Source organism: Xyrauchen texanus, chromosome 26, assembly GCF_025860055.1.
Source record: "Xyrauchen texanus isolate HMW12.3.18 chromosome 26, RBS_HiC_50CHRs, whole genome shotgun sequence".
NCBI classification, from domain to species: Eukaryota; Metazoa; Chordata; class Actinopteri; order Cypriniformes; family Catostomidae; genus Xyrauchen; species Xyrauchen texanus.
Window position 1 is genome coordinate 14,171,286 of NC_068301.1, and position 116,128 is coordinate 14,287,413.

General features: G+C 39.5%; 1 protein-coding gene across 2 annotated transcripts; it reads left to right on the top strand.

Moving 5' to 3' along the window:
- The first annotated feature begins 8,004 nt into the window (after positions 1-8,004).
- angpt1 (angiopoietin 1) lies at positions 8,005-97,352 on the top strand. 2 transcript variants are annotated; one of them, XM_052093613.1, is made up of 9 exons: positions 8,008-8,835; positions 41,532-41,687; positions 42,113-42,234; positions 44,025-44,266; positions 53,629-53,756; positions 58,176-58,277; positions 64,558-64,724; positions 88,060-88,190; positions 95,433-97,352. In XM_052093613.1, the coding sequence occupies exons 1-9, from the start codon at positions 8,467-8,469 to the stop codon at positions 95,594-95,596; spliced, it is 1,581 nt and encodes a 526-aa protein (XP_051949573.1). In that variant the 5' UTR covers positions 8,008-8,466; the 3' UTR covers positions 95,597-97,352. The 2 variants fall into 2 exon arrangements, with proteins under 2 accessions (XP_051949572.1, XP_051949573.1); XM_052093612.1 differs by lacking the exon at positions 95,433-97,352 and having other exon boundaries at positions 8,005-8,835; positions 88,060-88,554.
- The last annotated feature ends 18,776 nt before the right edge of the window (positions 97,353-116,128 follow it).

The following is a 116,128-nucleotide window of genomic DNA, read 5'->3' on the forward strand; positions in this document are numbered from 1 at the left end:
AGAAATTAGTTGGGTAAGAAGATAGCCGGGATTCTTAAGACGTCAAACCCACGTATGATCTAAGCTGATTCCATACAGGATTACCTTGTAAAAAAGTCCTCAATCTGTGTGTTTGGAGACAAGCTTGTGTCAACCATTGGTCCAAAGGCTCTTTAATGTTCTTCCTACTTTCCCATATATCCTCACAGAGGATAAAATTACTGTGGTTGTGCTATGGAGAAGTGACAGACCTCCATCCCCAACAGCAGGGTATCACACACGGGATCTGAGCGCTCTGATTAGCGGGTAATGCATGTAATCAGGGAAAGCTGGTGAATGGAACTGTCTCAAACCACAGAAAACAGTACAAAGGATGACATGCTTCCTGTATAGCACTGTAAAATTCCTTGATAGTGACTGTGAGGTTTTGGAAGAGAGACGCAGAGGTGAGTGGTTTCACCGAGTGCCACATTAGTTAACTACTGGCCTAATTGTTTATTGAAAGTGATGCATAAGAAAGTAAAGTCCTGTTGAAGCTATGGTCTTGCAGTTAGCACATGTGCTCTGGACACAGTGAGCTGTAGTGATCATGCATGCAGAAGATCCCAACCCTATTCGTTCTCACTTCTCCCCTACCTTTACTCACCTACTTTATCAGAGTAATGACAAAGCTGAAAAAGATGTTTTTTTTGTACCAATTTTAAAGATGAAATGTGTCGTTCTAGCCAAATATCTAGATAATACAGTGGATAATAAAGAACTTTATCTCCATGTATACCTAGTGTGTAAAAGACAGTTTTTTTTCCATGAAGTGCTGATGTGACATACCTGTTCCTTTTGCATTGATTGGATATCTACATTATACTGTGCAATCAGCATTTAGGGTTGAACAGTTTGGTGGTTTGAGTGATCTGGGCTCCCAAACAAAAACAATGTTGTTAGGTTAAAGATTCAGAATATTAATGCTTAAAATAACATTTCTTTCCCATGGCTTCGTAGCATGCATGTTCTGTTGAGGAACGGGAAATGTGTGTTGACCTAAGGGTGGGGGTCAGATGAGGTATGGTTCCCGATTCGTTGTAAACACTCTTATGAGGTGCAGCTCCTCCCGTAGCCTGCAGAGATAAGGGACCCAGAGCAGCAACCACTTGTTTTAGCACAGCCTTGATCCGAGAGATTAGGAGCACTAACCGAGTTGAAAACTTAAACATTCTGGCTTTTGAATGGGCAATTAGAGATCATACATCAGCAAGCACCTGGGATGAAGTCAGACTACACACGCAGGGAAACAGAGTCTATGGAATAGCACACTACAAGACGGATTGTCTGTACAAGTATATGTTGGGTAAAAGTCAAGTTTTATTGCTGCCGAAGTCTGCACTGAAAATTAAAATCCAGTTGAAGCTTTTGCTCAGTCAGTGAACCTGTTGATTGCAATTTAAAAGCATAGCTAGCATGTCACAATTCTTACTGTGTGTGACAAACTCTATAAAGGTGATAAGAATTGAATCCCTGTGGTTGCCAGATAGATCAGGTTGTAGCAGAAGGAACATTTATTGAGAATGCCAGTGGTGCTACAAGAATACATTGTCAGTGTTACTCTAATTTGAAATAGAGAGCTAACATTTTCTTTTATTTAGCTGGTATACACAGTACACAAAAAAATAAATCCACAATCCAATATTTTGCAACTTGTCTGAGACAAGGAATAAATATATTTTCATGTTTATTTTAATGTATGTATTAATCGCGATTAATCATAGAAAACTGTGCAATCAATTCGTAACAAAATGTTTATCGATTCACTGCTATCGATTTGTTTTTCAAGAAATTACCTAAACATCCTCAAAACAATGTAAATGCAGTTGATAAGAATCTTATGATTGTTTTCAAAGAATGTATCTTGTATAATTGGCAGATTCTTTCACATGCTTAAAACAAATGACAGATCTTACAGCATCACAAGAAAAAATTCCATTTATTAATGAAACATTCTCTGAAAACAACCCCATCATACACCGTTTTGCATATCGGTTGAATTTATCGTGTTATAATGATGTTAACATAATTTTACTGAGAAACAAGACAATAATACTCCTTAAGAATATAATTTGTTTTTGCATCTGGGCACAGTAATCAAGACCGTAAACATAAACGTGTCATGTAGCACTTGATGGACATGTGCAAGCACATGAACTTTACCATCAGTGAGGAAGACAGAGGATTGCTTTGACATATTTAGACTTCAGTATTTGCTGTTGGTTTTGCCCAAGAGGACTATCCTGAGACGAAAGCAATATATGACTACTCTTTAGGAAAATGTAATATCCAATGTAGTAATAAAAAATTATAATACATCAATCGTTCATAATTACATTACATATTAACAATATCTTACAAGCAAGAGTGTTGTTTTCCCAAATTAAAGTTTGTATCAATGCTTTTGTTAATACTGTAAACTGTGATGCTTTTTTGTGCAGCACTTTATTTGACAAAAAATAACTAATGTTGTGATTTATATTTTGCTGAGAGGATCTGTACAGAAGCACTTCATTTGATAAAAAATAATGCAGGGGTATGATGAAAAGTAGGTGATCTGTTTTTCATTTAATTAAAGTTCTAAGGATTTATTTGATTAGAGTGTTTTTTTTTCCCTTCAATTTAATTAAACTGTAAAACACTGAATTCTGAATAAATTGAATGGAAAAACACAGAATCTGGGAAAAAATATAAAGGAATTTGAAAAACGGATTTCATAGGCCCTATGAAACTAATGTATATTATAACTGAAACGTACCAAATCATATCAGAATTGAATCAAGAGCTTGTGAATCTGAATCTAATCAAATCTGGAAATCTGTATTGATACCCAGCCTTATTTGAGATCCTTAACTAATTTGGATTTCATTGATATTTTGCTATAACTTTAGAAGTCTATCTTCAACTGTTCCATTTAACCACAAGCAGGCTTAATGACACACTAAAATGATACTGAAAGCTAATTGGCTTGAAAAGTTTCCCATATATTATCTGTCATTTATGCAGCAGGTGGTAAATTTCATTTTGAAAGAAAGCAAAGGATGTTGCATCTTTTAAATATTCACTCTGAATGGTGCTTCTGAATGAAGTCTGAAAGACTTCGTGCTTTTCAGCCTCCTCTGGCTTTGTGCAGTGATCAAAACTTGCTTGGGCTACCACACAGAATTGAAAAAGTCTAAGCCATGCACATTAGTAGATACATTTTTTAAAAGAACAGTTAATTTTATTACTTTAGTCATTTTGAGTAAATATTTGAGAATGGTCAGCCTTCATTGCCTCCTCTGATGGGCCACCACTGAATGAGCTGAAAATTATTTTTTGCTGCTATCCAGTTGGCCTCTATAACACTCTTATAGGCACTTGTGCATCTTTGCGTGTAATTGGTTTCTTCTTGAAGGTGCTTGCATAGACACTGCATTACATCCTCCCTGCTTCAGCATTCAATATTTGCGGCAGCCATTGAAATGCCACTTTCAATTGGGTGTGTTGAGCTCACCAGGCCTGATATGCTATCAAATGAGATGTTGAGAGCCTTTAGTGTGACAAGTTTGAATAAGGCTTTTTTTGGGACTTGCATTCCCACTTGGGGAGCTGATGAACTGAGAGGCCTCAGTTATAGAAGGGATGAACTGGTTCATTGAAGCTGGAAGAATGCGACTGTGTGACATATTAGTGCTTGGTAATTATCCATTGAAATGGCTGAATTAATGCCCTGCCATTGGTTCAGCGCCACCATTGACAAAAAAGCCCCTGTGAGTAAATGTTTTGCCAGACCCTAGCCGCGGCAGGATAGTTATGACAATGAAGTGCTCATCGCTGTGTAATTCACTCAGATTGTCCATGTTATTTTTGGCAGTTTTGTACTGGCTTCTTTAGCTTGCAGACAGAACACACACAAAGGCCTCAAGATTTGTGTGTTGTTCTTAAAGGAATAGTTCATGCAAAAATCACAATTCTGTCGTTATGTACTAACCATCATGTTGTTCCTAACCCATATGGTGTTATTTCTTTCCTTGAAACACTAAAGGAGAACTTGAAGAAAGTCCATGAAATTCTTTTCCATACAAAAAGAGTTTATAGTGACTGTCATGCCCCCAAAAAAACTATCCAACCTGATGATTTTTTATTTCCTATTTGATTACAGAGCTAAATGATGATTTGTCTCAAAGTAAACAAAGAGTTGCAATGCAGTTTGCTCATCATAAGCATCAGAAGACTTGAAATATAGCTTACAAGTTGTATGAACTACTCAATGAACTTTATGGTGCTTTTATAGTGCTTTTTGGAGCTTGTCCACAGACAAATAAATAGCATACAGTTTTGGAACAACATGACAGTGAGTAAAAATGTCAGAATTCTAATTTGTGGGTGAACATTTTCTTTAAGAGTTAAATGGAGTATGTCATTGCACTTTTGTGGCACAATGGCAATCACCGTACTACACTTTTTATGTTATTTAACATAGATGACATTTATCCTTTTTTTTTTAAAGACATATTATTTTTGGCTGAAATATGACTAGATCCCTTTGCAGTCTGTGATCAATGTTTTGAGAAACTAAGCAGTTAAATCCAGCAATACAAATAAGATTTGTTTTCTCATTTCATGTTCTATGTTTACATTCCAGCAAAGACTTTGGGGCTTAGATTACACAAATCAATTATGAAGGTGTAAATATTCACAGCTTATGCATTCCCCGAAACGTGAGTTAATGGCAAAATCACATAGTGTAGTCTTTGAAGTACTGACTTGCTACACTGTAAGCATGATACAGAGTCCCCAAATTCAGTGTGAACCTAAAGCATTAGTTGTTTGTCCTAAGTTCACTAATGTTTGGTTCTGTTTTTAACAGTAATCTTGTATTTTACTTTACTTATATGGTGGTGGGACAGATGCCTATAGTTTTGACAAGGGGGGTGTACAGAGAAATATTTACTCATGCTTTTAAGTTCAGACTAGCTCAGGGTTATTCTGGGCCCGTTATCTTGGGGGTGCCTACATCCAAGTTAGAAACGGCATGGAGGCGGGCGGTGATGAGGTTTACTGCACTGTAGCATTGTCTTAGTGTACTAAAAAGTGTTCAGTCTTTATCTGGCAGCTATAGGTTGTCATAGTAGGGGGTGAGAAACATGTGTGTATTGGGGGTGTGGGGGGGTGCTTTAATTGGAACTTGACCTTTAACCTCTTGTCTCTATGCACAGTATCCTGCCAACCGCTGAGTTGCGGTTTGAGGCCAGTTCTTTGTTTTTGATCGTTGGTTAGGAAACTGGTCCGATATCAGTGAAAATAGGAAGCTTGCTCTAACACCATGCTGTCTCTGATGATGCAGCTCCTCCATCAGGCCAGAGCTGGATTTCAGTTTTTCCAGAGAAATAAAAAAAAGGGTATCATGAATCACAGGCTGGTGTTTTTGATCAGAGCACAGTTTCACAATGTCACATTCCATGTGCTGTTTAATACAGATTTAGGTGCTTGAAAAATAAGCCAGAATGATTAACTATTTCTAAATTTCTTCTCTCGTGACCTCCTAGGGCTCATGCCATTTTTCTTTTAAATAGCCAATAGTCAGGGCTCTTTTAGGGCAATTTTCTGTTAGCAAAGTTGGGCCAGTAGTTGTGATTTTTACTTGCCCTGCCAACTTTTTCTCCAGCCATACCACAACAATTTTATATTTTAATGTTAGCAATATACTTATATGTAGTATTTGCTGGAGAACATATATTTTTTCATTTAAATGCAAAAATTTGTTTACAAAAAAAAATATATATATGCATGGTTGGAAATTACTCCACTATGGCTCAACTTTATGACAACTATATTCATAAACTTTTGTTGAAAACTTTTCTTCATCTGCGTCATCACATTCTGGCCCCACCCTCCTACTTGCCACACTCACCCTCATGCCATCCCATATGTGAATGACTTTCTTTATTCTGCTGAACATAAACAAATATTGTTTTAAGGCTTTTTCACACATACACACACACACACACACACGTATATATATATACATATCCATACAATGCAAGTGAATGGTGACCAAAACTTTGAAGCTCCAAAAATGAAATAAATTTAGCATAAATTTTATCAATACAACTCAATGTGGTTTAATCAATCAACTAGTTGGCTTTGGGTGAGAATAGACCAGAAAACTGTACATCTTGCCATTACAGTCTCTTGGCAAGATCATGATTTCAAGCTCGATTACACTTCCTAGCACTTGATGAATGCACAGAGAGCTAGAAGGCACTATAGGAAGTGTAATCGAGCTTGAAGTCATGATCGCCAAGGAGACTGCTGTCAAGATGTACAGAGAAAAAGACTTACATTTTGGTCTGTTTAAAGCAGTCAGTGGAAAGGAGGATGCGAGAACTGGCTTGACGATATAAATAATATTTTTAACGATAAACTTAAAAGACACAAACACACACACATGACGGACATGTCTGTAAACAATCTCTCTCCCCGCACAATCCTCTACAGTCAGCCTTTATCCCTCTCGGAGGCTTGATTAACCTGATAAGGGACAGGGTGGGTAGAATCATGACCCGGCCCCGCCCTCCGCCCTGCCACAGTCTGTTCTCACCAAAACCAACTGGATCACTTCATAAGACACTGATTAAACCATTGGAGTAAGATGGATTATGTTTAAAGGAGGTGGTGAGAATCAGCTTGACGATATAAATTATAGTTTTAATGATAAACATAAACAAAAGACACAAACACACACATGACAGAGCAGGTGCCCGTAACCAATCTCTCTCTCTTGCACCACCATCTGCAGTTGGCCTTTATCCCTCTCGGAGGCTTAATTTGCCTGATACGGGACCGGGTGTGTATAATCATGACCCGGCCCCGCCCTCCGCCCTGTCACATTCATCCCTCATTCTCTCAGGCTGGGGATCCCCCGGCATGACGTACACCCCCCCTTTCCCTGGGGGAGGGCGTGCCCTAAGCCCCGTCTACCAGGAGGTCATTCCTGAATCTGGGAGGGGACAGGGTGAGGGAAACAAAAATAATTAAAATATGTGGGGGTACATGTGACAGTGTAGTCTTCGGCACCAGTGTAAAGGGAATTAAGGGAAAGGAGGAGGCGAGAACCGGCTTGACAAAATAAATAATAGTTTAATGAAAAACTTAAACAAAAGACACAAACACACACATGACGGAGCAGCTGCCCATAAACAATCTCCCTCTCTCACACCACCATACAATTACATACAACATACAATTATTGTTTGTTTTCAGCAGACGACAGAAAGTGATCACATCTTAGATGACATGAGGGTGAGTAAATTATGAGATAATTTTCATTTTTGGGTGAACAAACCCTTGAACCATGAATTGCTACTTGCTTGTCCATTAGGGGAAGCAAATGGTATTAGGGGAAGAGACATTCTAATTCTAGAGAGAATATGATTGGAAAAAAATCTGAGTAGTGCATGATGACTCAATCAGTATTTTTAGCTTGTATTCTTGGAAGAGGGAGACCATCCATTGTAAATGCATATATCTGGTAAAAGTGGGTTTTGTCAAGGTTTGGAGTATACTAGCATAGATCTCAAAGCTAATAGAGAGAGATTAAAAGCTGACAAACTTTGATTGAACTGTTTCTAATGTTCTTTGTTGGTGACCTCCTATAAGAAATTAAAATACAAATGCAGAGCCACAACTTGTTTAATGAGTATAAATAGATGAAATCGGAGATAATGAAAGTGGATAATAGTTAATGTATATGTGTGCACTTGTGTATTAACTGTGTGTATGTTGCTGAAGTTGCTGTATACAGGAGGCAGTGCTCCTTCTTAAATGCAGGGTCAGAAAGCTTGTAAAATGATCTCTTAGCACTGGGAACATCCTCTGTGCTGGGGTCTCGCTATGCTTCACTTTCCTTTTCTCTCTCTCTCTCTCACACACACACACACACACACATACACGCTCACACATGCATTCCTCTCCAGTCACTGTGGGGGCAGGCTCAGAGCATGCTAGAAGCCCAGAGCAAAGTCATTGAGTTGCTCTGTCACACACAGCAGGGAAAGCATAAAGAGAGAGAGAGAGTGCCAGGGGAGGTCTGACAACATGATGTAGACTACATCTTCATGGACGCTGTCTTGCTTTCTTCACAATCTCGACTGCACAGCTGTAATCTACATGCATGCTGTCCCAGCACAACCCACATGTGAAGTTTCTCAAGACTTCAGTTCTTCCCCAGAAGACCAACTTGATATTAAATCCTTTAAGACAGGAAGTGGTTGTAAGTGAGTGACAGGTTTTATAATGACCTCCAGACATTGTCTTCCACATCGGTCCAGTACGGACGCAATCATCATGTGCCCAGGGGCATCCGGGTATCTCGGTTCACATTGATTCCACCTGACTTTGGTAAACATCAAACGAACTTGACCTACAGCTTTGATATTCACGACCTTGCCCCCAGATCCTGCCATGTGGTGGGGTTGGTTTCTCTGCCACTGTCTGTCCCTGGCAGCGTTGCTGGTGGTAGCCGACTGTGGAGAGAGTGAGCAGAGAAGAGGAGCTGAAGAAGGAACAAGAAGCTCCACAACAAAGGCCAGTAGCAGTAGCAACAGTAGTCGGAAATATCACCGGATTCAACATGGACAGTGTAGCTACACTTTTATCCTCCCAGAGAGTGATGGGAGCGCTGGGACTTCTTGTCGAGAGTTTAAAGCGGGCACGGTGCATAATGCCAATGCACTTCAACGAGACGCACCTCCACCTGAAGCGGACTTCTCCAACCAGAAGATCCAACAGCTGGAGCATGTCATGGAGAACTATACACAGTGGTTACAAAAGGTAAGTCTCTGGTATAATTAAGCGATGTATAATTACAAAATTAAAAGTTTGTAATTTTATAAGCTGGAGGAGCACTGGGACAGCTGTTCCTCAAGTCGGTAGAGCGGCTGAGTGAAAAGATTAAAGGAAAGATTTTTAAAGTCTACGGAAGTTCAAATGCATGGTGTGTGAAACGTACGCACAGATGTTCATGTAAGAACTGTTTATACGACTTCACCTAAAAGCTTGCAGGCAACAAGATTTGCCGTGGTTGCTCTTTCAAAAATATTTGTTCTGTAAATATTTTGAATGACTATAGATTAATTCAAACATTTGAAATACAAGTAGACCACTTTACAAAGAGCTTTTGATAACTTGCTTGATATTATGTCTTGTGGAGGTGTTTAATTCATTCTGCAATTTCTGGGTGTTTATTTAGAAACGCACCTGCAACTTTAGTATCCAGAGTGCAAGCCTTATTATCAAAGGTTTCTTAAAGAATTTCTAAATAGAGATATGTTACCATATGTAAATAATCTTTATATGAAGAAAACACTTTAAAATTGCAAAAGAACTTCACAGTATGTTCTTTAGAATTGTTTGTGCAATCTTTGATATTAATAGATAATGCATTCTGGGGAAATCTGCACATTAATTGCTGACGGGAATTGACACTGTTCATGTTACTGAAAATTTTTTAACTAGTTGTTTAGGGAACAGTGAGATTTCTCAGATGTTTTGCAACTGTAATTCATAGCTGATATTCAGACATCAAAGTTTAAGTGTGTTTATGGTATTTGCTTGGACTGTTATGGTCAATCAATGAACATGTTACAAAAAGGCATAGTACAATATATACAATAACAGACCTGTCTTATTAAAAGCATTACCTTTCCCACTTTAGCTGTCAGAAACCTAATTTACATCTACAAGCATTGCTCTTTGTCCACACAACGAAACTGCTTAGCAGGGGTGTCTCACTCACGCAGTGTCTAGCTGATTTCGCAGATGTTCAGGTAGACTCCACACGTTGTGCAGATGTCAGTTTGTCAGTTACCCATATGGTCTTGTTTTAAGTTTTGTCTTAAAGATAATGTAGTCCTATATTGTATAGTACAGTGAGGACCACATCTGGGATTTCTTTTATCTTCTTCAACTGGAATGTTTTAATTAAACCTGTAAATAAACAATGTTTTTGGATTTTACAAAAATGTAAACTTAACTCCTAAGTTAACTTAACTACTGTAACTCCTTTGTACTAAATTTCAAATTGCCTCTTTTCCATTTAAGCACACAAGATGCTAATTATTGATGCTGAAATTAAATTGAGAGAACATGGATCAAGTTTAGCACATATTTGGGGAGTCCATGCCAGCTCTAGTGCATTGCTTTTATTAAAGAAAAAGGGGTGCGTACTAAACATAGAGATGTTTTGAAATTCATATACATTTTTTAATTCTTTGTGAAAACTTTTCAACAAATTTTAATGCAGATAATGTATATACTTTTTTTTTTTTTTTTTTACAATAGTGGTCTCAGAACTTTTATCCCACTATATACAATAAATATAGAGTACATCATATTTAAAAATTATTAAAATGGAAAATGTGTTAGGATAGGTGCCTGCATTCATAAGATACTTATAATTAAATTGTGCTTTAATTTTTTTTTTTTTATAATTGTACTTCTTTATAATTAAAATGTTTGTGCTGCATTTACACTGCTCAGTTACCAAGTAGTTAATGATAATTGCTTCTCAAACAGAAAAATCTATATGAACAACCAGAGAGTAAGCTAGTTTAACATCGACATTGCCACTTTAATTAGGCAAACAAACCATGCCTATCCAAAACACACTCTTATCAATATTTTGGTCTTGGTGGCTAGTCTAAAATTAATTAATGTTTTCATAAACATAACCTGAACAAATGCTTTTAGTGTATGATTGATTACATGCAAGTGTTAGAACTAATTGTCCTTAACAATGTTATTACCCATTAGCACAGATTTCTGAAACATTGTTTATAATTAAGGTACCCGTTAACATGACATTATATTGCACATATATTGTAAGTGTAATGCACACTGAATGTAAACTGAACTGTTTTGAAAGGTTGGTCCCATTGTGTAACCCATGTAAATGTTTCTTCTGGGTACTTTTTGTTAGGTAGAGCATGATATTTTTAAGAATATGTCATGATTGCAATGTGAGCAGAATGATAACTGATCTAAAGAAATGCATCCCACACACTGTTCTCTGCGTTTCCATTTTCTTATTCATTTAAAAAAAAAAAAAAAAAAACATCCCATTTAATTATTCTGACAGATATAAATCTAGTACTACTAACATTTGTATTTGTAGACACATGTATGATCCCCTTTCAGTGGAAATAAAACTCCTTTTTGGCTCCATTTTAAAAGTGTTACAATGTCGGCTCAAAAGGTATTATGGTGCAACAGTTAAAAACAAAGAACAAAAGAAATAAAAATCAAAATATGTAATGAACATTTACAAGAACATGTATACTATCTAAAGACATACTACATTTCAGTCTGCCAGAGCTCATAAAAAAGCAGTTTGGCAGTGCCTGCTGTCTGAATTCAACACCAATGAATAAGTGACTTATCATAAAATATACTGAAAGTAGGAGTGTAAACAAACTTCTAACATTAGTCATGCCACTATTCCTCCACACTAATACTGAAACAGAGACCTCGACCATTTTTCATATTAAAAGCCAAAAGAGAGAAATTATACCTGCACAGTTTTCATTTGACCAGACCATATTAATAGTTCATGACAAAGAATTTGTATTGTTTGGTAGCTCTACTTGAGTCAAGTCAGGTTTTTTTCGTATTTGAAATATAGCAGGACGAATAGCACAAAAAAACAAACCAAAAAAAGAGGCTTTAGAGGGATGAGCTATATCACACAGTCAGTACTGAGGTAGCTACTTTGAAACTAGCTTTCCAAGCTACAAGATAATCATAATTTAAAGTTAAATTTAAAGTTAAACTTTAAGCAACTCTTTTGAAAAGTTTAGAGAACGCGTTTGATTATGACTCACACTGCTGAAAGCTGTGTATGCCAGTAATAGGTTATCAAAAACAGTAATGCAGCATTTTGTCACATTACAATGCTACCCGCTGGAAAAAGTAGCTTATCTCTTGTCATGCTGAAAAATAATCAAAGGAATAGTTCAAGCAAACGTTTTAATTCTGTCATCATTTACTTGCCCTCATTTTGTTCCAAACCTGTAGACTCTTTCATCTGTGGAACACATAAGGAGATGTTAGCCTTTGTCACCATTCACTTTCATTCAAAAAGATGCCATGAAAGTGAATGGTGACTAACAACATTTAGCCTAACATCTCCTTTTGTGTTCTACTAAAAAAGTCATATCATTCGGAACAACAAGAGGGTGAGTAAATGATGACTGAATTTGCATTTCTGGGTGAACTATCCCTTTAAGTTTGTAGTGTTGCTTGTACACAGTTCTATTTCAGCCTAATTGGGCTAATTGAACATCAGGATGCAGTTAACATATTTCATTGGACAGATGATTAAGTATCTTTGACTGGTCTATCTGTCTTAATCAAGTGAGCTGTGACTGTGGAGTAATTCCTAATACCACTCAGGCCCTAGGCTGATGAAAGACTGGAGGTGCGGAAGGGTCTGTGTGGGATCGAGTCTGTCCAGGCGATACATTCACTGTGGAATTCTGCCATGCCGGGGGAAGAGCAAGCCCTGATAACATTCATGTCCAGTCAAAGGTGGCTTCTGTTTGTGCAGGGATTATTCCAGGAGCAGGCATGGTCCAAGAAAAGGAGACCGTTGTGGATTGACTGTGACCTTTTATCATTATTTACAGGAAACTGACCACTTATGATGTGGCTAGCTATTCTCAAATGTGGATTCTTTCTAAAAGGCCACTATCAAGAAATGGTTTACAGGTACATCCCATAAATGAAAATTGACGGTTTTTACATTCCCTCATAGTGTTCCAAACCTGTAGGTCATTTTTTTCTCCTGGAACACAAAAGGTGAGTTATTGAAAGAATGTCCTTACCACTCTTTCCAATGCTATAACTTTAAACAAGCTCCAAAATGATAAAAGCACAATAAAATTATCATAAAAGTTCAGTATCAGACTGAAAATAATTTGTTATTCACTGACCTCTAATGAGCTGTTAACTGCGGCAGATCATTGAGTCAGTAACTTGAACATTTAAGAACCATATTAGTTTGATTTGTGAACAAACCATTCAGACTAGTTTTATGAACAGGATCAATCAATTAATAGAATTAATAATAATAAAGATGTACCTCAAAAGATTAATTCGTTCATGTGTTCATCACACAAAATGATGCTTCTGTCATGTGACATGTGGAAGTTCTCAAGGGAGTAGAAGTGATAGATCTTCACACTCTTTGTGTTGAAAGAAAACTTTTTTCCGCACTTTAGATTTAAAAGCATCCATTCGAACCCTGGCCCTGTGAAATTATCATTATTCTGCTTTACCCTCAGCATGGTGGCTAGAGTAATGCAGAGAGGTTAATCCCAGAGATCAAAAGACAATCTCTGAGGGTATTCATGAAGACTGGACCATTGCACGGCCACACAGCATGTCTAAGAAGCCAAAGCAGGACTGAGCTATTTTAGTGGTGACTTCCTTCGTGTCAGAGTTTGTTTTTGCTGATAGAAGCCAAAACCCACAAACTGGATGAGGCAGAAAGAGCATACACTTAACGACTAAAAAGCTCTTCCTTCCTGTTTCATAGCTTTTACTTACCAGAACAGTGCCACGTTTATCTCTGTGTCACTAGTGCATTGGATGTGCAACATTCTACCATCACAGCATTCTATTCTCTTTGGACCCCAAAGCAATTTAAAGCTAAAGCTAAAGTGTGTAATGTGTGTGCCACTATGGCCACCAATTGGAATTACAAATATAAACATTGTTTTTAAACAACTTTTCAGAATACTCTCCTCATATGCCATTTATTGAACAAACAGATAGTCCCCCTTATGTCACTGGTATAGCCAATGTTGCTGTGTCATGCTATAAGAAAGAGTGCAGTGTTTTTGTAATGCAACAGAGACAGTGTTTACAGTTTTTGAGAAAATCTAATGACTTATAGCTGTCTCTGCATATAAAGGTGAGCTAGGGAAAACTATTTCAACATTTTACACTCTTCATCTATAATTGGCTGCAAAGAACTTTAAATAGGCACTTAATTTAGTGTCTGATTTAGAAATCTGACAAAACTGAATGAGTCGTCTGAAGTCAAACTGAACAGTTTTGTGAGAGGCACAGGCTGTAATTTAAGAAAACCATAGCCAGTGCTGAACATTTCCATGACTTTTCAGCAAAAAGCAGGGGGAGTTTATTTGGTTGTGATTTACTGTACCACTCTCTTTTTTAAGTAATTTTGCAGAAACTGTATGTCATCTTGGTCGTTAGTCTAAACTCTGGCATGTCTGTTTTATAACGGGCAACAAAAACTGCCAAAATCCATACCCTGTACACAAAGCCCAAATGAACAGGCAACTTTTAATGTCTTCCTAATTTTGTAAACAGACCTGAGCTCTCTCCAGTCTCATTGTGGGCAACATTAAGTATTTATGAGGTCATATTTCTATGTGTGACTTTGATGAATCATTCTCTGGTGCACACCGTGTTCAGGATTAATGTGGATTTAATTGCAAATTTATTTTTGTTAGGTGTTTTGGGCTTTTCTGTTTTCCCTGTTTTTGCAATAGTTTGCCAAGGATCAAAGACTAATGTGTCACAAAAAAAATAGGATATTCTGATATATCTTTAGGCATTCTATTTGCCCTGGAGTATTTTCATTTCTTAATTGTCAATCATGGCATTACATTTATCTCCTTCATTATGTTTCAAAAAAATATGGCAAAGCTAGCTGTTTCACGAACAGCTAAGCAATGGTTAGCAGATTAATATTAAATGGTTAGTTCACCCAAAAATTACAATTATCCCATAATTTACTCACTCTCAAGCCATCCTAGGTGTATATGACTTTCTTCTTTCAGCCAAACACAATCAGAGTTATATAAAAAAAAGTATGGTACCTTAGATTTTGAAGCCCAAAAAAGCACATCCATCCATCAAAAAAGTAATCCATACGGCTCCAGGGGGTTAATAAAGGCCTTCTGAAGGGAAGCTATGCATTTTTGTAAGAACAATATCCATATTTATAACTTTATAAACTATAACCACTGGCTTCCGGTAACGGCCGTCCGCGCATTCACAAGAGAGTCGAGTTCCGGCATATGATGTAGGCGTAGCGTAAGCTCCAGTGAGAAGTGACGAACAATGTTCAGAGAACATTGCTGCCCACTGTCACTCAACGCCACTGATAACAGCGCAACAAGCACTCATCATAACACAACAAATAGCTAACTCCAATGCAGGATCAACACTTATTAGAACACATATGAATGAAATGCAAGCTCTTGCTCAAGAACAGGAGATGCTTCTTTGGCATTAGAGACTTATCTGATGGGGAAAGAATTGGCAAAGAGAAATGTACCACCTGTCAGTGAAGACTATGTTTATATTTTGTTTTGTATTCTAGATAAGTTCTACCAACTTAAATTCATATCGAAGATCATTCTCTCTCAGTTAATGTGTTATGAGTGTTTTCTCTCCATTATTAGAACTAGAAAACCACAAACATCTGACACTTTTTAACCCAAGAGTAAAAAGGGACTCCATGGGGTGGGATTTCCTGCATCAGCCCTTATGTGCTTCTTCTCATTGTGGTCCCATGTGCGGATGCCTTTATAAAGATGTTGCTTTCAAAATGTCCTTGTCAGTCTGATTTAGCTGAACAAGCCTGTGAAGAACAATGTTTTGTTTTAGCTAGCGCTTTGGTGAACTTTTCCATGAATTCAAATCAAAACATAAAATTTGAGGATGCAAGTGAACTATAGACTTTTGGACCAAACTGCAAAGTTGTTGAACAAAGAGAGGCAGAGGAGTAATGAGTAATAATGTAACCCTCCCGGTGGGAAAACAAACGGGATTAGTCAAGAAAGAGCAGTAAATCAAAAATGTGTGTATATGAGTGTATCCTTTTGTGGGGCAATGGATTTGGATGGATTACATTTTCCTCCCTTCTTATCATTCTCACATTGCGGTTTTTGTAACACGTATGCTGTATCCTAGCCACAGGTCTTGTTTCTAACCAGATGCATCCCTGCCAGAACTCAGGGAGTAATTTAATTTGTCAGTTTTTTATCAGTTACTGATATTCTTAATGTTCTACACAGTGGGGTGAAAACTCATGTCATGTACACCATCGCAAATTTTACATTATGATCACCATTAAAGAGGGACGGGGGGGGTAGCAGACCCCCCAAAAGCAGTTTTAAAGGCTAACATCTTTCAGTTTTATCTAATTCAAGTTAAAATAAGTCTGCACAGATAAAGAGTATGATATCAACCATCAGACATTGGCAGGGAGCCAAAACATCTTTTACTACACTCCTCTTGAAACTCTGAGAGCTTGCATGAGGAGAGTGCATTACTGAGTGGAGTATTAGTGAATGGATCTCTAGCTTGTCTCTAGCTTATCTTCAGCACGTCAATGTTTTGACACCCGCGTGTCATGTACGGATGTGTTCCCTTTGCTCATCTGAGTGATACATGTACCAGCCACACTAATAGCTGTTAAAGAGCTTGTGGGTCTTTCAACTGAATGATGGGATGATCTTTTTTAGTCATTCTGTCCTATTTGTGTCATTTATGGGCTTGTCAATGGAAAGGCGTTTCTCTTTTCTTAGGGTTCTCCCTCTTTTTCTTACACCATCACACTTTCTTCCCTTCACTCTATTTTTGCATCCCTTTTTTCTCCCCTCCCTCTGCTTGGCTAAAAAACACAAAAGTGGCCTCTAAATTGTACAGTGTTCAATAATATGACAACAAAATGCCTCAAGCTGCCCATGCGTAGTTCAGAAAGGATCTTGAAGACAATTTTTTTTTTTCTGAGCTGTTATCCCTTGTTGTAGTTTTATCTAATATTTAATGTTATTTGGCCTTGATTTATGTATTATTTTACACTGTGAAAGTGCAGCAATGTGAATGCATGCACTGACTTAGACTCGTTATCGCTATGTCTTGTATAAGCATATATGTGGTATACAGAATGGATTTTGCTAAATTTTTACAAATATTATTTTAAATAGTTATTTTAAATAATATTGTTCCATTTGTTTAAAGCTGGAACCGCCAAAGTATAAAAATAAGTTTTGGGCTACATACAAGTAGAAGATTCAACAGGTTTTTCCAAACATTTCAGTAACCACAGAAATTAGATTTCATGTTGTTCATTGAAAATATTTGTTATTATCTCCAAATAAAGGCTCATGAACAGGAAGCATGTTTGCCTAAGGAGGTAACCGCAGTACAGATCTGATATCTGATACTAATCTATTATATGTATCTGTGACACCCGGTCCCTTATCAAGCTAATCAAGCCTCCTAGAGGGATAAAGGTCAACTGCGGACGGTGGTGCGAGAAAGAGAGAATGTTTACAGGCAGCGGACCGTCGTGTGTTTATGTTTGTGTCTTTTTAGTTCAGTTCACCATTAAACTATTATTTATATTGTCAAGCCGGTTCTCGCCCAATCCTTTCCATTGAACTGCTTTACAGTATCTTTTTGTCCAATCAATGGAGGATAGTAGTGCTTGGGATATCTGTTTGAAAATGGCCATTATTTTTGCAATTCTGTTTGGTGATGCTAGTGTCACAGAAATGTAATGATGCTAGCATATTGAAGCACTTAATGACAGCTGCTTACTACATTACAAAGAAATGCTGGATATGTTTTGTTTTGTCAGAATAGGGTCCTCTGTTTAGAATGCTTTTGTTTTTAGTTTTCTTTTAGCAAAATTTGCAAGAAATTTATTGAATTATCCTTTCTGCGAAAAGCAACACCATGAAACCTTTTTTTTGTTATATAATAAAAAAATGTTATTAATGAGAGAGTGCAAAAAAATCCATCTTCCAAACCATGTCTTTACCCAAATACACTTTGATAAACTTATACTGATGATTTATGTTTTAGAGCTGTCGGGATGGATTTTGCAGGAAATATGCATACATACGTCATTTGCCCGTGCTTGTTGACATCATATCTGTACACAGAGAAAATAAGCTCCGGCTACTGAATTGCATGTATGGTGTGGGAGTAGCCTGAAGCTGAATGTTTGTTGTCTCAACGAACGAGAATTATTGACCATGGATCATTGAAAATGTCAAACCTCTGGGGAATCACCGGTTGTAAAAACAAAGAAACCGCGAACAAAGCCTACAAGCAAAAAGGGAAAGCGTCCACAATATAACCCGAATCAACATCGGCTTGGCTTTTCAGGGGTGGTGACAACTCCCAGATGTCCTATATCAATGTGTACACCGGTGCCTCAAACCACATTCATCCGTGCAGAGGAGCAGAGCCGAAGCACAACTTGCGTCATTACCAAAACAACGTAAGATATGTAAGATACATGCAGTTTTATTTTTTAACCGCTAGAGGGCCAAAAGTTACAGAGTAGCTATAAACTTAAATTCAGCATGTTCTCCGTTTTATTAGCTCAGATATTTCCATACTCACAAATGACAGAAGTGGATTATCTGCAGGGTTGTCTTGCGATTATCTAGCATGTTTGGAATTGAAAGCAGACAACCAGACAAGTTTAGAATGTCAAATTTGCCCAGATACCTTGGCAAGCATAAAAAGCCTCAAAGAACTGCCAGTACATTTGTTAAAATGTTCTGTTTTCTTAATGTTTACCATGTAATGAATTGAAATGCATAAATTGAAAAATACATAAAGTATGAACACAGGAAATATATAATTTATAGGCCATACACATCATGCCAAGCTTAACAAGGCAGATACAACAGATTGCTCTGACATCAAATTGAACCCAACGGGACCAGTTCTGCTGTATGCTTTGGTGATGTCTGTTTTCAGCGTGGCTTTAAGGATCAAGACTGACTCGCCATGGCAACAGGGATGCATGCCTCACTCTTGCCCACTGTTTGGAATAAGGCAATTAGGGCCCCTCGGCCAAGTTTTGATGTAAGAGACTGTTGTTCTAGCTGAGAAGAGTTCAGACTACATGCAAATGGGCCATGCCATATAGACCTTTACTTAAGTGCTTGCAGTTGAAATCCCTTCATATGGTTAAATGAAATCAATTAACAGTGGTTGACCAAAAGACAACCCAAACATGCTAATTCTGTTATTATTTTTTCACCCTAATGAGGTGTTTGTCAAATGCACTGTATGCAGCAATTTATATCAGCATGGATATCCTTGAAAGGAAATTATTCTTTGGGAAGGTTCCTCCCAAAATAGAACCTGGAATAGACACCTCTCTCAAAACATTTTTGAGATAATATTCCTCAATGTCCCTATGTGATTCCTTACTGGGTAGAAAGCAACCAAGGGGATTACCAGGCCATTTTGAGTCACATTCCTCTTGTGATCTATCGTGGTAGAAAAGTTCCCATGTTCTGAGTTCTGCTGTTTGGCTGGTGTAGGCCAGATGATTCAGCTTGTTTTGTTTGTTATGTCCTTCCATATTCTCAAATCTCATGCAAATGCTGACATTTCCTCTCCCATACATTCAGATACACTTAATTAATCAGAGAAATTTCCAGGAAATAAGAGTAAAATGCATAGACAAAAAAACTAAAATAAATAATGATATGATTTGGGTCTTGTAACTGGAGGATTTGAGCAAATATACAGTCACACACAATCTCATTTGGAAAATATTTATAATCTGTCAACGTGATTTCACATGAGAGATGCAGAGGAAACATGGTTTCAGATTTACACAACATTTCTTCCTGAGCGTTTGTGTACCATTGCCTTTTAGAAGTGTTTTCAGGTCAGCAAACTGATAAGCACTGACAACTAAAATTAAAAAGATTTAGCTATTTTAAAGCTGGTTAACTGTTTCTTCAACTATGGGCATTTTTGGCCCTGTGGACTTAAAATGTGATGATTTGGAAATTATGCACATTAATAATATACTGTGATGTATTTTAAAATGGCATACAGTGTTTATTATAATGGGGCATAGGTTTTGCAACTCAGTTCTCAGTGCTCACTACTCATGAGTACTTTTAAATGAGCTACTCTTTTACTCTTACTTGAATAGTTTTTAGGACAGGTACTTTTACTCCACTATCACTACATTTTTTGGGAAGTAACAGTACTTCTACTTGAGTATGTATATCTTTCCACTCCTGCACATCACATAGCTCATATTTCATCTCAAGCATTTACTGTTCACCTCCTCTTTTTTTCTCCTTGTTAATCAAGTGCATTAAAAAAAATATGACTCCCCCGGCACACTTGCTTGCTTCCGTCCGAGCTCTCCTTTGAGCCCCAAGAATTGGATTACGTTTTCGCTGCTGCATCGGAGAGCATCACAGCAGCGTCTGATGCTGATGACTCATCTGGGCTGCCACCTTTGGGTCTGCTTGCCCAGTCAGAGCCTGATGCACAGATGTCCACTATCGGTTCCTCGGGCCAGGGCGCCGCTAATAGCCACGCCACCCCCCAGTACCTTTCTTCCTGGAAGTGCATGACGAGCCGACGTGTTCGTGGAGGGCACCTTTTACTGCCCGGAACCATCCTCCTCGCTCATCCGCTCTCAGTACCCAGGACAGTGGGGCGGTCCACGGATACATGGAGGTCCCTCAGGTGGACAGGCCGGTTGCGATCCACTTGTGTCCTGAGAACACCGCCACCTGGCAGGACTGCCTGGTATTCCACTCCAAGGCCTGTAGGACAAGGTCGTCACTGACTGCGAAAGCCTAGAGTGCCACTGGAGATGCCATGGCTCTCCTGCAAGTTCACCAAGCTAAGGCACTTAAAGATCTGCACCTGGGAAGTCCTGATCCCGATGTGCTGCAGGAAAGGCACCCTGCCTCCAACCTCACTCTCAGAAGGTCACAGCTCAAGCACTCAGGTGGGCGATGGCCACCCTCTTGGTCCAGAGACGCCATTTGTGGCTGAATTTGGTCGAGATGCGCGACATTGACAAGGCACGTTTTCTCGATGCCCCCGTCTCCCTGTTCAGTCTCTTCGGCGACACGTTGTTGAATTCGCCCAGCAATTTTCAGTGGTGAAGAGGCAGCCAGAAGCTATATCTCACATCATGCCATGCCGCCGCCTTAACGTAGCCAGCGCACCATCTGCACACTGAGGGAGTCCCCTGCGACTAAACCACAGGCAGCTCCGCTGCTCTCAGCCCCAGCATCGAGCGCCCCACAGGCGGTGTACGCCCCCCGTCTCCAGGACCCCCTCTATGATCCGTGAAGCTCCTAAGCGCTCCTGAGACAGAAGACCCGGGCAGTCAGATGTTCGCTCCAGAGCTGGAACCAAGACCACTCCATCCCCTGGTGGCGGGCCGGGAGGAAAACCCTCCCTGCTGGGCGCGCGGAGCAAGGTAAGTGCTTAGAGTCTTTCTAAGCACCCAAGCCCCGGGACGCACTTCTGCCTCCCGATGCATTATTACTTCCATCAAGAGGGTTGGGGATCTGCAATTATTCTCTGTAAGCGACACTTGCCTGGAGTTCGGTCCGGCAGATGACCGGGCTACGTGCCTAAGGTTCCTGTGACACCCTCCAGGGTTTAGGTCGTGAACGTGCAAGCGAAGCAGACCCAGCCTCTTTGTCGCCGTCTCCAAACAGAGGTTAGCTCATTGGGTTGTTGATTCTATCCCCTAGCCTATCACACCCAGGCAATACACCTATCGTGAAACCACACTGTTTCACGATAGCAATGCTCTAGAAACATCCATTTAGTTATTTGTGCCAAGAGTACAAATGAAAACATGCTAAATCAAAACATTAATTTCATTAATATTTGTATGATTCATTTTCATATTTTAAGATATGAAAGTCTAGAATGATGGGAATACAAGAAAATCTATTCATAAAATGCATTTGAAAGGTGTGGTAAAAGGTTTCCAAGAGAGTTTAAATATATCCCTCATGACAAAACAACTGCCCATGTACCTGTATTTATGCAGCACTTACAGTATATTGTGCTTTAGTGTGGGAGTAATCTTTATATACCTTGTCTAGACAGACACTAAAAGTCCATGTACAGAGTATTGATTACAATAACAAGCACACTCACTCTACCAAAATCAAAAAAGACAAAAGCAAACATTTCTCTTGGAAGCTGTCCTTTCATCTTCACTGAGTCAAAGCAAACAGCCTCTCCTCTCCACATCTTCCTTCTGTGCTGCACGACTGAATACCGGAAATTAATTCCTTTTGCTTTGGTTAAATTAAGAGTTCACCCCTAAATATTTTTGTTGTTGTCGTTATTGAATCACCCTCATGCAGTTCCAAAGCCATATACCTTTATTTCTTTCTTCAGTGGAAGATGCATTTTTGAAGATCCTGGCCACATTATTCTGTATAATGAGGAGTGGGGTTGTCAAGCTCCAAATGATAAAAAAAGCACCATAAAAGTAGCTTAAAATGGGTCCATATGACTTGTGGGCTGTTTAACAAGTCCTCTGAAGACATATTGTACTATACTGTATCATTTTCAAAATTCACCTTTTGTGTTTCACTGAAGAAAGAATACAGTAATACGCTTTTGGAATGACATGAACCATCCCTTTACCCTTCGCTGCCTTCTTTGCTTTTATGATTTTGTTATGCAAAACAATTGGTGGTCTCATCAGATGGGCTCTTGTTCTGTGTTTGTGCTATTTATAGATCACTCTGTATCCATTACAGTTGCCTGTGGTGTCTGGACAAATGAAAATGAATGAGTTGAAAGAACAGTGTTCATGGCTTCCAAAAAGTGATCAAGGATTAAGATATTATTGATTTATGGGTTACATGAATGTGTTATTAGCAGGCGATCTAACCTCACTAAATAAAAAAAATATAATTTGTTGGCAGTGGGTTTGTGCAGATTTAATAAACATCTATAATTTTTTGTCTATGCTTTGTTTGGTAAGCACAGAAGCTTTGGAAAAATAAATCCAAACAATTTCATTGTATTACCATTTGCTGAACTTATTTCCTAAGAAAAGTTTAGCGAGTGTATGTGTTGAGGCAGCATGCTGGTTTATTGGTTTCCATTGGTTTTGGTGGTGTGAAGTGTGTAAATAAATACAACTGTGCTATCATATAAAATTGTATTACAAATGTAGAAACAGGTGTGCTACTACACACTCCCTTTTACTCCCTTTCTACTACATTCATCTTATCAGGTTAAACTATGTTTAGACCGCAATGGTAGCCGATAGCAACGTTGATTTTGTTTTGATATCTTATTTATATGCTACCAATATGAATCTTGTTAGATTCAAATATTTTGCAGTTCAATGCACAGTTGAAATTACAGTATTAAGAATTTTTTAAGCATTGTTTTAAAACTACTAAACTTGCAAAGCATATCTGATAGAAACATTTATAGCTTACTTGCTTAACAGTTAAAGGTTGCCACAATCATACATTAAAATGGGATGGTTCTTTTTTTCATTGGAATTGAAATATAAAATCTGGTTGGATAGCCCACATTTACCTATTTCAGGGATTTTTATTACAAAACAACCCCGCCTGGGAATATGCCAGTTTTCAAAATGCAATGCTTTACTACCACTGACATACTGAAATTACAACATGGCTTAGTGTGTATTGGCACCCTAGAATTGCTTAAAATTTTTAGGGAGATTGTTGGTTTGGATTTATATTGCTTATATAAATTGTAGTCTTCAAACTGTGTTGGAAAACATAATATAGTGAAATGAAAACTCTTGCATCCATAGCATGTCATTTGTCATCAGCAGTAGTTTGCTTGCTCAAAAAGATGGTACACGCACATTCCGTGGATGAATTGAGCCCTGCAAACAGGACCTAGATATTGCCCAGTAATAAATCATATTCATTAGTAGGCAATATACTGTATGCACTGTCCATCTACACGTTAGTATACAGTCAAATACATTGCTTAAATACTTTCTTACTCATATTTCCAGGTTTAGATTATATTTTAAATCCCAGATTATTAATGTAGTCTCAGAGATTTGAACTCTGTGTTTTGACTCTTAGAGCTTGAGAAGTTCATTATGAATTTAAAGCAGGATGAAAGTGGATTTTAGATTGCGAAAGGAAAGGGGCAATATTTTTCTTTATGAATGTGTCACATGGTGTGTTTTAGTTTGTCTAACAAACTATATGCACACATGGCCAGTGAGTGAATAATTCTTTTTGGGTTACTTAAATAACAATCTGAGTGTGCCTGCTAATCTAACCGTAATTAGTCATACAGTAGTAATGGAGCTAATTTTCACAGGCTGTAATTACTCATTCCCTGAGGTCACACATGGGTCTTGCTGTACCAGCTTATGCAAACAAGGCAGAGGAGATAAACCAGGCTTAAGATCATGATTTTTTCCTGGGAGACTTCACTTGAATAGGCCCAGCTTCACCCCATGTACTGTGATACGTCACACTTTACCTTACACTTGAATGCTAATTTATATCCCAGGTCTTGTGTTTAAATGTGTAAATAAATGCTTTTACAGAGAAACCGCTCCTTAGAACATTTGAAGAAAAATTATGATATGTTATGTTATCTTAAATGTCATTTAAAATGCAATGCCTTCTTGAGACCTTCAAGAGGCCACAGTATAGAATTTATAATGTACAACATTATCCGTACATTTAATTGTGGTAAACATAGAGCTCATTTGTCCACTACAGTTTATTCTGGAAAATGTAATTTGTATTTTATAAGCATTTGTAGTTAAAGCCCGAGTACACATGCATTTTTTTGTGCATTTGAATTGACACACAAATCACAATATCAATATTTTGACAGCATTTGTAAGTTTAGAGACCTTAACATTTTTTGAATTCTCTGAAGGCTATTCAGAAGTAAAATTTTGAAGCATGGGGCCTGGTACGAATGCACCGGTTGCACCGCCCTAAGGACAGCCCTGGCTAGAACAGCACTTTACTCACAAATGCCTCTGAATGCTAATTGGATTGCATTGGTTTATCAGAGCTTAAAGAAGCACTCAGTTACATTTCGTAGATGCAGCATCATGCAAAACAGACAAGTTACCAATGTACTTATAAAAATGTGCCACTCACAGTTAGCCATGATTATTTTATTCCATGATTGCAATCATCCAGTTTCAAAATATTATTGAGATACATTAAGTAATATTCAGCTGGTCATATGATCAACATGGCAGTTCTCATGAATGCGCATATAATTAAGAAGATTTTCCTTTAATACTGATAATGACTGCAGTCTTTATCTGTCGTCTTAGATCATTTTAAACATTTAAAAAATATACTATTCCACTTATTCCTATTTCTTTCTGTTTTAAAGTTTAAGCAAAACAAACAAACAAAAAAAAAACATTACTACGTACACCTTTAATGTTGCTGATAATTGCTTTAAACAGCTTTTCAGAATTAACAGACTCATAACAGTGCTTTAAACACTCATAAACCACACTGGACAGGAGCAGGGATGAACTTGCCACTGCAGCTGTAAGAAAGGCAGAGATTGGCGTCACAGCACCAGCCAAAGTTGTTATCACTGACCTCACTGTTCATCATGTGACCTGGCCCCTGTAATTCACAGACCTCTAAACTTTAACAGTCCCATGTCAACTAGCAGTTGGGGAGATATTCCAGTCAGTTAGTTGATTTTGTCCAGCACAAAGATGGGAAATTTAGTGGCTGTGCAAGCCTGGTGTTGTAGCTTTGTAAATGGGTAAAATCTTTTAGCATGCTCTGTAGTCTAACAACACTCATTAATGTCATTTAAAATAGCCAATCAAATCGACGAAGGCAGGACTCAAGTTTAAGAAGCTAAGCGATAACCTTGCAGATTATATATTTTCCAGCACCATGTTTCAGCAGTTTATGTTAAGAGCATTAGTGTCATGTAAGATGTAAGTATCTAACTAAACATGCAACGTTTGCCCACTGTTTTATGATTAAAATGTTGTACCGACCGACAGTAATTTCCAAGGATGCAAACAGTGGTTCTTAAATTATTAATATTTTTTTTTTATGAACTCCTCCCTACCAGCCTAGTGTATTTTGCATTTGCTCTTTTGAAAATGTTTATTTATTCATAATTTTGTTTAATTTAGTTTTAGAAATGGTATTTGTAACAAGACCATAGTAAACACATGGAAGCATGGATCTTTTTCACAACCGTGGTTAGATGTAACATGATTTCTATGAAACAAAATATGGCGTTTTTGTAATTATAATGAGTAGACCTACTCTAAACACATGTAAAAACACTAAATACAAAATGTAAATATGTATAAGTTGCAACAAAATACATCCTTTGAATGCCCTATGGAGGGGCAATACTGCCCCCGTTGAGAACCCCTGGTCTAAGATAATGATTTATAACAGTGTTTCTCAACTTGTGGGTCGTGACCCAAAAGTGGGTCGCAGGTCTATTCGTACTGGGTCGCGGACAGTGGGAAAGAACAATGTCATGGTTCTCCAGTTGAAGATTTTTTGGCGGCCACCCTAGTGATAGCCAATTGGTCTTTTACAGATGACATCAAACTCGTGATAACCGAAGTGGATTTTAGGTGTAACCGCCATTTTGTAGGTATTCGTACGTTCGCTTTCTTTCATTGCTGCAATGGTATGCTTATGTTATGTGAAAAGCTGCGCTACTAAGTTACACGATAAAAAAAGGTCAAAAACTTGAAAATGAGGCAAGATTTTTTAGCTTTCCCTCCTGGAAAAAGGGCTATGGACAGCAGATAGCGGAGATTAAAAAAAGAGGTGCCGAATGACAACCAGGGAGCGGGAGAGCAGAAACGGGTTAATCTGGTCTTGTTAATACTGTAAATTGTCATGTGATTATCCTATGCTGGGGTGTAAATACTTTGACATTTAGTTGATTAAAATTTTTTTCCAGTATCCATACTTTAACTTAAGTATAATTTCAGACTACTTTTTACACCTCTAATCCTATGTTATGTAGCTAGCTACAACAACAACAAAAAAACGTTTCATATCATTGCAGTTCAACCTGCATACGAGATGACTGGGCACCATCCCCACATCTGGGCCACACAAACATTACACACACAGACACTACAGCCAGCTGATACGATGGCCCACCAGGCTGGAGGAGATGGTCAGCTACACACTGAGGAGGGGACATGATACCACTCAACAAACTAATGCCTCACCAGATTTTGAAGTCCTTTGGACACAGAGTAGAAGTGAACAGAGAAACCATCTAATCTAAAAGTGTGTGCCCAGATGTTTTCCAACTACAAGCACAATCATACTATGAAGTATTTGATAGGTATTACACCCAAGGGATCTATTTGTTTCATATCAAAAGGGTTGGGTGGCCGTACAAGTGACAAATATATAACACAGAACAGCAGTTTTCTTGACAATTGGTTGCTAAGGGTCATTGTCTTGGCTGATAGAGGTTTCGACATACATGAAAGTGTTGGCATGTTGTGTGCAAGTCAAACTCCCAGCCTTTACAAAAGGCAGGTGTCAGCGAGGTGCAAAGATGTAGAGGAGACTATAAAAAATAGCACATCTAAGAATTCACGTTGAAAGGGTCATCGGAAATGTTTGTCAGAAGTATAAAATCTTAACAGGAACCATACCCATCAACATAATACTTCCATGGGAAGGTGAGGACGTCATATTTTTGGATAAGATTGTCACTGTCTGTTATACGTTGATAAACCAATGTACCACTGTAGTGTAGAAATGTGTTCTGTGCTGATGTATTTTGATCTATCTGATGTATAAAAATGTTTTTAATTTATGCAACTTTGTTTCTACTACTTCCACGGTGTCCAATTTAAATGTTAACAATAAATATTGTGCTGATGCTTTATCCTGCTTGCTACATCTCCTGTTATGCATTTAAAACTGCTTTTTCACCCAGTCTTACATGCCCAATAAAGTATGTACTATGGCATTTTTCTAAAATATGGTTTTCTTGACTGTCTCCTTGTTATCAACACATTGACAGCCAAATGAAGTATGGAAACCAAATGTTGTACACACTGGGTAAGGTTTAATGCTAGAGGCACTTATTATTATAGTTGTAAAAATTATAACTGCAATAATAATAATAATATTTTTTATTATATGTTATTAGTAACATTTATAATATTAATATGTGTAATAATAAATGTAATAATAATAATCAGTGGTAGAACAAAACAGAACATGTAATCAAGTACTAATAGTAAATGTAAGTAAAATCTTCAAGTATTTGTACATGTAAGTAAATACTGACTAAGTAGAGACAATAACATCACATCCCTTTGTAACGTCCCATGTTTTAGAACAAATGTGTTTTTGAAATGTGCAACTTGGGTAAAAGTAAACATTACAAGTGTATAACTTGGACAAAAGAAAACAATGTGCAATTCTTGCCCTCAGGCTGTGTGGGCACATAAGGTAATAAGATAAGCTGATACATGCTTATGTAACATGAGCACAAGTAAAAAGAACAATAGTTATAACTAGAATGGAAACATCTAACATGCTATTCCAAGAGGGCTTAGGTGTAACAACGAGAACAGATCCAACTGTCTTCTCTGGCAGGTGCATGCGATCCCTTTACATCACATCTCTGCAGAGCCAATACCTTCAAAATGGTGCATCTGTGACTTCACAACATACATGATTGACAAAGACCGATTTAGGACTGCCGAGGCAAATTTAATGATAATCTCTTATTCAGTTAAATGCTTCTCATCTGCACTGCAATATTTTCACAGTGAGATTAAAGCTTTTGCACGAGTGCAATGGAACCAGCTTGCACTTATGATCTGCTCTTCTCTCTGGTGCGCAACAACCTCAAAACTGATGTGACCCAATTCATTCTAGTGAGACTTTTCTAGTGAACGTTACAGAGAAAGTCAAGTCAAACCTCTGAAACAGTAGGTAGCCCTGACATGCTAAACAGCACTGGGGAGGAAAAGAGAAACACTGTGCTACATGCTATTTTTATTTTTTTACATTGCACAAAATCACCTTTACCAATTTGTTTCACAAGTAAAAGTAACTGTTATATTTTGACAAAATGTTATAGTGTCAAACTAAATAATCTATTGGTAGAATCTATTAAACCTCATAATTATATCAACAGTGGCAGTTGTAGTTAAAGTTTCAAAATGTGTTTCAGCTAGTATATTTTTTCCCATAAATATTACAATTTATTTGTATTATTAATGAAGCGCCTTTCCTCCTGTGTAATGTGTATATTCTATTTGAATGATGTTTGAAATTAAGAAACAAAAGGGATAATAACGGGCTCATATAAATAAATATTCTCTTAAAAGGGGGGGACGAGAAAACTTCATGTCGCATTTTGTTGACATAAACAACAAAAATATTTTCACTTGATGCATGCTCTTATACTTGAAAAGCAAGAACAAAACTATGCAAGCTAAAAGGAAATGTGACCCAGGATACATTAAATACAGGTTACGTTTTTACTATGGTGGGTCGCCACTTGATTTCCAATGTAAAATCAGGGTCCTGAAGCAAAACCAGTTGAGAACCACTGATCTATAAAACACAAAGTATAGCGTTAGCACCCACAGATTTGAACTAGAACATAAGACCTGTGACTTTTGAGTTCCATTGAGTTTTTAGGTGGTGGCAGGAACAGTGTCATATATTTTTAATGCAAATATTATTTGGTAATAATTTACAATCAATTTAAGATTTTCTAAATAATTTCTCTGTGTGTTTAATTAATTCAAAATGTTGTGCATCATCTCCTAAGAGTCTGCTTTTAAAAGAGACTTTTTTATTTTGAATATGTTCTTGTAAGGTCTGTGCTCAAAAAATAAGGGTGGGGTGGGAGGTCCCGGGTCTCTAATGACCCGAGGTATGCGTTTAATGGTTAAAATTAGGGCTGTCAATCAATTAAAAAATGTTATGGAATTAATTACATGGTGTCCCGATTAATTAATCGTGATTAATCGCATAAACAAATATTTGCTGAGAAAGCCCCTCATATAACAATAATTCAATATATAAAGATTATACATATTTATATCAATATATAATTATACATAGGTATCTTTAAATATTTAAAAATTATATATATATATATATATATATATATATATATATATATATATATATATATAATTTTTAAATATTTAAAGATACCTATGTATAATTATAAGTGTGGCCTCTCATGATGACTGTGCTCCCCTCTACCCCATGTTGAGTTAAAATGTGCCACGAAAACATTTTCAGTACTGATAAATGGTTACAATAACATCATCAACAAAAAAATCCTTTTAATGACAATAAACTTGCTGTGCATCCTGGCCTGACTGTCATGACATTTTGGAATAAACACTGCCTGCTAACATGATGTGATGCATCATGATGAACTTGTTGTTTATGCCACTACCATATGCACTATGCTTGTATGTAAAGGCACTGCAAGCCTATAAGTTCCATCATCATGAGCAAAAAATAACTAAATTATCAGGCACACAAGGCAGGAAGCGGCACAAAGAAGAGGAGCAGACAATATCCTGTAGAGATAAGAACGACACAACTAGGGTGCCAACATAGTCTTGGCTGGCCCTGGTGGTATTTTATAGTTTTGATGACTTTACTGTACTGGTATTCTAAAAACTAAAGAATACTTCAGTTACCTGCCTTGTTGTTAGCTCTGCGCACATTATGCATGATGCAAATTTCATCAACAGCACAGTCCGCGCGGCCCAGATTTTCTCGACACGTTCACAATCTTTGTTATGCACCTGCTGTTGACTGTACTGAAAGAGTATCACAAAGCAGTTGTAGTGCGCATGAGTCGAATGCAATCGTATTCACTCAGGTTCGGGTCAGAACAGTATATTTGAAAGGCAATGCGGTCGACCGGATCAGAACCGGAATGTGGAAAATCAAAGTATGCCTTAAGGGTGCTTTCACCCTAGCATTTTTTATGCACAACTAGTGATTTGATTCATTTGCATAATGTGAATGCTGTTTTCCAAACTCGGGGGCACACCCACGAACCACACCTGAGTCCACTTGAAAATGTGGTCTGGGGTACGGTTCATGTGAACTCCAGTATGGTTCGCTGCTGATATGAACACAACTATACCAAATCATGGAAGTGAACCACTTGTGATAACACGTAATTTGCATCTTTGTAGGTACCCAATAACAATTTATATGGTATAATTTATTTCTTATTCCTGCCTTCAGAGAGCAGCTCACATTCTTCACATCTCTTGAAACGCATCCGCAGGCTCGTGATAGACAAACTCTAACTTTATCACAACATTGCACATTCGATGCATCTGCGACAGACGAACACAAGGGTCGTTCTGGTGGTAAAGTTTTGGTGGCACATTTGGTACTTTAATAACACAGTGAAGCAGATGTTTTCTTGAGTTGTTTCCTAGTTACAGTGGCAAACTGCTGCCACTTGTACTCATGTTGATGATGCAAGTGGACCTCGGTTCGGATTTAAATAATATTATGTGAACTGAGACCAGCAGCAGCAGGGGGAGGAAACAAACTCAGGTTCGAACCAAGCAATCGAACCAAGAGTGAAAGCATCCTAAAATGTGAAAAAGTAGTAATAATGTCCAAATTTTTGACTGTTAGTTTGAAGGTGCAGTACTATGGAAAATACAAGAATAAAAGTGTAACAGTAATTTGGGTGCAATGGTTAAGGGAACATTTTGACCTCTTAAATTTTGGTCTCTTGAACATCACTCAGTACAGCTGCCCCATTCACCTTCTCACGTTTTTGCACTTTGCAAATAAACACAATCAATCCACAAGTCACCCAGTAAACTCGGCTTGCTTAAACAGCATAGTGATATTGATATAGACGTGACTGCTCTCAGGTCAGATTGTTAAGTACTGATATGACTGACCTTGACTCATTTGGCATGACCCTCTGCTGGTGGGCAGCTGTGAGATGTAAGCCAATCCCCCAGGTGCAACTCTACCAGGTTCAACAGGGTCCTGTTTGATCACACTTGGTTATACGAAATTCACTCATGTGTGTGAATACGTCTTTGAGACAAAATGCAGGTGACAGGCCTCATTCTGTCTCAGTTAGGAACAGGGAGTCTCATTTACTAATAATTGCAAATAAGTTGCGTACTCATGTGAGCAGAAAAGGTTCTCACACAAAATGTAAGCCAGATTCACAACAGGTGTGTGCACATAAATTTGTTTATGTATTTTGTCCCTTTTTCGTTCAGTTCAGTTTATAATAATAATGCAGATATATAGTTTTGGCTTTATATATTCTAGTGTTGAACAATTTGTTCAATAAATCTAATTGTGATTATTTAAATAATAGCCTGATGAATTATTTAAGCCTGTAGCGCTTAGCAGCGCAGCATCTCGTTCCGCTTTTTTTAGAGAACAAGAGTTACACATGTAACCCGAGACGTTCCCTTTACAAAAAGCTTCACTACGATGCAGCGCTGCTAAGCGCTACGGGGAACGCAATACCCACGCCGCCGCATTTGGGGCTGTCTGGACCCCTACGGTTGTGCAGTTTACTCACAAAAACGCGAGAGGTCTCAGACATGAGCTTGAGATGTCGACTCAAGGGCATAAGAGCCCGGAGTAGCATAAACATCTAAACCATTCAATTTTGAAGAATGTGTGCGGAGAGGACCAGCCTGCCACATCACAAACTTGTTCAGGCATGAGCTGAGATGTCGACTCAAGGGCATAAGAGCCCGGAGTAGCAAAGCATCTAACCCATAAAGTTCGATGAATGTGTGCGAAGAGAACCCTATCGCAACACAAACTTGTCATAAAAACTGATGATTGTGAGCGGAGAGGACCAGCCTGCCGCATCACAAACTTGTTTAGGCATGGGCTGAGATGTCGACTCAAGGACATAAGAGTCCGGAGTAGCAAAGCATCTAGCCCATAAAGTTCGATGAATGTGTGCGAAGAGAACCCTATCGCAACACAAACTTGTCATAAAAACTGATGAATGTGAGCGGAGAGGACCAGCCTGCCGCATCACAAACTTGTCCAGACATGAGCTTGAGATGTCGACTCAAGGGCATAAGAGCCCGGAGTAGCAAAACATCCAAACTATAAAAATCTAATGAATGTGTGCGGAGAGGACAACCTGCCGCATCACAAACTTGCTGCAGAGGGAGACCTCTAGCCAAGGTTTTAGAGGAGGAGAGCCCTCTGGTAGAGTGCGCCCTAAAACCTACTGGCGAAGCTTGACCGCGCGACTCGTAGGCCCGGGCAATAATGAGGATGCCTCGGGGAGAAGTAGAGGAGACATTGCGCTATCAACAGAGGCGAAGAGGTCCTCTTCTGCCCTGTAAAATCTACCCAGATCAGTTCCAAGTGGAGGGAGCCCTAGCACTTGAAATGGTCTCGATAATCTCAAGAGAAAACCCTGTGAACCTCATTTGGTACCCTTAGGGGCCAGACATGAAAGGTTTTACAATTCGGGCCAAGGATGAGAAGGTCGTCCCTGTTCGGAATCGCCAAGGCGAGCCGTCGAGGAGAGAAATTAGCTCCGAGAAACATATCCTGTTCGGCCAGCGCAGCGCCATTAATAGGAGGCAAGACCCTTGCTGGTGAACATCGCCAAGACTCCCGGGAGCAGAGAAACCGGGGAAAGAAATGCGTACAGACGCATTCTGGGTCATGTATTTGTCTTAACGTCCAGACCCAAGGGGGCTGGGTTATTTCAGGGAGAAGTAGAGGAGACATTGCGCTATTCATAGAGGTGAAGAGGTCCTCTTCTGCCCTAAGATCTCACGCAAACTTGTTCCAAGTGGAAAAAGCCCAGCATTTAAAAAGGTCTCGATAACCTCAGGAGAAAGCCCTGTGTCCCTCAGTTGGTACACTTAGGGGCCAAACATGAAAGATTCCACAATTCGGGGCAGGGATGAAATATTGCCCTGTGCCTGAGATCGCCCAAGGCGAGCCGTCGAGGGAAGAGATTAGCTCCGAGAACCAAGCCCTGTTCAGCCAGCGCGGTGCTATCAGTAAGAGGCAAAAACCCTTGCTGGCGAACTCTGGGCAACTACTACCTTAGGGTGGAGTCCTTAACTCCCCCGTTGGTATTTTCTGTCTGGACCATAAAACTGCTCCCGTATACGGGCATCCAGGGATATAACTGACCTGAGTGACAGGAGCTTACTCTGGGCCCTAAGGAGAATCCGACGTGTCAGAAATACAGCTGACAAGAATGTGGGTCTCCTTGATGATTTATGTAAGAGGCTACCGCTGTATTGTCCACCCGCACCAAGACATGGCAGTCTCAGGAGGAGGTATTTCAGGGCCAGAAATACAGCCATCAACCCGAGACAGTGACTGTGACAACCGAACTGACGACCCTCCTATCCCCTTAAGCTGGTCGACCACTTAAGGCCGCTACCCCGCCCATCAGGGAGGCGTCTGTCATTAGCAGTCTGCGACAACAAGACGCACCTAGAGTGGGACCCAAGGCAGAAAACCGGGGTCTGAACCACATAGAAAGGGAACGAAGCCTGAGGCGCGTAACCCTTTTTAGCCTAGGGGTTTTGGCCCTTGGAAGAAATCCCCTGGCTTTTGGCCACAACAAAAATGGTCTCATTTTAGCAGAAGGTCCAGAGGGATCACCATGGACGCGGTCGCCCTGAGACCTGGAAATCGTTGATACTGATAACAGTGCAACCTTGACCTAGCCTGACTTTGCTCAGGGTGATCTGAATGGACTCAATCCTAGCAGGAGACAGTTGTGCCCGCATTGTGATTGAACTCCATACAATGCCCCGATAGACAGTGTTCTAAGTGGGAGAGAGGACGCTTTTCTTGGCGTTGAGCCTAAACCCCAGAGAAACAGATGAGCTAAGACGATGTTCCTGTGCTGAACTGCCAGTTCCTGGAACTGCGCTAGGATCAGCCAGTCGTCTACATAATTCAGAATGCAGATGCCCCGGAGTCGCAAGGAGCCAGCGCTACATCATGCATTGTGAATGTGCGGGTAAAAAGGGCTAGGCTGAGTGAAAGAACCTGACCCAGGAAGACTTTGCCCCCGGAAGTGAACCTCAGGAACTTTCCATGTTGTGGCAGAACTTCTAAATGAAGTATAGAAGTGCGTCATAAGATCAATGGTGACCAGCCAAACGAGTTGTAGGGCTTGAGACACGACCGTCTTGACAGGCATCATCTTGGACTTGAACACCCACGGGTAGTTCAAGCTTTAAGATCTAAGCCAGACGCCACCCCTCACCCTCCATGGGAAACGGGAAGTATTTAGTGTAATAACCTAACTCTCTCTCTGGAAGGGGAACACATACCATGGCCCCATTAACCAGGAGATTGAGGGTTTTTTTGTTTTTACATAAAAAGAAATCCGGTTCACGGTAGTGAGAACATGCCATTGAAACACGGAAATGAGGCGAGTGAATTAAATCCTGACGCCCTTATAAGACCCACAGAAAAGAATATATCTGGCAGAAGTTTCCACGCTGCCAGGATCTCTGAGATGGGTATTATATTTTAACACTTCCTGTTGAAGGGTTGTCGGGTGTTTCGTGTCCTGAATAAAATGCAGGAACAGCGAAAACACCCAATTTTGACGGAAGCCTCTGCAACCCGAAACACCAAGAGGTGGCGGGAATGGAGGGGCTTCTAGGGGTTACCGGGAGGGGTGAAGTGAAGCACGCGCCCCGTCCCGAGGGGAGCTACCCCCTAATCTAGGCGCAAGACCATCAGGGTTTTCTCTTACTAGAATTTATAGTCCTGAGGTCTTGCTTCAGGGGCTGGCGAGGGCGGCGAGACTGTCCCCAATCCCTGGGAGGAGGAGCACGACTCGCCACGCTTTGCTTTTGAGCCTCCCTTCAGTCAGGACCGAGGCGGGTCTGAGGCTTGCTCGTCAAGCGCAGAACCCACACTCAGGTCGTCCAGGAGGTCAGCCTGGTACGCCTGTAAAACAGCATAGTGTGCAGAGCAGCACCAGCCTGACCTGCTGCTTGATAAGCCCTTCCCACTAAAGTGAAGGTTGTCCTACAAGGCTTTGAGGGAGAAAGGGCTTCTAAGTGATGATGCCGAGCCCGGGAGAGATAGCCCGCAAGCTTCTCTTCGACCGGCGGCATCACTGAATACCCCCGTGCCTCAGCACCCACGATAGTCGAATATAATGACGTCGAGGGTATGTGAACACGGGAAGAAAATATATATATATGTATATATATATTATTATTATTATTATTTTCTTTTTTAGGGGTTCCTCCATTAGCGAAAATGCTCTTCATGGAGGTTATCAAAGAAAGGGAAGGGACCCATGAGTCGTTCCCTTTCTTAGACTGGAAGATAAAATCTATCCCCTAATTTGGAGTGTTTGGGGGTCTCTTTTTCGCGTGGCCAGTCCAATCTGGCAACCGCACGAGTAACGACATCGAGCAATTCCTCCGTAGATTTTCTATCGCGGACGGAAAGCTCGGAGGCGGGAAGAGAATTGCGATCCACCTCATGATCCAAAGAAGCGTCGGAACGCGCTTCGAGATCATGTGAAGGACCAGCTGGGTTTGGGGAGAGAGTGAGAGAAAGGGATCAACCCGTCTCTTGCTCCTCAGCCAAATCCATGCAAGAGCCCCACAAACTATCTTTTTTTTTATTTTTCGTGAGTGCTGAAGCAAGCGAGGCGAGCACGACGCACTTTGCCTGTTAAAGCAAGTCGCAGTGCTCGCACCCACCCTGCAGCGTGCTCTTACCCCCAAACAAACAGAGCAAAAACTGATGTGTGTCGTCTTCAGCTATAGAGCGAGAAGAGGGGAACACGCACCGTTTGCGGCTTTCAGTCATTCTCTCTTTTTTTCTTTCTTTTTAGAAATATATATATATAATATTTTCTAGACAGAAGAGAAAAGAGAACAACGTTCACTGCACACTGCCTAACTGATTCTAACTCCTACCAGAGGAAAGAAAGTTTTTACAGGGTTTGTGAAACACACAGAAACAGAATCGCTCTGAAAAAAGAGTTTCTGACGACACCTGGTGACGTATCCATTTATAGCCTGGCCGCAGGTGCATCTAATGATTACATCAGCCGAGGCTATAAATTCCGGTCAATGTTCATTGACGTGTTACACACATTATTTCAGTTCGGTTCACAGCTAGAGTTGTTCCCCGTAGCGCTTAGCAGCGCAGCATCGTAGTGAAGCTTTTTGTAAAGGGAACATCACATTAACATTGCATCTGTCCACTACGTACCATATTATGTCCAGTTTGTAAAAGGGTCCACCTACATTTCGGCATTATTTTTTTGAAACCCAGACAACTTTAATATTAATATTACATTAAATTATATTAAATAAATAAAATTACTATATAATAATAATAATTATTGTTATTATTTAATAGTAATTTATTTATTTATAATTTCTTAAATTGCCTGTTGCATTGCTGTGCAGTCCAGTTAAATCCTCAAGCCTTTCTTTTGGCAGAAGCTTTTATTTTGGTAGTTGAGTTGATAACAGCCTTTTAATGTAGTAAAAGGTTCTCATCTCCCCATCTGTCCACAAAAACCCAGTGTCATGGGGTTATATACGATTTGTATAGTAAATTCTAGCAGCCACATGTGAAACTACACAAATGCAATTAAAGTTATTCTGGAGAGCATTTAAATGTAATGCGCTCAGTGCACAGCAGGCAGGCATTTAGACTATTCATTTATTTAATTAATCACAGCACTCACAGTCTCATAATCGCACTGGGTCATATTGCGATTTCGATTTTATCTAGATTAATTGTTAAGCCCTAACATACATGTCCACTGGCGCATTTTGAGCAGAGCTGAGAAGGTGTTTTCAATTCATTCCTATGGGGAGTGGAGTGCCACGCTCGCAAGGAATCTTGCATCTTTCCAACTGTTATCGCGCATATTGAAGATGAAATTATTGCTTGTGCAATGAAAATAATGATAGACAACACACACTCTCTTTACGTATTACAAACACGCCACAGAGTGGCAGCTCTCTATCAGTGAGAGCATCTTTGAGCGGATTTCTTCCGTGCCAGTGGACACATACCATAACACCGGCAAACTCACCAGAGCTGTGACAGTTAACGGATTACGGGAGGCCACAGAGCACAGGGCCTTTTCCAGATCCTGATTCGCCTGTTCCACTTGCCCATTTGTGTGGGAATGAAACCCAGACAAATTGAGGACAAACTCACATTAGCCTCCAGCAGTTGACAGAATTCTGCCCAAAAACGTGACACAAACTGGGGTCCTCCTGCGCCAGTGATGGACACCAGAATCGCTGTCTAATGAGTGTTTGGGTGCGAGTCACCATTGGATGGCAAGCGAACTTGGATGAGTGACCCCACTGTAGGAGTTTAGCATCCACCTCCCAGGATACTTTATAAATAAAGTGGCTTTATAATCAATGTGTTTTCCCTTGGAATCTAACCCATGATCTTGCAATGCAAGTACAGGTGCATCTTAAAAAAAATTATATTGTGGAATTATTTCCGGAATTTAATTCAAAAAGTGGAACTTTCATATATTCTAGATTCATTACACATAAAATGAAATATTGCATATGGCTTACAGCTCATGGAAATAAAAAATACAGTATCTCAAAATATTAGAATAAAGAATTTATAATACAGAAATGTCGACCTTCTGAAAAGTATGTAAATTTATGCACTCAATAATTGGTCAGGGCTCCTTTTGCACGAATTACTGCAAATAATTATTGCTTAGTGGTCCAAAGTCTCAGTGGTCCAAAGTCTTTACCTCACCCCTGTATTTCTGTCTTCAGGATAGAGTCAAATGATTGTTACTCTCCAGCCTTGCAGTTACAGATGATTTCTCCAATTTGGTCTCGCCTTCCATTTTCTCAACAAATGCATTCCTCTTTGCCAAGTAATTAATTCAGGTTTCATTGCATGCTGAGTTTGGCTCTTTGTTACTGAACAACATCACACAGAACAACAGAACATATTTTGATTAGAAATACATGAAACAGAGCAAACATTATAGAATGACAAATGTTGCTATAAATATAATAAAATTATTCACTGACATTTCTTTTAAGTATGTTTAAGATCCATTAAACCACAGCATGGTGTCAATCAGGTCCTTGAATTGCAATTAAATAGGACATGTTTGATAGACTGGATCCTGACATGGACAAGCCTGTTAAATTTCTGCTCCCTGTAGATATTTCTAAAATCTTGCTTTGTCTGTTCATTTCAATAGATTCACAAGGGATCACTTATGATGAAATATGTGGAGCAACATGGCCTGCTGGAATCTTGAAAAAAATTTAGTGGGCGACTCAGTTGTCACTGTAGATTTGCACAAGTGTCTAGCAGACAAATATTTTCCGTCACACATCAGTGTGTATAGATTTCACTTGGTGACATGTCCAGATGTACACATGAACCAGTCGCATTTCACTGCTTTGTTAAACAGGTTAAGAGTGGGGCATACATTTCTGAACTTTGTCCAATATTTATGGATTTTAGCCAATGCAACAAGATTTTAAAACAGATGTAACTGGAAACCCTGCTGACAAGACCATCTTAAACTAGCATGTATTTTCAATCTTGTGTAGCCTGGATTATGCTGGTTTGATTCTAGTCTAGTTTGTGGACCAGTATATCCATGCTGTTCACCAGCTAAAAAATGCTGGTCAACCAGTATGGTCTTTTGTGAAGGTGGTTGACCATGGAATTCTTTCTTCTTAAGATAAGGTATCTAAGAAGCCTAATGGGTTAACCAGTAAACCAACATCCTGGTGACCAGCAGTGATGCCAACAGGAAACCAAGATCAAAGATCCAATTGTGAAATATTTAGTGTACATCTCTTGGGATTACATCAACAAAAGTAATCTTGTTCTGGGCTTGTCATTTCTCCAGCTAGAAGATTAGCATGAAAGCACTAATGATAAACCTGAGTGTCCCTTGTATCTTGATATCTTCATCTCTTCCTCTAAGAACAAATGACCTACATCTGCTTCCACCTACCTTGAAGACTAATTCTACAAGCGGTTGCTTTGTGGCACTGTTTGAGTTTGTTTAAAACTGAGCCGCTCTGCCTTAGATAAGAAATTCCTTTGAAATGATGCCAACATGGAAATATCCTTTTTCTTGAAAGAGTCAACTTGTGGCTTCCTCTGCAGAGGGTCTTCTTAATTTAAGGAAGCCATATCTGTAGTGAGTTTCATTACTCCTGTGTCCTTGTGCTCAAATGGTATCTCCTTTTATTTTATTGGCCTCTTAAAAAGTTTGTCAAACTCTCCCTGTGCTCTGGGTGTTAAAGTGTCTTTAGGACCGTTAGAGTTGTCAAGTTAAGGGTGTTTTACCCCTGAATGGATTTAACAGCTACTGGAGTGTAGATTATTTCAGTGACTCCAAGGTCACGAAGAAGCACAGATCTCTGAAATTGAATAATTTTTTTATGGAAATAAACAATTATCAGAAGATAAGGGCATGGCTTCAACTACAATATATTTTCTTTTCTTTTTTTTCATTTATACAATTATGTCAACATAAATAAGATATGCAATATTTTCTTTTCTTTTTTTTTCATTTATACAATTATGTCAACATAAATAAGATATGCAATTCAGTTAAGTTACTTTACAAAAAATGGAACCAGTTTGGAACAATTACCAGTTTTCGGTTCCCAAATGTATGCGATGCGTTGCTGCTCATTATCATAAAGTTAAGTCTTTATTTTGTTGCCTTGCTAAAAGTCACTGACTACATTTACGTGGACACCAGAAAGAGGCTTGCTGCGAGAAAGCAGTGGCGTCTTTACTCCTGTATCCATGCGGCTAAGTCAGTAAGCATCTTTCTTCACAACAATGTAATTTCCCTGTGATGCTTGTGCAAAATCAATCATAGTATCCGAGGAAGACTTCACAATTTTATTCTTCGTTGCTTCACATTATTTACAGATATTCCAGAGTTGTTGCTGTATATGTTTCCTTAACTTTCCATCCTGATATGCAGTAGAACTGCACTGCAGTAGTGGGATTTCCCTCTTACATAAGGACCGTCAATATTTTACACTGGTTTTTTATATATCGGTATAGTTTATATTGTATGTGCTTTTCCTACTTTACTCCCAGAAATGTTGAATTCCTTTTGCTGTGTTGATATGTTGTTAGGCTTCATCCTATGTCATTTGTTCTCTGCTCTTTTCTACGCACGAGCACTCCTCAAAAACCTGTTAGAATGGCACCTATGTGTTTAAATGACCATATTAAGCCACGTCCTCCAGGAGAAACCTTGATGTGTTAAACTGCTTTCTCTTAATCCCGCTTTCTCTACATCAGAGTTCTCGTTTACATGACATTTCAGAATGCTGCTTTTTGCAAAAACCCTGGAATAAACCGCTTTCTTAAGTGCATGTAAATGTTCTCACTGTCTCTCATGTTGCTGGAAAACACGTTTTGAAAATAAATGCTTTCATGTTGGTTTGTTACTACAAAATCCTTTTTGGGGGTGGGGGGTGATCCACACATGCAGCGATTAAGTCCTTAAAATCACCAAATCACACTGAAAATGCATGACTTCCGGTCACTCTATGTGTGAACGCTCCTTTAGACTGCCTATAATTATTATAATTTTTACTTACTACTTTCAATGTGAATATTTCCCATTCAACACAGATTGAGAACTACATTAAAGAGAGCATGACGACAGAGATGGTGCAGTTACAACAGAATGCTGTTCACAATCACACAGCCGCAATGTTGGAGATGGGCACCAGTCTTCTCTCTCAGACCGCAGAGCAGACACGCAAGCTAACCGACGTCGAGACACAGGTATCATCACTTCCAGGATTCATTGCATGCTCCATTAATCTAACTACTTTTTTCACATATCCCTTTAATATGGCCCCTAACACTCCAAGAAAACACTAATGCCACATTAGATGTACAGTCTCTTTTTAAGTCTCATACTAATGTTTTTGTTCCTAAATGTCTTTATGACTTGTGTATTTTCTAATGAGACACAGAGGTATACAGTGAAGTTGAGTTTTAGCTGCTTAGTCAAATAAGAGGTTGACTTGAATGAATAACCATTCCTAAGTGCTACCGTATGGTACTGCGGAACAGTTGCTCGCTATATTCTGTTTATGACTTCTCCTGAGGTTCTGCTCAGTTAGGATGAACTTACTTAATGGTTTTAAAGTCTGTGTTTTTGCGGAAGGATTACTGTGTTTTTACAGAAATGTTATTGTTTTCAGGTTTTAAATCAGACATCAAGATTGGAAATTCAGCTGCTGGAGAATTCACTATCCACCAACAAGCTAGAGAAACAACTCATGATTCAGACCAATGAAATCAACAAGATCCATGACAAGAATGGGTAAATCCCCAAACAACACAACCTCTCAAATACAAACAAGAAGTAAAATGCTTAGCTGAGCCATAAAAAAAGACTTTGCAGATAGTGTTTGAATTGAGGGGGCCTGGGTGGTCCTGGACCCCTATTACAGTTAAGAGACCCTCCATAAGAACAAAAAAGGATGTGGGTGGGTGAGTTAGGGGATTATTATTATAAATTATTCCAGCATGAGGATAGAATCCTCCAAGAGCTCAAACACAATTTGAACACAGTTCTCAGATACAGTAGTGACTGTGCTTAAGTTGTCTCAATGTGCTGAAATTTAATCTGCCAATACAGACAATTAAATCCTACTTGCTTGTGATTTTTTGGAAAAGAAACATCTTTAGCCAAATCCACAATACAGGTCATTACACTAAATGATTTTCAATTCTTGACACATGATGAGCTCTCAGACTTTAACATGGTTCCATGCAGTGCAATGCAATGAAACTTGCCAAGATGTGAGTGATGTCTTCTGCCCCGCCGTTAAACTCAGTCCCTTATGAAGATGAACAGATGAAGTCTCTCATGTTTGCAATGATTTTGCAATGCATAACTTTTAGAACGCCTTCCAATTTTCAGTGTATTGATTGGTCTGATGGGACTTGTCTCTTTCTCACTGTCAAAACAAGGAGTTTATTTCCCAGTGAAATTCTAGGCCAACTGCTGTTGAAAAAGCAGACAGACATTCATATTTAGTTCATATTTAAAACTAAAAAAATAACTAAAAATTATTTTCCAACCAAAATTAATTTGCATTCTTTTAAGTTCTTTGTGGAATTAATTTTACTTAAACAAGTCAATGAATTCACTCCAGTGTGCATCAGGTTTCCAAGATGTACAGTTAAAATGTAAGGCCTGGATCCATTCTAGACTTACTGTAATCCCCACTGCTGTATGATGAATGTTTTTAATGGTGTGTAATTTATGGAGATTGACTACATTAAAATCAATATTTATTACAGCTGTCTATTAGTTTTCTCTGTGAATACTGAAACAAAAATACAGCACCATTAAGGTGAAACTTTAGAGCAGGAGTTATTAAAGAAATAGTTCTCTCAAAAATGATAATTTACTCAAACTCATATGACTTTCTTTTTTTGATGACGATATGATATGACGATATCCATACAATGCAAGTAAATGTGGTCCAACACTTCCAAGCTCCAAAGAAGAACATACAATAAAGGCAGCATAAAAGTAATCCATACAACTCAAGTGGTTTTATCTATGTCTTCTGAAGCGATACAATCAGTTTTGGGTTAGAACAAACCAAAATGTAACTCCTTTTTCACTATAAATCTGCACACTGCCATCTGTAGTCTCCAAGGCGCGATTATGATTTGAAGCTCGGTTACACTTCCTTGCGCTTCGTACAGATCTCTGCACATGTGTCAAGCGTGAGGAAGAGAATTAGAGATAATTATCATTCTTGGGTGAACAATTCCATTTATCTTTCTCGCCACAGGATTCAAACAAGACATTTTGTTACCTAGAATCTACACTTACAAATTATGCAATATGATATGCTACTGTGCATATATATTCACCTGTTCAAAAGTGTAGGGTCACTCGACTGAAATGTTTCTCATGATCTTAAAAACCTTTTGATCTGAAGGCGTATGCTGACATTTTTTTAATTAGTTTTGTAGACAAAAATGTAATTGTGCCAACATATTAATTTATTTCATTACAAAACTACAATAAAAACAACACATTTTAAAATCACTGTTTCACAGTTTTTCCCTATCCATCTCATTCCTGCCCAGGTTTCTTGAGTTCAAAATGCAGGAGATGGAGGACAGGCACAGAGAGGAGTTGGAGGCCCTGCGGGAGGAGAAGAGCAGTCTTCAGACTCTGGTCAGCAGGCAGAGTGCAGTGATTCGAGAGCTGGAGTCTCAGCTGAGTCGAGCGACCAGTAACAGCACTGCTCTGCAGAGACAACAGCAAGAACTGATGGACAATGTACGCAGCCTGCTTAGCCTCTGTGCCAAGGATGAAGTTACAGCATGTAAGCACAGATCAAATGTAAATTTTTCATTAGAATTAAATCATTAGATATGGACCTGCCTGTGTTATTATTGTTTACAAAATTTAAAGTTAAATAAAAAAATTATAAAAATAAGAAATAACATTATTAGAAAAACTCAAACTAAATTAAATAAATACATTTTCATGACTCAAAAACGAACTAAAATAAAATGTAATGGCCCCAAATTAATTATTTATTATTTTCTTTTATTACAGTATGTGTTAAAATGTTAAACTAAAGCTAAAATTAAACTAGAAAACACCAACAAAATAAATAAAACTAACTAAAAACTAACAATCACAGAGAGAAAACTAATGAAACTAAACTAAACTGAAAGGACAAATAAAAAAAATAACCCAAACAGCAATAACCCTGGGACATGCATGTAGACACAGAACACCTGATGTACATTTTATTGTTTGACATGTACCTAAAAACTAAACTAACAAATCTACCATGGTGCCCAAAGATTAGGTTAGACTGACCTAATTTCTGTATTAATAAATCTTTGCTCTGGCACATGGCCTGACCACACAGTGTATTGCAAACTTTTATGTATAGAATGATAATGAAACGTTGTGTACTTAAAGGATTAGTTCACCCAGATATTTTAATACAGTCATTGTTTACACACCCCTGTGTTTTTATAACCCTGTATAACTTACTTTCTTTTTCTTAAGACAAAGGGAGAAATTATGATAAAAAAATGTGTGCTCAGTGATTTCATACAATAGAAGTTTATGGTGACAACCTCAAGCTTCATAAGAATGCAAAAGTATAACTCAGAAGACTAATAAAATATTCCATGAGACTCATGATTGTTATGAAGCGTACAATGAGATCACAAAGTCATTTCTAACTAAAGATGTTATATCGAGACAAAATAAAATTATCCATACTAAATATGGGAAAAGAAACATCAGCCTAAAGTGAGTTTGTCAAAAAGTTGAACTTGACTTTAGGGAAGTTATGTACACCTGGACACAGCAGGAGGACTGAAAAGTGTGAAGTGTAGTACTGTAGTATATCAATATTTTTTTAATGGTATCTGATCTTTTCTGTTTTTATTGTATGTTGTTGTATTTCGTTTTATGGGCATTATTAAATGTTTTAATAGTACCATTTGTTAAATTTATTAAACACATAAAATGTATTAAATTAAATTAAATGTATTTCACACATAATTTTAGATAAAACTAAAATAAATTGAATGGACAAATTCAAAATTAAGTAGAAATAAAAACTAAATTAAAATTTTAAATAATAATAATAACTCTGGTTGTAATGACTAATGCAGCTTTCACTTTCTTTGGTGTATGTTTGAGTGGAGGGGAAAAGCAACAAATAGTTGAAAAGTCAACAGAACGCAATAAGAAGTGTGTTGAAGTTTTGTGTTCATATACCTAAAGCATATGCTTTCATTCTGAAACCACTTTGACATTTGTTCAGCAGGACAAATTGCTTTTTTTAGTTGTGAAGGTTAAAATAAGCTTAAAATATTGATGTTGAGTTTACGGTAATAATTTTAATTCACATTCTTGAACCGATTCATTCGGATTCTACTCGGACTCTGCCTGTTATGGACTCAGTCTTGAGTCTGACTCGGCCCCTTTTGGACTCGGACTCGACTCAACTAAAGTGGACTTGAAACCAACAATACTATTCTTCTCACCACAATTGTACAGGGTGTTTTTCTGAGTTACCGTAGACTTTGTCAACTCAAACCAGTCTGGCCAATCTATGTTGACCTCTCTCATCAACAAGGTGTTTCCTTCTGCAGAACTGCCCCTCACTGGGTGTTTATTTGTTTGTTTTTGGCACCATTCGGAGTAAATTCTTGGGACTGTTGTGTGTGAAAATCCCAGGAGATCAGCAGTTATAGAAATACTCAGACCAGCCCATCTGGCACCAACAATCATCCATGCAATTATCTAATCAGCCAATCATGTGGCAGCAGTGTAGGGCATAAAATCATGCAGATATGGGTCAGGAGCTTCATTTAATGTTCATATTAACCATCCGAATGTGGAACAAATTTGATCTCAGTGATTTTAGCCATGGCATGATTGTTGGTGCCAGATGGGCTGGTTTGATTATTTCTGTAACTGCTGATCTCCTGTGATTTTCACACACAACAGTCTCTAGAGTTTACTCCGAATGGTGTCAAAAACAAAAAAAACATCCAGTGAGTGGCAGTTCTGTGGATGGAAATTACTTGTTGATGAGAGAGGTCAACAGAGAATGGCCAGACTGGTTCAAACAGACAACTCTACGGTAACTCAGATAACCGCTCTGTACAATTGTGAGAAGAATAGCATTTCAGAATGCTATTCTGAGGTGTGGGTTGATGCTGTTTTGGAGGCACAAGGGGGACCTACACAATATTAGGCAGGTGGTTTTAATGTTGTGGTTGATCAATGTATATAAGACAGCCTTGTATTTTTAACTGTACTCAGAAATCAGACAGAAGCAAATAAATACTTTCTGATATCCAAATGTAATATAAAACACAACGATATATAGGCGATTGATTTCCCATAAAAATATAAAAACAATGCTCTGTTTGTTTGAGCATCCCAACCAGCCTGACACAGCAACATTGGCTCAGCCATGATGTGTGTTTGGGACATGAATATCTGTTTGACCAATAGCAGAAAGTGGGAGTGGCCAGGAAACCTGTTTGAAAACAGTTATTATTTTGGTGACACTAGCAGTACAGAAACTGCACACTGTACATTTAAAGTATACTAAAAGCAAACACAACAAGAACTGAGACAAACTACAAATATAACAAATATAACTTTATAACAAAATATAAAGTACATGCAGGGAATTTTTAACTGATATGGTTTATTACATAACATGTATGTTATTACTGAGAACAAATGCACATGCATGTTATCAGTGAGAAAAGCCTGTTCCTGGTTGGTGCAGAATATGCCTTTGTCTGTTTAAATGACATGTTTAGATCCAGAAAGTGTTGTGAACCTCATCGGATGTGGCTTATCATGCTTTAGCACACTGCCTGTGGTTAAGAGTTGACTGAAATGTCAAACAACCCCTGACTGAGTTACAGGCCAGACTGAACGTTGCCCAAGTGCAGTGTTCTGGGATTGGAGGTTTCCTTCTAACCCTCATGGTTGCCTTCACAACAGCAGGAGTCAGTGTACTGAACTCATTACCACCGTTTCTCCCAACGCAACCCCAGCGTGGCCTCTTGGCCCGGTGTATGTCCGCTGTCTGCCCCATATTTCTGCAGTCACAGAAAATTTACCTTAAATGTCTGAGATGGGACAGCACAAGTCACGCAGGACAGAACGCTTCTGACCGTACTCCTCGCATGGCTTTCTTCTTGCTGTGAGGGAACCGAAAGCAACAGTACATCCTGTTTCTTACCTTTTTCCTTTGGGTTTTGAGTGGTCCTTGACATGAATCTAGATAACATAGATCCTTTCGGTTCATGCAACAAAATAATGCCATAAGCATCAAAACTCAGACAATTTTGTGGATTAGCCTACCTTTATGAAAAGTTAAAGGAAAAGTTGCAGATCTTTTCCAAATAACAGTTTTTTGCATGTCAAGCTCCAAAAATGGAAACAAAAAAGCTAAACATAACCATCAATCAAACACCATAAAAGTAGTCCATATGACTTGGGTGCTATATTCTAAGTTGCCTGAAGCCATACAAAAGTTTTGTTTGTGCAAAGACCAACAAAAAGCTTCAACTGGATCACTGAGTCAGTAAGTTGAATTTGAGATCTGAATCAGTAAACAAATCCTTTTTTTTTTTTTTTTTTTTTTTTTTTTTTTTTTAGCAGGTTCTTTTCAAAGCGTTATGAATCAGACTGAAAACAAATCAGACTGATTCATTCACACATCAGAGTTTCGCTCACTGACTCAATGATACGTTTGCAGTGGTTCTCGAGTGAAGATTCCTCAAAAAATAAATGTTTTGTGTTCCATTGAAAGAATAACAGCATACAGCCTCTTATAGTTCCAAGATTTTTCCAAGAATAAGAGACCATTTTTGGTTCCAGCTTGGTTTTGGGCTTTCCCTGGATGGAAACCTGAATAAAACATCACAAATGTGTTTTCATGGGTTTAATTGGGCGTATAAAATGCAGTCGGGGTCCACTATGGTTTGGCCTATTTGTATGTTGGGACACATACTGTAGCATGATTTCCTTGTGATATTAACAAGCAAGTATAATTGTGCACAAAAATACACATTACCAAACAAAGCCATACAAATTATGATCAGTGAAGATGTGAAACAAACTGTAGCCTCAGATATATGATTAGTCTTTTGCCCCTGTGTTGCAGTACCCAGCTCCAGTGTGCTACAGAGGTCACTTTTCTGACCTCTGGCTGAATAATTCAAGCTTAATGACTCCTATGGGAGGGCATGTCCATTGAGGTGGCCAGGAAGGCACTTTAGGTCTCTTAGGTTGCCTGTCCAAAAGCATGACTCCACTAAATTTGCAAACTATGTTTAACCAAAGCTCTAAACTTCCTTTTTTGGGAAGAAAATTTGAGCTTTTTTTCTTTTTTATCATGCTGCTTTTTACATTCTTACATGCAAAAGACATTGTTTAAAGTGCTTAACCTTAATGATATTAAATATCTTACTACAAGTTACTTTCATTGCTTATCAAGTACAACGTATCTCGTCATTTGTGGCAATGAAGAGATGTGAGTGTTGCCTCCTTTGCAAAACTTTTCACTGTCTTTGATTTTGTCAGATCACTTTTCATAATTTCTATGCAGTTATTAATAAAACAATTACTTGTGCACAATAAGCATTATCAAAATCATTAAGCATAATTATTAGTAGTAGAGCTTTCAAAGGCCCAATTACTATTGCTCATACTTAAGGTAAGTGATTTGAACAAGCATCTTGTGCTGAGAGTGATACCTCAAATTGTGCAGCTTGCTGAGGAGAGGTGTGCTATAACTTTTCAAAATGATTGGACTTATAGACTTGGGAGTGGACTCTTGACTCAGGCCAGTAAGCAAATACCCAGAAGCAATCACATATTAATGTATTAAAAACCATTCAAAACACCCCATTAATATTATATATGGCCAAATATAAGCACATATTTCCATATATAGTTCATATATTTGGGCATTTACAGTATGTACATATTAAAATATTTGGGAAATTATTTGTTGCACATATGAAAAAAATGTGACTTTTATAAGAAAAAGCCATAGTTGAGAATACATATTATACAGTGTGTGTTAAGCTTGGATTTAATAGCTCAGAAGCCTATTTGTTTTAAACACAGACAAGAATATAGCGAGTAATGTTTAATACATGTAAGGTGTTGCTTATATGTAGCTTTTTTTAATTACCGTAATTTCCGGACTATAAGCCGCAACTTTTTTCCCACGCTTTGAACCTCGTGGCTTAACAATGACGCGGCTAATATATGGATTTTTCCCGCTTTCAAATTGTATTTAAAAAAAAAAAAAAAACACTGTGACGTGCTCAGTTTTAGACATTAGACCAATGAAATTGCCGAACGGGTTAAGGTCAAACAACTTTTTGTTTACCCTTTAGATTAAATCGAGCGCGCTCAAACTTCCCATCATTCTGATTACGGTAATCATTTTGTCACCCTCGTCATGGCAAAGACACGGAGAAATGCATATGGTGCAGCTTTCAAGTTGAAGGCGATTGATCTGGCTGTTGGAAAAGGAAATAGAGGTGCTGCACGGGAGCTTGGTCTTAATGAGTCGGTGATAAGACGTTGGAAACAGCAGCGTGAGGAATTCTATGCGCCAACACTAGACTGACGTGTGTCACTCGCTCTCTCTCTCGAGGCTCTGTGGCTGCTGCCTTTTTATGCCGCTCTCCCCATGCTTACTAAAATTAGACACAGGTGTTAGACATAATTTAGCTCAGGTGCAAGCGCCCTTACCGCTCCCGGACGGGCGCTTGACCACGCCCCCGCTGCCACACCGTGTTTCGTTAAAGCCTGTGTAAAGTTCATTTGTTTCAATGTACCGGTAGGCACCTGCGGCTTATAGACATGTGCGGCTTATTTATGTTCAAAATAATATTTTTTTTTAAAATTCAGTGGGTGCGCTCAATAGTCCGGAAATTGTATAACTTCAGGAAAAATAAACAGAACATAAAATGTTATACCATATAGAGGAGGCGATTTTCTTTAAAACGAGCATAATAGTATTATTATTATTGAATTATCATAATAGTATTATTATTGTTGTATTATAATAGTACTATTATTTATAATTGTTTGTAGTAAATCCCTATGATAATGATGATTTCCTTGTTGCAGAATTGTAAAATCTGACTTAATATAGGGCATCAATAATCTTTAATGCATTAATAGAGAATTTTTTTTTTTTCTTTTTTCTCTGAATTCAGTTCTCTAGGGACAGGCTATGACTCAGTATTGCATGTAAATATGAAACTTTGTCAGAACATGATTTTTTGAATCATGATATTATGACACATATAATGATTGGAATGGTTTATGGCTTATGAAAACCTTACTCATTTTTGAATTATTTGGTAACACTTCAAATATATCAGCATGATATTACCATGGCATTTGGACGTTGTGACATGATAATGTCATGTTTTTTTGGACATGCACTGTGGTAACAGTTATTCCTTAGGGGTAACCGAGGCCAGTTGTTACACTTTTTGCTCCAGTGAACATTTCTCAGGGTGGGTTCACATACCTTGATTACAAAAAGATATTGAACATTTTCATCTTTTTTGCCCAGGTAAAAATAAAATAAAAAAATAATACATTTCATTGAACACATGTTGTCCTTTTGTGACAACATGCCCCAATAGTTAGTGTCACACTATATTTGTCACACTATAGGAGGCAAGTTATTACAATACAATTAGCAACTAAACCAGTGACTGAGGTTTCATGTGAACATTGGGAAACCTATCTACACATCTTTAAATTTTGTAATTTTCAGCCAAATTTAAAAAGTTAAATAATGATGAAACACAAAACAAAGAATTAAACAGCAAAAATTAAAAGAGTAATGTACAAATATTGCAATAAATACATTTAATAAATTTTTGATATTTAAACATATGTGACAGCCTGTCACGATAAAAATGTGACAACACGATGTGACTTTCACACATTTAAAGATTTTGGTAAAAACATTTGGTAAAAATCAGCCTTCATAAATTAGTTGATCTTTGCCTTGATATATGCCAGAGTAGTTTGAATATATTCTTTTGTTTTTACCCTTGAGGTTATTTCAAAAATATGTTAAAAGTGCAAATTTACTTTGAAGGGTAGAATCTACAACAATTCATCTAATTTAAGAGGGTTTGTACTAGGTGTTTAAACCCAACATACAAAACCTCTGCTCGAGAAAACACATTTGCGCAGTTGGACATTTCTCTACAAATCTTATGGTTACTGAGATATTGCCTTTGTGACAACTTCCCTGTATTTAAACAAGCCACGTTCTCTCCTTTATACTTTGGGACATGAATATGGAAATTAGCACTGTGATATTATCATCTAATAACATTACCATGTTACATGTAGCTAATACAGAAACAGATATTTAGATTTAGCCTATATCATAACACTTAATTTCATATATTTTATTTTTATGTACATTAAGCTATGTAATGCATAATATTTTTAGTTAAGTTAACCAAGAAGTAATTTTAAGGTAAGTGTAGCCAAATATTCAACAAAGAATGTGCAGTACAACTAAAGGAAAACTAAGCCACATTGATGTCTTAGCTGTTTGCGCAAAGCCAAGTTTTTTCCACGCTTGCATTGAACTTGACTGTCCCTGTGCTGTCCAGCCCTGCATTTTTCGGCTCCTGGCTATAAGCGGTAAATTGCCGTTGTCTGACACAGCTGGGCTTTTGTTGTGTTAGACTCCGCAGTGCGAAGTTCCCCTCTGTCAGTCTGTCACAGCTGGAGATGCTTGTCACTGACACTCAATCCTTTACTAAATCGGCAGGAAAAATATCTTTGAATGAAGGGTTGACCACCCGAGCCCTCCATCCCAGGACAAGGATCAAAGTTCTGTTTAAACACCCCTGACACGTCCCTCTTAGCAGTGACATCTCCTTTCCTTAAATAGTCCCAACCGAAAAAACAATGGTGTGAAAATTGAGATGCGGTCTTTAGCTGTTAATGAACAGAAGAAGAAAAAAACGAGAGGAATCAGAAGGAATTTCCATCTAAAAAACAAGGACACGGAGGGCAAATATAAACCACTTGTTATAACAGGATCTTGAAATTTATAGCTTGTAGTATTTTGTCCGCAGACTCTTGCTTGGTTTTAAAATATTGGCAGCATAATTGTCTGCAGATGGACGGAGATGCAGCTGTTGGTTGGAGCAGAGGGGCTTCTCTCTGGGAGCCAAAAATCAGCACTTTGATTAAAAGACTTTCACACTTAAAATGTGTCACTCACTGGCGAAAGATCATGGTGATACCACACAAGATATCTTGGAAGTCAATGTTGTCTTTTTTATTTCAAAATAACTCTAACCAGATTTGAGACAATGCATGAAAACTGATGCTGTATTTTGAATTTGCCTTGGCCATGTGTATTATTTATTCCATTAACTCAGGAAGAAAGATATAATTTGTTTTTGAAGTGGTTGCATGTGATTCATTACAAAATGTGCAATATTTAAAAATTGTAATAATATTGATATTGTACAGCAATGTTATTCTCCGGTATGCTTACATATCTTTTACCGTTTGAATGGTTTTGTTACATGAAGCAGATATCAGGAACGTGCAGTTTTATACACATACCCTCCGTGAAAGCCTGCTGACAGAAGCTAGAGCACCGAATACTGTATACTCCTTGTCAATCATAATTATACTATTATAAATAATCCTCTTCTGTTCATATATACTAACTGGATGCCTTTTTAGGAGCGGTTCCTGATCCAATTCCAGAGCATTCCACCTTAAACCCTCTTTTATTAAATTCACGGATGTTGATGTAAATTATTTAGGATTAAACTGTCATACAGACCAGTGGATCTTGACATATTGCTATCACTTGCCAGGTTTTGATGACTTCATTAAAATATTATTAGTCTGTTTGTCTATGCATTATTGCTGTCTTGTTGAAATGGAAGCCACAGTGTTGATATGTTCTGTTTGGCAGAATGTAAGCCTCAGTCATGTTGAGCAAGGGAGTGAATGGAAATCACTTTATTTATTCAACTAAACCAGGGCAGATCCACAGATGTTCTCTAATGTGTGTACCAAAATAAAGAGCTACGTTTATTATTTTGCTGGACGTTTATATTTTCGCTATTACCAACATGGTACTCTTTGTATCTTCAGTGGTGCCAAACAGCACAAAACAAGCTGACGAGGAGAGGAAGTACCGGGACTGTGCAGACCTCTACCAAGCAGGGCTCCAGAAAAATGGAGTTTACACCATCAATATCAGCCCCCAAGAGACTAAAAAGGTAACATTTCTGATTTCAGTGTTTTGTTATTGTCTAATTAGAAATTAAAGGCATTCTGACTCATTCTGTAATAAGTGGATGCTCAGATGGCTTTGGTGAACTTGTCTGGTAAGGTATGCAGGATATTTGATGGGCTCTCTCTGTAACACCAGGAAGTAGTTAGAGGTTATTGAGTGCTATTGGTTTCATTCTGTTTATGACTAAGGTTTCCAGCCGGAGGTCTATGAATCCCTGGGGTCCCTGAAGGTACTCCAGGGGGTCCATTGAGAAGATGGACACATGGAGAAGTTAAAACATGGAATTTTAATGGCATTTCTATCTATTGACTAGTTTCTACCTTTCTAATTAATGATCTGACAAGTATTATATAGTGTAGTAATGTTAATGTTTTTTAGATGGATAGTTTACCCAAAAATGTAAATTCTGTCATCATTTACTCTCCTTCAAGCTGTTCCAAACCTGTATGGCTTTATTTGTTCTGATGAACACTTAAATAATATGTCAGTCTCTGAGAGACTGGCTGAGAGTCTGGGTAGGGGGTTTATGGGTCTATAAAGGTTGAAAATCCCTGGTCTCTAATCTGGGACAATGCAAATGTATTGCAGAGTGCACTTTAAAAAAAATAAATAATAATAATTAAGTTTTGAAACACTCACTCATTCTTCATTATATTCTTTTCTCACATTTTAGAATAATAGTAAAGTCATCAAAACTATGGAATAACATAAATGGAATTATGAGAATTATGTTGTGACTAAACAAAATCCAAAATAAATCAAAACTGTGTTATATTTTATCATCTTCAAAGTAGTCACCCTTTGCCTAGAATTTGCAGAAATGTATTCTTGACATGTTCTCAACCAACTTCTTGAGGAATCTCACTGGAATGCTTTTTAAACAGTATTGAAGCTGCTTTTCTTTGTTTTTTGGTCATTGATTTCAAAAACTTTTTGAACTAAATTTTAGTTTTATAATGAAATAAATGAATATGGTGGCACAATTATATTTTTTTCTACAAAACTAATTTCAAACATTTAAGTATACACCTTCAGATCAAAAGATTTTTAAGATCATGAGAAACATTTCAGTCAAGTGTTTCTAAACTTTTGACCGGTAGTGTATGTGTATATATATATATATATATATATATATATATATATATATATATATATATATATATATATATATGTATATACACACCGATCATCCACAACATTAAAAACATCCTAATATTGCGTAGATCCCCCTTGTGCCGCCAAAAGAGTGCCATACCGCATATCAGAATAGCATTCTGAAATGCTATTCTTCTCACCACAATTGTACAGAGCGGTTATCTGAGTTACCGTAGACTTTGTCAGTTTAAACCAGTCTGGCCATTCTCTGTTGACCTCTCACATCAACAAGGCATTTCCGTACACAGATTGCCACTCACTGGATGTTTTTTGTTTTTGACCCCATTCGGAGTAAACTCTAGAGACTGTTGTGTGTGAAAATCCCAGGAGATCAGCAGTTACAGAAATACTCAAACCAGCCCATCTGGCACCAACAAACATGCCAAGGTCCAAATTACTGAGATCACATTGAGATTACACAATGTGAACATTAACTGAAGCTCCTGACCCTTATCTACGTGATTTTATACACTGCACTGCTGCCACACGATTGGCTGATTAGATAATCGCATAGATGTTTGTTGGTGCCAAACGGGCTGGTTTGAGTATTTCTGCAACTGCTGACTACTTGAATATTTAACTAAACAAATGACAATAAAATGCAAAGTAATCTCTTCAGTAATCAAAATACTTTTTGAATGTAACTGTATTCTAAATACCCATAATTTAAATTGTAACTGTAGTGGAACACAGTTACTTATATTTTGTATTTTAAATATGTAATCCCATTTTTCGTTACTCCCCAACCCTGTCTGTAACTGTCCTAGGCTCGGTAAACGGCGGGGAAAAATATGTCCGCAGGCCATGGTTATAGCATTTATTTAGCCAATCAAAAGACTTTCTTCATGTCAATACTGTGCGCATTTTCAGGGTAGCCCATATATGCTCGTATAAGTGTTGGTATGGTGACCTGCTCCTATGAAACTCTCTGATTCGGATGACAAAATGCCCATCTTCCATCTGATCCAACACATGGTCTCTAGTGTGTCTGTGTGTGTCCACATGTTTTTGGAGTGTGGGGTTTTGAAAAGAGGGCAAAGCTAATTCAAAGGCTGGTCTGGTGGAAGTTCCAGAATGGCTAAAATGTAATACAGCACCTTTAAGTTAACAACTGCACATTTGCACCTTTTACAGTATGAATGTAAGTGTGAAACAGAATGAAAACCAGCATCCATGAAAATATCTGTTCCTTAAAGTCTGGTTTCAGTGTTGGTCCACCCATTAATACTGGATTAATTGTTACCAGATTGGTAAGTGTGTATAATCAACTGTGTGTGTTTGAGGTGACTGCGTTTCCCTCTACACACTGTGCTAGATTACAGCCAGGTGTCCCTTTGCTCCACTTTGATCTTAGAGCTGCTACTCTAGCTCTCCACTAATCACTATTTGGAGAAATCACTACGCTAATGGAGATATATGTTGTTATTGTAACGATATAAAGATCCATTAGGTCAAGTGAGGTGGTGGCTGTCTCTAAAATACGAAAAATGTTGCCTTGAAAGACGGTTTACAGAAGTTGGAAGGGATCATTAATGTTGGTGCAATATTCTGTCTAAGATGTCTTCATCTGGTCAGTATTTGAAGAAAGTTGCTGTCTATGACATTACACTTGGCTGTGATAAGGATTTTTTAATAGCCGATGCCGATATCCAAAGAGCAGGGTGGCAGATATCTGATACAATGCTGATCTATCACACAATTTAATATAGTAAATAGCATAAACAGAAAATTCCTAAAAAATTAAATAATAAACACTTATTTAGCACTAGATTTCCTCACACAAAAGTTTAACTTTGTATAAAATAATTGAAAAAATTACATCATATTTTAAATGGTGGATAGCAGTTTCTTCTGATTTCTATTTAGTCATCAGATTTTAGTTATTTATTTTCACATCAAGAAATGTACTTATTAGGAAGAAGGAAATAACTGTACAAACAGTAATCCAGCAACCATGGAGGCCATGACCATGTTAGCAATTGCATTTACTTATAAAATACAGAATCAAACCAATTGCACATACAGTACATAGTGAACAAGTAATTTACTTAGAGCACATGTGAAACGCTTTTACTTTGAAGTTGCACTCACATGCTCGTGCAGATCCAGCACGAGCAGAAGCAATCTACTGACAGTTTAAATGGCCTGGATCGCCTGCTTGGATTGTCACAGAGTGACCATCATGATTTGTGAATCAGAGGAACTTTTGATCCTGGTCCTGAAGTTTTGAATCTGGTTGGTAGAATACATGCTTCAGAGGAAGATATTACATGAGTGCTCGACGGGAAGAAAACGCAGGATTTTCGTGAGGTTCGTGAATTACATCTGTTTAAATGAGATATCTGCATATTTGGAAATTATATAGGCCTATAATAGAAGTTGTATTGATATTTGCCTGTTTACACGTCTCAGTTGCTTCACATGCAAGCAGGCTATTTTTGCTGCCTCAAGGAGCAAATCGGCCAAACGAGAAAATAAATCGTCCGATGCCGGTAATTAAAAAAATCGGAATATCAGCTGATTTATTGGCCTCTGCGATATATCGGTCGACAACTAGTGTCTGATGGAGTGTTTTAAAGAATTTAATTCTGCAAAAAATAAAAATATTTAAATTGCATTTTAATAAGCATTGTAGTCAGTAAATAATTACTAGCTTATCTTAAAGGGATAGTTCACTCAGTGACTTTTGTATGACTTTTTTCTTCTTCTGTGCAACACAATCAGGACTGGACTTGTAATCTGGCATACCGGGCATTTTCCCGGTGGGCCAACGCATTTTGGGGCCCATCAGGGGCGGACTGGCAATCTGGAGAACCGAGTGGGCAGGTGGGTCGGCCGCGAAACGGGCGGAATGGGCCGCAATAAGCTAAAATGAGCCGCTATGCAAAACTGACCACAAAACGTTGCCGCGATATGCAGAAAAGGACAGCGAACAACCCCCCTACCCCCCCGCCAAATTTTTGGACCAGTTGCTATGTAAAACCCTGGGCTGATTTCTCTTACCAGTCCAGCCCTGAGCACAACAGAGATGTTAGTTAGCATGACGTCTTTGATCACCATTTACTTTCATTGCGTAAATTATTATTTTTTTTAAACCATGAAAGCGAATAATTACTATGGCTGTCATTAACCATTTTCAGACATATCCAGTGTGTGGGTACATCAGTAGACATGCAAAATATATTTGTTTGTTTTTTCGTTCATGTATGCATCCGTTAGCGTGATTTGCATGTCTGTTTCCAAACAGGTGTACTGCAACATGGAGTCTGCGGGGGGAGGCTGGACCGTGATCCAGAAACGTGAAGATGGCAGCGTGGACTTCCAGAGATCATGGAAAGAATATAAAATGGTACATAGCCAGATTCCTTCCCACTAACCTCTATTTCACTCTCTCTGTAATGGTGATCCATTTGGACACGATATGCATCTCTCTCTCTTTAAATCAGTGCATGTGGGTGAAATATCTTCTCAGTTCATCTGTCTTTGATTTAGACTCAAAAGAGTAAGGGATAACCGTGGCTGCCCATAGAGTAGGAAACAGATGAGTCTTTTTATTGCACCTGGAAAAGAGTCAGAAAATAAGGGATTCACCCTCCACTTAGGAAAGTTAGACTGAATGTCTGGACTAGCACATTATTTTCGTAGTCAGTGTTATTCTTTAATGGATAAAAATAAGCATTATAAAATCCAAAAGCCTTAGCTAGCATGTCAGTGCTGGCATTGTTTTTGAAGCCAAAAATATAATACTTGAATTCATTATTAAATCCTTTTTAGTAGTTTCCCCAAGAATGAAATTGTGTCATCAATAACTCATGCTTGTGTCGTTCCAAACCCTTATGACTGTCTATCCTTTGTGTATCATAAGACTATATGTTAGGCAGAATGTTAGTCTTTGTCACCATTCACATTCTTGGCATCTTTTTTCAATACAATTAAAGAGTATGAAGTCTGAGATCGTCATTATCCCTAATATCTGCTTTTTTCCCACAAGTTTATAAACTGTTTTAGCAACAAATGCCAGACACACACTGATTTTTGCCCATTAATCCGATTTCAGATTGCATGTAAACACCTTTACCAACGTTCTGGAGGAAATCCTAATCATTTTAAATATTGCATTTGCAGATTTTTAGAATAAGCTGCTTTTTGATAGTTATCAGCATATTATTGTGCATGTAAATGCACTCTCTGATTACATTTTGTAGCAAGTAATCAGTATTTTCTGCTAGATTACATTACCTTTTAAAGTAACCCTCCCACCTTTAAATAAGCAATAATTCCATTCCATAGAGTATCTATTTGATTTTTACAAAGATTAGATTCAAAAAACAATCCGTGTTGGTTTAAGAATAGCAACATTTTATTTAGCCAAGTTAGGAACACAGCCGTTGGTCAAATAAAAGCGGCTATGAGAGTAAAAATTCACCTGCCCTCAAAATAACATCTGTTGATTGACTGGATCTCAAAGTGCTGACTGATGACGTGCCTACATTTTTTATATTCCATGTGATATTAATGAGCGACAGCTCAGTTTTAAAAAGCCTTTCTCTTTGACCTGGACCTGTTTGAGGTTTGGGGGTATGGCTCATTAAGTCAGTAATAAATCTCATTCTGCAGGAGTACAAGTTATTAAAAGCCCTTTCAGATGAAAGAACCTTTTAAGTCCAGAGTCAATGCACTGCTTTCTCAATATTTTGTTTGTAATTTTCACTTTTTTTCTTAGATTGGGTCAAATAAAGTATTAGAATAACTTCACCCTTTCCTTATTGGTCCAGCCAGTCGCTATCAGCTCCATCAACATTTGTATTTCTCTTTCCCCAATCAATTTCCCTGAGGAAGATATAAAAAACTCTTCATCAGAATGGAATCAGATATTTAGACTATGGAAACATTTATTCCTAGGTTTTGGCAGTGTAAATTGGACTTTTGTCCATTACGCTCTACAGGAGAGAAGTTTTTGGACAGACTCCTTTGAATGGCTGTTACCGAAATTAAACATAGCAACCAAGTTATTGAGACAAAGCTTGCTAAGTTTCTGTTGTATAGAAAACCGCACACCCTGGAGAACATCCTGTTTCGTGATATAAAACAACACTTGATCTTCATTTTTCTCAACATTACTTATTATGTTCACTTAGGGAATTATTAGGTTTTTTTGCGTGCAAAATGCTCTACAAGGTGAGAAACATTAGGCTTCATATGCACATAGGCTAGGCTTCCATGGGGAAACCCAATCAGAGTAAAGCACTTTTGGACAAATAGATGTAGGCAGGGGGAAAACAGCCATCATGTTTCAAGCACATTACAAGGATTGTCGGAGGACAGACCCTCTCCACCCTCACAGGATGTGCTGAAAGTTAGAAGAATGTCTCGTATTTACTGCAGCTCTTGCCCATAAATCGCCTATTTTCTGTTCAACTCGTTCTCTATTCTCACCTCTCACCAGATGCGATCCCACAAGCCAGCAATTAATAAGTGAGAAGAAGTCCCTGGCCAATGTGTAATGCAATAACAGTCACATAATCTCTGATGCCTTGATCACAAGCAGCTATTGTCAAAAGCACTTTGCTTTACCAAAGTTATTTTTAATTAAATATAAACTCATATGGGCCTTTATTTAAATCAGTGGTTCTCAACTGGTGGGCCATGACCCAAAAATGGGTCAAAGATCTGTTCTGATACACTGTAAAAAACTATTTCTAAATCAGTATTTTTGTCTTGTTTTCTAATGAAATATCTGAACATCCTTGAAACAAATTAAAGAGTAAATTGCACAAGACATTAAGACTTGTTTTCAGACATTATATATTGATTTATTTATTTTTTTAATTGTTCACTGTATTGGCAAATAGATTTTTCTTATTTTGAGCATACATGTAACATATAAATTACGTGTAGGTTTGTATAAAAAATATAATATATACATTTGCCAATGGTATAAGAAAATGAAACCTAAATCAAGATATATTCTCTGAAAACTATAGTGGCCAAGTGCACAACACCACCAAATTAGCAAAGCAAATAAAAGCTGAAAAGTCAAGTCACAACACACATCATTTTAAAGCAGCTTTACAGAAAATCATGTATTAGAGTCATCATTGTGTAGTCTGATTAAATATGATTGTAAATTGTGTGTAAAAATAAATAATTAAATAATAATTGTATTTAGAACACCAGTGACAAGCTGAAGGTGACTGTGGCAAGGAACACATAACTCCATATTTGGTTAATGTTGGATAATGGAGAAAAATAACCTTGGGAGAAACCAGGTTCACTGTGGGGCCTGTTCCCCTCTGGATAAACAGCATGAATATAATGCCAATATTAGTTATTTGTGAGCAGTGCATGTCATGGTTTAAAATTAGTAAACTAAACTAAGAAAGTGATAAGGGCCAGTGTTTAAACTAAGATTAATGACGAATGTCTTTGAAGTTTATCCTGGATTAACTGCAGAAGTTCACATAGATGCACTGTCCTTTGTTAGTTGGCTGATGAAGGCTTTTGTTGGCAATTAAATGATAGTCTGTGTATTACATTTTAAGAGTGTAGTCCATCATTAGACCAAGGTGATGCAGGCAGAGATCAACTGGCAGGTCATTTCAGTGAGGTGTGTCCTAAGTCCAAGGTTCAGGCAGTGGCAAATGAAGGATCCCATTTCCATCAGTTCATCCTCTGAAGTCTATCATAATAGACTGAAGTGATGTCTGGCTGGCATCCGGTGCATTTAGTTGTCATCACTCAGAGACACATAGCAGTGGAGTCTGACACCAAGCAGGAAAGGAGCTTGATCTGGCCGGCTCTGGTAACCTCGGGATATTAATCTAATTGTGAAAAGCCTAATTGTGAGTTGAAGGATAAATTAGGTGAATGCCTGGCTAAATAGATGAATCTTTAGTCTAGACTTAAACTGAGTGAGCGTGTCTGCGTCCCAAACAGTGTTAGGGAGACTATTCCGTAATTTAGGAGCCAAATAGGAAAATGATCTACTTCCTTTTGTGCATTTTGATTTTCTAGGAACTTTTAACAGGCCAGAGTTTCACGATCATAATAAACGTGATGGAATATAGCATGGTAGAAGGTCACTTAAGTACTGCGGAGCTAGACCATTCAAATCTTTCTATGTAGTTAACAAAATGTTAAAATGAATATGAAATTTAAAAGGTAGCCAATGTAACAATGATAATATGGGGCTAATATGATCATTTTTCTTGGTTCTAGTCAGCACTCTGGCTGCTACATTTTTAAACAATTTAAGTTTATTTATTGAACTTGCTGGACATCCTCCCAGTAATGCATTACAATAATCTAGTCTTGAGGTCATGAACGCATTAATTCATTTTTCGGCATCAGCAACAGAGAGCATGTTTTGTAACTTAGCAATATTTCTGAGGTGGAAGATTTCTTTTCTACAAACATTGGACATTTGATTTTCAAAGGACAGATTGGTATAAAATGTAACACCAAATTTCTTCGCTATAGAAGACGATGTAACAATACATCCATTGAGAGACAAATTATATTTTAGCGGCTTCTTTTTAGAGGTTTTTGGTCCAATAATTAGTACCTCTGTTTTGTTGGAATTGAGTTGAATAAAATTTCTTTCCATCCAATCTTTGATTTCATTGATACACTCTGCTAATTTGGAGAACTGTGAAATTTCTTTGTGCTTCAAAGAAATATAAAGTTGGGTATCTTCGTCATAATAGCGAAACTCATTCTAAGATTACCGATAATATCTCCCAGAGGAAGCAAATATAAAGAGAAAAGCAGAGGCCCTAAAACTGATCCCTGTGGCACTCTATACATAACTTTTGTTTGATTTGACAATTCCTCAAATATAAATTGTTTGATATAGTCGATGTTTCTTTTTTGTTTTTTTTTTGACACAATTTCACTTATTAGAAGCTACAGACCAGCCTATTTAGGCATATGCCAACTAGGACTGGTTGCATGACATGCCCTAATCCTCGAAAACCATGAAAAATATACACAGTTTTAAAGAATTTATGACTCCAAATACATCAAATAGAGCAGGGTTCAGCAACCTTTTTGACATGGAGTGCCAATTTTTTATTTCCCTTTTTATTGGGCTTTGCCAAAAACAAGCTCATGTATGTGATTTTCTGAAGTTTGAGTTCACTTGTGAAAATGTTTCTATTTTGCATTTTTCTACATTAATTGTTTATTTTTAATTACAAAGAATATTATCAGCATAACAGTTTGAGTGAAACGTTTGTGCAAAACCTCCATGTGATAAAGTCTTGCAAGTGAATTTTCACTGAGCATCTTATGAAAGTTCTTTAATGAAAGAAAACCTGTCCAAAATTACTTAACAGAGTTAATGTCACATATTTGATTTTCTTACTCCTCTCTCAATGTTGCTGGCATGCCAGTGATTACCCCAGCATTGGCACAGGTGCCATAGGTTGCCAACACCTACAATAGAGTTTCAATTGCAACAAGGATAAATATGATTTGTGCCAACCACAATGTCTTTTGTGCTGTGAATCACTGGCTGCAGAGACCATAAAACTATTGAAATTCAAGATATATAATGTGTTAGAAACACATCTCTCAAGCTTGTTAGGCATCTGAACACATCATAATATATTATTAAAATATAGTTTATGGAAATATTAATACATTTCAATGTTTGATTTTAGGGATATTTTAGTTTAATTTTGCACAACAAAAGTGTTGCTTCTCTGATGGTTTAACACATGATGTCCAATGTAAAATCAGGGTCCTGAAGCTAAAACAGTTAAGAACCACTGATTTAGAGGATAAACGAATGTGTATGTCTCGAATACGGTCAGTGCTCCTACAGTACATTCTATGGCCTGCATTGAAATTTTTCTCATTTGGCTGGAGCTTGAAGGATTGCAGGGAAAGGTACACTAATTACAGATGTTGATTATTCAGGCCACCCTATAGATTTGTGGTGGATTCATGCTGGGATATGGTTGTGTTACACTGTACTGTAATTGTTGCTGTCGCTAGCACCTGCACTGCATTATGACATGTTTTAGAAGCATTTCTTCAGCTGTTTTAATGAGCTGAATGGATACATTACATATATGGAAATAGTTCCAAAAATCTTGCTTTTGGATGTTTTTTTTTTCTTGTGTGAGTAATACAACAGAACTTATACAACAGTTAGTTGGTCCTCTAATCTGATTGGAAAAGAATCATTTCAAAAGAGCTAATATTTCTTATAACTGTTTGTATCACTGAATGGTGACTTACGGGACAGTCATACAGGAACTATACCTATATAACTATACCTATAAGTTAGATTCTATATCTGGTTGTGCATTGCTCATTAGCGTTACACGAAAAATCTTTACATTTTATTGTAAATGTAATGTCATAATGCTGTTTTTTCTCACAGTTGTTCCTGATGTAATGCTGCTGTTTAACATCAAAACATCATAAACGTGACTAACCGACTTTTTTGGAAATCTGTAATTAATATCTACTGAAAATTATGAATTGTGAAATTAATTCCTGTGTTGATTATATGCTTGAAATATATCGGACAGGATTTTCTTTCCCATTCCCTCATCCAAGACCTCCCATGACCCGACTTGATACTTATTCTGACCCAGAGTCCACCCTCTCTGTTCCAGGGCTTTGGGAGTGTGTCGGCCGAACACTGGCTGGGAAACGAGTTTGTGCACATTCTGACCAATCAGAGGCAGTATGCTCTCCGTGTGGAGCTGACAGACTGGGACAGACACCAAGCTTTTTCTCAGTATGACTGTTTCCACATCAACAGTGAAAAACATAACTACAGGTATTTTCAAAATTTTTCATTCTATCATTTGTGTGAATGTTTTTAATTATTTTAGTAATGCATTGGTCCAAGGAAAATGTATTGCTCAACAGCTCATTAATCATTTTAGATACTGTCAAACACACTTATTGCTGATCAATTGCTCATTGGTATCATTGGAATTTATAAGCTTTTTCCTCACCAGTTATATACACATCCAAGGTTATAAATGGGTGTTACAATTCATAAACATTGATTTTGCATAGAATTTTACATAGAATGTTGCAACAATCAAAATGTGGGGACAAAAGAAATATGCCCTCATAATAAATATTATTAGTTTTTTTATTTGTAATTTTTTTTAATATTTCTTAAAATTAAATTCTAGTCCTAGATAAGTATTCTAACTATTCAGATGAAGAATGTATTTTAATAATGTATTTGAAATAACACAGTTCTCTATAAAAAAAAAATATGGTCAGAACCCTTCCATTAAATGTTGCTGAAAATGATGCTATACACATGATACAGCTAATTGAATTAAATTCAATGTTAAAACAGGTCAAATACATCTAACCTTGGTTTAATTTATCTTAATAAGTAAGACAAGATTATACACTCATTGAACACTTTATTAGGAATGCTATGGTCCTAACAAAGTGCTCGACTTGGTCTTCTGCTCTTTAAGCCCATCTGCCTGCATTCTGAGATGCTATTCTGCTCACTATAATTGTAAAGAGTGGTTATCTGAGTTACCGTAGCCTTTCTGACAGCTCCAACCAGTCTGGCCATTCTCAGTTGACCTCACTTATTAACAAGGCATTTCTGACCACAGAACTGCCACTCACTGGATGTTTTTTGTTTTTTGGATCATTCGGAGTAAACTCTAGAGACTGTTGTGTGTGAAAATCCCAGGAAATCATCAGTTACAGACATACTCAAACCAGGTCATCTGGCACCAACAATCATGCCACGTTCATGATTCACCAAGATAAAAACTTTTCCACATTCTGATGGTTTATGGCAGTACTACTCAACATGTGGCCTGCTTGACACATGCGGCCCTTGAGCGATCTTTTGCGGCCCATGTTATGATATCATCATCAGAAATATATTTATCAGCATCTATGAAATCTGTATGACTTGTGAGATGTCCATTTTCATGAGGATTTACACTAATACTCTACATTGATGAATCACATTAGAGAGGGAATCCTGCAATACGATGTGTTACAAATAAATAAATACATAAAAAACAATAAATAATATCTGAGCTCGGCTGATGTTATGAGAGCGGCGGTCGGTCAACACGTGTTCATAAAAAGTACAATGCGCTCAGACGGAGTCTGTCAATTACCTTAGCATACAATCCACTTGAATGCAGCACGAATCACATCTGAAATTGAAAGTGTAGAATTCTAGTAAAAAAGTCAAGGACTTAAATATTGATCTGTCACTCATCCACAGAGCTGAGATATTTTTTTTCTAAATAATCATCATTTGTCTTCATCAGAAGAAAGTTATACACATCTGGGTTGGCATGAAGGTGAACAAATGTTGAGAGAATTTTCAGTTTTAGGTGAACTATCCCATAAGAGTGTGGCCCTCTAGGGTAAAGGGATCCAGCTTTGCGTTCTCTGACCTGGTTTATGGTGAACATTAACTGTAGCTCCTGACCCGTATCTGAAGGATTTGATGTATTGCATGGCTGCCACATGATTGGCTAATTAGATAATCACATGAATAAGTAGGTGTATAGGTCATAATAAAGTGCTCAGTTAGGGTATATTAATCATTCAAAGAAATCTGATATTTCTTGACAGAGATGTTGGGGTATCAGTGAAAAAACAGGCGTTGAAGATGAAAATGCTCATATATCACCCTTTCTTCGTCTGTATGTTATGGCACACAACAATGATGTATGGTCACATCAATATGTCACATTTTATATGTGGAAATATCATCGATGAGATGATGAAAGTGTTATTATCCCCTTTGCCCAACGTTAAGTTCCTTTGTTCATTCACATTGATACTCGCTGTGGGATGTATTAATGCTATTCATGGGTAAAACTATTTGTTTTGAGTTAATCTGAGGTGGATTTGGTGTTATGTGTCCCCAAGAGCTGCATTAAAAGCCAAGCATTTGTCAACCACTTTTTTTGCCTTTCTTATTTTAAACTAAGGTTCAGATTTATTTTAGAAAATGGTCTTTGTTCACTGCACATGTAGTTTATGCATGTGCGGGTAGCGTGGACAAACACTCTCTCACACACTCTGCTTCAAATCTTTACATGGGCTCAATTTTTGTGGTAGCGCTAAGCACAGTTTAACTACTGTACCCAGCATCTTATAAAACTTTCATGAGAGTGCTGGCACAAAGCGCAATTTGTTAATTTCCTGAGAAATAGTTAATTGCACTAAGACGTTTGAGAACCATGTCTGTTTTCAGTGGTAAAGTCTAAAATCAGTTCCTGCATTTACATTGTGGATATTCCACCAATAAAGTTGATGTCCAAACTCTGAAAATATAGTGGAATATCAAATGATGTTTCTGAAAATCACTGTTGTAGCGGTGTATGAAATAAAACATTTTGTTAAACTTTCTAGAGGTTATGGTTTATTTTTCAATAAATATGGGCCAAGTACCAAAGGTGCTGTAGCACCTATTGTTTTCATTAGTATTATTGTTATTAGGGGCCAAGCACCGAGGTGGTCATGAATAGCCCCCATACCAAATTTGGGGTCTCTAGGACATACTGTGTAGTGCCACCACCATGTCAAAAATGAACTTTTCTGTAGTGCATATCTTTTGAGCCATTTGTACTAGAAATACAATTCTTTATGCAACTGATTACACTCCTCCGAAGAACCCCATACATTCAAAGTCTGCTCATTACAGTGGCCACAATCTAGAATTGTCGTTTATAAATTTTTTGCTACTCTTCCTTGAAATTTGTCTTAGTTGTCCCAACAATGGCTCAAAATAATCTCCAGACCAAGTTGCACAGATTGAACAATATGGAATTTTGATTTTCAACTCAGTGCCACCTATGGGTCAAAAGATGTTAAAAGGGCTATTTTTGCCTTGAGGTTTGTGTCTGCAGGCAATGAAAATTTTAATGATTCCAAATTATCTCATATCAACCATACTGTCCCTCAGCCAAAGTGAATTTTATTAAGAAGTGACATCTTTTAAAAGCATTGTCAGATTTAAAATAAATTTGGTATGCATCATTGACATTGTGTCCTGAAGAGAACTGAGCAGTTTGGAGACAGAGTCACATATAGTCAAAAAGATAACCTACACTTGTGTCCTGAATATAAACTGTGGATGACTCTTTGCTATTGCTGAGCTATGGCAACCAAATGGCTCTGTATGTTAAACACTTAACTATAGTTCCAAAGGTTGTGGGTAAGATCCCTGGCCCTGCAAGTCTTGCAAAAGACATTTCTGTAGTTCTGGTGATTTTATATTGTGCTAACTGGGTTGCTGGTGTTTTCCACAAACACATTCTGATTTTGATCTTTGTTGAAAATTGATATGAATACACTCAGTCCAGTGGCTGAGTGGAGCACTGGTTAGAACCGTCAAATGTAAAATGGAAGGTTCCTGGTTTGATACCACATCTGCAAGTCACGCATTAGACATGTGAAGTTCTGGAGATTTTTGTATTGTGCTTACTGAATGGAAGCGGTCTTTTCTCCAATCAAATATTAATTTGCATCTTTATTGAAACGTTAAATGAATATACATTTTTTGTTGACTGCAATGTTGTGGCTGTGTGGTGCAGTGCCGTACCCCCTATGGACCATATATAGGAAAATGATTAAATTTGGCAGACTGATAGGGATGGTCATGAATAGCCCACATACCAAATTTGGGGTCGTCTCTAAGGCATACTCTATAGCACCACCACCATGTCAAAAATTCACTTTTCATTTGTGCATATATTTTGAACCTTTTGTTCAAAAAACAAATTTATTTTTGCATCTGATTACTCTGCTCCTGATGATTCAAATGGACCAGTATACAATAAAACCCACAATCTTGGATTATGATGTTTATCGTTTTCCACTGCTATTCTTTCAAACATTGCCCAATTCTGCCAAGCAAGATCTCAAAATAATATCCAGAGCCTTACATTTTGTATACATATCAATTGTGATTTTTGTCTGTGTTTAAAAGTTTAGGCATTGCAAAGTTAATTTGGTCAAGGGCTATTTATCCGCAATGGTTTGTCGTATTGAAACAAAACTTGGTATGCTTCATGAAGACCATGATCTGTGGGTACATGCTAAGTTTGGTTGCAACACCACCAATGGGTAAAGAAATAGAAATATAGCTGTTTTTGCCTGTAACTTTTGAGCCCTATGTCATAAAATCATGTGGTTGGTTTCTGTGGATTCACTGGGTTAAAGCGTTGGTGTATAGTTTCAAGGGTCATAAGTTTGATTCCCACTTGGACCAGTGTTAGAGTTGATATTATATTGTACTGGAGGTCTTTGTATTGTGGTTACTGAAAAATTGCTGGGCTTTTTACCAATAACATTTTTATTTTGATCTTTGATGAAAGTCTCATAAACATGACATTTGTAATGGTGACTGCTTTGCTTGTCTGTAAAAAAATACTTTTTTATCTTAGTATGTTCCTTTTGATGGCTGTTAGCCCAGCAGCTGAGCAGAACAGTGGTTAGAGCCATAACATTTCAAACATGAAATCCTGGTTTGATCCTGACTTGTGTGTGCATAGTGCTGTGCAGTGTTCCCCATGTTTGTGCTCTGTAGTTGTTGCTTGCAGCTACTGTATATTTATTATTATAATGTTTATATCTGAAAATGTATTTATGGTCTAATTTGTATAGGTATCTTTCCACCTGTTGACTTAGAGTGATTTTTAAGTTACTGCAAAAGGCCTTGATGGAAGAAGTTGGAGAGCATAACATTTTTGGATTTGAGGAGGTGATTATGTATGATTTTAAACGCATCATTATTTTGATTATATTTTTATTTCATTAAAAGTTTATGTTGTATTTTGATGTGAATATTCAAAGCAAAATAGACCGGTAGAAGTGAAAAGTATGCAAAAATCCCTTGATTCACAGCCTAACCTAAAGACCAATACATTCACTATTTAAACTAGCCATGATTTGTGTGTCAGTTTATTAAAATGATCAATAATCCTTACATTTTCCATGATTTAAAGGATCCTGCCTCCAAATCCTGCAATTCTAAGAACCACATTTTCCACATGTATAAAAGGAGCGTGTCACTGTCATAGAAATATGCCTGACATTCAACAGCGAGACAGATAATGCACAAAAGAACATAACTCATAACATAATATTTCTATTCTTCTAATTCACTGCATACAGTCCATTTATACTACCAACTTCTTATGAATATGCTGTCCTTGTTTATATGTCTGGTGCTTGACAGGAAATTGACTATATAATAGGATGCAGATGGTGCAATTATAGGAGCAGAACCTCAGAATTAAATTGCACTTGACCCAGCCCATTAGCAATTGGTGCACGCAATTTCGCCAAGACCACTTGTGTCTAGACTTAGTGCATGCTTGCACAAAAATACCAAAGCTTCTTGTCCATGCCCACTAACTTTGCACATATGATGTACAGTATATGCGTACTCTCTTAAAATAGGGCCCTACACCTTAAAAACCCATAAAATCTAAATTGGAGTGCTGTGACTTGTTTGTCACAATCCATTTCACATGTCCTGACCCAACTTCCTGTTTCAATAGGAAATGCGTCAAAACAGGAAGAAAGAAAATCTATTTTGTGGGGTCTTTAAAGGTGGACTTAGCTCCGTGGCATCTTGCACACTTGGCTAGCCTAGTGCTGGTGAAGAGTTTCAGGAATCTAATCAGCAGTCTCATCACTAAAAATAGATTTGTTCTCTCAAACTGTTGTGGTATGGTAATCATACACTGCTTCTAGGGAATGCTGGCCAAAACAAACCCTTTCTTTGGCCCAACACAAAGTGTGCAAGAGGTTGCCACCTCTGGCAAGTCAGATTTCACCTTCAGATTCCAATCTTAATCAATCAGTGACAACCTTTCTAGCTTGTTTTTATAAAGACCACAACCAGTAGATGTAGTAAAAAGATATCTAGTATGTTCCCAGCAGGATGCTTGAAACTGCCCAAGCACACATATATTAGTACATGTGCATTATACATATACTGTACAGTGGGATCCAAATTCTGAGACTACACTGAAAATCACTTGCATACCCACCACTATAGTCTATGTAGAGACACGACACATAAAGGCATTTCAAAATTCTTGACAGACATTTGCTGCCCAACATTCTAAATGTGTGTTCATGAATACACAAAGGATCATTTAAAACTTAACATATTATGTAGCACAAGCATTTCTATTTATTAGAATCAACGGTGGAGATTTTCCAGTCAGGAAATGTTTGCCTGGCTGCTAGCCACTTCTATTTGCCTAAATTGAAAGAGAGTATGTATAGTATTATAACAGCAGTATTGTACAGAGAAACAGAGGAACATAATCCCATAATCTAAATCATGAAAAGGACTAACTGTCAATTTTATTACAGTTATTCGGCCCTACTGATTTCCAAAGTACATACAGAGTAAAGTTTGATGTGAGCAAATAGCACTTGGCTGAAAGTATATCATGCTCAGCTCAATAAATTACAAATAATGAAGATCTTTTTCCGTTCTTTTTTTCACATGACATGACAGGAGGAAGCAGGAACTGGTTTGATACTTACAAAGACACACTGATTTCTATCCCTCTCACTCTCTGGCATCCCCTTATCCTTTATCTCTGAAGATCTGCTGATTGGGCAACTCAGCGCGAGGCGTATATCCTCACAGCCCGGCCACGTCCTCCTCCTTGTCACGTACCCAAACTCCCGATTCAGGCCATGAAACCTTTGGCCTGACTTACTTCCCCCTACCTTCCTGGAGGGGAGGAGTTGTCCTTTCAGCCGTTCCACCACCGGCTGGTGTTCCCCACCTCCTGGGAACCTGGGGAGGATCAGGTGAGGGAGAGGAGAGAGAGAAAGAGAGTGGGAGAGACCGAAAGAGGGAGAGGGGAGAGAGAAAGAGAGTGGGAGAGCCAGAATGAGAGAGAGGGAGAGAGAGAGAGAGAGAGAGGGAGGGAGGGAGAGAGAGAAAAGAAAAGAAAAGAAAAGAAAAGAAAAGAAGCCTGGTTCCTGACCACGCCACCATTCGGTCCTCAGCCAGCTGTCCAGCTATCCTCCGCGATGCTGAGCGATGGCACTGGATTTCGCCTCTTGGCAGACAGCAGTAGGCTCCTCTGCCTCCTGGCAGATGGCAGCAGGCCAGTAAGTGGCAGCGGGCCAATCAACTGGCGGATGGCTGTGGGCTTCTCTGCCTCCTGGCGAACCAATCCAGTACCATCAAACCAATCCTATTCTCGGTGTTGCGATCCTCCTTCAGCGATGAGGGCTCTCTGACGGCACGTCTTCCTCCAATCCCGGTTTCGGCACCTGTGTGGCAGACAAACCTTTTGTTCATTGGGAAAGGAGGAAGCAGGAACCGGGTTAACACTCACAAAGATTTTAATTAGATACCAACATAAAACTGAAACACAATGACACATTGATGCAGACACACAGAGTCCACATACGCATCTCTCTCTCTCTGGCGTCCCTGGCTCCTCCTTTATCTCTCTCCCACTGATTGTGAAACTCAGCACCGGGCATGCATCCTCGCGGCCCGGCCTCACCCTCCTCTTCGTTATATCAAGTTTCGTCAAAACATTTTTGGTATGTGAGGGCAGTGAGGTGAGGTGTGATCTAACAAATCAGTTAGCATTATTAGACAGTAATATTACAAAAGCATATTAGTTTTGAAATCTTTATAATTTCAATAGTAAATCGTAAATCGTATTCATCTATAATGAATTACTTTTACTTTAAACATCCTAGCCACTGCAATGCAGTGCTCTTCATTTTGACCCTTCAATAATTATTTAAATCAAGGATGTTTTAACCATACAAATGAAAACCTACAAAAATACGAAAACCTCACCATTGTGTGGAAAAAATAACATTTGCAAATCTTTTTTTTTTTCTGAAGTCATGTGCATTCTTTTGGTAAACCACAAGTATAGATATTTACAGCTGTCACAATGTAATGTTATATGCCTTGGTGGTGCTAACTGATCACAGCTTTGCCCTCACACAATTTTCCTCTCAACGTTAGTTTAAATACTTGGGGTTGTGCAATGGAAAGTAACAGTAACTGGTTTAGGTATTACTGAACGTGCAGAATTTAAGTAGAGAAAGAGAACCCTGCCAGTGACATGGGAGAAACATGGGGTTTCTTACTGTCTCTGTCCCACAGTCTTATCAATTTTGACTAGTGGCAAATACAGATCAGTAACTACATCATGCAATTTACTGGTGATGTTACAGTTATTGGTTTACAGACAACAATGAAACTGCATATAAAAGTGGCAAGGTAATGCAACCATTCAGCCCTAAATGTTAATTTAATAAAATATTGTAGACAGTGCACACAAAGGGACTCGTATTTTGATTTGCATTTGCAAAGTAACATTGGATACTATCAGATGTTCCAATTCCTTTCAAATCTTAATTCAACCATAAACACTAAAGTCATGTTGCCTACTTAAATGGTTCAAGAGAGAATTTTCATTCTGTAAAGTGTAAATATAACCATTTCTAATTCTGCAACACAAATAACAATGTTAATTTCTTATATACTGGACTGATATGTTTAATTGATTGAACGATCTGATCTGCTATATACAACTGCATTTGTTTTTGTTCCAGAGTGGGCAACTGTCCACTGTCCATATGTCTATATGTTTTTTTTTTTTTTTTACTTTCTTTATTGTGAAGCATCCTTGAGCTATGGAAATGCACTATATCAATTGTATTATTATTATTATAAAACTAAATCATAGACTTAATAGATTGAAAATCATTTAAGAAGGAATATTGATCTAACTGACCTGAACCACCTACTAGTCATACCAGCTTTACACAAGTGCAATATTTTTTCCAATTATGCTGTATAGAATATTTGGAGAAACAGCATATTTTTCAGACGTTTATTAATTGTTGACTGCTGTTTTTTTTTTTTTTTGTAATATTCAGTTTAGTGATGCCATGTTTATTTCAATTTATATTATGAAATGTTAACTGATGTCATATAAACATTTGCATCTTTTGGGATTATGTGTGGTATATTTTCCTACACTTTAATGTTATTATCTCAATTTTTATATAATATTTTTTGTAATAGAGAAAATTGTTATTGAGAATTCTATTGAGAAAATTACAATATAGAATGATGGAAATTACCCATTACTCTACTATGATTTCCATAATGCGGTTGAAGAATTTGAGTTTGCTGGTGAAATTTACTGGCTCTTGTTACAATGATGTTTACACAACTTATGGATCCTGAAGCTCAGTTTCAGGGAGTGTAACAATCAGCTTAATGGATCTGGAGCGTAATTGCTTCAAAAGCTCAACATTGTCATAATGTTAGATTGGCAGCTAGACTATACTCCACATTACTATATCTAATCATCTTATCATACTCTATATTACATTGCCAATCCCCCCAAGCAGAAGCATTTTATCCAGCTCCTTTAAGAAGCCACTTAAGGTAAATTGAAAATTATATTTAATCGTAATTCCAAGTGAATTAGATTTTTGCTTTGTATGGAAGGTTTACAACAGCCAGCTGGGGGGTTGAATGTTCCTGAAGGGACCTGACAGTGCCGTATGCCACTGACCCAGCTCCAATGCCAACAGCACAGACAGACACTGAGTCTCCGCCTGTGTTTACACAGCAGCTCTGTATATTTGATGGAGTGAAGTGTTTGTGAACAGTGAGAAGTTTGTGAGAGAATATGTGTTTGTAGGTAGAATGTGCATTCAATTAATGGTTCACCCAAAACTAAAAATCCTATCATTATTTACTCACCTTCATATCATAACAAAACTTTAAACTGTTATTTTTATCCCTGGAACACAAAAGACATTTTTGAAGAATCAGTTCTTGTCAAGCTACAATAAAAGTAGTCCATACCTGTTATATTCGCAGTCTTCTAAAGCTAAACGATAGCGTTGTGAGAGAAACAGACTGACATTTAAGTCATTACTCACTGATAATCTTCATCTTCACCAAATCTCGAGTTTAACCCCTCGTACACAAGTCTACATTCAAAAGTATGCATTGATTTCAGTGATGCCATGACATGTTTTTGGAACGAAATGAGAGTGAGTAATGATGTCAGAATTTAAACTTTTGGGTGAGTTAACCCTTTAAGCCTAACCCCCGAATTTCAAATTAATTTGAAAAGTAGCAATAACATATGGAGCTGCTATTTATCTTAACGTGGACATAATACAACCAGAAAGAGGCTGCAGTAAAGAGAAGGAGAGGGAATGAGGTACAAAGTAACTTGTGAACAGCAAGTTTCAAGCCAAGAGAAATTCTTTGGGTTGGAATTACTCACAGGAACAGCGATATTTGCCTATTTTATTGTTCGCAATGTCCTTGACTTTGTTTTTAAAGTCTTACTTAGAAATACATGGTCTACTTTTCAGTGCTTTGCTGTCCAGTATATAGAGTGAAGAAAACAAAACTTCTCGATTCAGAACATTTATAAAGAAAAAAAGGATAAAAGGATCACATGACATGATAAAGATAGCAGAGAGGTTAACAGCATTACTTTGAAAAGATAAAATGCCTAAATACATAAATTGTGAACATTTGGCTTTTAAAACCATTCCCTGTGGTTTCAATAAAGTACTGGACCCTTGAAATATGTTACCAACATCACTTTATCTAATACCATGAGTGATTTAGCATATGCACAGACACAAGTGAGGTCACACAGCAATATGGTTTGTGCCTGCTACCTGAGAAGAACTACTTGGCACTATATATTTATTCTTGCAGGAAATGCTACTGTATATATTTATATAATATCTGTCTCCTACCTCCTACCAAGTTTTAAATCCCCAGATTTTGCTTTATGGTAAAGCAAAGATCTCTTCAGCTGTGGCTGATGTGAATTGTGTTTGGAGGTCTTGACACACAGTGCTGAAGGATTGCGCTCAGCTCAAGTCTACAGAGACTATCAACATCGCAAGGTTCATCCAAAGTGCTGTCAGCAAAAGGGTGCGCAGACAAACTTCAAAAGTCTTCTTTATGAACAGTCAACCTTTGTACATTATTTTTATAACCAAATTAGGTCAAAAAGTAATAACGGTGAAATACATTTTAGGACATAGCACTTTCTTGTGAATGGAATTTCACATGAAGTGATCTGCATCTGCTAATGTGTTGTTCAGTGTACAAAAAAAAAAAAAATGTATATGTATATATATATATATATATATATATATATATATATATAAAGATATATAAAGATATATCACTGTTGCAGCATCACTGCATGTTTCAGATGAGATGTGACACATAAAAGGTGTACAGCAGGAGCTAACCATTAGTCCCTCTCAGGAGTGGGCCTCACGCTTATCGCAGTGTACTTAGATGGGTTTTGACATGTCCCACAGCCATAAAGAGGAAAGTTGATTTAAGTCTTTATTTTTAAGCTTTGGCTCAGAATTCTGGTTTGACCAAAAGGGACACATGAACCCCTATGGCACGTGTGAATTAAAGCACTCAAGTTCAGCTTTTTACACAGCTGTAAAAGAGCCATGTTAGTACTCCCTGCTTCAGCCCCCTTCACAGGCTGTGATGTTGACCAGCAGTTTAGGCATGTAAAGAAATAGAGCTAACTCATTATGATTATTTTGTTTATCAGAAAGGGTAATTGGTTCATATTCATTGGAAAAACATTGGTGATACAAAATATATATAAATATTCAAAACTATTTAAAAGAGTTCTCATCAAAAAATCCTCAACATGTCAGTTTGTCCAGATACTCAGGTGACATTTCACATCACACTTCCTATAGCACTTGCCATAGATGTGGCTGTCTTTTCGGGCACATCTCACGCACCTTACAGTCTAGCTGATCCCACAAAAGTTCAGTGGGGTTAAGATCCATAACACTCTTTTCAAATGATCTGTTACCCAATGTCTGTTTGTCCTTGCCCACTCTTACCTTTTCTTTTTGTTTTTCTGTTTCAAAAGTGGTTTTTCTTTGTAATTCTCCCCATAAGAACTGCACCCCTGAGTCTTCTCTTTACTGTTGTACATGAAACTGTTGTTGAGCGGGTAGAATTCAATGAAGCTGTCAGCTGAGGACATGTGATGTGTCTATTTCTCAAACTAGAGACTCTGATGTACTTATCCTCTTGTTTAGTTGTACTTCTGGCCTTCCACATCTCTTTCTGTTCTTGTTAGAGCCAGTTGTCCTTTGTCTTTGAAGAATGTAGTATACACCTTTGTATGAAATAATTTAGATAACACCTTGCAATTTCAAGCATTGTATAGCTGTCATTCCTCAAAACCACATGGACCTTAAGACGTGCCAGTCTATTGCATACTGTGGCAACTCAAATACAAACACAATTACAAATACAAGACAATATTAAGCTTCATTTAATGAACCAAATAGCTTTCAGCTGTGTTTGATATAATGGCAAGTGGCATTTCTAGTACCAAATTGGCAATTTAGTATGATTACTCAAGGATAAGGTGTTGGAGTGATGCTGGAAATGGGGTCTGTCTAGATTTGATCCAAAATGACTTTTTTCAAATAGTGATGATGCTGTTTTTTAAATCAGTAATGTCCTGACTATACTTTACCACTAGTGTATATAATATTTTTATAATTTTACATATATATTTATTAGAGCAGTATTAATCTGGCACAGGATCTTAATAAGGTTGGCAGCATTAACATTTTACGTATACATTTACACTATGTACAAGCTAACTAGAAAACACTTTATGTTTACTTTATGAGTAAAATTCATAATGAACATCAACTTGTAACTAAATATTTCACAAAAAAAATAAGACATAGGGGATATCTGCACAGGGACTCAAATTAATTAAAGCATTTTTTGAATCCGGTTCATTTACAAGAACCATCTGAATAAACTGATTCACCAAATAGAAGCATACTTCTTAATGCTACATATGAAAGAGAGAGAGAGAGAGGACATAGGAGAGCATGTTTGATTAAAGCCTCTCTGACTTGGCTGTAAAGCTACATGTGCAAGACAATGTGAACAATGACAATGTTGTGGCATTTAGATTAAAAGTTACACTATTTTAAAACTGCTGAACTACTGTCACTATACTGAAGAAGAAAAAAACGAAACCAAAAATATATATACAGTGTATATACAGTATATATATATATATATATATATATATATATATATATATATATATATATATATATATATAGTTATTGTTACTACTTAGTAAGTTACTTCCCTACACTGCAAGCTATACTCAAATGTCATTTGAAACCAATACATAAACTAGAAAAATCTTAACCATACATTCTCTTTTACTCTGAATAACTGTCCCACATCCGGTGAGGAACACTAACAAACTGCCATAATTTCGAATGAGGAACATAAGATGACCGGGCACCTCCCCTGGGTTCTGTTGTGAAAGACCAAATAAATCTCATTCCATTCTCACTTTTCAGCAGAGCCTGTCCTAGTACATCTTGCTTGGTGCAGATTCTGCAAAAGTTCAATAAGGCTGGTAAGAAGAAGCTTAGAGGAACTGTGTCGGCCATACAGATGTTTGAGCTCAGAGTAAAAGGAAAACCGTAGTGACATGCAAAAACATTAGCGAGACAATAGAGTAACTAAACACACAGGAAACCATCAGCACCAAGATGGAAAATAGGGATAAATTACTCAAATATGGTGTTTTCTAGTTTTATTAGTTTATATTTAGTATACATTTATTTGTTCATTATAATGTTGTCACCCTAATTGTTTCAATTCAATCTAAATAAGTATATAATCATCTAAAATAATTTAATCTTTAAACAAGTTCAGTGTAGTTAGCTACTTCTTGTTAGTAACTTGTAGTGTAGCTACAAAACTACACTTAAAAAAAATCCTGTTAAATTAATTAAAAAAAAAAAACTGGCAGCTGTGGTTGCCAAAAAATTCTCTGTAAAAAATACGGTAACCACGCATCTGGCTTTACGGGATGTAATTTTGATGCTTGTATATTTTACAGTGCATTACCATTTATATTATTAAATTATATAAACTTAATACTTTAACCTTCTGAATCTGTACAAATCTGCTTTTCACTTTATAATGTTATGTTACTCACCGTAGTATATACAGAAATGCACATGATGACATGAAGTTCATCAATTAGTGGCCTTTCCAAGAGCAATGACCAATAAATATGCACAGGCAGTACTCTAAACATCATCAGGGTAACACATGTGAAATTAAAATAAGCAATAAACATTAACTAAACTACATAAAATATAACACAGAACACACCAATGTAGATATACGATATTAAAAATAAGAAGAAACAACTTTTAATAAAATATACCCATAAAAATATAAAATTTTATAAAATATACCCATACCCATAAAATATAAAAATATGTTATGGGTAATGCAGGGAGTTCTGGGAATGCCCAATTATAGTTCCCCTTCTGTCGCTCTCTCCACGTTGTGTCAGAGAAGCGACACTAGGGGTCTCTCTTGAGCGACGATATTCACCTCTGAACTATGAAAAAAGGCCAATGAGAGTTGGCAACCAGTATTTGCATGTCCCGCCCCCGGACATAGGGGTATTTAAGTGGCGCAAATACGGGTGTTCATTCAGAAAATTTCTTCGGAGCCGATGGTCGTGTTTGCAGACTGCTGCGTTTTACACACCGAGTTCCTGCTATCCTCTGCTGCATGCTGTTGGATTCTACGGCGCACAACAGCGACTGTCTCCTGTTTGCACGGCTGTGCACTTCCTGCCCCTGAGCGCATCGACAGTTGCAGATAAGAAAGATCTCTCACGAGTTCTTTCATTCATAAAAGAGTGATTTTATTTAAAAGAGTAATTTCCTCTAAAAGAGCAAAAACACAGCGTCGTTGAACATCCTTTTAAGGACGCGTCTTTATAAAGATGACTTTCCGCCCCTGTGTTGTTCCTGGATGCGGTAGAGTACTCTCCGCTTCCGACGGCCACAGGCGTTGTCTCGTGTGTCTGGGCAGCGATCACACTGAGGCTGCTTTTGTGGATGGTTCATGTTCTCATTGCGAGAACATGACCATGACAACGTTGTGGTCGCGGTGTACTTACAACCGTAAGCAGGCCACTCCAGCCGCCCCCCGCATCACTCCTTCTTCCCACGGGATTGAGGACGATGCGGCTGGCGATGGAGGCGATTCGGGGATGGCAGCGGGTGCAGCTCCGCCGGGTACGCCCCCTCGGACCACCCGCGCCCCGGCATGCTCGTTGACTCCCATCCCCGCTCGAGGTGGCGGCGACTCGCCTCACAGCCAGTCTGCCTACCCTCTTGCGATGGAAACAGATGAGTTTGCTGCGACATCGGAGGGCGAGGGCTCTGATGCTGAGGGCTCCTCTGGGCTGCCGCCTTCGGCCTTGCACGCCCAGGAGGAGGCCGACGCACAGATGTCCGATATGCTTTCCCGGGCAGCCAACAGCATGGGTCTGGATTGGAACCCTCCATCCTCCCCACAGCCATCCCGGCTGGACGATTGGTTCTTGGGCGTTGGGCGCCGCTCACAGCCTCGCCCCCGGTTCCTTTCTTCCCGGAGGTGCATGATGACCTGACGTCTTCGTGGAGAGCACCCCTCTCCACTCGTCGCACCGCCACCTGCTCATCCGCCCTCGCCACCCTCGACGGCGGAGCGCGCCATGGGTACACGGAGATCCCCCAGGTGGATAGAGCTGTTGCGCTCCACTTATGTCCCGGAAGCACTACCACCTGGCGGGGCCGCCCTGTACTCCCTTCCCGGTCCTGTAGAGCAACATCCTCGCTCACCGCGAAGGCCTACAGCGCTACCGGACGGGCTGCTTCCACCCTGCATGCCATGGCTCTCCTGCAGGTCCACCAAGCCAAGGCACTTCGCAACATGCACAGGGGTGACCCTGATCCTGACACGCTGCAGGTACCTCGCCCTGAGAGCGACGAAGGTCACAGCGCAGGCACTCGGGCAGGCGATGGCCACTCTGGTGGTCCAGGAATGTCAGCAATGGCTGGACTTGGTTGAGATGCGTGAAGCTGACAAGACTCGCTTCCTCAACGCCCCTGTCTCCCAGTTCGGCCTCTTTGGTGACACCGTTGAGGACTTTGCCCAGCAGTTCTCCCTGGTGAAGAAGCAGACGGAGGCCATTTCGCACATCATGCCGCGCCGCAAGCTTGCCGCCACGGCCCAGGCCCCACCTGCTTGCCGAGGGAATCCTCCCGCGGCCAGAAGACCTTCTTCTCCGCCCCAACCTGGGCCAGCTCTCAGCCCCGGCGTCGAGCAAACCGCAGGAAGCGTACGCCCCCTGCCTCGCGGACCCCTTCGAGGACCCGGAAGGCTCCCAAGCGTCCCTGAGACAGCGGACCCAGAGGACAAGAAGTTAGCTCCGGAGGTGGTAAGACCACTCTGTCCCCCGGTGGAGGGCCGGGAGGAGAATCTTTTGTTTTTTCATTTGCTGCACCCCCTGACGGGGGCTGCGGTACCCAAATTCTCAATAAAAGAGCTATTTCCTTTACCTCTGGGTCACATGGCCCGCAAATGCCGTTCTCACGGCACTGTGCTTTCAGGCCTCAACAGTCTCGGAGCCCAGGATGCGGTGCTCCCGCCCTCAGCCCCACGACTGTTCCCCGGCTGGCCAGTTCAGACGAGTCCAGAGGACGCCAGCATCAGACCTCCTCCTCAGTCACGAACCCCCTGCCGGGTGCGCGGAACAAGGTAAGTGCTTTGAGTTTATTCTCAGCACCAGAGCCTCGGGAAGCCACAGCGCCTCCCGACGCCGCGTTATCTGTTCCGCACTGCTGCGAAGCCCCGCCGGGTACGTCCAAAATACTCGTCCCCTTGGTGCCCCTAGCACGGAGCTTAGAGGCATGGCTTTCACTGCCCAGCTCGTCACGGTGGCTGCACCGGACCATCCGACTCGGTTACGCAATTCAGTTTGCCAGGTCTCCGCCCCCTTCGTGGGCGTTCGTTCCTCCGCAGTGCACGGTGAACATGCCCACTCCCTGCGCTAGGAAATCGCCTCCCTTCTAATCAAGGACGCGATAGAGCCTGTCCCTCCGACCGAAATGAAGAAGGGTTTCTACAGCCCTTACTTCGTTGTACCCAAGAAAGGCGGCGGCATACGACCAATCTTGGACCTGCGAGTTTTCAATCGGACCTTGTCCAAACTCCCGTTCAAAATGCTTACCCAGAAACAAATTTTATCTGGCGTCCGGCATCTAGATTGGTTCGCAGCGGTAGACCTGAAGGACGCGTACTTCCACGTCTCAATTCGCCCTCGACATCGACCCTTTCTACGGTTCGCGTTCGACGGCCAGGCGTATCAGTACAAGGTCCTCCCCTTCGGCCTGTCTCTGTCCCCTCGCGTCTTCACGAAGGTGCCCCGCTCTTGCCCCGCTACGAGGAGTGGGCATACGCATACTCAATTACCTCGACGATTGGCTCATTTTGGCCTCCTCGCAGGAATTACTATGCGCACACAGAGACCAGGTGCTCGAGCACCTCTGCCGTTTAGGGTTTCAGGTCAACTGGGAAAAGAGCAAGCTCACCCCGGTCCAGAGCATCTCTTTTCTCGGTTTGGAGTTCGACTCAGTCTCAATGACAGCACGTCTCTCCAACGAGCGTGCTCAGTCAGTGCTGGAATGCCTCGCGTCTTTCGAACCAGGCACCGTGGTCCCTTTGAAACGTTTCCAACGGCTCCTGGGGCATATGGCATCCTCCGCGGCGGCCGCGCCACTGGGGTTGATGCATATGAGACCACTTCAGCATTGGCTCCAGACTCGAGTCCCGAGACGAGCATGGCGCCACAGCACGCAGGGCGTGGAAGTTACCCCTGCCTGCCGCCAAACCTTCAAACCCTGGACAGACCTCTGCTTTCTACGGGCAGGAGTACCCTTGCAGCAGGTGTCCCGTCACGTTCTGGTTACAACCGACGCCTCCAAATTGGGTTGGGGCGCCGTGTGCAACGGGCGCGCAGCCGCAGGCCGGTGGAACCGAGGCCCGCTGCGCTGGCACATCAACTGCCTAGAGCTGCTGGCTGTTTTTCTTGCCCTTAAGAAATTTCTTCCGTTGATTCGTGGCAAGCACGTCCTAGTCAGGACAGACAGCACCACGGTGGTGGCCTACATAAACCGCCAAGGCGGAGTATGCTCCCTCCACATGTCACAGCTCGCCCGTCGTCTCCTCCTTTGGAGTCAGCAGCGACTGGAGTCACTGCGCGCCACTCACATCCCCGGCAACCTCAATGTGATAGCGGACGCGCTGTCAAGACAAAACTTGCCTGGCGGAGAGTGGAGGCCCCCAATCGGTCCAGCTGATTTGGGACAGGTTCGGCAAGGCCCAGGTAGACCTGTTTGCCTCCCAGGAAACCTCCCACTGTCCGCTCTGGTATGCCCTCACAGAGGCTCCCCTTTGGACAGATGCTCTGGTGCACAGCTGGCCCGCGGGGCTGCGCAAGTACGCTTTTCCCCCAGTGAGCCTTCTTGCACAGGTGCTATGCAAGGTCAGGGAGGACAAGGAGCAAGTCACTCTGGTGGCCCCCTACTGACCCAACCGGACGTGGTTTTCGGATCTCACGCTCCTCATGACAGCCCCTCCCTGGCGAATTCCCCTGAGGAAGGACCTTCTTTCTCAGGGACGGGGCATGCTCTGGCATCCGCATCCAGACCTCTGGAATATCCACGTCTGGTCCCTGGACGGGACGCGGAGGATCTAGCCGGCCTACCTTCGGCCGTCATAGACACTATTAACCAAGCCAGAGCCCCTTCAACCAGGCATCTTTACGCCCTGAAGTGGCGTCTGTTCGCGGACTGGTGTTCTTCCCGAGCCGAAGACCCGCAGAAGTGCGCAGTTAGGTCAGTGCTCGTGTTTCTTCAGGAGAGGCTGGAGAGGAGGCTGTCCCCCTCCACCCTCAAGGTGTATGTTGCCGCTATCGTGGCCCACCACGACACGGTAGACGGCAAGTCTCTTGGTAAGCACGACTTAATCGTCAGGTTCCTAAAAGGTGCCCGGAGGATGACTCCCTCCCGGCCTAACCTGTTTCTCCTGGGATCTCTCGGTCGTCCTTATGGGACTCCGGAGACCCCCCTTCGAGCTGCTTGACTCAGTTGGACTCAGGGCCCTCTCTCTCAAGACCACCCTGCTGATCGCGCTCGCTTCCATCAAGAGGGTTGGGGACCTGCATGTGTTCTCTGTTAGCGACGCTTGCCTGGAGTTCGGTCCGGCGGACACTTTCGTGATCCTAAGACCGCGACCGGGCTACGTACCCAAGGTTCCTACCACACCCTTCAGGGATCAGGTGGTGAACCTGCAAGCGCTGCCCCGGGAGGAGGCAGACCCAGCCCTTTCACTGCTGTGTCCAGTACGTGCCTTACGTATTTACCTGGACCACACACAGAGCACCCGACGCTCTGAGTAGCTCTTCGTCTGCTTTGGGGGACAGCAGAAAGGGAATGCTGTCTACAAGCAGAGACTCGCCCACTGGGTTGCCGACGCCATTTCCCTGGCTTATCACACCCAGGCCATGCCCCCCCCTTTGCGGGTCCGAGCCCACTCCACCAGGAGTGTTGCGTCCTCGTGGGCACTGGCTAGGGGCACTGCCCTAGCAGACATTTGTAGAGCAGCAGGCTGGGCAACACCTAACACTTTTGCGAGATTCTAAAATCTCTGAGTTGAGTCAGTATTGTCCCGTGTTCTCTCAGGTACCGAGCCCGTAGAACTCGGTGGCACGTCCACGATCTGACCGGGTGAATCGCTTGCACCCAGCGCCCTTCCCCCTAACCAGGGGAAACAGTACGCCTTCATTCCCAGGAGATCCCAGGTTTGGGACACTGGTTGACTCCTCCCTATCCCTCGTGGGTCGCAGTTCTGCGGAGGAACTCGCCGACCCAAACCACTGCGGGTACCGCAAGCTACCCTGTACTGGTATAGGTGCCCCACAGGTAAGGCCTCCTGTTCGGACTCCCCCTGTGTGTAAAACCACGGTTCTGTCCCCTCACGAGTTGACTCCGTGTTTCCCTTAGGCATTTACAGCTGCCTCGGTTGCCGTGCTGTATGCTTCCCCCCTCTGCGAGGCTGGATCTACCACCGCACTACTTTTCTGCATAAGACCTAAGTATAGGCCATGCGATGTATTTGCCACTCAAAATTTGCCTCCCCTCCCGGGTAGGTGTGGCCTCCACAGGGTCTTCCCCGCCCTAATAAGGGCTACGACCCCCTTCCCTCAATGCGTGTAAGGGCCCCGGCCGTAGTTGCTCTATGCGAGAAACATAGAGATTAAAGAGGCCCGTTCCCATGGCTCCTCAGAAAAATCCTGAATGAACTCCCGTATTTGCGCCGCTTAAATACCCGTATGTCCGGGGGCGGGACATGCAAATACTGGTTGCCAACTCTCATTGGCCTTTTTTCATAGTTCAGAGGTGAATATCAGCGCTCAAGAGAGACCCCTAGTGTCGCTTCTCTGACACAACATCTCGTTCCCTCCATCGGGGAACGGAGGTTACATACGTAACCTAGACGTTTTTTTTTAACTGGACTTTTATCAATAATTAATTTAACTGTTAATTATATGGTAGAATTTTACTTTTTACATGAAAACTTGTAATTTTTACAACATTGTACTGTAAAATTCATGTATTGTCTTTTTAAATGTATTGTCACCTTTTACCATATATTTTATGGTAATGTTTTTTTACTGTAGCATTTTTGCAGTCTTTTACCGGTAAAAAAATTGTTGGAAAATGACTCGTGATGCACAAAGTAGATGTCCTAAATGACTTGCCAAAACTATAGTGATATATATATATATATATATATATATATATATATATATATATATATATATATATATATAGTTTTTTGTTATGTGTCTTTTTGTTTTTATTAAACATTATTTTGTTGGTTCGTCTGGTTCCCACCTCCTCCTTTCCCATTGGAAAGTGGGTCTGGAGACAGCCTATGAGAGGAAGATGTTAAAATATGCTGATCTGGCTGCAGAGTGCAGGGAAAATGGATGGAGGACTGCCACCTACCCTGTGGAGGTTGGGTGCTGAGGATTTATGGGAAAATCAAACCTATTTAGAGACACTGGCATCGTAGGAGCCACATTAAAAAGTATTGAAGGAATTGGCAGAGGAAGCTGAGAATGGATGTTTCTGGCTATGGTTAAGTGGGGGGTTCATAAGTAGTAAACAGGAATAGGGAACCTGGGTGATGTGTGGTAGGACTTGTGCTGAGGTAGTATGCCATACGGAACCTGTGGCACTAAGTTACCAAGAGATACGGTGCTAGTGCCAGTAGGGCACCGAGTACATTCTTGGTGCCAGCTGGCCAATGGGCTGGCGCATATGGTTGTGTCGAGGTATTATGACATATAGAACCCTGGTTGCAAGTAATTTGTGAAGGAAGGATATCTGGATGGGAAGGCAAGGATGAGAGGCATTGGAGGGGATCCGGTGTCCAGCTGTGGGGGGTGTCAGGGAGATGTCCCTGACTGATGCCTCACCATCAGGAGATTTTCCGGGATTAATGGGGCAAAATCTGGAAAATAGGTGGCTCCCGGCTGATGACTCAGCAGCTGGGCTGAAGGCACTGGTGGAGGCCAAACCAGAGAATAATAAGTCTCATGTAATCACGTGTTTCTTACGTTGTCAGATTTTTTTAATAAACTTGTTTTGTTAGTTATGAGCTTCTTGGTTCGTGTCATGCTCAGTGTCGTCTGGGAGAGGTAGTTGTTAAATTTGCTGCTGCTGTTTCTGCATTGCAAAACCACTGATTTAAGCAGTGATGGCATCATAAATAAAACTATATGTTTGATGTACTGTAGCGCTGGGACATGATATCGCTGTTTGGCAAATTCGATAAGATGTAATGCTACAATTTATTTGTTATTTGCCATCGATCTTCTCGCCTGTGTACAGTGAGTGTGTTGCTCTGTTTTCCTGTGAGTGCTCTTTGCCTCCTCTCCTGGGAGAAGACTCTTCCACAGCTCTCAATATTGCACTGCTTGGTTTTAATTTCACTATAATGTGTTTATGTATCATTTAATACATTTGGTATTGTATAGTGAGTGTTGTATCATATTATATATATTTACACCTATATATATATATATATATATATATATATATATATATACATAGATACACATATACATATATGTGTGTGTGTGCGTGCGTGCGTGCGTGTGTGTGTGTTACACTTGTGCCTTAACAAATTATTTTGAAAAGTAGTCTTTAGTGTCACTGAGGAATATAATTCATTGGCTTGTCATTAAACATTCAAGGAAACTACAAACATCCAGCCCGTTTATCTATGTACAAAGCCAGCAACAATATACTTCAGCGTAATGGGCATGATGTCACCACACAATGTTTGCCACCAATATGTGATGTGTGTGACTTAAAAATGATTAGGCAGCCTGTTACAAGAAACCCCATATGATGGATGGTCTCCTTGGACACAGGCCTCCTTGGACATCCCTGAAAGGCCAAAGATACAATAGATTTTCCAAATCATTTTCTTAGAAGAGATTTATAATGCTCACTCTCCACTGTCAGATCTTTTTTGGGGGATGACTTTCAGAAAATTATTTTGTGGGGCCGTGCATGTTTCATTTGGTATTCAATTCCTTACTGGCATGGCTATTCAGTCTTGTTTTTTGGCTTGAAGAATGACACTTTGGAGATTAAAAAAAATAAGGATAATAACAATGGGAGAGTTTAAGACCCTGGGCAGACTACTGATGACACAATGAAGCAACATGGGGAAATCAAAGACTGACCTTCATCCTCCAAACTCTGGGCACTAGTGCTGCATATTATTAAACTTTTGCTTTTGTACGCGAGCATGCATTAAATATGGGTTGTGAATTTGTGGTTGAAATCCTCAAGTGTGGGTGGCTGGACTTGAGTTCCACACTCTGTGTGGTTTCTGAGTTCGATCTGGTGTCTAGATTATGAGGGATGAGGTTTCCCAGCCAACGCACTCAAATACTGATGCATGGGTCATGAATGTGAGGGTAATCTGCATAAATCTCTCACAATGCTCTCAGAATATGGATGTTTCTGGCAGTAAATCACCTAGTCTGAGGCCTACTTAATGTTTAAACCCCATTTCTCATCGCTCTTATTCTCTTTTCCATTCTCTTTGTCTCCTCTTCTTGTCTCAGGTTATTCCTTAAGAGTCACAGTGGAACGGCAGGGAGGCAGAGTAGTCTGGCCATCCACGGCGCTGACTTCAGCACAAAAGACATGGACAATGACAACTGCACGTGCAAGTGTGCACTGATGCTCAGCGGGGGTGAGGCAGAAAACCTTTGTTTTAACTCAGTTTTGTTGTTCTCTCAACTCCAGGAAAATATTATTTGTCAGCCAGCTTCACCAGAAAGACCATTCTGGCCCATCAAGCACCAAACACTAACACTAAACCATAACCATAACACTAAACCAAAGCTCTTGTCAAAGCAAGGGTGGTATCACTCTGTTACTTTAAAGGGATTATTCACCCAAAAATTAAAATTCTCTTATAATTTACTTACCCTGATGCTATCCCATATGGAATGATATTCCGGACATTATTCAAAAGGAATTGCAAATTGTATTTGCAATTGCGTTTTCAATTTGTGGACGCATAAAATGTGACATAATACAAACGCAATTGCAAATCGCGCGATTACGGTTTGCATTTTCGTTTAAGCTTAACGCACAGTGACTGCCAGATTTCAAATGGAAAAGCAAAGTCCGCTTTGCAACTGTGTTTCCCATATCTTACGAAGTTTTGGCCCTGTCATATTTAAATAGCAATTTCAATTACCACGTCTGCTTTTTCACTTTCTCAGCGTCACGTATGTAGCCAGCCAAAACTCAAATGGAATACTAATTCCTTAGTATTTCTATTTCCGATGCCTTACACGGAAACCTGTCAATCAGGGTCAAGGGTGGGATTATGCTATGGGGCGTGTTTGTCTTGGGAAGTGACATCACTCACAGTCTATCAGGATCAATAATTAGCACTGCACTTTATTCATCTATAATCTCACACTGGACTGTCAACATATTCTCCTCAATATACTACTTCATATATATATATATATATATTTATCATATACTCCTACTTATTGTATTGTATATTGTGTGTATTGTTTACTGTACATTGTATATAATTATTGTGTTGTGTAAGTATGTGTACATTTGATATGTAAATTGTGTTGTGTAAGTATGTTGTTTACTGTAATTGGTATATGTCTCGTCACTGTCATGACTGCTATGTTGCTCGGAACTGCACACAAGAATTTCACCTACTGTTGCACTTGTGTACATGGTAGTGTGACAATAAAGTGATTTGATTTGATTTGATTTGATTTGATTTGATTTGATAAACCGGCATCTGTTCAGGGCATCACCTCTTGACCGTCGACTGTGAGTGACGTCACTTTCCAAGACAAACACGCCCCATAGCATAATCCCACCCTTGACCCTGATTGACAGGTTTCTGTGTAAGGCATCGAAATGGAAATACTAAGGGAATTAGTATTCCATTTGAGTATTAGAAAATCAGTTATTTTGAATTCTTATAATAAAGGTGGCTTAAATTTCATTGATTTTGATTCTTTTAACAATACCTTAAAAATTAATTGGCTTAAACGTTTCCTTCACAATCAATCTTCTATTTGGAGTATAATCCCAAGATATATTTTTTCTCAATTAGGAGGTATACATTTTCTTTTAATGTGCAATTATTCAATTAGTAAACGTCCTGTCAAACTTTCCAATTATCATCAGCAGATGCTTATGGCTTGGAAACTTATTTACAAGCATAATTTCTCGCCACACAATTTTTAAATTTGGAACAACTGTAATATTCTTCATAAGAGGAAATCTTTATTTCTTGAAAACTGGTTCAATAATGGGGTGATATTAGTAAACCAGCTATTTGATAGTGAAGGTAATTTATTTAATTATTCCGATTTTGTTTCAGGATACCAATTCCCAGTATCTAGTAAAGAATTTAATATAGTTTTCAAGGCCATCTCTTTGGAAATCTGTATGCTGCTTAGAAACAATAATAGTACTACAGTGACTTCTGTTTCTCCCCCTAGCCCTGAATCTACTGTGGTTGGTTCTATTTGTTTTTCAAGACATAAATCCAATTATAAAATTAGGTCATTATTTTTGGACCCTGTTACTTCAATTCCTTCCTCCATTTGTTATTGGAATAACCTTTTTGATGATATTAAATGGTCATATGTTTGGTCACTTCCTCAGAAATTCTTTCTAACTAATAAAGTTAAAGAAATAGCCTATAAAATTATTCATAGATTTTATCCAGTTAAATACTTTTTAAAGAAATTTAGAAATGATATTGATACTTCCTGCTCTTTTGTGAAGCCTCCTCTGAAACTGTTGATCATTTGTTTTGGGAATGTCTTTTTACTCAGTCTTTCTGGAACAATATTGATGCTCTGATTGTCCAAAAGGTTTTATGTAACTTTTCTTTATCATATAGACACATTCTTTTTGGATTTTATGTTAAAGACAAGAATCTAATTAATGCATGTTTTTGTATAAACCTTCTTTTATATATTGGAAAGTTTCATATCCATAAATGTAAATATATGAAAAGTAAACCCCACTTTAGCTTTTTCAAAGAAGAATTGAAGATGTATTTAAATACAATTTCAACTTCTGTTAACAAGAAAGCAATGAAAACATCCAGAATTAGTGCCATGTTTAATATTCTCTCTTAATGTTTTTTTCTTTTGTGCCCTCTTCTTCTTTTTTTTTCTTTCTTCTCTTACTCTCTTTTCTTTTTAGACTATTGTTGAATATATTTAAATTTCTTTCACATTTCCTCTCTTAATGTATTCTGAACCATAATTTCTCTTTTGTTTTGAAAGATTGTTTATATTTCTTGTATGTATCATCTTGTTCTGTTTGTTAATATTGCAATAAAAAAAAAAAAAAAAAATAGTATTCCATTTGAGTTTTGGCTGGCTACATACGCGACGCTGAGAAAGTGAAAAAGCAGACGTGGTAATTGAAATTGCTGTTTAAATATGACAGGGCCAAAACTCGTAAGATATGGGAAACACAGTTGCAAACGGACTTTGCTTTTCCATTTGAAATCTGGCAGTCACTGTGCGTTCGCTTAAACGAAAATGCAAACCGTAATGCGCGATTTGCAATTGCGTTTGGATTATGTCACATTTTATGCGTCCACAAATTGAAAACGCAATTGCAAATACAATTTGCAATTCCTTTTGAATAATGTCCGGAATATCATTCCATAATCCCAGATGTGACTTTCTCTTTTCTGCTGAACATAGTAAAAAAGGACTTCAATATTGATTTGTTTTTAACCCACATTGCTTCTGAAGTCATGGATTCAACCGCTGGAGTCTTATGTATTACTTTTATGCTGCCTTTGTGCTTTTTGGACCTTCACAGTTCTGGCCATCATTAACTTTCATTGTATGGACCTACAGAGCTGAAATATTCCCCTAAAAGTCTTCGCTTGTGTTCAGCAGAATAAAGAAAGTCATACAAAATTGTGTAAATGATGAGAACATTTTCATTTTTGGGTGAAATATCCCTTTAAATCTGCTACAATTACGATAAATAATGGAACTGCTAATAAGTAAAGCTTATTAGAAGCTGAGTGTCATACAAAATAATTGTAAACTATTGGGAATAGTTGACCCAAAAATGAAAATTCTGTAATAATTTACTCATCGTAATACTGCTCCAAACCTGTATGAGTTTCTTTCTTCTGTGGTACACAAGAAGGTACATTTTTTTCCATAATACCATCATAAAAGTAAACGCTATAATTAATGCACTATATTCAAGATGAACAGTGGTGTTATACTTTATTAATATTATTTTAATTTGAGTGTGAAGAATGACTTAAATTTGGTAACCAATGCTATGAAGACTTTTAAAAAATTCCCCTCTAGTTTTCATTTTTGGGTGAACTATTCATTTAATAGCTTCTGTAATGTTCCTCCCGACATTCACACCTGTCCCTTTCTGGACCCAAGACTTTTGAGAAGTTTCCAGATGTTTGGGTTCCTGTCGCTCTTCTGGTAGAGAGTAATGCATGCAATGCCAAGGTTATGGGTTTGATCGCCAGGGAACACACAAATGTATACCTTGAATTCACTGGAAATTGCTTTGGATAACATTTTATGCAAGATGCATAGGTAAATGTTAATTATGTATGTTCCAGTCTAAACAAAGTGCTTAGTACACTGCTAACTACTGCATTCAGGACAACTTCTCGCTTTCTATTTGGACTTCCACATACTGTGAGAAGTCTATCAGATTAGGCTGAGGACCAAGTATCTGTACATCTATACAAGACTCCCAAAGCCTTTCAGTGTATTCAGACCACCAACAACTCTTGCTCTTCAGTCAGGAAGTTCTAAGGTCTCAAATCACTTGGGTACATAATTTAAGAGAGCAGGGCATTGAGTGAGATCCTGTCCACCCAAATCTACCTTCACCTTCTCAGTCTGTCAATAGCCCTCCCTTGCTGGCCAAATGCTAAATATGACCCAGACAGTGATTTATCTGCTAGATATTAAATATCAGAACAAGAATAAATATGAGCCGTACAATTGGGTGAAGTATCTCAGTGAAAGATATCTCAGTGAAAGATTTTTAATGAAAATTTTCAAATGAAAGAGATTTTGTGTAACAGTGCAGAAATGTTTAAAATTGTCCGTCTTGAAATAGAACATTCTAAATTCTGTATTCTAAGTGCTTTAATGAAAGACATATTGGTTCTAGGTCTGGTTTGTATCATAAAATCTAACTTTTATCATTCTTCTGCCTCATTTCTTGTTATGCAGTGTGGCTAACAAGGCAATAAAATATGTACGCTAGTGACAGCCAGAGCACTTACCCAGCCAGAGGCTTGGGATGCAACAGCATGGTAACAAGCAGAATCAGCATCCAATCAGTTTGCTGTGTCAGTAAAGCCATGACAAAGGGCAGCATAGATGGCTCAAGCAAGGCTGTTAAAATGTCACAGATCACTCGAGCTTCACGTCACAAGCTCAAATGCCAAAGTCCTTCATGGGAATTAGACATGCCAAAGCGAGCAGTCGGTGGGCACATTCTGTGTGTACGTGTCTACTCGAATGTACTGGCCAGATGAGTTGTATTTAATGGGCTGAGAAGTGACACAGTTGACAAGCTTTCAAGCCAACACTGATCTTCTCATGGCTAGATGATAAGAATTATCCATGGCTTGGTGAACAGCAAAAAGGCAAAACACCAGATAAAACTGCTTTAATTTTCAGGCTCCTCTCTATCAGGTCATCTCGCAGTCTGGGGGACTTACAGTACTATTAAAACAACTGTTTAAGTAAAACCCAATTGGCACAGATAGATTTTTGCCCACATAGATAGGGACATAATAACCCAATTTGAAATTATGAAATATTTGTCCATTTTGATGTCAACTGCGGATTTGCATGATCCTAGAGTGAGCCAGATTGCTTTGTTCTGCTGCATCCCTCCAGACTCGGATGTTAAAGCACTCTCAATTGAACAACATTTGTGCTTTTTTGTGTCCTCACTTTAGCTAATAGAACTTTTTTTTAAGTCTATGAACCCCAAATATTATGATCCCCTTGCTATTTATTTCAATGTATAGTCACATTTATACTGTGACAAAAGTGTGATGTTATTAAGACAACATTGATTTAAATATAAAAAAATATATTTTATGTTGTTACTGCACTAAAGACAAAAGAATATATATATATATATATATATATATATATATATATATATATATATATATATATATATATATATATATATATATATATATATACGTATGTACAAATACAAATCTGTTATATACAGATAGTGCAAGCAAATGTAATGGCAGAAGAAGTATGATATGTTGGATAAATATAAATTGAATAAGGTGTATTGTTTTAGCTGTTCATGAGATGGATAGCCTGTGGGAAAAAACTGTCCATGTGCCTGTCAGTTCTGGTGCTCAGTGCTCTGTAGCACCGGCCAGAAGGCAACAGTTCAAAAAGGTAATGGGCTGGGTGAGTGGGGTCCAGAGTGATTTTTCCAGCCCTTTTCCTTATACTAAATTTCTTGAAGGGAGGGCAGGGGGCAACCAATAATCTGCACAGCAGTCCAAAATGTCCTTTGTAGTCTTCTGATGTACAATTCCGTAGCTGAACCAAACCAGACATTTATTATGCCTCTGCATCTGAGACCATCAATCCATGCATCTTATCACATGGCTTGTTGAGTGCGTTACCACAGAAATAAAGCACATGCGGAGGCCCCGCATCCACGCACAACTCACCACATGCCCCACCGAAAGTGCAAACCACTTTATAGCGACCACTATGTGGTTGCCTCATGTGACTCTACCCTCCCTAGCAACTGGGCTAATTTGGTTGCTTTGGAGACCTGGCTGGATTCACTCAAACTTCAAGAGCTTAACAGAGGGGTCCTTGGCAGTGCAGTCATTTATGTACAGGGAGAAGAGTAGTGGGTAGAGCACACAGCCCTGGGGGGCACCAGTGCTGATTGTACAGGTGCTGAAAGTTAATTTACCCAGTCTCACTAACTGCTGCCTATCTGTCAGAAAGCTGGTGGTCCACTTACAGATAGAGGTGGGAACAGAGATTTGGTTTAATTTAGTCCGGAGAATAGCTGGGATGATGGTGTTGAAAGCTGAATCGAAGTCCACAAAAAGGATCCTTGCATGTGTCCCAGGTCTGGACAAATGTTGCAGGATATGATGCATTCCCATGTTGACTACATCGTCCACAGACCTGTTTGCTTGGTAAGCCAATTGGAGGGGATCCAGAAAGTGTCCAGTGATGTCCTTCAGGTGGGCCCACACAAGTCTCTCAAATGACTTAATGATCACAGAATTCAGAGCAATGGGTCATTAAGTCACACTGCTCCAGTGATCTGTTGAAGATCTGTGTGAAGATGGGGGCCAGCTGGTCAGCACAGGATTCTTTACAAGTGGGTGAATCACAGTCTGGGCCCTGTGCTTTCCTTGTCTTTTGTTTCTGGAAGACCCAGCACACATCTTCTTTACAGATCTTACATTTACATTTATTCATTTGGCAGACGCTTTTATCCAAAGCGACTTACAAAAGAGGAAAACATAAGTGAATCATCTTAAGGAGACAGTGTACAAAAGTGCCATATTACAAAGTTTCACTAGCATCAGAATAGTATTCAAAACATATACAAGTGCAATATTTTGTGTATATACATGCCTACTCACCTGTCAATCAACCACTGCGATGAAACAAGTGTTGTAAACCTACAACAGTTAAGTGTGCTTTTTTCTGTCATCTGATCAGAAAGTTTAAAAAGTGTGCCTGATATCAACATGCAGGTACACAGATGAGAAGTATGATTATCTGAAGCTCAGTTAATACAGGTACTCCACTAAAATTACTGAGAAGGTGCCTATATAGTTTTGGTATATGACTGCATAAAAGGTTAACATTAGTTCACAATTGTTAATGTTTGTCTGTCTCAGGATGGTGGTATGATGCCTGCGGCCCATCCAACCTAAATGGGATATACTACAGACAGGGACAACATGTCGGAAAATTCAATGGAATCAAGTGGCACTACTTCAAAGGCCCCAGCTACTCTCTCCGAACCACTGTCATGATGATTCGACCAGTTGACTTCTCGTAGTCCTCCTTAATAACCCAAAACACCAGTGGATCTATTTTGGAAAAAAGATAATTTATCACATTATCAAGTGATGCTGTATAAGTGGTCAGCTAATTGCCTCCTGGATATTGCTGCATTATTTTGTGATAACTCTTCTCCAGGAAACCCATGAAAAGGAGGCTGTCCTATCATCAATGTCAGACTATGGGATATGGTATTCTCCCTGGGAATGTAGGGCAGGAGCTGACTTGGCTGGTCTTTATTTTTAAATATCAGAGGTATGAATTCAAGTGCCATTCACTTGTCACTCAGGATCTGTGAACTGTTGAGGCAGGCACATGACCTTTGATGGTAGCGGACTGTATCGCCAATCAATTGCCTCCAAGTTAAGACAATTGCCTCTGAGTCTCCAAATTAATATAAAGCAGCTTGAATGTCCTTCAATATCCTAAAGGGACCTATTAAATTTTCATACAAACGTGTTGCACAATTATATTTGGGTTGTGATACCTTTTCACATTTTTATGCTTTTTTTTTATTATTATTATTTTGTACATTATTGCTGTCAACATGAAGAAAACCATAGCATGCAGAATTAAAAGGTCACTTGCAATATTATTTACAAGAAATATTTATAGAATGTTAACTGCAGAAACGGCACTCCAGTCTTTATTATTGAACTTTCATGAACTTAAATTGTATCATAGCTTGGCATCAAAATGTGAAAGCATGCCAAAGATCACAGCTCTTATCAATACAATGAAAATATTGATACATCTAATAAAAATAATCCTTACAAATTAGAGTTAAACCAGTGGCAAGAACAGTGAAATGTATATTACAAGTACTGTAATAACAATCCACAATGTTTTAGTTCATTGGATAATTAAGACTGTGTGTCTTATGTGAACTTTTCATATTAAGATTTTTTTTTAAATGTAAGTTTTGTATATTGTGGCTTACAAAACAGCTGTTTTATATGACTGACAAACTTGGATTATCTTGTGTTTCTATAAGTCTACTGGTTCAAAGAAGTTTTTAGTAATGGTGGAAAACGCTTTCATATATGTGGTCAGGTAAGCATCTGAACATCTGTTTAATGTTTTTCATTTGGTTAACTTTACAAATGTACAGTGTTGGTTTGTAAAAAAACAAATTGACAAAAGTTTTTTTGTAAGTAATTTGTACGATTGTTAAGAAATGTTATTTTAATCTTGCCTACCGCCATGTTCACCGGATATATTTTTAACAAAATCTCAAGTACACACACACTCATTAGAATAGCATCGAAAGTTCCACTCTGTTCTGTCTTTCAACACTAAAAGACTGGAAATATATTCTAGTAGATCAACACAGAAGGACTGTATTTTAGCCTACCATGACTGTCTACCATCATATACTGTAACTGCTACAAGTATGGAGCATTTTACTGGAAATAGGTACTTCTCTTGTAAATCCATAAACTCTTTAGATTGTAAAAGCTTCAGAATGGCATGTTTACTATCACAAATCTGTAAAAACAAAAAAATAATTTTTAAATGTTTTGTTCAAATTTGCTTTCTAGAGGAAAGCATTGCTTTGCTTTTTTCTTTGATTTTTTTTTTTTTTTTTTTGGCTCAGAACAATGGATATGTTATGAATAAAAAAAATATACTATGGACTGCCTTCAAGACTTTTTTACCTTATCAGTATTGTTCATTTGCCATGTTATTGAAACACCTCACACTTTGTAACAATGTTCTGAATCTCATGATGTTAGTTTGAATAAAAACTCTGATGCTCCATTCTTTTTGATTTATTTTTAACTGGCTGTGGAATCTAAAGTGCCTTCAGGGCACTATTGAGCATTTTGCATTTGAGTCACGTTGCTCCAAAGACACAATATTTACACATAGCTAAAGGGGAAAATGTAAAGGACCTGAGCAAGCTGAGACACCATTGTATCTAGAGTGAGCAGACTGTTAGTTCTCCACCACTCTGCCATGACAGATTGCCGAGGTGTCAAACGATGCTGTCAAGACAGCCAAATCCCCACATAGCTGACATTCCTACCTTCTAATTGAAGGGTTAAACAAACGGTGGGCGCTTGTTGATTACCACCTCTTCTTCAACAACTGAGCTGACCCACTACACCCTCTGGAATACTGTCGCCATCAGATGGCCATTGGCACAATGGTAAACCAACCAGACCATATACTGCACTGAAGCGAAAATACAACAGAAGAATCAAGAAAATGTTTTGCTCAGAAGTGGGATGTTCATAGATTGAAATCTCAGTTACTGTGTATAATTTCAAAGGATAGTTCACCAAAAATGAACACTCTTTCATCATTTGCTCACCTTCATGCCATCCCAGATGTGTATGATTCTCTTTCTTCAGCAGAACACAAATATTTTTGAAGAATATCCTAGCAATGTAGGTCCTTACAATGCTAGTGAATGGTGGCCAGACCTTTGTAGCTCCAAAAATCACATAAAGGAGACATAAAAGTAAACCATATGACTCCAGTGGTTAAATCAGTATCTTCAGAAGCAATATGATAGATATAGGTTAAAAAAAAGATAAAAATTTAATTCCTTTTTTTACTTTAAATCTCCACGTTTCCTTTATGTGAATTTAGGACAACAAAGGTCTGGCCACCATTCACTTGCCTTGTTAGGACCTATAGAGCTGAAAAGATATTCTTCTAAAAATCTTTTTTTGTGTTCTGCTGAAGTAAGAAATCATACACATCTGGGATGGCATGAGAGTGAGTAAATGATGAGAAAATTTTCATTTTTAGGTTAACTATCCCATTAAGTCTCATTGTTTCAGAATTTTCTCCTAAAATTACTGGGGTCTTCTCAGGAGGACAATCTAAGCAGGAGTCTTCTTCGAGATGGCAAAATTGTAAGATCTTGTATGAACTTAGCTCACACGAAAATTACAACTTTTATTCCTAAAGGTTTAGTTTTGGTTTAGGTGTGGAAAAAACGTATGGTCTCGCCATCTGGGGCTGGACTGGTAATCTGGCATACCAGACATTTTCCCAGTGGGCAGATGCACTTTGGGGCCAATCAGGGGCGAACTGGCCATCGGGAGAACCAAACGGGCCAGTGGACTGGCCGCAAAACGGGCCGAATGGGCCACGATAAGCTAAAATGAGAAGCCGCGTTATGCAGAATGGACCACAAAACAGCACCACGATATGCAGAAAAGAACCGCGAACACCACCCCGCTCAACTTTTAGGCCAGTTGCTATGTAAAATCCTGGGCCATTTCTCTTCCAAGTCCAGCCCTGCGTTGCAAATAATTCTAGTAATTACCGCATTTCACCCCACTAGCTAGGGCCCTGCGTACTACTATTGCGACTTTGCTCGAGACCAGGTTGTGAAACTTCACCAAAAGTCTTTATTTGTTTTCCATTTCATCTCATTGCATCCTAGGAGAACTGAGACTTTGAAGTGATGTTCTTTCTTATGGTAATCCACAAACTTTATCCAAGTAGTTCTCAACTAGTTTTGCTTGTTGACCCAACACAGTACCAGAATTATTTATCGTAACAACGTAAACCAAAATGTCCTATAATTTGATATGAATTTAATTAATATTACCATGACTTGCAGCTCCAGCATCATTATTACCATGATATTGACTCATCATGCTTTTTTGGGGGGGTGTAATGCAACCTGGTGTCTTTACAGATGAATTTGCCCAAAAATACAGTGAAGTTTTATTGGACGTGCGGGCTTCGATGTCAGAAACTCCCAATGATATATGGGAAGCTTATTTCATCCTTCTATACCAACTGTGCATGATTTAATGGTACGTTGCATTTTATTATTTGAATTTATCGTTGTTTTTCCCTAATGTTCGCGACAATATCAGAAAAGACTTACCAGTTGCTCTGTCTAGATGTATGATGGATGAAGGCCAATGCATATCTCAGGAGAATTATGGCAGAGGAGTTGAGACTTGGTTGCTTTGCATTTCTGAAGTATAGTTTAACATATGTATTGATGACACATTGATATCATCCAGAACATGAATGAAGAACAGGTTTAGTTTCATGTGATCAAGAACAGTAGGTGAAGGCTGATTCAGACACGTCCCAGTCCACTGGCTTTTCTGAAGACAGATCATTTCCTGTTTGCTCAAAGCGAATAGGGGGACAGGAACCCCAGAGGAGGAGCAGGATTGGCCTGCTGATGAATATCGGGCATGAGGCCAGATCAGACAAGAGTAAAGACAGTACCTGTTGTGTGAACTGGGAGAAACATCTCAGACACTATAGCAACATCACATGTTCATCACAGAACATGATTAAAAAAAAACATTAACTTTTGGAACAACGGCTGGTTAAAAAAAAAACACTCCAACACCATGGTTCTGTATATTCAGATCTCCAGAAATAAACCAGATATAACCTTATAATAAATTAGGGACACAGATCAACAATCACTGTCTTTTGCTGCAAGTTCGATTCAGAAATGTTAGCAGAAAATGCATATTCTGGAATTTATTTGGCTCAAGAGTTCTTGAACTTATTCCCAAGGTGGGTTTAAAACATACTGGGGCCTAGGATTGAGACTGCTTTTTGGATTTATAGGATTTATACAAATAAAACGGAATTTTCAGCATATTCTGTTCAGCCTTTGTTCATATTAGGATTAGTGAAAATATATTATTGTAATGTTACAAAACATTACACTGCAAAGCACTGCATGCTTATAAAATGAATGTAGGCTGTCAACCCTTCAAAAAACAATTTTATTCCACAGAGACCTTAAAAATTGGCACTTTATCAGGAGTAAATATACTTAAGTATTATACTTACGTATTGTCTTTTTGGGATTTGTTCTTTACTAGAGTGCAATTTAAACAGAATACTTGTACTTTTACTTAAGTACCATTCCAAAGAAAAAAGTACTTTTTACACCTTACAATTTTATTTTAACTTGAAAATTACTCATCACATTTTTGCAGATCATTTTCTTTCGTCTTACTGGATTGAAGCCACCTTTTCACTGCATCATACAAACAACAGATGACAGACCAGAGGTCAGTCATTTAAAATGTCGCACGGTGGCTGTGTGGAGTTCCGACCATCTGCAGAGGCCGAATTTCATATCTGATTTGTACTTTGGATAAGTTGAAATATTTGTGCAACTAGACCGTATGCAAGTGCCCGACTGAATGTGATGTTTTCATTCAAAACTTTGAGCACAAAGTGAGAAACACTGACGGTTGTTGTTCTAAACTTTATTTCAAATGCCTGCTACAGATTGGACAGCTAAGAAGTAAAAAATTATAATTCACGTTGCAAATAAATGTATATAAACAAAAATATTAATTGTAATTCATTTAATTTTAACACTTGCCTTCATATTTAAATCATATCTATGCATTTCTACTCCCCATTTGCTCAATTATTGTTATTACTATTATATAATTTATTATTATGGTTGTTTTTAGGCAACTATTAATTATTATAATAACAACCATAAAACCAGCAATGATAATGATAGTAATAATGATAATAAAAATAAAGTACATATTAATTATGAATTTTATTGAACATCCATCTGCTAAACAGCAAGATTTGGTAGTAAACCTCAGAAAAAACTTCACAAAACCAACAACATTACTAACTTACTTCAAAGCTTATTTAGATTTTTTGTTTTTTATCTTTCTCTATGTCTCAAGGGGCTGGGTGCTCTGACATGGCAATTTGTGAGAGCCTTCTCCCATGCAACGAACATTGCGTCACTGTGGCAACGTTTTTGCCAAATAAAGTTATGTGGTTCAATACACATCTCAGGGCAGTTCAGAAGTAAAATGTCCACTGTGTGGTGCTATTAGTGAGTGAAAAGTTCTCCCAAACAGATTTTTACAATTAATGTTCTATTGACATTTAAATAAAAAAACCTACATCTCTGCCCTAAACCTTAAACCTAAACATTACTGATAGTGTCATAAAAGCAAGTGTGACATGAAAAACGAATCGGTTACCTAACGTAACCTCGGTTCTCTCTAGATGAGGGAAAGAGTATTGCGTAAGCTAGCTTACGCTACGGGAAAGATTCATCTTTTCTGAGATATTGAAGCCAAAAAATTATCCTTAATTTTGTATCATTTGTCAACGCAGTGCAGCAACTGCAGACCTTGAGCGAGCTAGCTAGCGAGCTCATTGGTTGCTCTGCGGCAACTGCTGCAGCCTATAGACGAAGCTAGCTTACGCTATGGGAACCCATTGTCAACGCCGTGCGCGCCAAGCATCCACTGCATGAGCCCCGGGGGTGGGGGGACCCGGGGGAGCCCTTGTGAGTGGGGAATAATATTTGGCCGGCAAGAGTGCAGGCCAGTGTGTGTGTAATACATAAGCACATTGTGGGAAGGGAACGACAGAGCGGCGGTGCCAGTCTGTGTGGAATGAGTCCCATCAGTGCAGCTCACCAGGGGAGCTGTAGCGTATTAAACCGCTAGTAGTTTTGCCTGCAGGGCGGGCACTTCCAGATTGTAAAATCTGACAAAGGTGGAGGGGGAAGCCCAGCCCGCTGCCACACATATGTCGTGAATGGAAATCCCGCTGTACCATGCTCACGATGAGGTCATGCCTCTAGTGGAGTGAGCCCTAATGGCAGGTCTTTTGACGCGTATGCGGCAGCAATAGCATCCACTATCCATCTAGACAGTGTCTGTTTTGAGGCGGCGAGACCTTTGGTGCGCCCTCCGAACGAAACGAAAAGCTGCTCAGAGCGTCTGAAAGAGGCGGAGCATGCAGTATACAATCTCAGTGCTCTGACTGGGCAAAGGAGATTGGCGTCGCGTTCGCTATCGGATGCTGGCAGCGCCGATAGGGAAATGACCTGTGCTCTGAAAGGAGTACCGATCACCTTGGGAACATAGCCGTGTCTAGGCTTTAAAATGACCTTGGAGTCACTTGATCCAAACTCAAGACACGCAGTGCTGACAGACAGCGCGTGAAGGTCTCCCACACGTTTGACTGATGACAGGGCAGTCAGAAAAACGGTTTTGAGTGAAAGGTATTTCAAATCCACGGATTGAAGTGGTTCGAAAGGGGGGGCTTTCATAGTTTCGAGAACTATAGAAAGATCCCAGATAGGAACCGATGGGGCGCGGGGTTCATCCTTCTAGCTCCCCTGAGGAAGCGGATGACCAGCTCGTTTTTTCCCAGTGACTGGCCGTGCAGGGGTTCAGCGAACGCCGCGACGGCCGCCACATACACTTTGGGCGTGGATGGGGATCTGTCCTTATCCAGCAGCTCTTTGTAAAAACACGAGCAGCGACGACACCCCACATGTCCGTGGGTCCAGGTCTCTGTCGGTGCACCATTTTGAAAACACAGACCATTTTGACGCATAGAGTCTTCTCGTGGAAGGGGCTCTAGCGTGTATGATGGTGTTTATCACCCCTTCTGGCAGAGCGACGGGTAGTCGTTGATCACCCACGCTGCAGCCTCAGCGCTCTGGGTGGGGATGCCAGATCGTGCCGCGAGCTTGAGAGAGGAGATCTGCTCTCACTGGGATGGGCCACGGCGCTGTCAGTGACAGCTGCGTAAGCTCCGGGAACCATGTCTGATTCTCCCAACACGGGCCTATGAGGAGCACCGAGTGACGCGTTTCCCTGATCCTCTGCATTACCTGTGGCAATAGCGAGACGGGAGGGAAGGCGTAAAGCGGGCGGTTGGGCCAGTCCTGGGCCAGCGCGTCCTCGCTTTTCGAGAAAAATATTGGGCAGTGAGAGTTCTCTTCTGATGCAAAGAGGTCTATCTCTGCTCTGCCGAATATGCGCCATAACTTCTGGACTGTTTGAGCATGCAGGGACCATTCCCCTGGGGGAATATTGTCTCTGGACAGTCTGTCTGGGCCGTCGTTCAGGTGGCCTGGCACGTGCGTCGCCCTCAGCGAGCGCAGGTGGCACTGGGACCAACTCAGTATGTGTTTCGTCAGATGGAAGAGGTTCCTGGATCTGACACCGCCCTGATGGTTTAGGTAGGATACCACAGATCTGTTGTCCGAACGGACCAGTACGTGGTGACCCTGAATGACCGGGAGAAAGCGCACAAGCGCGTACTCGACTGCTATCATTTCCAGACAATTTATGTGAAGGAGCTTTTCCTGAACTGACCATAGGCCAAAAAACCGGAGAGCCCTCGCGAGACTGCGCTCCAACCCGTGTTGGACGCCGCCTGTCGAGATGACTTTTCGGCGAGATACAGCTCCCATCGTCACTCCCCGCTGATACCATTCGCCACTGTCCAGGGCTGCAGAGCTGAAATACAGGTCTGAGTCACCTTGATCGGCTGGCGGCCTGTGGCCCAAGCCCGGCGAGACGCTGGGTGTTTAGCCAATGCTGAAGCGGGCGATGCACAGTAAACCCAGCTGAAGTACTGCTGCGGCTGAGGCCATGTAACCTAGCACTCTCTGAAATTTTTTCAGAGGCGTGAGGCTGTTCATCTGAAAGGACGCTGCTAGTCGCTGAACACCGTCGCGCGCTGTGTAGATAAGCGAGCCGTCATTGCCACGGAGTCTAGTTCTATTCCAAGGAAGGAAATTGCCTGACTGGGCTGTAGTGAGCTCTTGGTCCAATTGACTGCAAGACCCAAACTGTTCAGATGGCTGAGGAGAACTGTTCTGTGAGACAGAAGCTCCGTATGTGACTGTGCCATAATCAGCCAGTCGTCCAAATAGTTCAGAATTCACAAGCCCTGACTCCGCGAGGGGTGCGAAGCGCCGCATCCATGCACTTCCTGAAAGTACGGGTGCTAAAGACAGGCCGAACGGAAGGACGGTGTATTGATAAACCTGGCCGTCGGCTGAATCTCAAGAATGGCCTGTGACGGGGATTTATCTGAATCTGAAAATAGGCATCTTTCAGATCGAGAGAGATAAACCAGTCCCCCTGGCACGTATGTGCGAGGAGTTTCCTGATTGTAAGCATTTTGAACGGTCTTTTTGCAAGCACCTTGTTCAAAACCCTGAGATCTAATATTGGCTGAGGCCGCCGTCTTTCTTGGGAACAAGAAAATAACGGCTGTAAAACTCCAACTCGCTCAGCGAAGGCGGCACTTTCTCTATGGCCCTTTTGCACAGAAGGTTTGCTATTTCTGAACGAAGCATGCAGGCTACTTCCGTGTTCACAATAGTTTCGAGCCGCGCTCTGAAGCGGGGAGGGCAGCGATCGAACTATAGCAAATAGCCCTGTTTTATTGTGCTTAACACCCATTTGGATATCCTGGGATAGCTTCCCATGCTTTGAAGCGTAACGCTAGAGGGTGAATGGCCAAATCGCCCTGATTGCCGCACACAGCGAGCTGAACAGAATGTGTGAGCGTGCTTACTGTGCTTATGCATGACTGCTCGCAGACAGCAGGGACAGGCTGTTCTGTGAGTGACTTCCCGATTGAGGTGAATGGGGAAAGAGTCACATCTGTTAAGTGATGCGCGAGCATAGTCACGGGCACGGGACTTACATACAGAGAAGTGTTTGCTGGCCGTGTGACAGAGCGGGCAGAGAATGGGCGCCACGACGTATTCGCACGCCGCTTATTGACTAACACTCGAGCGGGCTGTGTCCGCTTTATGTGAGTGGGCTCTGATCGGGACACGGGAAGTGTAATGCTTGTGTGTAGAGATGAACACTGGATTGCGGGCACATTTTCTACACAAGGCTGGTCGTGTGACAGAGCGGCCAGAGAAGGGGCGCGCGAACGGATTCGTGGGCGAGTTTATTGACTCTAACACTCGAGCGGGCTGTGTCCGCTTTATGTGAGTGGGCTCTGATAGGAACACGGGAAGTGTAATGCTTGTGTGTAGGGGTGAACACTGGATTGTGGGCACATTTTCTACACATAAGGCATGTTTGCTCTTTACAAGAATTCTTTGGGTCGCCGTGAAAACGGCGTTTGAGTGCAGGCAAGCGGGCAGTATCACCGGCTTTTTGGCTGCTGAATCCACCACTGCAGTAGCCTGAGAGAAGGGGACTGACAGAGGGCGAAGCTTTGACGGCTGTCCGGCTGCGGCGGGACTGAGCCGTCGTTTTCTCAACAAAGCTAGGAGGACTTCGGTTGCTCAGGTTTCAACGCAATCGCGAGGCCCGCGGGGCGGCGGCTGTCTGAGGCCGACCTAGGGCGGCCGCCCTGTCGACGCTGAAAAGTCTGGCTTTGCTGAGCTGGGCGCTGTGAAGAGGCTCGTGCAGGAGGCTGGTCATGTGGGCAGCCTGCAGAGGAGCTAGCGCGACGAGGCAGGAAGAGATTCATGGCTTGGGTGGCTTTCTGGACTTCCGTGAAACGCTCAACAATTCCACTCACCGCGGAACCGAAGAGACCGGACGGAGAGAGCGGCGCGTTGTCCGTCGTGCTCCTTAGATCTGAAACAGCCTCTGGGTGTCCGCCTTTCTCATCCCATTCTCGAAGGAGGTCCGCTTGGAGGATCTGTAAGACGGCCATGGAATGCAGAGCAGATGCGGCTTGGCCGGGCGGCGCATAGGCGCCGCCAACACAGGTGGAAGTAGTTCTGCAGGCCTAGACGGGAGCACCGGTTTAGACCGCCATCTCGCGGAGGGCGGGCAAAGGTGTGCTGCTACTGAATCCTCTGGATTCCTGGGCCGAGGAGGAGGCTTGGGAGCCTGACCACTCCTCGCTGTCCGAGCCATGATGGAACAGCAACCCTTATCCTCCGCCTCGTCATCCCAGATGGCAGCAGTGCGGCCGCCGGGCGGCAACTGCGCTGGCCCCGGGGCGGGAGGGTGAAAGCGAGACTCGAGGGAGAGGCTCCGGCGAGGCAGTCGCTTCTAACACCGGTTCCGCAGCCTTTGGGAGCGGCGCTTCTTATTGCGCTGGCGAACGAAAGCGCGGGCGGCTTCGGTTTTGCATGCTTCGAAGTCGAGCCCGCGAGGGTCGACATCGGAAGCTCCTCGCAGAGGTCGCATCCGTTGTCAGCGAGGGCGAGCTCTGCATGTTCCCGTCCCAGGCAGAGAGCGCAGATGAGGTGGCGGTCTCCGGTGCTGAGAGGAGCGCGGCATGAGCCGCAGGAAGTGCGAGGCATCTTTAAAAAGACGCTCGATACTCTTTTTGTGAAGTTCGCTGAGGAACTTAGCTTGCTCTAAAAAAGGATACGTCGCCGGATGGCATAGGTCGCAGGATGGCTGAAGGTGGTGAAGACGGCCGGCTTCTTTGAGCGCTGTCCAAGCTTGCTAGATGCCCCTGAACGGCGACGCGGCTTCCAGTTCAGAGATGCGAAGAGCTTCGCTGAAGAGATGAAAATCAGGGTTCCAGCCTACGAACTACGCTTATATGCACTCTAGCCATGCCCATTTTGGCGGGCTTTGATGCAGTAAGCGCTGGACGCTTCTCATTGGACGCGAAGTTCGCCAAGTTCGCTCTATAGGCTGCAGCAGTTGCCGCAGAGCAACCAATGAGCTCGCTAGCTAGCCCGCTCAAGGTCTGCAGTTGCTGCACTGCGTTGACAAATGATACAAAATTAAGGAAAATTTTTTGGCTTCAATATCTCAGAAAAGATGAATCTTTCCCGTAGCGTAAGCTAGCTTACGCAATACGAGAGAACCTCTCGTAAGAGAACTGAAGCAACCAATTCCTTTTGTGGTGCTTCTATGAAACTTTCGGCTCACGTGTCGACTCATGTCTCTTCAGGACTCGTACCCCAATCCTTTGTATCGGATATGCAGCACTCTGTCAGTTGAGCTACCGCTCAATTTGATCACACTTAAATTGTAAATTTGGTTATGTAATGCAAATGTTAAAATGTCCTATAGTAAAACTGTTTATATGTCATAAGATATTAATGTGTGTGGAACAAAGCAAAAAGTAAGTGATTATGAACTGATAATCTACTGTTTTATTTGTGATTTGTGTGAAAGGGGATAAAAGTCATTGTTGTAGAACCTCTAGTGTTCATTCCACCAGGAAATTGCTGTGAAGTACAACAGGCCACATTAAAATAATTTTGCAGCAATGTAGTTACTGAAATATAATTATGACCAGATTGCGAATGCCACTGGGGGAGAAATATGACAGTAATCAGAGACAGGAAAAAGGCAACTTTTTATCAAATTTAGCAACATCCTCTCTCAGACAATCTCCTCTCTTGATTTCATTCTAGCTAGGAAAAAAGTTACTTTTTTCTTTTTTAATACTTCAGTACAATTTCATGTAAATACTTTTTTACTTTCACTCAAGTATGTTTTGGGCTACTTGGACTTTTAATTGAGTAAAATGTTTCACTCAGTATCCATACAATCACTTAAGTATAATGGTTGGTTTAAAAGAATGAAGTATTCTTGTACTAAAATCTTCCTGCTCTGCTTCCAGTTGCTATAAGAACTTTCAAAACTCATGATCACTTTTGGCAACTCTATAACCTGTTAATCCACTTCGCTAGCTAATAACACTTTGACATCAACACCACAGATAACTATATATAAAACACTAGGCTGGAAGTTCAAAGACAACATTTGCAAGAAGGCTGTGTGTTAGTTGATCTGGTGCAGAAGGTGAATTAGGGTGGGTTTTAGGGCAACACAGCAGTGCAATTGGCTTGATGGCGGGAATGCAGATACATTTTGGTCTCGTAGCTCGAGTTCTGAGGCTATTGGCCCCAGCTGACCAATTGATAGCCCTGGCTTGCACTGGCCTGATGGTGGAAAAGAAGCTAATGTGTGCCAGCTGGCTGAACTGAAGATGAGTAACTCTACCCAACCAACTGAAAATACAATGGTGGGCATTTATTGTCCTGTCTTCTGCATAGCCATTGTATTAAAGGGGTCGTGTTATGAGGAATACATTTTCCTTTATATTTTGACATATACGAGTTCTTTCTAACTATAAAAACTTACTGTAAATTGTAGAACTCAAAACTCAATCCCCAATGCAATAAAATCATTTATTGAAACCAAGCTCCAAAAACACCTCGTTCTCTAATTCTACGAATACCCTATGTCACTAGGGGTACATTGATTCATGACCGCCTCTACAGCTCAAAAACATCAAATCCTACTTTTACATCAACACATGCTAGGCTACTGGGGTGCAAACTACCCACTAGTACTTCCGTTTGTAAACTATTAGAGAAGGACAAACAAGGCATGAACACCAAAAGGTACCCATCTGGACTATTTTTAATTATTTTTGTTTATATTCAAGCACTATTCAGACATCTTAGACCACTTGAAATATATATTGCGCTGGCAATGCGGTGTCAAGTTACAACTCTGAAGAGGAGAAGCAATTCGGTTTCATTCATCTGCTCTGCCTCTTATTGTCTTGAGCACAAACACGTCAGGGCACGGTTTCAATTCGGTTTCATTCATCTGCTCTGCCTCTTCTTGTCTTGAGCACAAACACGTCAGGGCACGTTCTTTCGCCCATCTGTGATATTTTTAATTGTTGGTGTATGAAAACATGGGCTAGATGGACTTCTTTGACACATTTTGATAAGTGTCTGGCATTATGATGCTGTATGTGTGTCCGTCTTGTTCACACCGTGGTTTGGATTGTGTGTGTGTGTCATGTGGATGTGTCTTCATCTTATTTCAGTGTGGATTGTACGTTTTTTTTGGCTCATGTATGCGTGGATTGCTTGTGAACCAGCCACAATAAGATTCAAGCTATGCAAAGCAACCATTATTGAAGGACTGTCACGGTTCATGAATTTGCTGTTTTCTTCATGTCTCGTGTAATTGTTGTTCTGTGTGTGTGAGCGTTGTGTGAATGGGCGTTACCGCTTGTTTCATTGTTCAGCGTACCTGTTATCATTCCCCGCACCAGCTGCTGCCAATTCGCTCCCCTATATGAACTAATTACACTCTCCTCTCTTTGTCAGATCGTTGTTTGGTGCCCTCAGTGTTGTTCTTCGTTTACCTGTCTGCAGTCCTGTTCTGGTTTAGTTCCTTTTCGGTGTCTTCGTGGTTTCGTCTCGTCTGGATGTTTACCCGTACCGGATTCACCACACACTCTGTACCAGCACGCTGACCATCTAGCCACTGCGTTACCAGTCCACCCGTACTCCAGAACTGTGTTGTTTTCTTTTCACTCTAATAAAGAGTTACTTGCATCTTTGCTTCCGTCTAGTGATTGTGACAAGGACGGTGTAGTTAAAAACACTTGGACCTGCTGCAAAACAGAAAGTAAACCATTTCATTCATGAATATTTCAAATGTCATGACTTTTTGATACTTTATGGTGCTGAGTGTAAATAGCATTATCAGTGGACCTCAGGGAAGATAATAAAACTATATATATATATATATATATATATGAGCATTGATGGTGTATGTTTCATGTTCTAATCTTCTAAATTCAGTGTTAAAGGAAAAGATACTATATGATGAAACCACAGCAACCCATTTCTGGAGTAATAATCTAAATTCTGTTGAAGCACTCAAGAGGTTTTTTGCACAACATTTGGCACACCACCATGTGAAAATAAGCACTTTCTTCCTCGTGAAATAAACAATAATCTATTAAAATCCACAACCTCATTGCAACACCATGATTAAGCTCATTTTTAATATGTAAATATCAAAAGGTCAATTCGTCATGAACTGATGCACTTTATATTTTCAAATTGCAATAGTGGTTATTGGCACATCCTCAGTTTTGGAGCAATAGATACTTGACAGCTTTATCAACAGCTCGGTTGCCCCGGAGACTTCCTTGCTGTGGCATTGTTAGGCTGCATTGAGTTGGAACTAAAACTGAGTAATTTAGCAAAATAGCCTGAAAGGGAAATAAAAGTGTAAACACACAGTTAGTGGTTTGGGAGCCTTTTTGGAAGTCTAGTAGGTGTTCATGGTGATGGATGTGTAGAGAGAGTGAGAGTGATGTTTGCTTTAGACTTGAGGCTGATGGAAGAGAGAGGGATTGGGCTGAGGTAAATCGGGAGAGTTGGCTAATGGGAGGAGGGAGGTGTTCAAAAGTGTAATGATGAAGCCGCGGGCCATGGGGTAGTCAAACGCCTGTTCATCAGACTCCCTATCCTCCTTTTAGACCCAAGGGAGTCTTATTTCCCCTGGCCCCACTGAGGCGATTCAGAGTGATTCAGAATTTGCCTGAGAGAAGCATTCTTTCATTGTTTGTTGAGTAGCATTAACTTTCTTGTAGCACTTTATAGTAAGCTTTCATTTGTTAAAATTAGTTAACAACATTAGTTAACTTGAACTAACAATGAAGAATACTTTTCAGCATTTATTTATCTTGGTTATTGTATGGGTAATGTAGAATCAAAAGTTGTGGATGTTAACATTAGATGAACTAACGTGAACTAAAAATGAACAATTGTATTTTTATTATAGCATTAACAAAGTTAATACAGCAAAAAATGCTGTAAAAAAAGATAAATATATATATATATATATATATATATATATATATATATATATATATATATATATATATATATTGTTCATTGTTAGCTCATGTACCTAATGCATTAACTAATGTTAACAAATAGAACCTTATTTTAAAGTGTTACCAATTTGCCAATGGCAATCTTCAGAAAATACTGAAAAACAGGCCCTTGCTCTTGATTTAATGAGTAGAATTGGTGTGGGCTTTCAGTGACTTTGTTGTGGTATTGCAGGATAGCTATGTATTCCAATCACATGTAAAGAAAAGACTTGAGTGGAGACTTGGGGCCATAACAGTGTGCTGGTGACCTCGGTGCTAGACCATTATAGGCAAACATTTTCTAGATTTTCTGTTCTTTTCTATATTTAAATATGGTCAAATATGTTAAGAAGAGCTGAAAGTATTATACTCTTATTGGCAACTGAAATCATTATGACATTTTTCTGCCTTAAAGGTGTGGTCAGTTTTTTCTGTCATCTTGGACATACGCTGACACCTAGCGGCTTGGATGTAGCATAATTTAAAATCAATTGTGTTCCGTTTCAGATGCCATTATATACATTTAGTATTCACAGTCAGCCATGATTGCTTTAATCAATGAGAGAAAGTGTCAAATAACAGGATGGTTACTGAGATTAAGCGAGTAGTATTCAGCTGGTCATGTGATTCTAACATGGCAGCCCCCATGTGTGGACCCTCTCCATGTAGAATAAAACAGCTTTTAAAAGGTTACTGATATGACTGGAGACTTTATTTTAATTTGTGTAATCATGATTTCCTACAAATATTGCAAAATTACAATTCATGTCTTCAGGAGTTAAACGTTTTAATGAGGAAAAATTTTCTGAGTGCACCTTTACTTTAGCAGGATACATCTAGCTAATTTAACTTCACATTCTTTAATTATTTACACATGCAATTGAATTCCTCTTTTGGAAAGTTGTAATAGTGTAATACAATTTTTTTCTGTTACTATTGAAGCATATGGGAATGCAAACATATTATTTGCTATGGTCTCCCATCTACTGTACATCCATGTCTGATGGCAGTAAGGAAGTATGTTCTGTGCAAAGTGAAACTTAGCAATTTCTTATGATGAGGTGTTAGTGTTAAAAGAAGGGCTCATACACAGTGTAACACTTTTAAAAAAAATATCATCCAGTTCTTTGAAATGAAAAGTGATGACAAATATGTCTTTCTGCAGTCACATACATCATTGTCCTTAATTTATGAGGGTCCAGGCTTCAAAGCTCTCCTGTTAAATTCTCATTGGTAGTGTCCCTTATGAAAGAGTAGGTAGCCTAGCGGTAGGAAAGCTCAGCGAAAATTTTCAAGTTCGGATGCCTAGGGCTGTTCACACCGAACGTTTTTTTTCGCCTGCGTCTGCTCTGTTTTGCCATTGTTTTCCTGTTTAAACGTGCTGGATGAACGTCCATACATGCTGCACCGTGTCTCGCTGTTTCTTCAGTGTCTCAACGGAGACACGGCACATTTTTGGACACTGTGTCAAATTAATAAGAGCTACAGGTTTCAAAAATGCATGCACCTGCATTCTGTTTCAGTCGTTGAACTGTGATCTGTTTTTTTCTCAAAGTAATAATGATACTGTATCATATTATTATGACAAACTGGACAACAATAAATAGTTGTTGGGTTATAATATTAATTAATAACAACTGAATTCCAAAATGTTACTGGGTGAAGAAGTAGGTTTTGCACACACCAAAAAAAATATTTAAATAATTTGTAAAAATATATATAAATGTATTATGGAAAAAAATGGAAAACATGTATTAATTATCTATAACAAGATTTTTTTATTTAATTAAATATTTTGAATGTACTTGGCTACAATGGTTGATAGGATGTATTTAAAATTATGATTTAAAATAAATTTTATATAATTTGTTAAGCAAACATTTTCTAAACGGCACCCCGGCTCGGTCGGATGCTTGGGGCCTCAGAAATCGTAAACCCGCCCCTGTTAGTAAGATAATGGTAATCAAAGGTAAAACCTTGCTCCTCATTATCATTGTTCAATTTAGCCTAAGTATGGTTTCTAAAAAAACACCACAGTTTCTACAGTTAGTATTACTAAAGTAACGTGGTACGTGGATTGAAAAGCCTGTAATTACTCTTGCGCATGGAACACTGTTTTCCTGTTTACCTTCTCATTGCTGTTTAAAATGTTGGGACTTTTTAATCTGGTTTCAACTTGCTTTGATACGGAGCTTGGTGATTCTGATGCACAGCAGTAAATGGAAGTGCTTGTTCATTTCGTCGATCGGGCCCCTACTCGACCGAACATCCCACCGGGAATGTCCCATTGCTCCCGAAAGCCAGTCCATTCCTGCCCAGAAGTGGGCTACAACTCAACCATTACAGCACAGCAAAGACAGGAGAGTAATCAATCAAGTAGCACACACAAAGATGTGGCAAGACCTCTTAATTACACCACACTATAGAGGAAAGGATGCATGTTTACAATTGCAAGTTATATTTTATGGTGTTGTGCTTCTCATGAAAATGTATAATGGATGTATGTACTGACTATAACCTCAAGAGACTTAGTGTCTGACACAATTCTACAGCATGAGGTATTTTCTTGCTGAGTTTGCTTAACACTTCTCCATAGGGATGCTGACTCTGAGACTAGGGAGATTTCTGCAAATAGATCCATACGATTAAACACATTAAAGCTTGGCAAAGATTAATTAATTAATTAAGAAAGAAAGAAAGAAAGAAAGAAAGAAAGAAAGAAAGACAGACAGAAAGACAGAAACAAAGAAAATGAGGATCAGCACATTTCCCTTTTTCCTGTGAGAAATAATTTTTCACAGTAGCTACAATTTAGTTCAAATGCGTCTGTTCTACAATGACTTAATAAAAATAGTTTTACATTAATTGCCATTCATACAGTGATATGCTTTGGTTAATCTTTATCCACACGAGGGAACTGAAGAACAGCAAAAATGGCTGTTTATGATTCAAATGTCACAGGTTTTGACAAGCCAAATAATTTTTTTTAAAAGGGCTTTTATGAACTGCAAATAATATATATATATATATATATATATATATATATATATATATATATATATATATATATATATATAATGTAATTTTTACTTATTTGTCAGATATTTCATCAAGAATAACTACCCCGACGTCCTGCCAACCCTTGTACCAGACGTGTCACGCTCTGTCGGTCGCGGTGCGGGAGTTTTAACAACCAAATTTGGTGATTTGCACTAAGCCTCAGAACTCTTCCCTCTAGCACATATACCTGCCCCTGAAAACAGATCCATTACAGCAAGGCCGTAACCATTTCTTGAACATTGGGGTGGACCAAACCATTTGGGGGTGGGGGATTGAGGTCACAAACACAATGGTCCTCTTTGGTCCTTTAATATAGTAAAGGTGCTGAATGCAATCATTTTCAGAATAAAAGCTTGAAATATATAAAAAAATTATAATTTTTGGTTTTAAAAGATACATGTGTTTTTAAAGTTGACAAAGTACAAGACAAACACTCTGTCTGCATTGCTAGCCATTTGCAATTAGTTTCAGTCATCTTTTCTTTTTTATGCTGTCTCAAAGAAAAATTATGTAACAAAGGTTCAGGTTTTGCAGATAAAGGAGGAAGTGGGAACCAGTTTCCCCAGTTCACGTGAGTCCATTTTATTCACAAATAACCAGCAATCGCTGTACAGCTTCACTCAAAACATAAGACGGCTTTTCAGCTTCACTCAAATAAATAGCCTGCTTTTTAGCATTACTCAAATAAACAGTCCACTTTTCAGCTTCACACAACACAAGACTCTCCCTCAGGGAACAGACACGAAGACTCTGGTCTGTCTGTATGTCTCTCTCCTCTCTCTGTGAACTGTCGATCTTTTTATCTCCCCCAAATCTCACTGTGAACATATAGATAGTAATTAGTCACCATTCATCTCAAGTGGATGTCCTTACTGCTTTGTCTCTTCCCAGATGGGCGCTCAACCATGCCCTCACCTCCACATACACCCACCGCCCGACTCAGGCCGGGGGAACCATCCGGAGATGAAGTCTGCGACAGCCAGCTGTGTCCCCGTTCAATGGACCACCTCGAACTTAAATGGCTGGAGTGCCAGATGCCAACGGGTGATTCGAGCATTGGCATCCTTGATGTGGTGGAGCCAATGGAGCGGGCCGTGGTCCGAATAGAGGGTGAATGCTTGTCCCAACAAATAGTAGTGGAGAGTGAGGTAATCCACACAGAACTGGACAGAGCCATCGCTCTTAGCTACTTCCGTACGTTTTGACGGTGAGAGGGGTGAACTGATTGACTTTTAGACTCATCTCCGAGGCCGAGCTCCTCGATCTCCGGAGCTATTGTTGCCAAGGATACGGGGACCGCTTCTCTCCATGGTTTTAGTAGGTTGAGGTGGAAAAATATCCATACGCACTGCCTCATAATCGACTTCCCCAACTCGCCGTGTGACCTCAAAGGGCCCTAGCCACTTTGCGAGTAATTTTGAGCTCGATGTGGGCAGCAATACAAGTACTTTATCTCCCAGTAAAAATTCACATATAGTCGCCCCAGTGTGTGGAGTTTTTCTCTCAGGTTAAGAACGTATTGAATTTAATTTTTGCTCTGTGAAGGTCCCTCCTCCCAATTTTCCTTCATGATGTCTAACACGCCACAGGGCTTATGTAAGGTCTGTGAAGGTCCCTCCTCCCAATTTTCCTTCATGATGTCTAACACGCCACAGGGCTTACTCCAGGATGTAGCATTAAGCTTTGTATCAGTAGAAAACCAGTAGTATTTTCGAATTACCCTGCTTCCCCCCCTCATATCCCCATGATATGAGAGAAAATTTCATTTTTAGTCTGGAAAAATCCTCCGATAACGCAAAAATCGCCATTTTGCGTCATCGGAGGATTTTTGGGCCAGAGCCTTTAAACTACAGCCAGTATTAGTAGCTAGTTCCGCATGTTTTCACCACGCCCATATGAGGCGGGATCTTCCTCATAGAATGTAAAGATAGTGTCAGCCATCTTTAAGCTAAGCTAACAGGCTCTTGCTCTGTAAAACTTTGTATAATAGTCTAATCACGATGGCGGAAGAAAGTTTTGAAGTAATGACAGATGGGGATTTCGAAGATCTTTTGTGTGAATCGGATGCTCGCGGCTACCTATACGA

Bases quoted from the DNA above. Each gene is read 5' to 3' on its own strand.
- angpt1 (XM_052093612.1), top strand. From the start codon at position 8,467: ATGTGGTGGGGTTGGTTTCTCTGCCACTGTCTGTCCCTGGCAGCGTTG. The intron at 42,235-44,024 runs GTAAATCCCCAA...ATTCCTGCCCAG, and splicing joins AAGATCCATGACAAGAATGG to GTTTCTTGAGTTCAAAATGC. The intron at 64,725-88,059 runs GTATTTTCAAAA...TTCTTGTCTCAG, and splicing joins AGTGAAAAACATAACTACAG to GTTATTCCTTAAGAGTCACA.